We start from the raw sequence: 144,179 nt of genomic DNA on the forward strand, positions 1-144,179 counted from the left end.
CTACTGGAACATTCTTCAATTAATTGCAATAGTATGTTTTATGTACATAGGAAGAAATGACTCATCAGCTGTCCATTTCATGATAATCTAATTATGGCTTTATTATGCCTAAATTAAAGCTTGATGTGACTTGGCATGTAGCTTATTTGGTAGAGTGTTCATCTAGCATGAATGTAGCTCTGATCTTTCCCCAAGACACTTAATATGACAGTCCTGGTGACTGGAAGACCGAGGCAGGAGATTTAGAAGGTCAAGATTATCTTTGCCTACATAGGGAATTCATGACAAGCCTGGACTAGAAACCTGGAATAAAAAATAATATTAAATTAAACTATTCAATAAAATCCCCACTGAGTGTGCTGTAATCCTACCATTTAGAGGGTGGGGAATGAAGATTGCTACAAATTCCAGGCCTGCTTGAACTACAGAGTAAGACCCTTTCTTAAACGGAAAAAAAAAGAAAAAAAGGAAGAAAAAAATGAAAAAGAAACCAAAAACCACAGCTTTTAATTTCAAAAACCTGTCTGCTATGATCTAACAAGGGAAACGCAGCTTCACACTGTGGCATCGCTAGTTCTTTGAATGAAGGACAGAAATCTATGACTTACTGCTTGGCTCAAGTCTATAATCTGAAGTCCAGTATGGAAGGCCCTTTTTATCTTAGTTTTTAAGGCAGGGAGGCCCACATAGCAAACAATGAATGTATTTCAACTAGTCAAATATTGGTACTAGAGTTAATTAGGGCCAGCCACTCGAATGAGCAAGCTCTAGCACATGCAAAGCTGTGTGTGTAATAGGTCTGAGCATCTGAGAAGGAGGGAAGCGTCTGTGCGCACTTAGAGATCACAAACGGCATGTCCAAACTGCATACCTGCCAGAAACTTTCTCCTACTGTGCACTGTTTAGTTCTGCAGCAGAAATAGCTCAGATTTTTGTTTATCATTGTACAGGCTTCATAGAAAACATTAAGATTCTCCTTTATAGTCACATAAGTATATTCAAGAAAATGACATGCTGTTTGGGGAGGGTGTCTTTACTAGGCAGATATAAAGATTTATACTTAACAGAGATTTAAAGGGTCACACACTCAGGCTTGGTGGCACATACCTGTAATCCCAGTGGTTGAGAGGTGAAGGCAGGAGGAGTTGCTGTGGTGATGTCTTGCTTGTACAAATAAAGCCTTCTGAAGGTCAGAGGGTGAATCTTGCGACTAGCTATTGTAGTAGATACCCACCCCACCCACATAACTTCTCCCTGAATAAAGTTCACTTAACCTGTACTGAGTCTAGCAAATCTTCATTCCCGCACAATAAGCTAACCATAGAGGTCTGGAGGTCTGTGCAGACAGACAGGAAGTGAGGTGGCTGGGCAGAAACAGGATATAAGCAGGGAGAAACAGGAACTTGCTCCTCTTGTCTGCTGAGATGTGAAGGAGGTAAGGTATGGCCATGGCTTGCTCCTTCTCTCTGATCTCCCAGTATTTTCCTCTATATATGACTCCAGGTGTTTATTACATAGACTAATTAAGAACTCCATTTACAATTTGGAGTTTGATATCACTCTCAGCATAGGAAGTTTGAGATATGCCTGGTCTACATGAAGTCTATATGAACCCTGTTTCACCTCCTGCCTCAACCTCCTACTCAAAGTAAGTAGAGAACTCAATTTGTGGAAAAGATATGTAAACAATGAAAGTCATGAAAAGACCATACCGACTACTTAATTTGCCATTAGATAAAGTAACTAGAAGCAACATATCAATGAATGTGAGCAAAGAGGACTAAAATATAAAACCATAATGGAAAATAAAACAGCATAGGTGAAATTGAGTAGCAGGGCTATTTCAGAGCTCGTTTTTTTTCCTTTAATAGCAGTTGTTAGTCATGTTTCTATCACGCTTCCCTTTTATCTCACCCACATCTCTGTCATCCTTTAAAGGCATGTTCAAAGACTAAGTACAGTGGCACATTCCAGTATCCCAGAACCCAGCAAAAGGATCAGGAGTTCAAGGTCATCCCCAGCTAAAGGCAGGCTGGCCTATACAAGACACTGTCTTAAAAAAAGAAGGGAGGGGGTATTTTTAAGATAACATTAAAATATATTTTAATTAAAATTGAATTATAACACTTCCCCCTTTCTCTACCTTCTTCCAGCCCCTCCCATGTTCCCTCTCTCAAGCTGATAGCCTCTTTTTTCTTGAATTATTGTTACATATGTATAAATGTATGTATATGTATGCACATATGTAAATACAACATGCTGAGTCTACATTGTTGTCTCTGTGTATATGGAAACCCTAATTTTTTTATTTGGTTTTATGAGACAGGGTTTCTCTGTATTGTTTTGGAGGCTGTCAGTCCAGCCTGGCCTCGAACTCACAGAGATCAGCCTGCCTCTGCCTCCCGAGTGCTTGGATTAAAGGCGTGCGCCACCACCGCCCGGCTGGAAACCCTAATATTTTAATAAAGTTTATAAACCTTCAATTCATACAAAACACGTCCTTGATGTTTGGGGGATGAGAATCAAAATGATAGCCACAATGATTATTTGAGAACTATGGGTGATTTTCAACCCTTTCTAACCTCTTTTATTTTCCGGTTTTCTAAGAGTGAATTACTTTCATTCTTAAGCAAATAGATTTATTTTTTAAAAAACTAGACAGAAATGCTCATTTTACAAAGAGCCCCTCTATCAATTGTGAAATCAGATATACCAATTAGATTTACTTGGTATTTGTTTATAACTAATTCAAGCACAGCATATAACTTTATTGCTGTATCCTGCAAAATTTTTCAGAGAGAATTTTGTGGAGAATTAAATGCTGAAAATTTCCATTGAAATTGGGAATGATGAACAGAAGAAATTATTTTTTTAGGGAAAGTAAGAAATATTTAAAAGCTTCCACTTGGGGAACACTGAACTGCTAATTATGATAATGTATTACTAACTATCTTTCTGACCCCTCCTCCTTAATGTTCCCTGGGCCTCAAGTTCGAGGGTTGTGTAGATGTGTCTACTGGAGCTGGTCATTCCAGTCACAAAGCCTGACAGATGACAAGACCAATAGATATGTTGTCATAGAAGGGGGACCAGCCCCTAGACAAAGAACTATAGGCAACTAGTGAATGCTGAGAGAGGGAGAATTGTTCTGCAGGTATGAGCCCCTTAATTGTTTATCCAATACCAAGTGGTCAGCCCTGAAATCATATTCATACAAGCAAAACTGAATGGACTTAGTAAGTTGTATTTATGTATTTGTGCACATACATATCTGTGTATCAGAATAATAAAGAAATGAGGCTTTGAACTTGAGAGGGAGTAAGGGGACCATAGGAGAGCTTGGGGGGAAAGGAGGAAGGCAGGAAATAATGTAATTGTATTTCAATTTAAAAAGCTGCAATGAAAGACAAGAAGACAGACAGAGAGAGAGAGAGAGAGAGAGAGAGAGAGAGAGAGAGAGAGAGAGAGAGAGCACATGAGAGAGAGCGTGCACATGAGAGAGAGAGCACATGAGAGAGAGAGAGAACATGAGAGAGGGAGTTGAACAAGTCATGGGAAACAAACCAGCAATCAGTGTTCCTCCAGGGATTCTGCCTCAGCTCCAGCTGGAGGCTCCTTCCTGTGTTCCTTCAATGATTGACTGTGATCAGGACATGTAAGCCAAATACCTCCCCTCCCCACCCAGAACAGTTCCTTAGCACAGCAAAAAAAAAGTGCTAACACTTGTTAACATTCATTTTTTCAAGGAGTAATACATTTTATTTCTGGGATTCAAAACTCACAGGCCACCAGAAACTAGGCACTTAGGATTCTTTTATGTGCATGCAAATTTAAAAGAATTCAAACAAACCCAGAGGTGAATCTGGGTCACTAATTCATGACCTCTGAAATTTTAAATTATATTTTATTGATTTAATTCACAAGCTATAAAATGCACACTTTTAAGGATGTCACACCAGTTTTTAGTATTGCCATAAAGCTGTACAATCATCACCTGTAATTTCACGATACTTTCCATCAATTCAAAGTAGAAACGCTGTACCTATTAAGTGTCACTTCCAACTTTTCACCCTCCAGTACTGGCCACCAATAAACTACTTTCTAGCTCCATCCATTAAACTACAAATTTCATTTTTCTTTATAGCCGAATAATATACCATTATGTATATGGGTCACATTTTCATTATCCACTGTCAGTTGAAGGACATTGAGGTTGTTTCTCATTTCCTAGCTATTGTAAATAGACAGTGATGCATGTGGCTGCCCAAGTATCTTTGGAGTGGGATGTTGAGTCTTTTGGGCATATGTCAAGAAGTGGTATAGCTGGGTTATGTGGTAGATTTTTTCTGAGTATGTCCCACACTGATTCCCAGAATGACTGCACTCATTTTTAATGCTACCAACAGGGACTGAGGGTTCCCTTGTTTTTCAACCCCCTGCCGGCATTTGTTGTCAGCTATTTTTTGGTCTTACACATTCTGACTGGTATAAATTTTATAGAGTGAGGTAACTAGTCCCAGAAAGGAACACAGTGCAGGATGTCACTTATCGTGGACCATCACTCCAGATCTCCATATTTGAATAGAGAAGCTGCAACTGCAGAAGCAAGGGAAGTAGAAAGGGACCATGGGGGAGAGGGGTGATCAGGGAAGAATATCTAGATAAGGGGGCAGTATGACACAGGTGCTTTGAAGAGGGAAAAAGGGAAATAGTATGGGGACTGAGGAAGTGTAATACAGAGGAGAAAGGGGAAAAGAGAGATAAATAACACTAAGAATACTTGAAAAAGCTATAGAAAATATTATCAGCTTGCTTAAAATACATGTAACTTAGAATTAGAATCATATATATATATATATATAGTGTGTGTGTGTGTGTGTGTGTGTGTGTGTGTTAAATGGAATTAAATGGAATTATGCCACACAGGGTGATGATGGTTCCCCCAGGAGTCACAGTCTATCCAGCAATAACCCCAGTGCCAGACATGGGAAACCTCTCTTCCAGTTGTTGATCAGGGGTTCCCAAAAGACTCCCAAAGTAATATGGACTATTTTCATTGCCTTTGGTTGCCTCCTATTGCCTTACTTGAAAGTAAGACTCGTTTGTTGAAGGCACAACACACTTTGGACACCGGACTTGGAGGAATCTTGTTGGAACTGACTTGGAAACCTCCTTCCTGTGGACTAGTTCTCATAGTAGCAAGAAGACACTATGCAAGCCCCAGCTGTAAGGTCTTTGAGCCACAACAATGACTAGCCTGGCAAGATATTCCAAGGTATAATAGTGGCATTATTAATGTGGAGGTAACCAGCACCTAATTGTAATGTAATAAATAAGAAGGAATTCATGCCTGGTACTATAAATATTGCAAGCTACCCATAGTTGGAAAGGTATAGACCTTAGAAGAGAAAATACTACTACCATTTTCCTTTTTAAAAAACATTTATTTTTGCTTTGTGCACACTGGTTTTTTTCCTGCATGTCTGTCTGTGTGAGGGTGTCAGATCCCTAGAAACTGGAGTTATAGACAGTTGTGAGCTCCCATGTGGGTGCTGGGAATTGAATCCAGGTCCTTTGGAAGAGCAATCACTGCTCTTAACCACTGAGCCATCTCTCCAGCCCCTACCATTTTTCCTAAAGCAATTTAACTTCTAATTGTATTCTGAACACTTGTCCTTTTGACCACAGATAAAATGTAGCTGCACCCCTCATCAAAGGAACTTCATTTTGCAGCAGATAGTAACTGTTACAGAGATCCACAACAGTTAAGACAAAGAATAAGAGTTCTTGGGGTGCCCAGTCCCAGTTGACACATCTACACAGCAACCCCTACACCAGCTCAGGGAACAACTTAGAACAGAAGGCAGAACTTGTAAGAGACAGCAGACCTGGAAGCCTGCCACTAGAGAGTGTCTTTATATATAACAGGAAGCTGATCCATGAAATTGCAACAATATGGTTGCCTAGAAAAAAACTGTATAATGACAACACTAATCAATATACCAATGTGGATGGATGAACATTCTCACCAAGGGTCTACCTCTAGGTGAAGAGCTATAGGCAATCAATGACAGCTAAGAGATGGAGAATCAGTTTTCTTCAGGAATGAACCCCTTGATAAGTCATCCAATCCCAAGCTGTCAACCTTGAATCCCAGATTGATGGCTGGGAATCCAACGTGGGACTGATCAAAACCCCCTGAATGTAAGTGTCAGTGAGGAGGCCTCGGCAATCTATTGGGCCTTGGGTAGTAGATCAGTATTTATCCCTGGCATACAAATGGACTTTGGGTGCCCATCCCACAATGAGAGATGCACTCTCACCCCGGACTCTTGGGGAATAGTCTAGGCCCTTCCCTGGATGAAATGACAGACTACTGACACCCCCACGGAGGGCTTCACCCTCCCTGGGGAAAGGAGGGAGTATTGGAGGGGTTGGTGGGAGGGCGTGGGAGGAGAGGAGGGAAAGGGAGAGGGACCTGGGTTTGACTTGTGAAGCAACCTTGTTTCTAATTTAAATTTAAAAATAAAAATCAAAAAATAATATGATCAAAATATCGTAAGTAAATTTTTTGAATAAAAATAATAAATAAAATGTATGTATTCCTCTAAAGGAAGGAAAATATAGTGCTTTATTTTACAAACACTTAGGTATAAAATATTATATCTACCTTTTATTAAAAACTGTACTCGTAATGTTCCAAAAAAAAACTTACACCAAATGGTTTCTACAGGGGATAGAAATCATATATGGTACTCAGAAATTTAAATAAAAAACTATATTCTGTCTCTCCACATTTGCCAATTCTGGACAGTCATATAAATAGTCATACTACACATGACAGTTATGTCTATCTTCTTTCACTTGGCATAGTATTTCAAGGTTCAGATGTTTTAACATTTTTGATGAATATTCGCTTGTACAGTCATATAGCTTTTGCATATCTACTCATCAATGATTAGATCATTTGTACTATTTTCTAACTATTATGATTAATGTTGCTATAGAAATTCATGGACAATGACCCCCGAAGTTCAGAAATTTTAATTTTGTAAGTAGTACATTTACAAGTATCGAAAGCATGCACACTAAGATTTAAAATGGTTCGTGTGTGTGTGTGTGTGCCCTCGCGCGCGCACTCTTCCACTTGTTTCCCTGGTGTCATATTATCATTTTATTCTGTATCCTAAAATAAAAGCACAAATAAGAACTTGTGTTTTAACCTTGAGATTCAATCCAGATTAGGTTGGCCCATGGGCATGTCTATGGATATTTGTCTTGTTAATTCATGTGAGGACCAGACCACTGTGAACATTTCATAGGTTGGGCCCTGCACTGTACAAGGGTAGAGAAAGCAAACTGGACAATAAGCAAGTAAGCAAGGATGTATTTTAACCTTTCATAGCTCTTGACTATGGATGTGATTGTCAGTAACTGCTTGAATTTCTGCCTTGACTTCCCCAAAATGATGTAACTTGTAATTGCAAGCTGAAAAGGACAAAGAAACTTTCCTTCTCTAAAAAAGAAAAAAAAAGAGATTTGTATTATTTCTGCAGTTTCAATTTATTTGCACATTTTTATGTTGCTTGGTGAAAACAGGGCTTCATATATTCTAGCCAAGTGACCTGTTGCTGGGCTACATCTTCAGCTGTCTTTGTCTCTTTCTCATAGAAAGGTGGGACACCCACGCACCACAGTGGAGGTTTGAATGAGAATGGCCCGCAGGCTAATATAGTTAAATGCTTGTACCTCAGTTGGTGGAACTGTTTGGGAAGAACTGGGAGGTGTATCAATGGGAGTGGGCTTTATGGTTTCAAAAGCCCGTGGCATTCCTAGTTAGCTTTCATTCTGCCTCCTGCCTGAGGGATTTTTCTGATCCTAAAAAGCATCAACCAATCAAAGCTTGTGACAATGTGATTCCAGGAGAGGGACAGGTTCCATCCCAAGCAAGCAGATGAACTTGCCATCATTGCCCGTGTGGTTCTGACATTAGACTCATGAAGAATACTACAAGAGTAAAAGGGGATGTGCAATCTTCCTGATGTTAAGGAAGGAATGCTGCTGAGGCCAGATGTGTGGCAGGGGAGTACCTGCATTGAGGCCCAGAAAGCCACTGTGTGAGGCTGAATATGAAGCCTGGATTGCCTTGGAGATGCCATAGCTGCATAGAGAGTGAAACAAGTCCAAGAGAGAGAGGTGTGTTGCAGTCAGCAAAGCTAGAAGGGTGGGGGGCCAACTAAGCCTTTTGATATCAGATGTGGGGCTACAGGATTTGTAGTTAATCCTACTGGGTTTCAATCTTGCTTTGGTCTAGCATTTCCTCACTATGCTCCTATTCCTACTTTTTGCAAGGGTAATGTGTATCCTGTGTTGGAAGTATGTAATTTGCTCTTTTGATTGTAGTGGGTTACAATTAAGAGATTGTCTTGACTCTTAGAGGAGACTTAGAACTTTGAAACTGTGTTGCCGCTGTGTTCGACTATGAGGATTTTTTTTTTTGGTTTTTACGAGACAGGGTTTCTCTGTATTATTTTGGAGGCTGTCGGTCCAGTCCAGCCTCGAACTCACAGAGATCCGCATGCCTCTGCCTCCTGAGTGCTGGGATTAAAGGCATGCGCCACCACCGCCCGGACTTTTGAAGTTGAACTAAATGTACTGCACATTATGGTATGGCTACACATCTATGGGAGCCAGGATGTGGAATGTGGTGGTTGAAGTGAAAACGGTCCCATAGGCTCCCATGTTTGAATGCTGGAGGAGGTGTGCCACTGGGGGCAGATTTTGAGGTTTCAAAAGTCCATTCCATTTTAACATTCTCTCTCTCTCTCTCTCTCTCTCTCTCTCTCTCTCTCTCTCTCTCTCTCTCTCTCTCTCTCTCTCTTTCTCTCTCTCTCTCAAAAGTCCATTCCATTTTAACATCTCTCTCTCTGAAAAGTCCATTCCATTTTAACATCTCTCTCTCTCAAAAGTCCATTCCATTTTAACATCTCTCTCTCTCTTTGAAAAGTCCATTCCATTTTAACATCTCTCTCTCTCCCTCTCCCTCTCTCCTACTTATGTATAAAGATGTAAGCTCTCAGCAGTTGCTTCAATACCTAACTGCTTCCAGCATTGATGGTCATGCACTCAACCTCCAAAACTGTAATCCCCAATAATCTAAGACTGCTACTGTATTCACTTAACATGAGCTATAATAGCAGCTTGATGGTGATTGCATTTTTTTTGTTAAACAAGAAGGATACAGTATTCTAAATATCTTTAGCTCTAAAACTATGACATACTGAATGCTTTTTCTTAAACTGCAGTCTGTGAAGACCTACTTTATGAAGTTGACAATATTGATTTCTCACTACCAAATGACAGGCTAAATTATTTTTAGTTTTTTTTGTTACATTTGGATTGGTGGTTGTATTCGGACTTTTATGTCCTATAAAATTGAAGATGTACATTCATCAGTATTTACATTATTTTACAAGTGGCCAATGTTGTAGTGACCTTAGTCACTTACACCAGAAAACTAGATTTACAATGCAGGAGGACTTCAGCGCTTTTCTCCTAAAACAGACATTAAGCTGCTGCTGTCAGACATCCCTTATATCTCTTTAGACTATCAAGAGGCATTTTTTACTTATGAATGCACAACAGATAATTCTGTCAAAGCCACCGTCTTTATCACAAAAGAATGGCATTATTTAACTAAAGAGAAAATACAATTTTGTTAATGTCTTTCAACGCTTACATTGTAATCTATGTCTTTTGCATTTACTTTGGGGTGTCAGAGAGACGTCTTAAACGAGATGAGACTGTTGAGTAAAAGGGGATAACAAAATGTATGTAACATGAACGCAGAAGGGGGAAGGAAAGTGACAAGCTACATGAGAAGGGGATGGGGAAGAATCAGAAAGGCAAATATGAGCAAAGTATAACACATATATGTACAAACTGTGACACATGCCATTCTTTGTATTGTAACCCAAACAGGAAAAAAAACCCATCAGGGCAATCATTTAGTCCTGCATTTAGTCCTGTATGAACAGCATTTGAAAACTGGCTTGGTGTGTGTAAGTTAATCATATTTAATTAATAAATTTGAGTTTTACACTGTTTTACACAATATTATGGGTTTTCACAGTAACTGATATGCTTAGGATTTGATATGCTTTAGCTATTTGCTTTTGTGTCTATGCCTGCAGGTGAACACACAAACATACTTTTTTCAATAATGTGTAAAAACGTAATCTTTTGGTTTTTGACGCAGTGATTCTCTGGGTAACATCCCAAAGACCTGCCTGCCTCTGCGTCCTAAATGCCGGATTAGAGGCATGCATGACCACCGCTCCGCAAATATTTTATTTTCAATTGTGTTTGTGTGTGATGGTGCATGAAAGTGCAGATGCCTGTGGAGGCCAGAAGAGCGCATAAGAGCTCTTGCAGGCGGAGTTACAGGAAGTATGGGCCACTCAACGTGGATGCTGGGAAGTGAACTTGGGTCCTCTGCAAGCGCAGTACATGCTTTTACCTACTGAGCCATCTCTCCAGCTCCCAGTCAAGCATAGTTTTGAGATTTTGAGCAGGTATGACAAAGTATTTAGTTAACATTTGTACTTAATAAAATAAATTTATAACTACAGCTTGTCTTTCTTAGTTTAAAATGAACATAAGCAGCCTCTATACATTAAGTGTTTATGATTTTAAGGAACATGAAGATATTAAAATATTCTCTTCAATGAAATCCTTACCTGTCCATAAGTTACCTGTTTCCTGTCACCTTTTCTTATTTAAAAGGAAGGTGGCATACTTACCCAGGGGTTGGCAACTGGCTTTTCTACTCATTCTAAATGTTTCCACTGGGTTTCTAGACGGTGTCCTCAGTTTCTTTCAAAGCTACACATTTTCTTGTGACTGTATTATAGTTTATTCAACCAACCTCCCTTTCATGTGTTTTTGGTGATTGAAATATTTTGGATTAACAGAATTTACTTGTGAATGAATAATGTGACAGTTAAAAACTAGGACGATGCATCATGCTTAGCAATGCAGAATTAAAAACAGATGTGGTGGTGCACTCAGGAGGCTGAAGCAGGAGGATCACAGTGTGTTCGGGTGAGGATGGTGTATGTTATAAGATATCTCAAATGCATTCATACACATCCACACACAAACACAAACATACACACAGAAAATGAGGAGAGAGACAGAGACACACAGAGAGAGGTAGAGACAGAAAAAATTTAAAGGCTACTTAATTTTTTTTAATACTCCACAAGAAAAAATTAAAAAAGACTTGATGTTCTGGGCATGGTGGCATATGTCTTTTATCCCAGCAGTGGGAAGAGAGAGAGAGAGGCTGGCAGATCTCTGTAATTCAAGGCCAACTTGGCATAAATAGCAACTTACAGGGCAGTCAAGGCTATATAGCAAGACCCTGTCTCAAAATAAAAGTTTAAAAGATACCAATGCAGAAGCATCAATGCAATGTTTATTTTATGGATCAATTGGAGAACAAAATATTGAGAGGTTGCCATTAGCATGAAAGAACAATGATGTGCTGGACCCCAGTGACTAACCCAGGCAAACAGAAGCTGAGGCAAAGAATGAAGCCTATAGATATGTAGGTCTCTGTCAGGGAAGACTCTACTGATAATGACCATTGGCACTGAAAATGCATTTTCTGGATATGCTGAGGTAGAAACTGTTTAGTCTGTTCTAGTAGAATGATTAAGGTGTTCATCATTCCAGAACGTACTTTTGCTGTTATTTAGCTCCTCAGTGTGTGTGAACAAGTGCTAAAGGGTGGGTGTCTGCTGAAACATCTGTTAACTGAACTTCCATCTGTAAATGAGAGATGCAAATAAGAAATAAGGGGTCAATTTATTTTAAGTAAATTTACCATTAATTATCAATGGGTACAACTTCAAACATTTATAAATCCTGAATTTTGTAAAAAAAATTAATGTTACTTGAAAATTATTGAACAGAGACTTGGACAATTATTTACAATTAGCTCAGCCTGGCTGTTTAAAAGTATCACTGCCATAATAATTTCACAGTACCTTTCTATATCTATTCCACTCAAATGGCAGCCATACATCAGTAAAACCAAGAAGATTCAATAATTAGGAACAGGACAATCAGAATAGTAAATATAATCTACCATCAATTTCAAATAAAACTTTTTCTATTAATATATCAATATTTCCATTCTGAACTGATAAAACAAAATAATTATGAAGCATTATTATCTTACTATATTACTTCTTTACTACAAAACAAATATATCTTTAAAATTGATGTTAGGAACCTAAATTAGTAATTTATAACAAATAATTCAAAATATTTGAATATAGTTACTGATTTCATTATGAGGCATTTGCAATGATAATTTTTTGCCAGTTATGGCAGTAAATAGAGATGATTTTCTATCATACCAGAAAACAAGAATATCTTACTACAAGTAATAACATTTGAAAGAGATTATTGGCTTTATTCACACTATGTTTCTATTATGACAATTCCTCAGTAGGATCTCAAATATGGAAAACATTAATTCAAAGGAAAAATTTTATTTGGACTAGTACTAATGTTTGAGAACAGTATTTACTGTTACATGCCACAGTTGTATTTCCTCCAGCTGAGATAATTAAATGGTAAAGTATAAGAAACATAGTGAAAATCACAATATAGTACATTTTATTTTATTAACATTGAATATATACTTAAATTTCAAATGTTGGCTTTTATAAGAAAATTTTTTCCTGGTAAATAATATGCATAACCGTTGCCCAAAAATGTATACAACTTGTCCCCCCCATATTTATATACATAGTTGTCCACTTAAGACCAGCCCTGTTATAATTTACTGAATATAGTGTGCTCTTAATTTATAAATGGGATACCCTCAGTATATAAAATATATAGGCATGTATGTTATACGTACCGTACAGAATAAAAAATATAAAAAGGTGAGATGAAAAAAACAGAAAAAGAAAGTGTTCTACTTTGTAAGACCCAGACAGAAAGCCATGATAGTGAGACAGTGAAAATGATACATGAATTTTTTCAATTTTGGCAACACTGTTCAGAAATGTCCATGGTATCAGAACAGCAAATCGTTATCTATTAATTCCTTAGATGCGTCCATTGAAGTATTCAGTGATGTTGTAATCTTCTAATATATAGAAGACATTTGATCTGTTAAAAGCAAATAAGCTAAAAGCCACCCTTGAAGAAGTTAATAGCAACCCCCTTCCTCAGACGTGTGTAGTGAAGAGAATCAAACCCAGGTTCATTAACATCTGGATATACTGGATGACAGATTCCAATGGACAGGATGTGGAGGTCTCATCCTAGACCTTAGAGGGAACAGCACAGGATTACAATGGAAAAGTCAGTTCAAAAGTTAACTGACCTAACCTTAACTGTCTGTCAATGTTAAACAACAACACTAAATGTTTCTGGAGCATTCTTTCTGCTGCATTTTCTTTATTTCAAGCCATAGGTCTACTTGGAGGATCATGCAGCAAGTGGTTTATGAAAAAATCAGAGGCTATGGATAGCATCATTACAGTATGAGACAGCATTGTCAGATGTCCTTATTACATAAAAAGCTTGTATCTTGGGAATCCATGAGGTGGCATTATTTATGGGATACCTAGAGGGGGACGAAAACCATAACAGTTAATAAGGCATATATGCATTCCAAGAGCTAAAATAATAAAGGCTATTCAATTATTTGAGCTACTAATTTCATGCTTCCTATATAACAAATTCCAGTATTTCTATATGATACTTAATAGTTATGGAGCAACAAATGCCAACTCCAAAATTAGCAACTACTAACACTATTGATAACAGTTGCCAAGACAAACAATTGCTACTATAAATGACTCTCAGTAGATGTCACCAAAAGGAAGGCCATATACATTTTAGAAGCCTATTACTTTTGATATTTAATGTATAATTTAGCTTAAAGTCATACTACAAGTCTCAGTTTCCATGGAGGTTGGAACTTTTCATGCTATCACAGTATCAAAAGAAAAACCAACAAACAAACAAAAACAACAAAATCAATGAAGGCTATGACTTTTGCCTTATTTTTTCTAGGTCATCATCATATAGCAAAAATACTCAGGATAATGAAAAAAGCAATAGAACATTTTCTAAAACTGTACTTATCTTTGTAAAGTTAAATTAAAGTTCTCATGGCAGTGTTTCTAGCCTTCTGGAAAACATACCTCAGAAAGAGAACGAGAACAAATATCTGCTAAATCTGTTACATGTTTTTATAGATGGGGCCTTTAGTATATTAGCATCAATACCAAAAATAAGGTATTGTTAGTACAGAAATAGGTGATTTGAAAATTTTATCCTGAGTATGCTTGAATATGAGGAATACAGAAAAACTTATGCAAACTAATTTTAAATTATCATGCAAATAATTAATTTCTCATTACTTAAACTATAATCTAGTATTCTGGCAATACAATTTTTGTTCCATGTTTATATGTGGCGTTAAACTAATAGCCAACTTAAAGATATGCTTGTCAGCTTTCCGTAGCAGATGTTCCTTCACATGAATGAAGTTTAAATTGTATATCTTAAACCAAGGTCAGACATCACCGTATTGAATACAAGAATTAGTCTAGCTTTTCCTCCAAATATAAAGATTGAAAAATAGAAGCATGTTTCAAAATAAGTAATTTCCATTTAAGATAAAATATGAAGAAAAATTAAAGAGTTGCCAGAAGTATCTTCCAAAATGGCAATCTTGTTTAAATTAATACTGGTGGTGCTATGCATTTCATACCATCATGAATCATTACTTTTTTGTGAATTTTCAGTAGAAGCTGATGTGCAAAGATTATTTCATTTTATTTCAACCTTAATTTATTTATTTAATAATGTAAAAGACTTCAAAAATGTATTCTTTTAACTAAAGTAAACGTAACTGAGTATCTTTTGTAGTTTTAGTGTTATACAGAACTCAGCTAATAAGCTGACCAAAATTCTTGCAAGAATAGATCTACTAAGACATACTGAAAAAATTTTCAGAAGTCTCAAAAAATTATGCTCATTTTAAAACCAAGAAGGTTAATGGCAACATTATAATTTAACTTTCAGGCAAAAATTCACATTTGTACTCTTAGCTTTTGCTTCTTTCAAAGCTGACAGCAGCGTGTGAACCTTCAAAGAAAACATCTGATAAGACTTTTGAAAATGTTTAAGCAAAGTCATAGTCCTTGGTTTTCACTGTCCCTAAAGATGGACTGATTAAGCCTTTAATTGATTTCTGGGTTTTTAAACATAGCAAGAAAGAACACTAAAAGCTTTCTGCTGAGTTACAAACAAACGCATTAATGCTAACTACTAAAAGTTGTCTAATTGAAAGAGTAACTAACCTGAGATGTACCTTGCTCCGATTAACATTACCATGCTACTCACTATAAAAAAGCCCAAAGGTAGACTACAGAAGATACTAGGGTCACCTGTGGTCATCCAAGTAGAAGGGAATTCCAGTCAAGCAAACCAAAAGAGAGACACATAATTACAATATTTATGTTAAGAATCACATGATAGCAAAACAAGTTATAAAAATAGCATATTCATAAAAGCTGGCAAAGAGTTATTACTTCAAATCAAAAATAAAATCAGTATCAAGGCTTATGAAAGTTAATGAACAATACAGATAGCATGCCACAAGTAGCCAAGAATATAACACACATAGCCAACATCAGCTTTCCACTGGCAAAGCCAAAGAGCTTTTTGGGAGGCTGTTGGTTTGGGCTTTCTAGATTCTTCTCCCAATGATAATAAATGAGCAGTGCAATTCACCCAAGAGTATATTAGAAAGGATTTTAGTCTCCTTTAGATGAGTTTAAAACACTTTTTACATGTAATTTTTAATGAATTCGATTTTTGACAATTCCATACATGTATGAAGCACATTTTGATCACTGTAACTTCTCACCCTCTTTAATCTCACTCCTACTCTTGTTACCACTCCTGCATCAAAGAAACCTTCCCACACTCAAGTCATTTTTGTTTCAAACAGTGATTTATTTGGTCTTATGTCAAAACAGATTTGGGTATATAATGAAATACATCTGGAAGTACTGCTGAAACTAAATGGTAAAACTAAATTTTATTAATGGAGAACATGATTATTTTTGTGACCCAAGTAGTCTCGAAAGTCTTTTTTTGAAGCATATGCATCACACACAGCATTCACTAAAAAATTAGGTACCCATGAGCTGGCAAAAGGCTCAGTGGGAAAGAGGGCTTTCTGTGCAAACCTGGCAACCACATTGGATTCCCAATATCTCTGTAAAGGTGGAAGGAGAAAAGTAACCCCCAAAAGTTGTCCTCTGACCTATGCACATGCATGTGCATGCGTACATACACTCCTCTACACACAATGTAGCTACACTATTTAGCACATTTTGTGTTGTTAAAGATTAAACCCAGGGCTTTTAAGCTACACTTCCAGGCCCTAGAATATCAAGTAATACCCTAGAGTTATGAAAATACTGCTATAATATAGTGCATCATTCAAACATGCCAGATAAGGATATTCCCAAGCATATTTTATGCTATGTAGTCCTAAGATTGTTGTTTGTTTTTGGAAGAGGATTTTTTTTCTCTCATCATATACCTCTTTTCCCTTAGAAACTAGATTTTCAATAGAGTTCAATAAGCCCTTGTCCTTATTCTTTCATTGTTTGTAACTTTTCAAGTGCAAAACAAATCTTTTTACAAATACAATTTTGTAGAGGCCATTTTAGTTTGATTTTTGGAAAGAAAATGTCTAGTTCTCTTAAAGGAAGCCATCAGCCGTTACTTACAATAACTCATTTTTTCTGAATTCCCTACAGTGAGTCCCAGTGTGAAAAGATCTAAGGATTGTGGTTAGGGATGCTGGATGCTTGCCTAGCATTCCATTCACAAAGCTCCAACACCACAAAAATGAGGTGTGAGAGACAGAATACTAGTTTCTAGAAGTTTGTGTTCATCCTTTACTACACAGTGAATTTGATGCTACCTGAACTACTTAAAACCCTGTTTCAAAACGAAGAACAAAAGAAAAACTATCAACAAAAGATATGGAGCTTCTATTAATTTAGGTGGTACCCACTGATGAAGGTTTTTGTTTTGTTTTGTTTGTTTTTGTTTTTGTTTTTTGAGACAGGGTTTCTCTGTGTAGTTTTGGAGCCTGTCCTGCAGCTCACTTTGTAGACCAGACTGGCCTCAAACTCACAGAGATCTACCTGCATCTGCCTCCTGAGTGCTGGGATTAAAGGCATGCGCCACCACCGCCCGGGTGAAGTTTTCTTTTCCAGTGGTATAGTCACACATATATGTAGCATAGGTGTTCATGGGTTTATATATAATAAATTCATATTTTATGCACTTATAGTTGTGCAATGTATTAAACTATTTTCAAAGTGTTTGGTGTGTTGTAAATCCAAAGCCATGCCATTATATTAGGCTTGCTCTGAAAAACACCAAAATCCTGAACTGGGCACAGTGACTCACACCTCTAATCCCAGAAGTCTGGAAGCTGAGGAAGGAGAATCATGAGTCTAATCCACCCTAGGCTATACAGTAAAATACTGCTGGGTATGGTAATGAATGTCTTTAATCCCAGCACTAGGAGACAGAGGCAGGCAGATCTCTGTGAGTTTGAGGTTATTCTGGTCTATATATCATTATTATTAAATGATACTTAAAATGTATTAAGTCGTATTTAAAAACTTAAAAATAATGCTGGGTGGTTATAGCACATGTCTTTAATCCCAGCACTCAGGAGGCAGAGGCAGGCACATCTCTGTGAGTTTGAGGCCAGCCTGGTCTACAGAACCATTTCCAGGGCAGGCTCCAAGCTACACAGAGAAACCTTGTCTCAAAAAACTAAAAATAAAATAAAATCTTTATCTCCTAATGCCATCTATAACAGTATAATATAGGTAATCATATTATCAGCTATATAATCAATCATATTTAATATATTTCTTAATTGTTTATAATTCATTCAAAAGCATTTATAAACAAAATATGGTTGCTTCAACAGCGACATACACTTTTGGAAATTAAGTGATATAATATCCTTTCTATAAATTAAAGAGAAAAGGTTTCAATGTAACAATTCTAATGTCTTTTTGGTTTTATTAGGTTAAGGCTCTATCTGTACTGCTATTATACAGCTTATACAGAAGATAAGCTGCCATTATAGAATTTATATTGCTTAAAGGAATACATTTAGCAAAACCTTAAATATTATTCTGAGTTATTTTACAGCTTAGAGACTACCCCTAGACACTGCACTTTTCAATATTTTCATAAAACTATTATAATATTTTAATCATTGGTATAACTGTAACAAAAACAAAATTAAGAGCTGGATCTAGTGGTACAAACTAATATTGGCTACCTGGGAGTCTGGGTCCCAACTATCAGTAAGTACAAAGACTGGTTGTACTGCATGAGTTCAACAGCATGCTGAGCAATTAAATGAAGTCTTATCTCAAGATATGAAGTAAATGACACCCAATACTCTGTAAGCGAGTTTTTCTTAAAGAAATGAATAAAAATATATAAAAAAAACAGGAGAGCTGAGGTATGTATGGCATTTGCCTAATGTGTGTGCCCTGGGATTAATCTTTGATATTGGAATTATCTTTACTATTGATGCTGGCAGCAGAAAATAAAGAGATGTAAAAGTTGATAGCTGGGCGTAATGGCATATAGCTATAATCCAGCAGACACGGAGGCAGCAAGATCACAAGTTCAAGCTTCTACACAGTAAGTTCAGAGCCAACGTGGGCTATATGACACTACATGCAAACAAGGAAAGAAAAATTAAACTAAAGATTGTAAAAAAAGAAAATCCTTTTTTCGTTTTCTTTTTACCATTTTTTTCAAGTATTAAAAACTCATTGACATTAAGGAACATACATGGAAAATGATCAAGTGCTTTTGTGGAAGTTTTGAAGTTAACATTGTATCTTTAACAGATACTAAAGAGAAATGTGGGGGAGGAAGAAGGAAGCCAGGATGATTATATCATTAACAAAAACGCAACTGCTCCAAGAAATCACACACCCAACACTGCATGGCATTGATTTAGGGAAATAAGCAAAGGAAACAGAGTCCACATTGGTTATAGCTCACACAGCAACCAGGAGTATTTATGACTGAGAAATATCATTGTTAAGGGTCTCAAAATTGCACTCTTAGCAAAAATAAGTTAATCCACCATCTCAGAAAGAGAAGCTGGAGCCTAGGATATGTGTGAGACTTAACAAAAAATGTTTTAAAAAATAGGAAGGAAATAAAGAACCCCAATCTCAAAATCAAAACCCTATTAAATTTACTTAAGAGGAAACGTGGACAATTTTAATAAGCAGCACCCAGGGCTAAAAAGACAGATCACAGCGAATTAGAAGTGTCCCCTAAAAGCCACATGCATTAAAAATGGTTCTATACTTACTGTAAGCATGGAAATCAGATAATATTTCATTTCTAAACTCTTCCCCAATTTGTAAACTCTACTCCACATCTTGAATAGACAAGCTCTATAATACTGCGTGATCAAAGGCAGCCTACAAGGTATTTAACGCTGAATAGCTGACAAGCCTGAATAGTTTCCTGCCTAAGTGATATGAAAAATAAAACAGTTCTTTATTTTCTGCTAATAGCATTTCTCAATTATAATACTTCCAACTTACTACATTGAGTTTACTTCCTCCTGTCTGATTTCATAGGTATTCACACTTCAAAATGGTTTACTCAGCCCGAGTACTTTACATTAAGTGTCTAGAAGTTAATACACTTCCTTTTTATGCTTTTTTGAGACAGAGTTTCTCTGTGTAACAGTCCTGGCTGTCCTAGAACTCATTATGTAGACGAGGCTGGCCTTGAACTCACAGAGATCCGCCTGCCTTTGCCTTCCAAGTACTGGGATTAAAGGTGTGTGCCACTAGCACCCAGTATTAGAAGCTAATATATTTTTTATTGCTTCAGGTGATAAATAAAGCCTCCCAAAAAGGTAGATATGATCAGGGGGAGGGGGAAAAAGTCTACTTGATTTTTTTCATTAAGAAAAGAACCAGAAATAATAATTTCTTTGAAAAATTCAGTTATTCATTGACATGTCATGAATAAATCAACAAGGAATGATATAGCAGGCTACAGTGAAGGTATGCTTATTAAAACCTGTAATTTCCATTTTATTTTTAAGACTCTAAAGTGTTTTCAAAATGTGAGAAACATTAGCTATAGGATGTTCATTTTCTTCATATACTTAAATTAATCAACACACTAAGAAAAATGTCAACAATAAAATGTGTCAATAATAATCAATGAAAAACATTTTACCACTTTCAGGAGACTGAGTTGTAACCCAACCAATTGACTTCATCACAGCTTTCTTCCACGTGGAGTAACGGATTTCACTTTCTAGAATTAAAATAAGGAAAAACATGTATGAGCTGTAACTCATTGAGGTGGTAGAAGTAGAATACTTAACATTGCTTACTCAGCATTCCTAATAACTCACATTAAACCAAAGTGAGTCTTTACTGGACTGCAGATTTGGTAATACACATCTGGTGGTGACTGCAGCATGTGGATGAGATACTTAGAAGCTGAATGATTTACACTGACCTATTTTCTAACGTTGAACCATCCCTATATCTCTGGGATGAAGCCCACATGATCATGGTAGATAAACTTTTTGATATGTTCTTGGATTTCGTCTGTGAGTATTTTACTAAGTACTTTTGCATCAATGTTCTTGAGGGAAATTGGTCTGCAATTCTCTTTGTTGAACTTCTGTGTGGTTTGGGTATCAGGGCAACTGTAGCCTCATAAAATGAATTTGTCAATGTTCCTTCTGTTTCCATGTTGAGGAGTAATGATATTAGCCCTCCTTGGGAAATCCTGCAGAAGAACGTGAGGAAGGATTGTAGGAGCCAGAGTGGTCAAGCCACCAAAGGAACACAGCCCACAGAATCAACTAACCAGGGCTCATGGGGGCTCATAGAGACTCGGATATGGGCCTGAAATACATCCTATGCATATGTGTTATGGTTGTGTAGCTTGGTGTTTCTGTGGGACTACTAATGGTGGGAGAGGGGACTGTTTCTGATCCCTTTGCCTGCTCTTGAGACCCTTTTCCTCCTACTGGGTTGCCTCATTCAGCCTTAATATGAGGGGATGTGCCTACTTTTATTATGACTTGACATGCTATGTTTGATATGACTCAATATCCTTGGGAGGCCTGTCCTTTTCTGAAGAGAAAGGAGGAGGAGGAGATCTGGGAGAGAGGGAAGGTGGGGGGAATAGGAGGAGAAGAGGAAGGGGAAACAGCAGTGGGAATGTAATACATGAGAGAATAAATTTTTTAAATAACGTTTTATTCTTTAACTATACCTTCAGCATTGATCTGAGGCTCAAACCGCTCCATTGTGACAGCCGACAAATCCTCGGGCTCGAGACTCCAAACACCAACACCCTCTGCAGCTCCAGCTGCCATGGCAGCTCCTAGAGCAGTTGTTTCAGGCATGGATGGTTTCACTGAGAGGAGAAAAATATGTCAGGACTTTTACAGCTATATACGCCTGAAGGATCAGTTCTTCCCAACATTATTACTTCTGGGGTTTAAACGAGTGAAGGATTACTAACCTACTGGAATATACAGAATGTCTGCTTGTAGCTGCATAAGGATTTTATTGCTGGTCATTCCTCCATCTACCTGCAAATGACTGAGTGGAATTCCGCAGTCACGGTTCATGGCATCCAAAATCTTAAATAAACCAATGCAATTAACATGATGAGACTACTTCACAGTAACATGAGTAAAAATGGCAACCCTTCACACACAAACCATGAAGTATTTCTCAGAGTCTGCAAGAATGAAACTGAGAGCCCGTATTCTGCTCTCCCAAGCCATCCTTGATCTGGTTGCAACCAACCTTTTCTGGTATCATACTTCTTTACTCACCCTGCTATTCAGCAAGCTAGACACTCTATTTTGCATCTTCATTTCCTGTATTGATGCCACATTTGTGTTCTTTCCTTGGCCCGATATGTACTACTCCACTACCTAGCCTTCTCCCCAGCATAAAATGCCCAGTGGGTGGTGATAATGGTATTTACAAGACAATGAGAGTTGGCAGGGGAGAGAGGCCACACTTGTATTTAGAGTAGTGTTTATGTAGGCTTCATCCGTCAATTGGGTCCATATTAAATACTTAATAAGTTTCAGGCATAAATACATAATCAATATTTAATTTAAGGGTGACAAAATGATCAAGCATGAGAAAAATAGGCCTATATTCATTACCTCTCGGGTTTGGAAACAAACGGCTTCTAATGCAGCAAAAGCGATGTGACATTTATTGGTGAACTGAGTGAGTCCACAGATGATCCTAAAAATACACACAAAGATTTTCGGGCTAGAATGATATAAATAAACCAATGATTCTTTTTTCCTCCCCAACGTCTGGCTGTTAGAGTCTTGGTGTCTCTCTTCTGATGGTCCCTCAGTGTTTGGGGAGCCGGTACAGATATCCCATCTTTAACTGAGCACTTTACTGACATTGATTTTCTTCACTTTGGCCAACTCTGAGCCTCTGTATTAACTATGTCTCCTCTGCTGAGGGCTGAGAGCTGCACTAATCTATGGGTGTAGAGACACCTACTCAAATGAGGGCTCTGCCACTGAGCCACATTCCAGCCCTGCGATTAAGCCACTGATCTTATGTCCCAAATATGTAAAGAGTAAACTCAATAAACAGATATGTAGGCAGGAAAGAAAATTGGATATATTCACTGAGTAGTTCCAAATGTCCTTATAGTCCATAACCCTATATCCACAGGTTGAAATATCTGTGATCTAACCAAACATGATATAAACATAAAATCAAATCACATTCATTTAGATGACAGTACTTTGGTCTAAATATACAGGTAAAAATAGACAGGAAAAATCAATTTGTTACTAATTAATAAATAAGACCCCCCCAACATACAATTTTGCCAACCCTAATCCTCTTTCATTATTGTTCTTCATTTTTATTAACATATATTAGTTAAACCTAATGAGATTCACTATGACGTTTTCATATATCTTATAACGCTTTTTGAACATATTCAACCCAGTATTCTTTCCTAATAATCCCCTTTCTATTTTCAACTAGTCTGCCTTCTACTTTCCTGTATTTTATTATCATTTCCTTTTCATTTAATACATAATAACTATATATATTAATGAAGTGTTGTTTGATATTTGAAGATATGTATATAATATGCAATGAGGCATACCCATCACTCCAGGCATTTATCTTATCTTCGTAATAGAAACATTCAATATCCTCTTTTCTACCTGTTTTAAAATATGCAGTAAATTACTTGTGCCTTCAGAAATACTTACCCTCTTGCACTGGGCTCCCAATAAGGTGCATATAATCCTGAAAATGCTGGAACAAAGTAGCAGCCATAAGAAGTACCTACTTCTTTAGCAAGTTTTTCTAGTATTAAAAAAGAGGATGAAAATCAAATCAGTATCTTCGTTAAATAAACATAAACACTTTCAAATTTAGATCAGGATTTTTCATTTCTAGGCCATTAGTAGCAAAGTGTTACTAATTCCAATAGAATGCTAAGATCAATAAGAACATTTCTCCTACATTGAATGCCCCCCAAAAAGATGAGTTCAAGAAACCAAGGAACGCTGGCCGGTGGTGGCGCACGCCTTTAATCCCAGCACGTGGGAGGCAGAGGAGGTGGATCTCCGTGAGTTCGAGACCAAGCTGGTCTATAACAGCTAGTTTCAGGACAGCCTTCAAAGCAATACAGAGAAACCCTGTCTCAAAAACAACAACAACAATAACAAAGAAAGAACCAAGGAACATGCATGTAAATGCCAGAGGTCAACTTTAGTGGTTGTAACTTGGGAGATGCCACCTTTTCACCTTTTCATTAAGACAATGCTTCTCACTGGCCTAGAACATGCCACAAGGAGTAGACTATTGAGATAGCCAGCCCCAAGAATCTACCTCTCTGCAACTTCCTGGCTTGGGATTAGATGTGGAAGTCAGAATACTTGCTTTGTTTAATGTAGATTCTGGGGACCAAACTTAGATCCTTGTTCTTGCACTGCAAACACTTTACCCACCTAACAATCTCCCCAGCCCTATTTCCATGATTTTGATGTTTATTGACTAGGAGATGAGGTGACTTCTCCTCTGTGCCTAACCAGAAATGCATTTCTGATTGTCTTACCTCCAGGCAAAGTTAAACAAGGAGATGAAAATGTGACTAATTGACTTCAAACTAAATTACCCATAGACTGAATACAGCCATGCTAATACTTAATTTATAGGTACTAGTGTTTTAATGCCCAATCTGATCCAGAAGTTAAAGCTCTTTCTCATCAGATAAATGTAATTACACTGTTCTACCTCCAGGTCCAGGCATTCTTTGGTGTTCAGTTTCATGCATGAGTAATTTTTATGCCCCATCTTACCACTTTATTAATATCCACCACAAATTACATCAATTTATTGTGCAATAAATCTTCATAAAATAGTCTTTCCTGAATAAATCAAATTTATGTGAAGAAGTCTTACATAATTCATAGATCAAGTTAGTGACTAAGTATTTATAGATTGTAAAGACAAAATATTAACTAACAATCTTCATTCTTTAGAATGTTTTCATTGAAACTTAATCTTGCTATGTAGCTGTGGCTGCCCTGTAGCTTGCTATGTAGACCAGGGTGGCTTGGAGAATAGAGATTCTACCTCTATCTTCTCAGTATTGGGATTAAGGGTATGTATCATAATGCCTGGCTTTCTGTCGACATTTTAACTCTTTACTAAAACATACTCACCAATTTCCTCTGAGGATTTAATAATTCCAAGGTTGTCTCTTAGCCATCGGATTACAGCACCAGCTATAGCTACAGAACCCTAAGGGAAAAAAGAAATCCAAGATAGACACTTAGAAGTCTATGTGTGAGAACATTCACACAATTCAATTTTGGGGTCCCCACAAATATGAAAAACTATGACTTCTAATACAAACGGTTTTACCTAGATCATGGGATAGGAAAAGAAGGGGATTCTCCCAGTAACCTTTGAACATAGGTCGCCATCATCTTTTGAGTAGTTTGATCTTTTTATAATTTGATAAGCTACTTAGGCATAGTGTCACCTATTAAAAACATCTTACATCATCCACAAACCTACTTCAATGAGACACACTAAAAGTTTAGGTATGGTTTTTTATCTAGTAGCACAGAAAATAAAACTAGCAAATACATAAGTGATTATTTTTTAAATCAATCACATGTCACCTGGATAAGGCACCAGGATATATCTCTAGTAACCCCCCCAAACACATACACCCAGTCACTCTCCAGGGGATTGGAAGGGAGAAATAAGGGTGAAAACACAATTGTAGTCAGTTGAGTTTAGTACTTAATTGCTATGTGATCTCAGATAAATTATATAGGCTTTCTAAGCTCCATTTTTTTACCTACAACAAATTACCATGCCTCTTACTATGAGAATACATGTTAAGATCCGTACTAAACATAAATATTTGCTTCATTATTCTTTAATTGTCAGTAGCACATACTATGGTTGCATGTATATGAAATGACCAAGATCAGTAAATTCATAGAGAAAGGAAGTAGATTAATAGCTGCTTAGGTTTAAATGGGGCAGGGTGGGATGGTGTGGGTGCAGCTCTAATGGGATTTTTATTTAGGTTTATGAAACATACTGGAGTTGTGCTGTTGTTTGCAAAATTGTATGACTAGCTAGGCAGTGGTGGTGGACATCTTTAATCCCAGCACTTGGGAGGCAGAGGCAGGTGGATCTTTGAGTTTGAGACCAGTCTGGTCTACAAGAGCTAGTCCCAGGACAGCCTCCAGAGTCACAGAGAAATCCTGTCTTGAAAAACCAAAAACACACACAAAAAATGTATGACTATACTAGAAACCACATATTTGTACACATGATAAAGGTAAATTTGGGGCTACAATTGTAACTTGTTGGTAGAGTAATTTGCCTAGCATATGCAGGCCTAAGTTTCCATTCCTAGAACCACCAAAAATTAATTAATATAAAAAAGGTGTTTTAGTGTCTACACTATATCTCAATAAAGCAATTATAAATATATTACAGCAGGACTTTAGCTCTGTGGCAGAGAGCTTGTATAGCATGTTTAAGGTCTTGGGTTCAAGCCCAAACTCTCCAAAAAAACAGACAAAAGATTGTAAAGGTAGAAAACATATCAAAAACAATATTTAAGGATTCTAAATTTATTTCTCTGAAATTTCAGCCACAAAATTATTGCTGTTGGAGTCAACCCACACCAAATATCAAATGATATTAAGTATAAGAACCTGTCACCAGGTCAACTAAATGAAATTCAAGTTGATTTCCCGGCCATCATGTTGCATATCTATAATTCCAGCACTTGCAGAATGGAGAGAGGATGATCAAGAGTTCAAGACCATCCTGGGTCACTTAGTGAGTTCTAGATCAGCTTGAGCTACATGAGAGCCTTCCTTAAATTAAAGAAGAAGCTGGAAAGATGTTTCAGAGGTTCAGTACTGGCTGTTATTCCAGAGAAGTCATGTTCGATTCCCAGCAATTAGACAGCTCACAGCCATGTGAACCCCAGTCTCAGGTGACCCAACGCCCTCTTCTGGCTTCCTTGGGCACTGTAGACAAGTATGCAGGCAAAATACCCAGATACATAAAATAAAGTTTAAATAAATAAACAACTTATCAAATGTCCCTTCTTGATATCAGTTACCAAAATGAAAATGAAGCAGAGAATAAACTGATATACTCCACCAGGTTCTAAGAGAAGAGTAACACTTTTTCCTTATATAGTAACTTTATATGCAAAATTAAATGACAAATAATTGAAAATAAAACCAAAATTAAAGTATATTTAACTCAAAATATTAATGTAAATTTTAAATATGTAATCAATAGTAAAATCACTGAGCTCTTTTTTTACTGAGTTTAAAAATCTAACTACATTTTAAAATTATTATTATTCAGGTAAGCATGGGCCTGTTTCCAGCCCCCCTTCAGTGCCCTGCTGAGGCCTGGGGACTGCATACTGTGGTTCCCATCCTGGCTGAAGCCAACCCACCCAGAGACTGTCAACATCCTAGACCCTTTCTCCACCAATTGGATTAAGTAAGCCTGGGACTGTTTCCGGCCTGCCATCTGATGCCCTGCATAGAACCACCTGAGACCTGGGGACTGAACATTGTGGATCCCATCCCAGCGGGATTCAGACTGCCCAGAGACTGCCAGTATCCTAGTCCCTTTTTCCACCCACAGGACAGGGGAGGTAAGCATGGGCCTGTTTCCTCCTGCCTTCTGGTGCCCTGCACATAATCAGCTGAGGCCTGGGAACTGCACACTATGGATACCATCCCAACAGGGTGCAGCACACCCAGAGACTGCCAAGGTCCCAGTATAAGGACTGCCTCCATCCACAGGAAGAGGAGAGCCACCGGAGTATTGGACCTGCTTGCATCCACTGGAAGGGAACCCTGGTCCTGTGCCCACCAGGAGAGGAAGAGATTCCTTCTGTACCCACTGGAAGAAGGGATGGGAAGGAGACAATATAAAAACACACTCAGTAACAGAAAAACCAATATGACAGTGCCACAGTCTAGAGAATCTACACCAGCAAGACCCGAACACCCCAGGGCAGATGAAGCAGAAGCGAATAACCTTAAAAACAACTGCATGAAAATGATAGAGGCCCTCAAACAGGATAGAGAAAATCCCTTAAAGAAATGGAAGACAAAACAGACCAAAAATTCAAGAAATGGAGGACAAGACAAAGCAAAAATTGCAACAAACAATTCAAACAGTGCAAGGGTTGAAAGCTGAAATAAAGACAATAAAAACACAGTCTGAGAGAATGCTGGAAATAGAAAAGCTGGGCAAGCAGTCATGTACTATAGATGCAAGCATAACCAACAGAATACAAGAAATGGAAAAGAGAATCACAGGTGTTGAAGATACACTAGGAGAAATAGATTCATCGACCAAAGAAAATCTTAAGTCCAACAAATCCTTAACACACAATGTCCAGGAAATATGAGACACTGTGAAAAGACCAAACCTAAGAATGATAGGTATAGAGGAAGGTGAAGAAACCCACCTCAAAGGGACAGACAGAAAACATATTCAACAAAACCATGGAAGAAAACTTTCCCAACCTAAAGAAAGACATGCCAATGAAAGTACAAGAAGCTTACGGAATACCAAATAGAGTGGATCACAAAAAAGTCCCCTCACCACATAATAATCAAGATCCCAAACACACAGAATAATGAAATAATATTAAGAGCAGCTAAGAAAAAAGGTCAAGTAACATATAAAGGCAAAACTATCAGAATTACACCTGACTTCTCCATGGAAAATCTGAAAGCCAGGAGGTCCTGGATAGATATTCTATCAACACTAAGAGACCACAGATGCCATCATAGACTATTATACACAGCAAAGCATTCATTCACTATAGATGGAGAAAACAAGATATTCCACGACAAAACCATACTTAAACAATACATATCCACTAACCCAGCCCCACAGAAAGTTCTGGAAGGAAAATTCCAACCCAAGGAAGTTAAATACAACCAGAAAAACATAGACGATTGATAGTCCCACTTTACCAACAGCCAAAACAAAAAAAGGGGTGGAAATCCACATACAATTCTACCAACAGCAACCATTCCAAAACAAACAAGAATGAGCAATCAATGGTCATTAATATCACTCAACATTAATGGTCTTAACTCGCCCATAAAAAGACACAGGCTAACAGAATGGATTCGAAGACAGAATCCATCCTTCTGCTCCATACAAGAAACACACCTCAGCTTCAAACACAGATGTTACCTCAGAGTTAAGAGTTGGGAAAAGATTTTCCAATCAAATGGACCCAAGAAACAAGCAGGAGTAGCAATTCTAATATCTAACAAATTAGACCTTAAACTAAAATCAGTCAAAACAGATGAAGCAGGTCATTTCATACTCATTACAGGAGAAATCCACCTAGATGCAGGCAAATGAATGGCACTAGAAGAAATCATCCTGAGTGAGGTAACCCAGTCACAAAAAGACAAACATGGTAAATACTCACTCTTATATGGAATTTAGTTATGGATCAGGGGAGTGCCAGTCTACAATCCCACTGCCAGAGAGTCTGGGAAACAGGAGGACCCCAAGAGAGATATGCATGGTACCCCAGAGAAGGGGAATGGGACAGAATCTCCTGAGGAGATTGTAAGCATGGGGAGAGGGGAGAGGGAGCTGGGAAAAAGAGAGAGGGAGAAGAGGAGGGGAGAGGAGGACATGGGGGAGGAGGAAGGTTGAGTAGGGGGAAAAATAGAGGAGAGCAGGATGAGAGACACCATAATAGAGGGATTCATTATAGGTTTGAGGAGAGATCTAGCACTAGTGAGATTTCCAGAGATCTACAAGGATGACACCAACTGGCAAACTAAGCAATAGTGGAGAGGCTACCTTAAATGACCTTCCTGGATAATGAGATTGACTACAACCTTATATGCCATCCTAGAGCCTTCGTCCAGTGTTTGATGTAAGTAGAGGCAAACACCCACAGCTAAACACTGAATTGAACTCCTGGAACCCAGTGGTAGAGAGGGAGGAGTGATGAGCAAAGGGGTCAAGACTGGGCTGGTGAAACCCACAGAAGCTGCTGAACTGAACAAGCGGGGGTTCATGGACCCTGGACTGATGGCTAAGAGGCCAGCATGGGACTGATTCAGACTCCCTAAATTTGGGTGTCAGTGAGGAGGCCTCTGCAATCTATGGGGCCTTGGGTAGTAGATCAGTATTTATCCGTGGCATTCAAATGGACTTTTGGAGCCCATTCCCCATCGAGGGATGCTCTCTCAGCCAGGACACATGAGGGAGGGCCTAGGCCCTGCCCTGGATGATATGACAGACTTTGGAGATCACACATGGAGGGCTTCACCCTCCCTGGGGAGCGGACTGGGTATTGGGTGAGGTGTTAGGGAGGTTGCTGGATGGTAGGGGAGGAGGGGAGTTTGAGAGAGCTGGGATTGACATGTGAAGCAAGCTTGTTTCTAATTTAAATAATAAATATAAAAATTATTATTATTATCATTATTATTACTATTCTTATTAGTGGTGTGTGTGTTCATACAGCCCTGCTACAGTGTAGGTGTGGAGGAAACAGTTTCTGGAGTCACAGGATTGTTTATCAGGTAAAATATCTTGCCACCAGGTCTGTTAGCCAGAGCTCCATCCCTGTGACTCACATGGCAGGAGGAGAGAATTGACCTCCACACGCCAGGCCATGTGTCTCCTAAATAAACAAATGTAATACAAAGGAAATGGTGGCACGCAGAGGCTAACTTGCAGTATATAAGATCTTATTGAAAAACAAAAGCAACAATAAATAGCAAAATCAACTAAAGAAGAAGTAATACATTTTTAGCAGAAGGAAAATCAAGGTTTTGATTGCAAGGGGAGCACTACAAAGCATTATTTCAATTAAAGCTAATGCTTTAAAAATTACAAAGCCACAGGGCCCACAAGATGACTCAGTAGGTAAAGGCAGTGACTCCAAGCCTGAGTCAGCCTGCAGAATGTACATCCGGGAGAGAAATGACTCTTCAAGTTGTCCTGCCACTTCCAGTCTTGCACTGGGCCATGCGTACTCATGGCCACTCGATAAATAAAGACTTGGCTTTCGGGAGGTAAAGAGTGCTTTCTTGTTATTGAAGAAATACAGTGAACGAATGATAATAGTAGCTAAAATACATATCTGAAACAAGAATATAATTTTGATATCTTGAAATAATACACAGTATGGTTGGGACTTTAAAGAGATCAATAAAAATGAGATAAACGTCTTAAAATTGAAAAGAAAAGCTCCTAAGAGGCTGCAGAGATGGTTAGTGGATAAGAGCATTTGCTGCTCTTCCAGACCCAAGTTCTGTTTCCAGCACCCACATCAGGTGTCTCCCAACCACCTGCAACTCCAGCTCCAAGGAATCTGAGCCATCTTCTGGCCTCTTAGAGCACCTGCAGACACTTACACAGACAAACACATGAACATAAATAAAAATAAATGAATTCATTAAATGACTCTAAAATGGACACGTGATCTTCAGAATTCAGAGGCAGGAAACAAAGTAGTTATATAGAATAATGTTTTGAAGCTAGACAGGAAAAGAGTACAGAAGAAACCAAAGTGTCCACTCAGGTTATCACAAATTGTACCCTAAATCCAAAGATGCGACTTTTCAATGTCTCACCTACAAACACACTCAGCCCTACTTCTCAGTATTAATTCACTGGTACAGGTGCATGCAAGCATAAGCATTAACAACTCTATGGCAGACTCAAGAGAAAAGTGAGAAGACATTAAAAAGATCAAATGACAACAGGACATGGTCAACGTATCATTTCTACTAAGCTGATTGCTGGCTAGTGAGCCCTATAAAACCGCTTGTCTCTGCCAAGTACAAATCACAATGCCCAATTGTTTTCCACATGGGTTCCGAGGATCATTCATGACCTCATGCCGAGTACCTTTACAATGGAGCTAGCCTCCTCCCTCCAAGAATGTACACAATAAAAGTCCATTAATGGCATATATTTGTATTCTTACTTGCTGGGCGCTCCCCTTTCCCTTTGTCCTTTGGGGGAGCTAAGGGCTAAGTTGAGAAGCCCCATGTGGGTGGCAAGGAAGTACAAGTGGCCCCTAGAAGCTGAGAGTTGTCTCCAGCTAGGAAGAAACTGAAGGAACTAGATTCTGCCAAAAGCCTTTCTGAGCCTGAAATCAGATGGAATATCAGATAAGCCCATAACCTCAGTCCAAGCTCAACTATAGCCTTTTGAGACGCTAAATAGAGTGCCCAGAACTGAGAGGCAATAAATGAGTGTTATTTTAAATCACTCAACCTTGAGGTAATATTGCAATGTGTCAAACAGCTGGCTGCTACTGAGACTTTTACCTAAAATGTACAATCTTGCGCAAGAAAGATGAAATCTCTAAAACAGTGAGTATTAACGTGGTAATCATAAATCATTCCAATGTAGACATAGGCAAAGAGACCATTTAAGAAGCTGGTAGAAGAATATAAACACTTATATTTAAATGGAGAAAAATATGGCTTAACACGGGATTTAGTATTATCTCTATTCTTTGACAGGCTGTTAGGATAGAAGGGTAGGAGAAACAGTCTGGCCTCTGAAAGCCTATGATGGGGGTCAGCAAGTAGTTCCACAAGCTGTCCTCTGACCTCACACACATGCCATGGCATGTTCATCACTCCCATGTGCACATGTACACACACACACACACACACACACACACACACACACACACACACACACACAAATACTCTAAAAAGCCTATATCCTAATAAGAAAATACAGAACATGGGAAGTCTAAGGCATAAATAAGGTCAAGTTCATGACCATTTTACAGGCCCCCAAAAGGTGGTTTGTTTTATGAAACAATACATAGAAAAAAGAAGCGGAACAAGGAAAAATAAAGCATGGCTTCAGGAAGATAGTGTCCCACTGGAAGATGACAGAGGGAAGACAACCGCAGAGCTGCCCTAGTTTGTTCTCCCTTTTCCACCATGGAGAAACATTTTCCAAACAGAAAGGGCAGGACAAATTCAAGTAGCTTGCTAGAAGACTACAGTTTCAGAATAACATAAAGACCACGTGCTTCAGTTCCTTTTCACACAAGATGAAGTGAGAACTGAGATATTTAAAAATACGAAGCCTGGGACCACCTGCCAGCAGCCTGGGAGAAACAGAAAAAACATTTCTCTTGGCAATGAAGACGCTGTAGATGCTTACAGAAACGTAGTCAGACATACTTTTAAGATGCTGTTTCTTTTAACCACAGAGGGTAACAGGCACAACAAAGAAAGACGTATAAACACGCACGCACTGACGTAAATACAAAGTACCTTTATGTGGACAAGACTGGAAGTGTAAGACTACAGCCGCAAGCATGATGGCTTCTCACTTACTTTTCTGTGCGTGTCAAGAAATAGGAGTGGTAGCCAGAAACTGCTTCCTCTACAGGAAACTCATCCAAAATGTTTCGTGTAAGACACAGAATACAACCAGGCTCAATGCTTGATGTGAGAGGCTTAGGTAGAGCTCTGCTTATATAGGGGTGTGACAAAATAAGCACTTGTCAACCTATTTGCTAAGGCTATGACATAATAGAAGATGAGACTGCTAATAAAAAGTTTTAAATTTATAAAGAAATCCATAATAAAAGTTCACCCACAAAACTTAACATCTGGAATAGAATTCATTTCAGTCTGACAAAGGGCTTAAAATAAATGCTAGAAGTATTTGAAGAGATAAATTGGTACATGACTTCCATTAAAAATAGCACCAACCAATCCACACATGGTGGCACACATTTATAATCCAAGGATTTGGGAGGCTTAAGTGGGAAGCTGGAAAGGTTGAGTCCAGCTGGGACTACAGAGTGAGGCGCTTTCTCAAAATAAACAGCAAGTTGAGAATCAAGTGAGAAAAGAAACAAAATCAGCTAGATTTGAAAAACAAACAAAAAACCCTTTTCAAATACTAAATGAAATAAGATGGGTAAGCTCCAGACCACACAGAGATGAGTATATTAGTGATCCTCTACACAGCTGTTAGGGTAGAACTCACTAACTTTCAGTGGCAAACTGTTTGCAATATGTACTCGAAGAGGTAACACATACAATCTGTGGTCGAGAAATTCTACTCGTAGAAAAAGGAGTGAACATATATATGCGGAACTGCAACAGTCAGAGGGAAAAACCAGATGTCTCTAACGGCATGGGCGAATTTCCTAAGAATAATGCTGAGTGAGAGAAGCCAGACAAAATAATGCAGGGCTCAGACTCAAATGCGTGTGTTCATGTTTCTTTGCCTTACCCCACCTGCTCTAACATGCAAGTTATCACCATCGTGGAAAAGTAAACTCTAGTGTCTGAGGCTACAGATTTAAGTCTTAGAAGTACAAGTGAACATAAGAAATGATCATGCTAAAAGTTCAGACACTTTTATCTCAGAGGAGAGGGACACCACTGTGACTGTGTGTGGCATGAAGGGGCCCCTGGGGTTGGTTGCGCTCTGCTACTGCACCTGAGAAGAGACTACATCATATTCTCTTTGTAATAATTTGACAAGATGTAAAGAAGTGTTTAATTCATATTTTAAAGCAAATTTTAAGATTTATATATATTTTACCAAAGTCTTCCCCTCTCCCAAGCCATTTTTTGAGATGTTTTTATTTTACATGTGTATTTGCCCTTCATGCAGTGCCCTTGGAGACCAGAAGAGGGCGTCAGATTCCCTGGGACTGGAAATACTGAAGGTGTGAATAAATATGTGGATGCTGGAAATAGAAAGCGGTCCACTGAAAAAGCATTCAGTTCTCTCTCTTTTTTTTTCTGTACATCTATTAATTCCTTTATTTGCATTCTACATCGGATACTGGGCTGTGATCATTTTACATATTCAGAATTTCAGAAAAGTACCTTAATTCAGACCGGAAACACCATCACACTCTATCCAAAGATCCCCTTTGCACTGCAATTGTAAACACGAAGGTCCAAGTATGCAGAAGTTACACATTAGCCTTGCATAACCCGAGTCCTTCCCAACACTGCATTGTGAGCCCTTTATCTGCTTGTGCTATCCTAAGCCAACCACAGGTTAAACAACACCCATTTACGGTTCACATGTTGGTACATACAGAACACTCTGACATGTAGTATGTGACACAGTGTGTAGTTTGCAAATTACTACTTGAGAAAATGAGAATAAATATTTTCTCATCCCTAATTTTTATTCATAACAATGAATAGCTTTTACCTAAAGGCTCATTGAAGTTAACTTAGTGAAATATGTGTATACTTGTGAACGGTAACTGTTATGAGAGGCCAAAAATAGACCTCAGAAGGGCAGAAACAGCAAAGTGGTAGAAAAATTAAGCTGCCATTTGTAAGTAAATATTTAAATTTACTACATACTTTATTCTGTTTCCACAATAAGCATTCAGTTCTCTTAACTGATAAGTCATCGCTACAGTCCTAATATTTCTTCTGGTGTTTCAACATTTCACAATACAAAACCAAATGGATTTCATATATTAAGGTTTATTTTAAAGACAGAATTTAGAAATGGAGGGCAGACATAGAGTAACTCACCAGGGATGCAGAAGAGAGAAGAAACACAGAGATTAAATATATATATAAACAAGGGTAGTTAGGAGACATGGAGGATGGGATGAAAGGTTCCAATATTCATCTAATAGCAAGTCCAGAAGAAGATGAAAGTACTGGAGTAATATTTGAAGAGATAAGTGCTGAGAATTTTCCAGATATGATGATAAATTAGGATACAAGTACCTAACGGGACAAATAAAAATAAATCCAAACCCAGGAACATCATAGCAAAGCTAAAGAGCACTGATGATAAAGAGATGATGTCAAAAGCTCTCGGGCAATAAAAGAAATAATCTGCAAAGGGACTATGCTTAAACTGCAGCAGAGGTCTCATGAGTACCAAGGCCAGCTGTGACGGTTTAGACTATAACTCTAGCTCTCAGAAGACAGAAGGAGAAGGATTGAGAATCTGTAGCCAGTCTAGGCTGCCTAGGAAGAGCTTGTTTCAAACAACCAAGTGCACCAAAAGGGATGTGGGAAACTAGAAATGTATACTTACCCTGAATGAGGACAAAATAAGAGCCTAAAAAGAATGGGCATTGTATCCTACGCTCTTACTAAAAGAATTATGAAACAGTTTCTAGGAATACAGTATTTGACATCCTCATCATGGTTGGGAATTTAAAAATATTAAACATATATATATATATAGTTTTAGAAAACTAGATAATTTTTATGTAAAAGAATCACTAAACTGAAAATAATCTAATCTTTACTAATCTCAGATCAGCAGGAGAGTAAAGGAAGACTCCAACAGCTGGATGTGGCAGCACAGCTGGAAGCCTTTCATTTGGCAGGCAGAGAGGCAGGAGGACTTGTCAGGCTATACAACAGCATCCTGTCTCAAGAATCAAAAGCCAGCCAGATAGTGGTGGTGCACACCTTTAATTGCAGCACTTGGGAGGCAGAGGCAGGCGGATCTCTGTGAGTTCAAGGCCAGCCTGGTCTATAGAACAAGTTCCAGGACAGCCAGGACTGTTATACAGAGAAATCATGTCTTGAAAAAGAATATCAAAAACAAAGGGGCAGGGGAGTAAAAGGGTTAAGATGAATAGCTATTGTTTCAGTTTCTAAGGAGTGAAGAAAGTAAAGATTTAATAGCTTTCAATTCTAAGCCTACCAACAACCTGTCAAATTAAAGGCATGATGATTATGTGTTGAAAGACTGACAAAATGAATCAGTAGAAATATACTAAGTTTTATCAATCTAGCATTTTTCCTCATTAGTTCATTTTGATTTATTAAAATGTTTTTAAATATTTAATAGACAAAAAAGTTTAAGTAAAGATAAAAGGGGGTTCTACCTACTAATATTTTTAAAATTTGTATTGTTAATGGGTATGTGTGCATTATTATGGCAAATGAAAAATAACTGAGACAATAGCAGAACAACCCTGTATAGCTATCTTGAAAATAAGAGGGAAATAAAGCCCTAGATGAGACTAACTGAAAGGTTTTATACAAATACACAGCAGGCTTAGTTTGAGAAAGAGGCTATTTTAGCATATGTTCTGAGAACCAGTGACATAAATTCAATAAACTCTCAGGCCAGAAGAGCAGATGAAAGCTTATGGAGAGAGGCACAAACAACACATTGTTGAGTCCTTGCTATATTACAAGGAGAATATCCCTTTTCTCTCTAGGAACATTGGTGACTTGGACTGCATCTAATACAGGGAGCTCAAGACAACCAAAAATGTGAGTAATACCAGGGCACGAGGCAGTTTACACTGGATGAAGAAGACCCAGACAAATTGAGAGATGCCCCCTAGCATTTGAGACCTCCAGACTACCTAAGCCCATTGCTAAGATGTTACTAAGAAAATGTTTGAAAGTGGGTGCGGGGGCACATGCCTATAACCCCATCATTCAGGAGGTAAAGGCAGGAGGATCAGAAGGTCTAGTTCATTCCTTGTTAGCTGCATAGCAAACTTGAGGCTGCTTGAGATACACAATGCCCTTTCTCAAAAAACAATTTTAAAAAGCCAACAGCTTGGAATTCTATCTTTTCAAGAATAGCCCTGGAATTCTATTTGTTCAAAAGGAAATGGAGACAAGAGGAAGATTTCACACTGGGTGAGAAGACTGGGTGATCCCTGTCCTTCAGGACTTTTCCAGTTCTAAAATACCTAAAATTCTGTCTCTCATGCAAGGCCAAAGAAAGCTTATGAATACTACTACAGCTGCCGCTACAATTACGGTAACCTCAAAGCCTTCCATTTTTTATGGGAACAGTACTGTCCTGAACATTCTCCAAAGTGAGGGATAAAGGAAAAAAGGTGCTCATGGAATTTCAAATTCCCAGAAGTGTTAAGATGCCTTTGTCTAAAGAAGAGAGGTTGAGGGAGTCTTGTGGATTCAGTTCAGTCACAGGGTACTCATTTAGCAGGTTCAAGTCTCTAAGCTCAACCACTGATGCTACGAAGAAGGGGGCTGTAAGCCTTCCAGCTGAGGATATGTTTTAACTATGACTAGGTGTCTAAGTTCTTGACTAAATTAGCCTCAGGTAGTCTAAGAAATGAGTCCTGACAAGTTATCAGGTAATCCTTCCACTGTTAATTATACGGGGTTAGGCGTGGCGCTCAGTGATAGACACCTCCTAGTACACATGAGGCTCTAGAACCAATCACAAGACTAGTGTCTGAGCTCTATACCAACTCCTTTAACGTCTTTTGTACAAACCTATCATGTGCTACAAATTTAGATAGACATAGTCCTATCATAATTTGCAAATGTGTCTGAAACAGATATTTCCCGGGATGAATGGGACAAATCACCTCTCTTTCGTTCTCACATTCATATGTAACAGAGTCCTAATGGAGACATAAGTGAGGAGAGTCGCTCTGCCTCCCTGTGCCCAATGATTCACGATGGAACACTGAGCCATTTTAATTACTAAACAGAAACGTTTACGCTGAAAGAAGTGCTACAGTCAGCATTAAGGTAGAAAACTTTAGGTTTTACAGCAGGAAAGAATATCCCCAAGGTGACAAAAACCAATTGGTACCAACAACTGAGGAGATGGTATAATCTTAACTGAGGAGATGGTATAATCTTCTCTCATGGAAGTCTGGACCGCTACTTTAGTTCAAGGGTCTTCCTACCCAATCAAAGGCCAAAAAAATGGAAATTTGGAATCCTATATTTTGAAATGTATGGGAAAAATTCTAGAAAATATGGCAATTTTTCCAGGTGTGGTGGCTCATGTAATTGCAAAAGGAGAAAGATTGCCATAAGTTCAAGGCCAATTTAAAAGGACAATAGAGAATTCTTGACCAGCCAGGGACACGGGACAAGATGCAGCCTTAAAATAATACCTCCCCCCACAGAACGCATGGTAATTTTCATTAACTGTGAATGTATGTCATATCATCTGTACTGATTGAAAAGAACTTACTTCCAATGCATAATACACTGGTTTGTCTCTGCCAAGTTTATAAGCCACAGTGGTCAGAAGGCCATGTTCAGAAAATACACACTGTAGGAGAGAAAAACAAAAAATTTTAGTGTGGAAAAAATTTAAAGGATAGTAGTATAAAGCCTTTTTTTCTTTTGAGACAAAGTTTTACTATGTAGTCCTGGCTAGCCTAGAACTGACTAGGTTGGCCGTGAACTCAGAGATATGCCTGCCTCTGCCTCCCAAGTGCTGGAAGTAAATGCATGTACCACCACGCCCAGCTTCAGTGTAAAAACATTTTTAAAGTTATAATGGAATATTTATTCATAATAACTCCATCAATAAAATAATAATTCTTAAAACTAAGTCTTAATCATTGGTAATAAGAAGACTGCTAAAACATTATTACTTATTTCTAATTAGATTTCACTAAGAATCTGACATGATACTAAACCTAGAATTTCCATTAATACAAAAGAATACGTAAGAAATGTAAAAAGCATAGAAGGCCTCTTATTAGAATCACTCCAATCTCATGAGTTTCATCATTTCTATTGATCCAAGTTAAACCACGATACAAATTAAGTAAAAGCTAAAGACCCCAAAAGCACACTAATAATGAATTAGATTCAAGCATTATATATATGAATGAAGAAGACTTTTATCAATGTGAATTTAGATGAAAAACAAACCTTATGGCCTGTGTTACACAGCAAGAAGCACCCTGTTCCATACCTACAAGTGGAGGAAAACAGAACATCATGACAATTATATCGACAGCAAATAGCAAAATCTTAGTACTGACAATGATCAAAACTGGCATTTCACTTAGTACAATAAAAGTCATTTTATGAAGGCTTTTGAAAAGTGTTGAAAGCTATCAAATATCACACACTAAATACTCTTAAGAGGAGTATTTTTTATAAAGTCAGTCTAGAAGGAAATACATTGAGACTAATTAACAGGGAAAATGCAGGTATAAGATTTAGCATTTAGTCAGTCATAGGCCAAGGGTGTAATTGTGAAATATGACTGAATTCCAACAAATTCTACATTCAGTTAAGTCACTACCAATCCACATAGGGTAAAATACGACAAGCAGCCATTTAGCAATATTTTGTCAGCTTAGCTCTATCACTAATGACAGCTATGAAATGAGAAACACCACTATTTCTGGGGGGTGTGAAAGTAAGAGCACAGAATAGCAGAAAGTATAGCTTGAAATATAGGACAAAAGTGCAAACAAGGAAAAGCTATTTAAGGCTTACTGCTCTCGTTTTCTCTGCAGGATAATGTATTCCAAAAGTGGTGGGATACCCAAAACCAGAACTCAACACTGTTGGAATGGAAGAACTGGCAGATAATCAGTAAAGCTCTGGACCCTGCCTCTAGACTAGCACCTAAACAAAATTGGTCACAGAAGCAGGTTTCTTGTTTGTTATTGTTTCTGTTTTGTTTTTTTTTTTTTTTTGAGACAGGGTTTCTCTGTGTAGCCCTACCTGTTTAGGAATTCACTCTATAGACCAGGCTGGTCTCAAACTCAGAGATCCGCTGCCTCAGCCTCCCAAATGTTGGGATTAAAGGCGTGTGACAACTCGCCTAATAAATTAAAGTTTTTAAAAGGCAAATGGCTTGGAGAGATGATCCAGCAGTTAAGAGCACTTGCTGCTCTTGCAGAGGACCTGGGCTCCATTCCCAGCACCCACACAGCAGTTCACAACCATCTATAACTCCAGTTCCAAGTTAGCTGATGCTCTTTCTGACCAGTTCCACGTTGTACCAGGTACACATGTGCCACACAGGCATATATGCCGGCAAAACATTTACATAAAACAACTTACACTTAACTCCCTTCACATTTCCCTGTGTGTGCAATACATAACCTAGCAGTACCACAAACATGTTCCAAACACGAATTGTTTTACTGGACCTGTTCCTTGCTTTGGCTAATCCTAACCTTCTGTGCCTGGGTCTTCTCCCTTGACTGTCTACTGTGTGCTGTGTATCCATGTAGTCTCCCTTTCTGTCCCCATCACCTAAGTCTATAGTATCAGGATATAGTGGTTTATACCACAGGGTCTTGGCCTAGCTTCTCCTTGCTTTGACCCAAGACTGTCATCATATTAACTGACAAATCCAGGCACACCTAAACACCAGTTCATAAATGCTCAGAAGTTATCCATACCCTATCAAGGAGGAGAAAAACATCAAAATAAAACAAAAGGAAAAATCTTGGCTTTACAGCATGGGTGTTATGGTGTGAATGAAGTATCTATCTCTCACTGGCTTACGATTTGGACATTTGGTCCTTGGCTAGCAACAGTATTTTGGGAAATTGTGGATGCTTTGCGAGGTGGGGCATGGCTAGAGGATATAAGTCACTGAATGCACACCTTTGAAGGTTACACGAAGTCTTCAATCTACTGTCCTGTTTCTTCCTGCTGTCTGCCATGATGGGAATTTCTCCAGTACATGGTCTTGCCACTACACTGTTCTTCTAAATACCACCTGCCTCCACAGCCCTGGTTTGTTTTTTATGCTGAGTAGCTCAGGCTGCTGTGGAAGTCACTATTTAGCCCAGACTATCTCCCAGTTACCTAGAATACATCTCAGTGCCACTGGGCTCATCTTCTCTTATTTTTAGCATTTTCCCAGTTTAAGGTTCTCTACATTCTCTCTAGTAAATCTTCCGATTTGTATCCTTGGTAAGTATCTCCTGCACTCTCCAGTATTGCTCATTCGCTAAAGCATCTCACTGTCAGCACAGTGTTTTTATCGTGCTGGGAACCAGTCCAGGGTGCTGTGAATGCCGGGCAAGCTCTCCACCACTGAGCTCATGCACATAATCATTTATGATTTTTCTGGTCTCACTTTGAAAGCCAATGACATTACTTCAAAGTTTATATCATGCAAACTCTAGTTCATACACCATTAACCTGTATTATTCCTTCTCAGGGTAAGAAATGCGAGATCAAGATCTTAGGATTCGATATTTCCCTTTTCAAGCCTGGCAGTGACTATATAGGAAATCAAACAACAATTAATTTTAATTAATGATTTATGGACTTGGCTGACAATGGGAAAGAGAGAAATGAACAGAAGACGGAGAAATGAAGACTATTTCACTGTGTCCCTGCTATGTACTATATATTGTGCTAGTTAATGGGCATATAGAGATGGCATATGATTTACTAGCATTAGTGTTCCTGGCAGAAGAGGAAAAGGAAAACAGTCTAATTTTCTATGACTCCTGATTCAGTTGCTGGAACACTGATTCAAAGAAAATGTTTTCACACTTCTGCTAACTCAAGTGTTCCTTCATGACCTGAGGTCATCACAGCCTACAAATAACTTCCATATATCCTCCTCCCAACAATCTTTCATTCAAATAAGGCTACCCATTCCCATAAGGGTGGCTGGCCCTGCTGAACAGCATTTATTTTAGGACTTCTAGATACTTCATTATTTGCAGAGAAAGAGCTTAATCACTTAAGTAAAAAATAAAGAAGTCATCATGGTAACACATGCCTGCAATCCCATCATTATTATCCCAGAACTAGCAAGATGAGGACAGGAGTATCATAGCAAGTCCAATGATAGACTGAGCTACCCGAGGCCTTGTCTGAAAACAACCCAGTCAACCAATAATCAAAATATTGATGAGATGGTATAGTGATACATGCTTATAATCTTAACACATGGGAGACTGAGGCAGAAGGATGGTTAAGTTTCATGTCAGGCTGAGATGCGTAGCAAGCTTCAGGCAAACCAGACTACACAGCAAGACCCTGTCTCCCAAAAACCAACAAAAATAAAACAAAATAAAAAATAACAAATCCAAACCAATTAATGAAAACCCTTGATGGCAGAATTAGGAAATCTCTAAGAGAAGAACCATTAAAGATACAGTCTTCTGTTTACGGAAATAGTTTCTATACAGAACAGTCAGTAAAGCTTAGCAGTTTAGAGCCCACAGCTAAGGAATAAAATGAATTAAGGTACAAATATTATGCCTCCAACTTACTAGATTTGTGACATTACATGAATTAGTTATTCTCTCTAAATCTTAGATACCTGATGTGAAATAGGAATAATAGGATTCCCATCTAATAAGATTTATGTAGATTTGAGTAATATCTCAAGTATATGGACCATTACATATAACACAATAGCCATTGTCTGAGCATGTGTTATAATTGTCACTATTATTTCAGCTCTTGTGACATATTGTTTCCACTATTCAATATATGTAATGGGGAGGCACTATCTTAATAAAAGAAATTAAGAGAAAAATAATAGGTGGACAATATTATTGAGTCTTCATTTTCTTCATTCTTTCTGTTCATCAGTGGAGACACTTCACATGAGGGACAAAGCATCATGTCAAGAAAATGGCATTAAATACCCCATAAAAGTATACTTTGAGATTGGTTACAGGGAGAAAACTTGAACAGGATAATACGCTGAAAATTATAATTTGTATTATAGCTTTTCCTCATTTCTTTACAACCCCACCAACCTAGCTTTTTAAAAAAGGAGCAAATGTAGCTCTGGGGTAGACAACAAAACAAAGATCTGGAACACGGGGAACCAAGACAGGAAGATCTCCATGAATTTCTGACCAGTCTTAAGCTACGTAGTGTGAGTTTTAGGCCATGTCAAAAACACCAAAACCAAATTAAAAATAAAAGGCAAAAAGAGAACTGGGGGTGTAGTTAACTTGGCAGAGTGCTAGCCTAACACGCATGAGGTCCCAGCTTTAACCCCCATTATTGCATAAAACTGGGGGTCATGGTAGATGCTCATATCCAGTACTTGAGAACTTAAGACAGGAGGATCAGGAGTTTCAGGCCAGTCTGGGCTATATAAGACTCAAGGCAGAGAGAAAGGGGAGAAAGGAGGAGAGAAGAAAAACAGATTGTAAAAATAATGTGTATATCCATACTGAAGTGACGGAAGTATTGCATTTTGGCTGAATTTCAACACCATTTCCTCCCTTAAAGCACAAGGGGAGACAAGTAAACAAAACATTGCTTTTGAAGCTGGTTTCTTAAACTCACGTGTTTTTGGCCTGTCCATCCTGGAAGCACATTTGTCCCACCAAAGCAGCAGACTGGTCCCCCAAACACTGAAAGAATAAACGACATTAAAAAATGCTGAGCCATAGGTTTATCTTTGTGTATTTTAATTATCACGGAGTGAAATATCTATACCTTACATTTCCTCCTATTGGCATTTCCCCCATTTGTTAATCAATACAAAGTCATAAGAAGGGAGAGTTAAAATTCACTTCCCTCTTTCCCTCCCCCTCTCCGTCTCTCTCTGTCTCTGTCTCTATCTCTGTCTCTATCTCTGTGTCTCTGTCTCTGTCTCTCTCTCTCTCTCTTTCTTCTTCCTATGTCTTCCTTCATTTCTTGAGACATAATCTCTTGTAACCCAGGCTAGCCTCTCACTCACTATGTGTCTGAAGCTAGACACTTAGAGTTAGGAACTCAAAGTGTTGGGCTTGCATAGTATCACCAGACCAGACTTAGAATTCCCTCGAAAGACTTTCAGTGACCCACCCTATGTCACAGAAGAGCAAGTGTCCAACGCTGCCGCTCTTACTTGTCCTTCCCAGTTCAAGGACAGGCAGAAGGATTAAGACAGAGGAGGGAAGCCATAACAGTGTAGGCTAGAAGTAGAGGTGGGGATATAACAGGGAGATACTTGGTCCTGATACTTACCCCAGATATTGGCACACCTTCCAAGGCCCCAGCTTTCTGATAAAATTTTAAAAAAAGATTAGGAACAGTCACAAAATTGTGGCTCTACTAACATAACTGCTATAGGAATGAGCAAGAAGAGCAACATGCCAAAGGATGTGAGCAGACAAGACAAAGCGAGTGTTTCAACTACATGAGCGGGACAAAGACAGACTAGAAGGATTTGTAGAAATGACAAGAAAAGACACGACATTGGAAAAGGAATATGAAACAATGGACTAGCAGTCAGGAGACATGGGCTCTACTCCTGGTTAGTTAGTGTTAGTCCACAAGCAGGCTGCTGAACCGCTCTACACAACTTCTTTATTTACAAAATGACAACTGGGCTACGTGATCCAAGATCAAAGTTAGTGCTTTGATATCATTGCTGCTATTATGACACAAGCAACATATTTTTAAATTACTATCCAACTAGCATGGAACATAGTTTCCTGAAGGCTGTATTTTGTATTTCATCAACTCTTCTTTCTATGGAAACTGGTTTTAAGAACCAAGAGTGCTTGGATTTCAGATATTTGTTCAAAGAAAGTTAAATTTAGACAAGTAACAGTTAATTTATGAATGATTTTTTTTATTTCAATCAGTATGGCCAGCAAGAAGCAAAGTGAGATTTTGGTGGCTGGTTGCCAAAACTTTATAAAGTAATTTTTGAAAAAAAACCATATTACAGGGCTGAGGATACCGCTCAGATCTACAGCTAGCTATTGCCTAACACATGCTAGGTCCTAGATCTTGTTCCATGAGCCACCACAGGGAAAACAATATGACAGGGCAATTTGTACTGATATTAAGGATTTAGAGAAATTAAGAAATGTGATCCCTCAAGTAAGGATGATGTACCAAAAAGAACACTAAATGAACAACTTTAGATTGTCTCCTTTGCCTACCATTTGTTAGCAAATGGTCCTGGGACCTATAGTGACCTAGCTGTTAACATGAGGAAGGTAACACTAGTATCCTCCTCACGTATCTTTGCTAGTAGGAAACAACATATTCATATATGTAGATATATGGAAACGCTTATAAAATAGAAAACACCCTCTAGATTCTTACGATTTCTTTCTTTCATGCTGTATGGTTAATTAGAGACTGGCTATTCTTTAAGGTTGGACTTTCAGTGCTAGGAATCCAACCCAGTGCCCACTGAAAAGTAATCAAGTCCTCTACTACTGGGCTACACTCCCTGCATAAGACTTGATATTTATTTTATATATTCTTTGAAAATGAGCCTAGATAGTAATAAACATTAGATTAGATAAAAGACTTAAATATGATCATCAGGAAACCTAGAGGCTTTCTATCTTGGTAATTTATTATAAGAAGACATCTGCTTATACTTCTAAAATTCTCAAACTTTTAAAACAGTCCAAGGAATGATCAGGCATGTAAAGTGCTCTGTTTTCTTTATGGGGAGAGGCTTCTGGAGGATTCCAGGAGGGTCCTCTGAGGAAGCATGCAGAAAAAGTGACAGTGCATTTCCAACTAACTGGTCTGAAACACTGGACAAGATACTATAAAAGATTGACACATAGGATATTTAAAAACCATTTCTAATTTCCCTACTATGCTAAAGGCCACAGTATATCACAACTGTACTTTGCAATAAGTAGCATCCAAATCTCTGGAAAACTTCCCCAGAATTTTAGAAACCTTTATTTTAATCTTAGAAAAGCTAAACAAGATTCTGCTTCCTTTAAAAGATGAAATATGACTATAGCTTTTAATATTTTGTAAGGTTATACAAATTCTAGGTACATTTGTTTAGTGAACAGACTTGCACATGTCTGAAAAGAAACGGAAATGCACTGTATCTTTTTTAAACGAATGGGTAGCATAATTGGTGGATAGCCTACTCACCAGACTATGAGAGATTTTCTATAGTCAGCAAGGGGGAGAGAAGGGGACAGAAGCATAATATTTTAAGTGCAAGAGAAAACTAGGTCAATGAAATGTTTTCTTTCTATCATTCTCTGAAGCTATTTTAAAAATAGCCTCTTTTTCTCTGACCCAAGTGAGTTTGTGATCATTATGAAACTACAAAAGCACTAGAGATAAGCAGTTACTATGCCTGCCTTAAGCAACTCCACATTCCCTTAATAATTCTTGCTCAAACATTAGGTAGAGCATCTGGCATTCAATTCTATTTTTATTAACTGTGTGAATAGAGTTCCTAATATTTTTCATGAAATGGCTAGTTTTGAAGCTTCCTTAAACTTAATCCTTAAGTTCCATCATGATTTTCAAATTTGTGTGCTTAAATACCAGTTCGAACCCTCTTGAAGGTTTCTATTTCCGATACTTAACCACAGATTTTCAGTGATGCTAAGCACACTTACTTTTCTTTCTCTAGGTTTCAGTAAAATGCCTGTTATGGAAATTGCCTTAATAAGCAACCTAATTTAGAAACAGACTCTTTGTCAAATTGTTCCAAACTGACAAAGAATGAAATATATAACAATGGTTCAACTATTAAAAGGGATTAACTAGAAAAAAAGAACACTATTTAGATGGGAATAAAATCTGCTCTAAATTAAAAGCAGACATCACAGCTACTACAGTTACATGGAAGGATAAACTGGTCTAACATTTTCCATACCACTGTTGAGAGTTAGGTTAATGATAATACTTAAAGTATTAATATTTAAAACACAAAAACAATATTACTGAAAGAAAAGCCAACTCAAGTTTATAAATAGAAAATCAATTGGTAGTAAGCACTCTGAAGTTTTTTTAGTTATAAAGCCATTTAAAAACATTAGATTCTTATTTTATAAACTATGGACATTCACAGAGAAAGTCCCAAATCCCAAGCCATAAAACATAATAAAGTTGCCTGTTAAATTCTAAATGGCAAAGATCTTTCTTTTAATAAAATCCCCTCCTCCTACTATTTATTTTACCATTAGGCCATAGATCTCAGAAGAACTCCTGACATTGGGAAGAATTTCCATTGGAATTCCAAAAAACCTGAAAAACATGAATTAACATGTAGAAACATTTTCAACATAAATAATTGGAAAATAGGTCCATCTAGGCATAGAATCCAACAGTGGTAAACACATTAGCCAAGAGAACATAGTCGTATGTTTGGGTACTTAACAGTTCAATCTTAAACAACCAAATCATTACAAATTGTAAAGAATACTCAGGAAGCAAAGCACTTTTCTAAAAGAAGCTAGTCCATAACCATAATTAATATGACCTTTTGATTCTTTGTGCTACAGCTTTGGTTGGCGAGCTGGCTCAGCAGGTAAAGGCATTTAGCACCAAACCTAACGGCCAGAGTTTGATTCATGGAACCCAAGGCAGGTGAAAACTGACTCCTACAGGTACCTTCTGGCTTACATACACACACCATAGCCCTTGTGTCCTTGAATATGAGTGTATACATTGACACCTAATATATAAAGTTAAACCACACATACACACACACACACACACACACACACACACACACACACACACACACACACACACATGCACGCACGCACATACACGGCGAAGGCAAGGGAAAAAATGCCCCCCCTTGACCCTGCCAACTGCAGCTTTTGAGGGAACTAACCCTCCCCCTTGCTAGCTTCAGCACTTGGGAAAGTGGGGCCCTGCACCTCAAAAGAACAGCACAGTAAAGCTGACCCTGTTGACAGGGGTGCAGGTAAATAGCTCTGCTTGGGATATGAAGGGATGAAGAGATGAAGATTGAGATGCATGATGCAAAAGCCATAAAGAAAAAATAGAAAGAACGTTTTCTTGAAAAAAAAACACCCACACACAATAGCAGCTGTGTGTAATCCCAAACGTAGTGAAGCTAACATAGAGGAAATCAGCACAAATGCAAAATTAGCCTAGGACAAAAAAAATGCCCCCTCAAACAAAACAAAAACCTACATACAAACACAGACTTGCATACTGTTGTTGAAATATAACAGTAAATGTTAGTACACAACTACCATCTGCAAACACTAAGATATAGATTCTAAATAAATAATATATATAAAAATGAATAGGGAAAACTGCATTGTGTTCAAAACATAACTTACTCGCAGAGTTCTTTATCCCATTCCAAAGAATGAATGTTAAAAAGCATCGTTCTACTCGCATTTGTTACATCTGTACAGTGGACACCCCCATTGATTCCTCCCGTCAAACTCTAGACAGAATGAAAGGGACAGGTTAAATCTGCACAAATCTGCAGTTGTATTAATATGTTGCCAAGGGCAATTATTAGCAGCAGGGCACATAAAACAAATGGAAGAAGCAAACGTTTCTATTATTGTGGTTTCAGCATCATAAAACAGAAATATAATCTGAGCTACACATGTAATTTTAAAACGTCTAGTAGCTGAACTTGGAAGATGGCTCATCAGGTAGGTACCTGCTGCCTAGCTCGATGGACTTGATCTAATTCCTGGGACCCACATGGTATAAGGAGAGACCTGACTCCACACACATGTCATGGCAGGCACTCCCCCCACCCAGATAAATGTAACAAAAAAGTAGCTATGTTAAAAACCCACAGAGAAATAGAATTGTAATACATACCTATACTTCCTATATTTCATCTTATTTAGCAACATATCTAAAATAACATTTGAACCTATAATCGATAAAAATATTATTAATACATTTTACTTTCTTATTTGTCTTCAATCTGTAGTATCCAGTATGTATTTTATATTCACACTATACCATAGTTCAGATCGATGACACTTAAGTATTCACAGTCTCATGTGACTATTCCATTGAGATAATGCTAGTTTCCGATTAAACAAACATTTGGATTTTAATCTTCTATCTTGGAAAATTCAGTCTTACAAAATTTGGCTAGGTGGAATGTGACTTCCAAAGGTTGATAGAAAACCCTGTATATTCTTTTTGAATAGCACACCTTTTAGCACACAGCCTGAAAGCAGAGTTTTAAGTTCTCTTATAAGAGCTTGGGAAGCAATGCTGACTCCCTTGAAATGGAAACAATAAGAGGTAAGAGAAGAACAAGGGTAGATAAACAGCATACCTTGGGGTGCAACCCCAAAATGCCGTTCAGCTTTGAGGACATTGCTAGAGCTACTCATTCAGCTCTGACTGGCATAAAAGAAAACAGGTGGCCTCTACAAAACACAAAGGATACATTCCGTGGCCAAGTACAGGACAGGGTGGAGAAGGCAACTCTTCCAGGAAGTATTCTGAAAGACCTGCTATATGGATTTCATAAATGAAAATAAGGAAAATACTGGCTTGAAGTCCCCCAAAGGGTGAAAAATGTTCCTCCCATGTTCTTCATATACTTACGGAAGTATTGTGGAAATATGTGATTAGAATTATGTGAGTATAGTTGAAGAAATGTTGGCACAAAAGTTTAGAGATGCTAGAAATGTTAACTACAGTATTGACTGCTTGGGGGACACACAAGAAAAGGCCGATAGTCAATGTAACAGGGATAAAGAGGGAGAGAGAAAATGAAGCACAAAAGGACATATACTATACAGATAAATACTATGTGGCCAGAAAGATGACTCAGAAAAGAGCATTCGCTGCTCTGCCAGAGGACGCAGGTTCAATCACCAGCACCCACCCCTGGAGCTCACAACTGTATCATCACTAGTCCCAAGGAATCTGATGCTGTCCTCTGGTCTCAGAGGACACTGCCTACACACGGTGCACATATGTACACGCAGGCAAAACACCCATACACACAAAATAATGAGAAAATCAAAAGATCTACATTGTAAACCAGGTACGGCGGCACACATACTTAATGCCAGCACTTGGAAGGCAGAGGCAGCAAGTTCTAGGTCACCCAAGGCTACATAGTGAAATCCTGTCAGAGAGAAAGACAGACAGACAGAGACAGAGATAGACTGGATGTGGCTGGATATGGTGAAACATGTCTGCATCTCAGGGCTCAGGAGACAGATCTCAGAGGACTGGCATAAGTTCAAGTCTAAGAGGGTATACATAGTGAACTGCAGACCAGTCAGGTCTATATACTGAGACCCTATCTCAAAAAGCCCAAACAGAAAAATAATGTGTCATATAGATATTAAATTGTTCTTTTCTACTGACCTGTGTTCAGCTCTGGGCAAAACATTTTAATATGAACTTCTGCTATGGGCTAGCTTCATATCCTGACATGGTTTCACAGGGGGAAAACTACAAAATGCTGACAGTCAAGGAGAGATGCTGAGGCGTTTTGCTATGCGAAACAGTTATTTCTTTTAAGACATGACGAGTGGAATACAAAGAAATGATGAGCATGAGAGGAAAGCTACCTAAATTACTAGCCCAAATGATGTGAGTTATAAAGTACGGTTTTGTAGTTATCTTCTGCTGTCACTCAAATAATAACAAGGAAAGTAAAATGGGAAGTAGCCAGAAATGGCGCTCAAATGGAGACAGACATTCTGCTGCTTCGAGTAGTTTTACTCAATAATGATGCTAAATAAAAGTCCAAAATGTTGGTCAAAAATAGCAAGTAGGACAGTTAAAAAAATACCCCAAAATGTTCTCTGTGCACACATTACATCTAAACATACCCAAATGAGCCATGAATCAATGGTCCCAAAAAGAGCTCTGTTTTCTTCCACCGCCTTTTGAACTTTTTTCACATTGTCAAGGAGCCAACGAAGTTTCACTGCACTGAAGTAAGTGCTAAGTGGAAGGCCTGTCTTGGACTAAAACAGTTACGAGGTTCAGTCAGTAAATTACACTTACCACAGTTGAAAACATATCCTCTAAAGAAGAAAACTCAACAAAACATAAACTGGTTCGTAGCTCTAAAGGCAATGCCATAGGCTTTCAAATGAAAGTACTTTTCCTATCCCATGGTTTAGGAAAACATGCTTATGACCATAGAGCAGAGCGATTATGCTTGCAGTTCGAAAAGTATCCATGTAAACAAGGTAAAGAGAAAACTGACACACCATCTTCTAATTAAATAGTGACAGTGCAACGTCATTTTGCAATAAATTGCTCCTCTGTAGCTCTGAAACCAAAATTTTCTACTTTATTTTTATTTTCATGGTAGATTGTGAACTTAACAGTCATAAATTAATAGCAATACTAAGAAAATTATTTTAAACACAAAATTTAATCACATACCATATTTGTGTGTGCACGCATACATACATACATACATACATACATACATACATACATACAAACTCAAATATCAGAGCAATATAAGCTTAGTGGAAAATAAATGAAGTAGAGCTCAGTGACATGTCAGATTAAAGCAATAAAGAATTGTTGGACATAAGAAAGGAGCTAGCTAAAGTCAGCAAATACAAGGAATGGAAGAAAACTGGACTGGGTAAAGGCTAAAGAATGAAAATGAAACTCATGTGTACTCACCGATTTTTTTTTGTTGAGAATGGGTGATGACCAATTCTTGCTATCATATTAAATATCAAATTTCTTTATAAAGGTCAAGTGAATGGATTAAGGTATAATTAAAGTAATATAAAATAATACAATTGCTTTCTCTCTTTCTTATCCTATTCCCTATTTTTCCCTTACATGAACATACTTCATGAGAAAACTCAAACCACAGCTAATGTTATACTGGTACATTCCTATAATCTCAACAGTTGAGGGGCAGAGGCAAAAAGACTACTGAGGAGCTGGAGAGATGGCTTGACAGTTAAAGGCACTGGCTGCTTTTCCAGAGGACTCAGGTTTGCTTCCCAGTACCCATGTAGTAGCTAACAGCCGTCAGATACTCCAGTCCCAGGGAATCTGATACCCCCTTCTTGCCTCTGTGGGCGCCAAGCATGCATGCCGTGCACAGAAAATACATGCAGACAAAACAGCCAGACACATAAAACAAAATAAAATAAAACTATAAAAGAGCATTGCTGCAAGTTTGAGGCCTGTTTAGTATATACAGTGAGCTCCAAGTCAGTCAGGGTAACACAGTTAGACCAAATCTCAAAATCTCTTCATACAATAAATTGTGATCATGGTTCTCGTCTCACAACTCCTCCTAGATCCTCCCACCCACTCAACTCCATGTGCTTTCTCTCTCCCTCTCTCTCTAGTAAATAAACAAGCAAGCAAACAAAAAGCCCCACAAACCATAATTTTTAAAAAACAAAGAAAAAAACAAAAGAAACACAGACACACCCATACACAATCCATAAAAACATACAGCCAGAAACTATAATATTCTCAAATATTTTAACTTCATCTGCAAGTTAGAGGGGTAAAGGGGGAGGAGGGCTGAGAGAAGGGGAAGGAGGGGAACTGGGGTTGATATGTAATAGGAAAAATAATTTTTAATGAAATTTTAAAAAATCTTAAGGTTTCCAGCTTTCTTTTGAGTTGCTGGGATCAGAGAGTATCAATATTCAGAAATAATGGAAGAAAGTAACATATGGAAATATTATTTGATTTGCAAGGCCATCCCACAGAGTGGGAGATGTCCTCAAGAAGATCTTGTAAACCAAGACATGTCTTCAAATGATGCAGCTAGGGAGCGTGAAAGTTGTGTGCAGTGGCAATGCAGAGAAAACTGCACAAACCTTGAAGCCCAGTGCAGATGCTGGGAGGCAGGGTCATGTAGGATGATAAATCAAACAAGAATAGGAATAAATGGGCAAGACAGGCCAGGAACTACTTAGGCAGGGAAGGGAGCAGACCACGGGTTGTCTGCTAGTTATTTTAGTTTAATGGCATTTTAGTTTCAGATCCAAGAACCAATATGTGTCCCATTGGCAAATAAAAAGGGGACACAACTCATTTTTTAAAAAGAACTTCTTTTTGATTTCTAGAAGAACTTGAACTTGCTAAGAAATTAACTTCACTTATCTAAAGAGAAAGATCTATATGAGGATATAAAATTAGGCATATTTTATTATTCCTTTTCGTGGGAATAAAGTTTTTGTTTTCTTGTTTTGTTTTAAAAAACAAAAATGGTCTTTGGTGAACATCTAGAATGCTAGCTGATTTTTCCTTTCTCACTTAATCCAGGTTACCAAGAACTCAAAGGCATCAGCACTTTCTTCAGTGGGCTGGGTTCTAAAAGTCTGGGTAAATTAAAGAAAGCACCTCTTGGGGAATATAATTTAAGCTAGAGGGACATGATCTCTACCAGTCTGTCCTCTTGGGGTATTATTATTTCATTTCCCCATAGAATAATAAAGAAAGGTGGAGACATAACCTGACCACAGTTATCTAAAGGAAATATTCTATGAGCTGTATAAAATAACCATTTCATCACAAGTTGTAAGACTGAGATGTCTGTTGTCATGAAATCTGAACTCTCTTTGGTTGTAAGCCTAGCCTTTAATGGCTGAGTGATCTCTCCAGCCCGAAATCTGTGAACTTTTTTTAACCACACATTCTTACAGTGTACTTCTGAAAATATTTCTTACCTTGACAAAGTTATTATTTCCTGGAATTCTTTTACTAAGGTTCTCAACGGTAGACTGGGTTCTTAGGTCAAGCCACACTACAGATCGAAACATAATACAAATGAAGAACTTAACAAAAATGAGAACTTAATGAAATCACTGTCACAAATAGGAGACTGATTAGTTTCCATAAGCAATTAAAATGCTATAGCTTTTAAAGGACAGAAATTAGAAAATGAGAACTGAATTGACATACTGTTAGAAGAAAATATATTGACAAAGAAGAATTGAAAGCTTTTATGCAAAATTACAGACCAAATTATAGGAATAATACAAACCTTAGGAGTTTTATTTTTGCGTTACTATGTTTACATGAAAAAAGACAATGAAAGAGTATTTGGAATGGGGATTTTCTAAACACACATGAGTGGAGGGAAGACTTAAAATTCAGACAGGATAGTTAGCAGTGCAAAACGCACAGCTCGGGACAAAATGTGTATCTTAGAAACCTTGGGAGAAGACATGAGAAAGACTAAGCATCTGATGAGATGCATATTTGTAACAAAATCTTTTAAAGGATGCAAGATCTGAAATCATTATGTACTTTAATTACAAGCCATTTCTTTGTTGGTTTATATGGAGGAAACTCTAATGGACCACCGTTTTATTTATTAAACTTCTGTTATCCGTTTTGTGATTTCCAAGTAGAAAAGATCTCATTTTGTTTGGTGGCAGAAGCTTGGGGAGGATGATGCACTAAAAACTAAACAACATATTGAATAAGTGATCAAAAAGCAGTTTTACTCTCTTTTGTTTAAGAGATAGGGTCTATCGGATTTAACTCTTGTAGCTTTTAATCTACTAATGGTAAGTCAGTATTTTTAGGGCACCAATCATCCTGAGATGCCTCCTGAAAAAAACTGAGGCCCATGGTCTATTGAAAGGACTCTGGGGGAAACAATGCAAGTTTGCACACTGCAATTTTGAATGCTGAGAGATACCTAGTTTGATTCACTTAACTGTGTTATTCTGTTCTCTTCATTTCAAAGCAGTTCTTTCCTGTAATAAACGTCTACAAATTTTTTCTAATTAAATAGCTCTGAGTTTCATTTTGATAATACTATTTCCCATGAGACTTAAAACTGGAGACTTCAAGATACAATACAGGTTTTTGTAGGTAGAAAAAGCAGCAAACAAATGACCCACATGGCAACCAAGAAAATAGGAGGATAGCAACACCCATGAAAACAGATGGCCTGTAGGTGAGATCTGCATTTGGTGCCCAGCACCTATTCCTCTTGGCCCCAGAAGCATCATCTCAAATTCCCTTTGGGGGTTTAGATTCCTATAGTCCTCAGCCATGTGGCTTAGCTAAGAATTTTCCCTACTCCAAGTTCCAGGGTTAGATATGAATCCTAAGTTCTTACATGAGAGATCCCTTGGCCAAATCATCAAACTGAGATGTATGTTCAGCATTCAACTGTCATTTCTCTCAGCTTCATTTGCCACTGTGTTCTTTGGGCCTGCTATTTTCATGATGGGAGACCCGAGACTGTCGTGTTAGGAACCATCTCAGAAAAGATAGACTTGAGGGGAATACCAGTGACTCTTTTCAGAATCAATGAACACCTAAAACAAGCTAACACTGGGTGGCTGGATCCATTAGCAAAATAAATTACCTTTATTTTTTTCACTTGACTCAGTTGGAGCTGAGTTTTCTATTACAATGTCAGAACACAAACAATTAGCAATATCATCAGAGGTGGAAACATCTTCCATATCAAAGGAACAAGAAAGAGTCAGCTACATTTTACATGGTAACAGTACTATGTGACGGTGACAAAAATAGACTTTCTTCACAGACAAGTAATCTTAGCAGATGTTATTGGATTAACAGGAGTAACCGGGGAAAGTGGAAGGATCCAGAAGAGAGGTTTTTAATCTGTGATATGTGCATCTTAATTAAGGATATCCTCCTTCTCAGTGTTTTGAACTACAATGAGCTATGAGTTTAAAAATCAATTTAGTGAGTTTTTATTACTATTTCTTTTTTTGTTTGTTTGTTTGTTTTTTTATGAGACAGGGTTTTTCTGTATTGTTTCAGAGTCTATTGGTCCAGCCTGGCCTCGAACTCACAGAGATCCACCTGCCTCTGCCTCGCGAGTGCTGGGATTAAAGGCGTGCACCACCACCGCCCGGCTTTATTACTATTTCAAAAAATTAAATGGTAGATTATGATAGCAAATATTAGAGTACACTGTACTTGGTAGGATAAAGATTGATTTGTGAAGAATTTGTTTTAGTTATATGGGTTTTTTTGAAACCACTACTAGAACCCCACAGCAGTGGTTCTTTCTAAGGAAACATAGTAGAACCACCTAGAAAACTTTAAACTTACCTAACAATGACCTACCTTGCAGGATTTTGGTTCAAGTCTAGGCCAGGCCTGAGCCTATATACTTTTCTATGAGTATTCCAAGTTATCCAACACAATACTAATATGTGAGTACATATTTTGTAGGGTATGTTCCTTAGAATATTAATGTGCTCCAAATAATTCAAAACCAAACTGAACACTGACAATAAAATAGCACTAGGAATGAATCTCAGTGGTCCAATATTGCTCTTTAACAAAGACAAGTTAACTAGGCTAGGCTTGTAGTTAAGCTTGACAACAGTGGTACCAACAGAGTTAAATTCTCACTACAAAGAATCGAAATACTGAGTGTAAAATCATGAAACCAAAATTCCAAGTTTGGCTTTGCTACCAATAAGCTTTGTGACTTATGCTAATTTTAAACCCTTCTTGATCCAGATTCCCTAAATATAAAATAAGGATGCTAGGGTGGATGGCATCTAAAGTTCTTCTCCTTCCACTGTTCCAGGATTGTAGAAGGCTGCCACGATATTTACTTTGTTTTTTTATAATCAAGGAGTACATGGCAATTAGAGTATACAGAATGAATTAGTACAAATGGCAAAGAAAAAGATGTCAGTGGTTGTTGATACACTACCAAAGCAATCCACAAATGTTCAAAATTAATGAAATTAAGAACAAAACGATTAGAAAACCCATTATAGAAGCTAAGATGGCAGAATTAGATTTGCAAAACAAGAGATCAAAAGCCAAAGAGAGAAGACCCCAAAGCTGGAGGCCTAAGCCCCTTGTGAAGGTCATTTCTGAGATTAAGAGAAGTGACAGGTCCAGATCTGGTGGCAGCGGTCAATTTCCCCCAGCACATCTGAGTTGGAAGGCTGGGAAGTGAGCAACAGCCAGAGCACCAATACCTGAGGAAGTACCAGCAGCTGGAACTGAAGAGCCAGAGGGGACAACGGCAACTGGAACTGAAGAGCCAGGAGAAACTGGAGCAGCTGGAGCATTAGGAGAAACAATGGCAATTCATGCTAGAGATAGCCAGGTCCAAGGTCCATGTACGCTTGTTTGGAAATGGTAGATCGCTTGGGCAAGTTCATTAGAATGAATGGTTTTTCTACCCATGTGAATGTAGAAAGAAATGGAAGAGACATGGAGTAGAAGGGAACAAAGAAACTCCAGTCTGAATGTCTGGTTCACTAGCACTTCCATTGGAATGAGGACCATGTACATGTTTCTTGTTCAGAAAGATTCTTCCCTACTTGACAATGCATATGCATCTTCATTCAAAAAACCACTGAACTAGAATCATGCATGACATTACAAGAGCACATCTTCAGGGAATGTTAAAAAGAACATGCTACAGTCCCTGCTGCTCTGCTGTGGTCATATGCTGCAGCACATGAAAGATGAAAAAGCTATTTTGGAAAAGCGCAATCCCAAGAAAGTACTTTCCTCATTGGGTAGTTCGAAGTAAAATTGTTTGCACAGGCAGGAACAGCACTGGCTACTGGGAATAGGGAACTGCAAATTCTTGAAGTTATAAAGTAATGTAGAGTAGGGAAATAAACTCTAAGGAGTGCAGAGTACTATACAAACCCCTTCTAGAAGGTATTAATGGTCTTTATTTGGACAAAGTAAATAGGAATTTCAATGGTCCAGACCATCCAATGACTAGTTTACAAAATAATTTGGATGGTGTGAATAAAGTCACATCTGATATATTTCATTTGTTCCGATAAGAGTTTTATGAGCAAAGAGAAATGTAGTTGCCTCAATCTCCATGGACCATTGTTAGTCAACTGATATACAAAGAACAGGAGAAATGATCAGCTTTAGAGGATATTGAGTAGTAAATCACAAATCTGCACAGTTTTGGCTAATCATCACAATAGGAAGCAACAAACATATCTAAGAAAATGAAAATGGAAAAATCACTAGGAATCGTCTATATCTGGTTGGCTAAGCACAAAGCAAATAGTGAATCTTCTCTGAGGTGGTTTGTCCTGGGCAGATTGTAGTATGCTAAGATGAAGGGAGGCCACACGTTATTCAACACACCATAAGCAAGGACCACCAGAGTTTTACAAAATGTTGCTGGCTTCTTTCCCTTCAATAATACAAGAATTGTAAATGTCAATAGTTAAGCTATCAATTAAGCTGGTTAAAGGACCATATACAAGGGAGAAGAGATTATGCGCCTCAGTTGATGATATTTTCAATAACAGATGGGGCCAAAAGATAAATGGGGAGTAGGAAACACAGAAAGATTAAAACCCATTCTCTTCCTTCCTTCCTTCCTTCCTTCCTTCCTTCCTTCCTTTCTTCCATGTGTGTGTGTGTGTGTGTGTGTGTGTGTGTGTAAATGCCTATACATGCAGAATCTGAAATCAACTTTAGCTGTTAGTACATAAAAGGCAAAATGCCATTGATTAGACCTGAGTGTCTAGTATATATTACAATCTATATATAAATGAACAACTAACAGTAGGTCATATATACCTATGGGACCCACTGAACTTTCAACGTTGTTTATAATTGGAAACAATACCAGTATGCACATATATTTATTGCAAGTAAGCATAGCCTTTGTCAGGATTCTATTTATTGGAAAAAAACCTATGCCATGACCACCACTGCATCCTAAGATTCTTATATCTCATTTTCCCCATTACTAAACTAGGGGTAAATATATTCACTTCTTACCATGCATAGAGTAAAAAGGGCCACATGAAAGGGATGTTCTTTTTATTTTTTATTACATTTTTCATTCAGAGTGAGTGAGTGAGTATGTGTGTATGTGTGTGTGCGTGCACACATGCCTGGCATGTGTATGGAAGTTATGTGACACTTGGAAAGTCAGTTCTCTCCTTCTTCATATTCACCAAGCACCCAATGGGTCATCTCAGGGAATTTAATAAAAGAAAAATACAAACTGTTCTTCTTATTTGCTTGCTCACAATAAATAGTGTTCATCAGTTATATAATTCAGTTGAGTAACAATAGGAAAATGAAACGAATAGGGTAGAGAAACAAGAGTTTGCAAGAGGAAGAAGAAAAAGAAGAAAAAAGAGTTATTATGAACTGATTTCATTGTTCTCCTGTATCCCAGGCTGCCCACAGACTCACTATACAGTGAATTTATATATATTCCATATATAGAATAAATCTTGGACTGATCTCCCTAGTTCCATGCCCCAAGTGCTTGGATCAAAGGTATGTACCACTATGATTGTTTTGGACTGAATGTGAATATATCATAGAAAAAAATCATGGTGAATTCCTAACTCCAAATTTGAAGGAATTAGGATGGGAAGCCTTTAGGAAATGATTAGGTTAGAACCACAGAGTCTCAGAAATGGAATTAGTACACTTATAAACGGACAGGAAAGAGTTTGCTTTCTTCCACTCTGCACTCCACCGTATGAAAACACAAGACAGTCAGTGGACCCTCACAAGACCAATCAACGGGCACCTTGATCTCAGTCTCAAACTTTTAACCTCCACAACTACCATAAACACAAATCTGCTGAACAAGCAAGAGAGGCTATGGTATTTTGGTTCTAGCAGCCTCAATTAAGATAGGGAAAATTAAAAGTACAAACATCACATCATGATATAAATAAGCCAAAGAAGCTTGACCCCAAACCCATGGAGCAATCTAAGTCTGTTTCCACTAATCCCATCTGTTCTTCCTTTGGATAAGGCTGTTAAACATTTAATACCATGATGAAACTCACAACTGAAGCCTCCATGGATGAGTGATAATTCAATGTTTCTCCACATGAAATGAAGCTGGGGGAAGAATCTAATCTTGTAATGATTAAGTAGCTTCTTTCCCTAATTCTTGTCTATCTTCACCTTCTCTTCCCATTTCTTCTTCTAACTGCCAAATTCCTACTCTTAACTTCTGCGATACAAAGGTAAATGACAAGCCTCCCTGGTCTGCTGAGATACATTTAGGGTTCAGCACAGGGTATGGAACATACAAACGTATCTAGCCAAGCTTTTGGATTTAATTGTATATTCATTCCGATAATGAAGTAATCTACAATAAGATGAGATGGCCACATCTGTGCTGGAAATCTTCTTTGAAAGCAATTTAGAGCCAAGTATGGTAGTGCACACTAGTAAACCGAGCACTTGGGGGATAGATGGAGGAAGATCAGGAGTTCAAAGTTATCTTTAGCTATACAGTGGGTTCAAGACCAGAATAGAATACATAAAATATTGGCTCAGAAACAAACAAGGTCCATCAAGATAGTTCAGCAGGTAAAGGTGCTTGGTGCCAAGCCTACAGTTGGTGTTTGACCATTGAGATCTACGAGGTGACAGTAGAAAAACTAACTCCTTCCTGTCAGTTATCCTCTCTCTTGCACAGGTCTGTCATAGAATGCATGCCTGCCTCTCATGAAAATAACTAAATAAATGTAATAAATAGATGCAATAAAAGCCCCTAAGCAAATTGTTCAAAAACAAGAAATAAGTACAGTCTTTCAAAACAATCCAATTTCTAATTGCCTAGAAAATAGCCTCAATCAGAAACTTAATATCTCATATAAAATAAAAAGCTATTTTCCGCCTTTAGTATTACTTAATTCACTTCAATTCTCACAAGTTCAATTTATTTCTTTAATTTTTCCATCATCTCTTTTGTGAAACAGAGCTGGGGTTTTGTTAATGATGAAATCCAGGGAGGGAGCTGGGATTGACATGTGAAACATTCATGTTTCTAATTGAAATAAAAACGTTACAAAAAAGATGAAACACAGGCTGTAAGCACAATGCTAAGAAGAAAAGGCATTAAAAAAAGACACAAGCTATAGCACGGGTGTGGGCTTCTCAGAAATAGTCACCTCCTTCGCGCTTATGAATTGTCCAGGGGACAAATAAAGAGCTGGACCTCTCCTCTGCTGTCTTGCCAGCTTCCCTTCCATTCTTGCTCGCTGCACTATCTCAGTGACTAACTAGCAGTTTCAATTAATAGCTTCCCCCGCACGGAAATTCCCTGTCCTTTAACATAGCCATATTTAGATGTATATGTTTGTACCTGCTTCCCTTTCCACTTTCATGTTCCTTTCCTTCTTTTTGAAAATCATTCACTTTCCCTTCTTTATAATTGATTATGATAATCATAGATTATTTTATCCTTTCTCGTTTGTTTTTGTTCTTTTGTTTGTTGAAACAGAGTTCTCCTTTACAGCCCAAGGTGACCTAGACTGTGCCATGTAAGCCAGGTTGGCTCTGAACTTGAGACAATCTTCCTGTCTCAGTGTTGTAATTTTAGGCATGCACCATCATAACCAGCATATGCGATACTGGGACAAAAAAAATCTGTTAATGGTTATAGATTTAGAGCATAATGTTCCTTTTAGGAAGTAGCAGTGTCATTTAGTGCTGTGCAACTGTCATGTGCTAAGGATGATGCTAGTATCAACTCAGGGGCATTTACACCTAAGATGTGACACCTGAAGGCAATATTCTCAAGATATTTGAGGTTTGAGTACCCTGACGAAACAGTTCAATCCATAACAGAAGTAGTTCACATTGTTAGATAGAAAGTACAATTTTACAAATAGTTTATAGATAATTTTGAACACTTGCAATTTTCAGGATAGGAGGGAGAAAGATCTCTTTTAGATGTTAGAAACACAGTGGGGGTCTGGAATTATCCACCACTTACATGATACAAATCATCAGCAAAGGGAGAATTAATTTAACATGTGTATAACTATGCTCTGAAATATTTAAGTATACAGCAGTTCATCTCCTAGAGACCTGTGCTGCCTTCTCATCAGATTAAAGGAACATGAACATATGGTTTTCCATTCAGATGACTTAGTTGTGACCACCTCTGCATGAGGGCTTACCCACGGCATTGTAGAGAGGCTCTCCAGTTAGCTTGTCCCAGACTACTGTGGTTTCCCTCTGGTTGCTGACACCAATGGCTGTAAGAATAAAGTGAAGCCGAAGGAAGGAGACCATTAAACATGTAGCATATTACTTCAGGATAAAAGGAACAGCTAACATTTTTTTAAAACTTGTCCTTTTTTGAGAGAGGGTCTCACAGTGTAGCCTGAAACTCCCTATGTAGACAGATTGACCTTGAATTAACAGAGATGGACACCCCCCCACACACACACCGCCGCTTCTGCCTCCAGAATGCTGTGATTTAATCATATGCCACCATAACCAGCCTTCAATTTGGAATATTTGTAGTGGTATCTGGTTTATTGTCCTTGTATGCCCCTGGGTAAAGTGAACACCTTTTAATGTACAATGTACACCTTTTAATTCTACAGAATCCTTCTTCTTCACGTGGAGCACACAGTGACATGGATCCTTATCTCTATCGAAAAAAGGCTCCAGAATGTCTCGAGGGATTAATAACTTCACAAGCTTACAATGACTAATTTATTATCGCGTGCAACAATAAATTAATTCACTTGTACATACATGAATTTTAAGAAAATAGTCACAGCCAGGCATGGAAGTAAGAATGCATGCCTGCAATTCCAGTGTTTCTGAGGAAGGAGGCCAAAAGTCAAGATCAATCTAGGCTACATAGGAAGTTCAAGGGCTACATGACGCACTGCCTCCAAAGACAGGCCAGTGAGATGGCTCACCAGGTCAAGGGACTTGCCACATAAGTTTGGTGGCTTGAGTTTGATCCTTGGAATCAAGACAAATAAAAAGAGCACTACAAAGTCTCCACAAAGTTGTTCTCTGACCTGCATACGCACGCCATGGTATATACACAACCCCACCCCCAACACATACAATACACTGTCTTTATAAAATTAAGAAATATTAAGGAAATACTCTGCGGCATTGAGGCTCACCAAAGCCAAACAGCTGCTGTTTAAATTCCAATCTGAGTCCCCTTACTTTGCCTCCTGGGAGTCTTATTTCTTGTAAAGTGACTTTTATTTCTTGTAAGTTCAAAGTCCCCACCTAACAATAAGTCACTACATATTAAAACAAATGCATGGTAGAAAATAAATATCACTCAGAGCTGCTGTTATCACCATTGAGTCAAAAGTCCGGAGACTGAACTGAGCACGATAAAAGAATTAATTCCTTGGCATCTCAGAGGGTACAACAGCAGGAGCCTAGCGAAGGGTGGCTACAGTGGGCTAGCGTGAAAGTGATACTTGCTTTAAGATGAAAAGTTCACAATGTGAATTCACAACTAAAGAGTCATTTCCTCGTTGTTAATTTTCCTATAAGTCAGCTGGCTGCTCTATTTAGTCACAATCCTCAAGTCACATGCCTGTCATGGAACCTTTCTTTCTTGGCTCCTTCTGACTCATATTGAGAATCTATTCTAGAGCTATTTCCATCCGATTCTCTGGTCCGGGATTTCTCTCCAACCACTGCCTCTTGTCTCCTCTATCTTAATTCCATTCCTTCATGCCACGTGAAACTGCTTTCCTTGCAGACAATCAAAGTCCACTGAAATCATTTCTCAGGATTCTCTTTGGGCCACAGATATCTTTATTACTGCACACAGGTCTCCTACAATGCCACTAAGCTTTCTCAGTGTTCCAACACGTGCCATTTTACCCTAAAATCCTTTTTAAATTTAAGTTTATATTTATTAATTACATTTATTTACTGAGTGAGGGTTGAAGGTGGAGGTCAGAGAACAACGTCCAGAAATCAGTCCTCACCTTCCACCATGGAGAACCTGGGGTTTGAATTCAGGTTGTAAGGTTTGACAGCAGGAGCCTTTGCCCATTGAGCTATCTTACCTGCCCAAATCATTCATTTTTAATTCTTCTGTTTGCAGAATACCACATTCAGGGTTATAGTGTCCACCATTCAGGTACATATGAATGTTACATGCACAATATACATATTTCTCGGCTTCATGGGAATGGTGTAATCCAGACAAGTCTGGCCCCACCCCTTGGGGACCTGGCAAAGTGTGCCACCTCTCTGCATGGCAAGCAGTGCCCTGGTTCTGTACACAGGTGTGAAGGTCCCTTTAAGAGGCAAATTCTACCCACTTCTGCTCTCTCTCTCTCTCTCTCTCTCTCTCAGAAGGCAGGTCACTGTCTCTCTCTTTCTCTCTCCCTTCCCTTCTCTTAATAAAGCCCTCCAAGTAACTTCTGTCTGCCGGGCATGTGTGTCCTACCAGCTGCCAAGGTCTCCCTTGCATTGTATTATTACAAGGATGTCTAAAAAAGGTGTTTCAATTCAGTGGACACTCTGACCTTGAACTCACAAGCAATCCTCTTGCCTACGCCTCCTAAGTGCTGACAATATAAACGTGCATGACCACACCCAACTTTGAAGTCAGTGCTTTTTGATAGATGAGGACAACTAAAACCAATGAATCTGGAATTTGTGAAAGGTATAATGATGAACTCTGTTAATGATTATAAGACCAAATGATATTGCTCTCCATTGGCGAAGCTCATTTACTTGCTGCATAGGAAATAGAAATTAAATGTTTTGTGAGATTATTATCAATGTGGCTCAGGGAAAAAACTACATAAACAGCTACATGTCCTACAGTCCTCTTCCTCCACTGCAGTTAAGGGAAGTCGCTTTAGGTGATTGCTGATCCTTTACAGCCTTTATAGTTTTGCTACCTATAGTTCCACATAGAAAAGCAAAAACTTACCCTTCTGATGACAAGTCAGTAAATTATCAGGTGAAAACAGTAGCATGACAGGCCTGGTATGGCAGGCATTATGGGATGTTCTTGTTCTTAGCTACAGGCTGTCGGTTACCAGGAAGGAATTGCTTTGGCTTGCTATGACTTTTATCCTGAACAAATAGGTATATCAACAAGACAGTTGCTTTAATCCAGCTCTTGGAAGAGACAGGTCTATGAGTCTGAGGCCAGCCTGGGCTACATAGAGAAGTCCAAGACACCCAAGGCTACAAATGGAGTAGAAGGAAGAGGATGAGAAAGAGGAGACAGATACATGTTTAAGTGTTATAGGCCAGTCACTGTAAGTGTAAGACAAATTCCTTGGTGAGGAACTCTGTGTCACCCTCACATACCTCATAAAACCCAGAAATACTGGTATACCAGTGGGCTCAGAAGGCCACCATATTGCATCCCACCTTATCTGTCAGGAAGGTAGAACAATGTCAATGCCAGGAGGCGTTATCCAGGACTCTATATTAAACATCTCTTTAAGCTGTGAAGTTTTATACCTCGGAGGCAATGACTCTTTTGACAACTGAGCACTACTGAGAACCTATCAGTTGTTTATTCTCTTTTAGACTATAAGGATATCCCCCAAGAAAAGATAGTAATCAATTTGATGTACCACTCACATAAATTTGGTGATTGAACTTCTATTTTGATATAAGAACATCCGTGCATGGTGTGAAAGCTTTTAATCCCAGTACCTGAGAGGCAGAGACAGGCAAAGGCAGGATTTTCCTCCTCTAGCATCATGTCTGCCAGTGTGCTGCCATGCTAATGAACTAAACCTTTGAACCTGTATTGGCCAGCCAATATTAGATGTTTTCCTTTATAGGGGCTGTTGTATTCACGGTATCTCTTTACAGCAACAGAAACCCTCACTAAGGCAGAAGCTGGTACCAGAGGTGGTGTATTGCTGTGATAGGCCTGAGTGTGCTTTTGTTTGGGGGAATGCAGAGTTTGGGACTTTGGATTAAGACAGCAGTGGAATGCTTTAAGTGGATCTTGATGGACCATACTAGTAGGAGCATGGAAGACAGGGGTGCTGAGGATTATTTCAACTGTGGGAGCTCAGCTCAAGAGCTTTCAGAGAAGAACATTAGGATGTGGCCTAGAAAATATTTTTTGTGGTATTTCAGACAAAGATGTGGCTGCTTTCTGCCCTTGTCCAAAAAATCTGCCTGAAATTAAACCGAAGAGTTATGGATTAACAGCTCTGGCAGAGGACATTTCCAGACAACCTATCATTGACTATGCTGTGTGGCTATTAATGGCCTGGTCTTGGTTATGCAGATCTACAAGGAAAAGGAGAAAGGTGAACAAGGAAACTGTATACAAAAGACACAGTTTAAGGGAGCACCTGGAAGTGTAACGGAGCTATGTCCAGTGCCCAAGGAGATAAGTTTAAAGAAAAGTCTCATCCTAACTGGGATAAAGGGGGTGGTGACCTCATGGCAAGACTCCACCCAGCTAAGTTTCCAACTTGTGAAAGGTAATTAAAGAAGAGCTTTGGGCCAGGTGTTGTGGTACATGCCTTTATTCCCTGCACTGTGAAGGTAGAGGCAGATCTCTGAGTTCAAGGTCAATCTGATATACAGATCAAGTTTCAGAATGGCCAAGTTCAGGCAGTGAAGGAAACTACCAAAAACAGAAAGCTGGTGAACATGTATTTGAATGAGCAGGCCGTGTCTGACCCCCAGAAAGCAGCAGAATTTGGCAGCTTTGGCCACATGGCTTTGGCTTTAGAGTCAAGGACACAAGAAAGGGGTTATGATCTCCTTCTAGGACTAAGAAAGCTGATGAGGCCAGGCATGTGGCAAGGATTCCCCTGCATGGAGGCCCAGAGAGGCCTTTGTGTGAAACTGTGAAGGTGAAGCCTGTATTGCCTTGGAGACCCCCAAGATGCAAGAGGCATAGGATACCTGCCAAGGAGAGCTGCTAACAGGGAGTGGAACCAGCCCAAGAGAAAGAAGTATCCTGCAGTCAACGAAGCAGAAAGAAGTTGGAGATCTGAAGAACACTTTCACATCAAACATGGATCTACAGAATTTGGAATTTTCCCAGCTGGTTTTCAGTCTTGCTCTGATCCAGTATTTTCTCACTATGTTCCTTCCTCCTTTTTGGAATGGTAATGTATATTCTGTGTCATTATATGTTGGAAGGATGTGATATGACTTTTTTATTTTACAGGGTGTTACAGTTAAGAGATTGCCATGATTCTCAGAAGAGACATTGAACTTTTGACTTTCAAGCAGTGTTGAGACTGTGATAGACTATAGAAGGGAACTTTTGAAGTTGGACTGAATGCAATTTTACATTATGGTATGGCTACAAGCGTTTTGGGGCCAGGGAGTGGAATGTGGTGGTTTGAATGAAAACGGCCTCCATAAGTTTATAGGGAGTGGCACAAGTAGGTGTGACCTTGTTGGAGGAAATATCTCTGGAGGTGGGCTTTGAGGTTTCAAATGTTCAATCCAGGCCCTGTGTCTCTCTTCCTGCTGCCTGCTGATCCAGATGTAGAACTCTTGGCACCATGTCTGCCTGCATGTAGCCATGCTTCCCACCATGATGATAATAGACTAAACCTCCGAACCTGTAAGCCAGTCCTAATTAAATGCTTTCTTTTATAAGACTTGCCAAGGTCATGGTTGTCTCTTTTCAGCAATAAACTAAGTAAGACACACCTTGTCTAAAAATCAAGACCAACGTAAAATCAATAACAACAAAAACAATCAAATAAAGAAAACAATCCAATTAGAACAAAAATCTTAAGAGTATGGTAAGTCTTGAAGCCAAGAGGATATGAATCAAAATACTAAAAGGGTAGACTGGGGTTCCGTCTATTATTCATAATCAAACTACCAAAGTGTGTGTGTGGGGGGGGTGCATGCCTCATGCCTGTAGTCCCAGTACTTAGAAAGCAGGAGCAGAATTACAGCAAATTCCAACCCAGATAGGTCTATTTATTTAGCCCTTGTCTCAAAAAAAGTCAAACAAACAAACAAACAAAAAAACCAACAACACAATACAAGCTATATGAGACAAGGAACAGCAATGACCACATTGAGTTTTCACCCTATACAATGTTCCAACAGCCTTGGAGAGCTAAATAACTTTTTCTCCCTGCATAAATAATAAAGCCAAGCATAGATATTCTACCAGAAAAAAGGAATTCATAGAGAGATCTGCGATGAACTCATACTTTCAGGCAGTCATTTCACAGAAATTCTGTAAGCAAAGTGTTTGGATTTCAAAAACTATTCCCCCAAACTATTCTTCCCCCTCATGTTTCTCTTCTCGATAAAAGGCATCCCCAACTACCCAGGAACAATGCATAAGCAGACACAACAAACAAAATGAAACAAAAACTACAAGAAACTGAAGCATCATCACCTTTGACCCATTTCTTCCCCTTGCCCAAATACCCCCTACTCTCTCAACTACCTTGGTAGCCGACCAGTCAACAAGTATTGGTTTTTCCATGTCACTGTCAGGCAAGCCACCACACTCTTTCAACACTTCTACAGAAGCCTCACACTGCTCTCCAAATGGCTGTCGAACCTTAGGTCATCACAGTCTACTCTCTACACACCAAACATTACACTGTCTAACTGGCAAGTTAAGACCTGCCCCCTCTGACACTAAAACTAACATTCAAACTCCAAACTATGACTGAGAAGACCCACTGATGTCTCCAATTTTGGCTCCATTAAACTCCTTACCTACCCACTCTGTCCACTCAACTTGTTTTTATTGTTCTTACAACATATTGGTCTCTATGAACCTAGACTACCTCAATTTAATCTCACCTTTGGATCTTTGCATGCAATGTTTACTTTTTTCTTCAAATATTTTTCTGCCAACAGTCACACGGCTAACCCCTCATGACCCTTGAAATGTCAGCAATATAATCACCTCCTCAGAGAAGAGAGGCCTTCCATGGCCATCTAATCTAACGTAAGCCTTTTCAGACACACACTATCATATCACTCGTTTTGTAAAGTTTCCCACATGGAATTTATTAATGTCCAAATTAATTTGTATTATCTTCTTTTATTTTCTCCTTGTCTTCGTGAGAATAAAATGTCTATGTGAGGCCGGGCGTTGGTGGCGCACGCCTTTAATCCCAGCACTTGGGAGGCAGAGGCAGGCGGATCTCTGTGAGTTCGAGGCCAGCCTGGTCTACAAGAGCTTGTTCCAGGACAGTCTCCAAAGCCACAGAGAAACCCTGTCTCGAAAAATCAAAAAAAAATGTCTATGTGAACAGGGACTGAATCTTGATTATTGTTGTGCCCACAAAAAAGGCTTGCAGTGCATGAAGATTCAATTATGAGCAGAAAGAATAAATAATGAATGGGATTGGCAGAGCTGTACTAGAAGATGAAAATACTCAATTAAAATACCTTTGATGTTGGAAATATCAATATTGAGTTGTCCAAGTTTTTCACACGTTTTCTCTATACACTCATAAACAGACTGCAGGATTTCCTTCGGGTCTTGTTCTACCCATCTTTGGAACAAAAGAATAAATGTGTTAGAATTCATTACAAACCTAACATACTTTCACAAGTAAGTTAACCTATTTCATACACCTAGCACATAAGTGAAAAAACAATTGGAAAGCAAAGCACATCCACATTCTACATTCAAAAGGAATGAAAAACAAATGATTTCCCTTACATTTTCTTATTCTTCACATAATAATAATCCATCCTTCTAAGGATGGTCACTGGCCAGGTGTGATGGCTCACAGTTCAAATCCCTGCACTTGAGAGAGTAAGGCAGGATCACTGTTTTATGTCTTTTTGTGGGGATTGAGACAGGGTTTCTCTATGTAGCCTTGGCTGTCTTGGAACTCCCTCTGTAGGCTAGGCTTGTCTCAAACTCACAGAGATCTGCCTGCCTCTTACTTCTGCTGCCTCCCAAGTGCTAGCAATATAGGCGTGTGCCACCACCGCCTGGCTAGGATGACTGCTTTTAGGCAAGGCTGGTCTGTAGAGTGAGACTACCCTGGTTCCAAAAGCCAAAAAATAAAGCAAAACAAAACTCCTAAAAAGTAATCATTTTAGCACTGGTAGTAACAATAGGGACACAGGAATAAATGACTTCAGAGTTAATACAAATATTTGATAGTTAATAGTCTTTGTTGTATTATTTATATTACGTAGACTTTGCTTTCTATCTCTGAATTCCTAAGTCACCCATTGTTCAGACATTTTTGCTGAACCACTAGCTTCATTTCTTGACCAATCCCAATCTCTCAGGTCCTCTCAAGATGGTTTCTGGTTAAGTTTACTATACCAATCTACATAGTACATGGGCTGAGAAAAACCGATAAATGTGACATGTCTTTACATATTAAATCAAGAAACATACCCTTCTCTTGGGAATTCCTGTTTTATTTCTACTTGATGATGACTAAGAAGTTCAGCTGTTTTTGAATTGAAAACCTGAAAAACACATTGGTATAATAATGCAGATTGATATAAAATCTGTTTAAAATGAAATTCTTATTAACATACAGAAAACATTGAATCAGATGAAATGGCCACCAATGATGTTTGGCTTGTTCTTCAGACAGAATCATAAAACAGTACAATGTGGGTGGCTGTAGAGATGATTCAGCAGTTACAAGTACTTGCTGTTCTCCCAGAGGACCCCAGTTCAATTCCCAGCAGTCACTTCAGATGGCTCATGACTTCCTGTAATCCCAAACTTGTGGGTTTGTATAGGTGTACCAGTGGGCTACTTTGAAGGCATGAGTTCATTAAATAAATACACAGGCGGGGCAATGCATACATACACACAGATAAACACGTATATACACACATAAAAATAAAAATGTGTCTCAAAAACTTGCAGTGTCACATCAGAAATAACTTCTCATAACTAGGGATGGTGGGGACTCACATCTGAGAACCTAGTACTCAAGTGGTTAAGGCAGAAGAATTCACAGTTTGGGGTTAGCCTGAGCTACAGTTGAGACATCTTGTCTATAAAAACTATAAACAATTTCTCAAAGTGGAAATGAGAGCTGGAGAGATGCTCGGCGGTTAAGAGCACCGACTGCTCTTTCAGAGGACCCTGGGTTCCATTATCAGCACCCACAGAGCAGCGCACAGCTGTCTGTAATTCCAGTTCCAGGAGATTTGATGCCTTCTGGCTTTCATGGACTTCAGGTAAGCAAGTGGTGCACAGTCATACATGTAGGCAAAACACCCATACACATAAAACAAAAGTAAATCCTTTTTATAAAAGTGAAAGAATTTCTCCTGAGATGGCATTGTAAACATGTCAAGGACCTAGGACTGGGAAGGATATAGGCTTAACAAGGCTATTAAACTGCCTTCTCCATATATGTCTTTACCCATAGATTAATGCTATTCTTCTTAGTGTTCTTCAAAGACGCTTCTTAGAGCTGTGAGTGGCAGCTAATTCAGAGATTCATTAGTGGTCAAAGTGTCAAGAATAAAAGTAATGATGGATCTGGGCACGCCTTTCATCCCAGCACTCGGGAGGCAGAAACAGAGGCAGACAGATCTCTCTGAGTTCGAAGCCAGCCTGGTCTATAGAGCTAGTTCCAGGACAGGCTTCAAAGCTACACAGAGAAACCCTGTCTTGAAAACACAAAACAAACAAAGAAGAAAGTAATGATGGGTGACAGGACATCTATATCATCCCTCCAAGGCTCGTGAAACATCAGAGAAAAGGGGACGAAACAACACAAGAGCAGGAGGATGAGTAGGTATGGCACAAAAAGATATCTCTTGGACACCACATATTTGTTGCCCTCATAAACTCACTACAGTTGTGCTAACCCACACAACACGTGCACAACATTTGATCGATCAGTGGTTCACCATAGATGCAGAGGGGCTCATGAGGCACCACCCTCTCTGACCTTTGGCACCCATGCTCATACGAGCAACTCTAATTAAAATCAGTAGGTTTCAGATAAAAGGAGTAAGTACGAGCAAGAACTTCTTGGGCAGAAGGGTTTCAGCAGAAAATAAAGGAAGAAATGAGAGGGCAAGCAATGGGCATGAAAGCAACTAAAATTCACTATACACATGATTGAATGTGTTAAAGAATGAATTTGGAAACACATTTAAAAGGATTTTCCCCAGCACTCGGGAGGCAGAGGCTGGCGGATCTCTGTGAGTTCGAGGCCAGCCTGGTCTACAAAGTGAGTTCCAGGACAGCCTCCAAAGCCACAGAGAAACCCTGTCTCGAAAAAACCAAAAACAAAAAAAAGGATTTTCCCTGAGAAAACGAAACATAATTTTTTAATGAGGAAATTTCTGTCAGTTCTGTAACACAGGCATTCTGGAGATTTGAGGCAGGAGCAATGTCACGAGTTTGAGACCAGCCTGAGTCCAAAAACATTAATAATAACAACAACAATAATAATAATAATAATAGTAGTAGTAGTAGTAGCAGTATTGGTGCATGCCTTAAACCCCCAGCACTTGAGAGGCATAGACAGGTGGATTTCTGAGTTCAAGGCCAGCCTGATATATAGAACAAGTTCCAGGACAGCCAGGGCTATACAGAGAAACCTTATCTTGAAAAAAAAAACAAACAAAAAAGCAACTCTTTATCCCTAAATAAACCAAAACAACCCTCCACAAAATAGAAATTAGTACAGCATAGACTTCCTTAGTGAACAGAAAAACCAAGAATAATAAAGTTGATATAGTGTTGATGGCAATAGCAGTTTTCAGTCCTCGTTCATCTCACATGAGAAGAAAGATGCTTGTACAGGATCGGTACGTGTGAATTCCTTTGCAGGGAGATTCAGTGGTGCCTTTAGTAAGCTCTTTTAACAGGAAAACAGAGCCCTATCAGCAGGGAGAGAAATGGTTAACTGGATGTCTCATCCTCCTAGGCAATCTCTCAGGCATCTGCGTCATAAATCAGACACTTGATATAAAACATTAAAACCAGGGGATGAAAATTAATGAAGATATATAATTCACCACAATTTCAATGAAGGAAAGCAGCACTTTTTAAAAATTTAGCAACATTTTTTCTTAGACATTATTTCTACCAGTTAGTACCTGTACTTGAACACCAATTTTCTTATGGTTTCAGAGTAAGAATACACAATTTAACTAAAATTAACTCTCCAAATCATTGTAACTATAGAATAAAGTTCATTCCTAATTAGTTCAGAGAGTAGTTCCATGCCTCAGTTTCTTGTGGAGAAAATACCTGTTTGATACAGACTTTAAAAAAGCAAAAATAAAGAGAAAATACTCTCTGGCCAGTTACTTCCTTCCATTATTGGGATGCGCACCAGTTTTTCTGGAGAAGTGATAAATAAAAAGCAAGAAGGCAAATTCTAAAGTTCTTTGAGGAGATAAAACATCTTGCAAATCAAAGGTTAACCTACCATCATAAAAAATAAGCTGACAGAACCCCATTTCATATCTTAAGATTTACAACTCAGTACTAAAGTATGTATCTAGGATGTAGGCTCAATTGGCTGTTTTATTTACTGACATATCCCCAGGACACAAAACAGTACCTTAAACACTTATTGAATGTCTGATAAAATATGCTCTATTATAAGGACTTACTGGAAAAATTATCAGATAAGAAATAGCAGAGATAGGTGTGGTGGCTCGCATATATTATCTAATAAACTAGGAATCAAAGGCAGGAAAATTGTTACTACAAGTTTGAAGCTAATTTGGTCTTAAATATCTACATATTGGGTTACAGGTCAGCGAGGGGAAGAGAGCAAATAAATAAAACCATCTCAAATAAACGAGAAGGGGGAAACAAAGGAAATGATGGATAAAATGAGACGGCAGAGTACAAGGGAGGTGTAGTTCCCACAGGAGAATGCCTGCCAAGCATGTACTAGATAGGCCTTGGGTTTCATACTGTATAGATGTAAATGTAGTGGTATACACCTATAAGCATACAATTCCAGCACTTAGATGGTAGGAACAGGAAAATCATACCTTTGATCCCAACACTTGAGAAGCACAGGCAGGAAGATCACTTTAACTTCAGGATCAGCCTGATCTATATAGTGGGCACTATGCCAGCTAGAGATACCCAGTGAGATCCTGTTTCAAAGTAAATAACAAACAAACAGAAATGGAAGGATAGGAGCTATGTATGTATGGTAAGGTATACCTATAATCTCAGAACTAGGAAGGCTAAGGTAGGAGGACTACCCACAAGTTTGAAGTCAGCCTCAGCAACATGGTAAGTTCCAGGTCAGTCTAGGTTGTCGTGTGACAGCCTTTCTACGGTTTGGAGGAGACCAGGAAGACAGTTCAATAAAGTAATCTTTCAAAAAGATAGTAGGGAAAATGGCTGAGGAGATGGCTAGGTGTGTAACAGAACCTGAATTGGAATAACCAGCACTCATAGTAAAAGCCAAGCATGAGTTTATGTGCCTATATTCTGAGCATTGCATGGTGAAGACAGGTATATCCCTGGAGCTCAATGGTTGGCCAGCCTAGCCAAAATGACAACTTTCCATATCAGTGACTCTGTCTTAAAGGAATAAAGTGAAAAGTGATACAGAAAGACTCATGTTGCACTATTCCTGCCTTGGCATGTGCATACATGGACACATGCACTCATACATTCACATGTATGCAATGTACACACCACACACATGCAAAAAGAAAAGAAGAACATACCCTTTTTCAAAGCCCAGCATGGCCATAATCCCAGCACTCACAGTGCTGAAGCAGGGAGATTAACATAAATTTGAGAACAGCTTCAACCACATAGTGAGTTCCAGACCAACATGGACTACAGAGTGGGACCCTGTCTCAAGTCCAAGGAAGGGAGAGAGAAGGAAGAAATAAAAATGATCAAATAGTCACATAGAGGTTAGGATATAGGCCCACAGTACATTATTCTTCACATCTCTCTGGGTTCTCGTGAACAGTCTTAAGGAATTCTATGGTGGAAGTAATTAACTGTACACTAACTGCAAATAAACAACACACCACCCGTAGCTCTACTTGGCTGTTACTGGCTTTTCCCCCAAGTTGACTTCAAAGGCCAATGTCAAGCCTGCCATCTGCAATACTGGCACTTGAAAGGATGAGGCAAGATCATGAGTTTGATGTCAGCCTGAGCTCCAGGAGACCGTGTCTCAGAAAAACAAACCAAACCAAAGCAAAGCACAGTGAGGTTATGGGAGTAAGAAGACATGCTAGAGATCCTGTGGCCCAGCATTTTCAAAGTGCTATGGCTTTACTAGGACTTTTCAGGACACGGGAAGGAAACAACACCTTCAGTTGAGCCTGCAGACTAAACCCTACGTGCAGCTTCCAGCTTCCAGTTTCAAATTCTTCAAAAACTGAAGTTAACAACAGAGTTAAGATGAAAACCAAAAGACATTACCAACTGGAACCCGTGGCTCTAATACACTATACTCATATTTACCAGGTGAGAGCCAGACTGAACAACACTGACAAAAGGCTAAGGATCAGACTTCTCAGTACCAACTTCAGTGTATGCTGGCTAGTTTTATGTAGACTTGACACAAGTCAGAATAATCAGGGGGTAGGGAACCCCAGTTGAGAAAATGCCTCCATAAGATCAGGCTGTAGTCAAGCCTATAGGGCATTTTCTTAACTAGTGATTGATGGGGAAGGGTCCAGCCCATTGTAGGTGGTCCTGCGGTCTACAAGAAAGTCATGAGGAGCAAGCCATTAAGGAGCCCCTCCTCATGGCCTCTGCATCAGCCCCTGCCTCCTGGTTTCTGTCTTGCTTGACTTCCTGTCCTGACTTCCTTTGATTATGAACTGTGATGTGGATGCATTAGGTGAATCAACCCTTTCCTCCCCAAGTTGCTTTGGTTAAGTAATCACAGCAATAATAACCCTTAGACAAACCTTTTCCTATTTTGACACCATATTAACAATTGTTAGTTTTCACCATCTATCCCATGGTAGTGGCACAGGGAAATCTGACACGGAACTTCTAGGGCTATGAAGAGAAAAAGACACATCTCATCTAGACATGTGGGAGTCAGGGCTCCCAGAAGAGTTAACTTCTAAACTGGTTGAATAGAAATGTGGCCACATGGGGCAGAAAAGTGCATGCAAGTGGGGTGGACAGGTGGGCAAGAGCACATAATGCTCTCTACTGCTAGTGGGGTAAGGCTTGGCCCAGGAAACCCACTATATTGTATGTAGGGAAAGGGGACCAGCCAAAGAAACACACCCTGAGCAGAGCCAAAGAAACACGCTTTGGCCCTGCTGCAACCAGAACCAAAGAAATGTACCCTGACCCTGAAACCAGTGCCAAAGAAACACACTTTGTCCCTGGAATCAGAGTTGGTGAAAGAAATACACCCTGGCCCTAAAACTAGAACCAAAAAGCTAAAAAGGACCAGAAAAGAAACACATTTTGGCCCTGAAGCCAGAGACATATCTGACTCTAAACCTGTGCAGAAAACTAACCAATCCTCCAGCAGGAGCTCTAGCCAATCTGAGCTCAGCACTAAAATCTGACCAATCCCCACCCTGAAAGCCCTATATAAACCCTGTGTCTGTTCAGTTTGTGGCTGTTCGTGCTACCCGGTTGTCCTCTGCCACTCTCCTGGATTCTTCCCTTCCAATAAACCCCTTGGGTGAGCTTTGGGTGAAGACCTTCTTTTGAGGTGGAGCAGAGGTGACCCCTGGAAGAGCAGAGACAGCAAGGCCGTAACACTTTTGCCTGGGAAACCTTCCCTTGGCAGACTCTCCAAGCAGAGCTGAACTGTATCAACTTCACCCTTGAAACCCTCTCCTGCTGCAGCAAAACTGCTACACTGGGCAAACATCCCTAGCTGGAAGACCCTGTCCTTCAGTAGCAGAGCAGATACACTGGGGAAGCCTTTCCCTGAGGCAGGGCTGTAAGCTGCTATGCTTACTGCTGCCTGTGGTAATCCTTGGCTCCCGAGCTCCAGGATACCTTTCCATCTGAACTGTGTAACACTCAGTATTCTGTGATTCCCAAGTGCCAGAATATCTGTGCCACTGGATCCATCCAAAATTCCTACATTGTACCTATAGTAATAATAAGTGTGACATATGGAGGGTTCCATCAGGAAAGCAGCAGCAGTTGCAACTGAGACTTGAAGTCTAAGTACTGAGGCTGCAACAGGGAAAGAGGAATCATTTAGAGAGGACATATGTGGCAGACTAGCGTGTGTTGACAGCATTTACAAGACAAAGAGAGTAAGTGCAATAGTTGCAGGACAGGAAAAATATAACCAGATTGTAGGTTTCAGTTTAGACAATGCTCATTTGAGATGTTGCTCTGGCTCAGAGTGAGGATGCCCAGCAGTCAGCTGTTCTATTCCAGGTCATCCATTTAAAGAAACATCTATTCTCAGAATTTCCTGTGTACCAGAGAAGTGGACAAGAACTCCACGGTCGGCATAATTCAGAGACAAAGGGGCATAGGGGCTAAAGGCACATGAAGCCTGGGGAGGTTAAGGCCCAGCCCTGCCCACATCAGCTGTTTGATTTTCATTCTTTCTGAGCCTCACACATTTTCCACCTGTGAATGGCTGGCCGAGGTGGTGCATAATTATAATCCCAGCACACTGAGAATGAGAATTTTAGGTCAACCTAAGGTTTGCTATACAGTAAGATACTTCATTAAAAAAAAAGTCTGAATAAAAATAATCAAAAGCTAAGCATGAAAGATCATATCTGTAACCCCAGCTCTTGGGAAGCTAAAGCATGATTCTGGTGAATTTGAGTTCAGCCTGGAGTATATACTGAGTCAATCAATAAATGAAATATATAAATACCAAAAATGAAATGAAATTGTCAGATATGGTTGCTTGCATCTATAATCTCAGAACTTGGGAAATAGAAGCAGGAGGATCAGGAGTTCAAGGTCATTCTTGACTACATATTGTATTTAAGGTCATTCTGGGCTAAATGAGACTGTTTTGTCCCAAAGTAACAACAAACAAATTTACCTCTGGGCATCATGTCTCAACTCCGGATTTTGTTCTGGGGAGGCTTCAGGTATAACTCAGTGGTAAATCATTTGCCTGAGTCCTGATTTATATTACCAGTATCGAAATCATAAGGATGTGGGGCTGGAGAGAGGGCGCAGTGGTTAAGAGCACAGGCTACTCTTCCAGAAGAAGACCAGAGTTTGGATTCCAACACCCACATGGTAGCTCACAATCCCCTCCAACTCCAGGGGATCTGATGCCATCTTCTGGTCTCACTGGGTACCAAGCATGCATTCACACATGCAGGTCATCAACCAGACACACACAAAAATTAAAGTAAAAGACAAAGAGAGCAAGAAAATAAAGTTAATGTATAGGGTGGGGATATAACCTGGGTGGTAGAATGTTTGCATAAAGCCCCATATTCAATGCCCCACACGGAATAAACCAGGAATGGTAGTACAATAAAGCCAGGAGAATCAGAACTTTGAGGTTATCTACAGCTACTGAGTGAGTCTAAGGCGAGCCTGAAATTGTGTACATAAAAATAAAAGTTAATGTAGAAAAGTGTAGCTACAGTATAGTGTAGCTACAGTATAGGTCCAATTGTGGTTTCCAGCACTGTATTTGTTACTCCTCCTTCTACCTTTTTATTCTGCTTACTGCATTACCTAGAAATACTAGGAGCAGAATTAGATGTTACAAGACCTGAGCTAAGCAATATGGCACAAACTTGGGAGGTAGTGGCAGGAGGATGCTAAGTTCAAAGCCAGTCTTGACTGGGTAGCAAATTCAACGGTTTGGGCTATGTGAGACTGTTTTACAAACTTTATTTTTAAAAAAGCCACCAGATCTCCATTCCACCTCTACAACTAAGTTACTATTCAATTTCAGAGACAGTGTTAACTGCAGAGCGGAGGTTATTTTAAAAGTCTTACAATAATCAGCTGAAATGTATTGATTTGTACATTCCCTGACTTGTAAAGAGTCATAGAATGATTACATACATGCTCACTTTCACAAGTGGCCTGTAGGTTTCCCGCTGCCATTCTATGACTAATTTAGCCATACCATCATAAACATGCATATTCATTTTCCTGCCCACGCAACCCCTCCTGCCTACTCTTTTATGGTACACTAAAATTTACTATGTGATAAGACATTATTCAGGAATGTAGGCTGGGTGTGGTGGCACATAACTACAATCCCACTGTTTGGGTTTGGAGGCAGATGGATTAGCAGCTCAAGGTCATCCTTAACTACGTGACCAGTTCGAGGCCAGCCTGCAACTCTGTGTCAAAATAAAAACAAAATGGATTGAGAAAACCATTTTATACCAACTTGGATGATCCAAAATAAAAATACTAGCCACAAATGTATTGCATTGCAAAACTGACAAGAAAGGGCTTAATGGCTTAATTCCACAGAAGATAGCACATGAATTAGAACACTTTTCTTTTCTTCAGACAAGGGACAAGGTCTGACCGCATAGCCTAAGTTGGTCTCCAACTTGCAATGCTTTTGCCTTGGTATCACAAGAAGATAACAGACATGGGGGCTGGAGAGATGGCTCAAAGGATAAGAGCACTGGGTGCTCTTCCAGAGGTTGTGAGTTCAACTCCCAGCAACCACATGGTGGCTCACAAACATCTATAATGAGATCTGGTGCCCTCTTCTGGTATGAAGATAACAGACATGAACCATCACATCATTTCCTAAAAATGAAATTGCAAGGGTCAGTAAGAGTCAGCAGGTACAAGCAGGCATTTGGTGCCAAGCCAGAAAACATGAGTTCAATTCCTGGAACTTACATAGTGGAAGGAAAGAACCAGCTCTGGCAAGTTGTCATCTGACCTACACAGAGAGAGAGAGAGAGAGAGAGAGAGAGAGAGAGAGAGAGAGAGAGAGAGAGAGAGAGAGAGAGAGAGAGAGAGAGAGAGAGAGAGAGAGAGAGAGAGAGAGAGACAGAGACAGAGACAGAGAGACAGAGACAGAGACAGAGACAGAGACAGAGACAGAGAGACAGACAGAGAGATACACAGAGACACACACCCCCACCACCAAATAAAATGTAATTTTATACCATTTTTAATGAAATTGGGGCCTAGAGAGATGCCTCAGTAGCTAAGACCATTTGGTGCCCAACCCTGAGAACCAGACTTGGGAAACCAGTATTCGTACGGGGTAGCTCCAGCTCCCAAGTGATCTGACAACCTCTTCCGGCCTCTACAGGCACCAGCACACACAGGTTCATATACCTACACAGACACATACATACAGATACATGCACACAAAAGTAAAATAAAGTCTTAAAAAGAAAAACAGGGGCCAGAGAAATGGCTCAGTGGTTAAGAGCACTTATTCTTCTAGAGGAACAGAGTTGAGTCCCAGCACCCACAATGCAACAGTTTTCTGTAATTCCAGTTGCAGGGGATCTGATGCCCTCTTCTGGCCTCTGTGGGTATATTTTGTATGTGGTACACAGACACACAACACAGGCAAAATGCTCCTATATACATCTAAAACAAGATAAAAATAAAGATGTAAGTGAAATTGTGTTAGCACAATGGCTCAAGTGTAAAGGTCCTTGCCGCTAGGCCTGACTACCTACATGATTTCAATCTTCAAGATCCACATGGTGAAATGAGAGCACAAACTCCTGCAGGTACACATGCCGTGTGTGTGCTTGCGTGCGTGCGTGCGTGCGTGCGTGTGTGTGTGTAATAAAAATGTAATGAGATTGTAGGCTAGGTGTGGTGGTACACACCTGCAATCCCAGCACTTGGGAAGTAGAGACAGAAGGATCAGGAGCCATTCTTGGCTACATACCAAGTTTGTGGCCAGTCTGGGATGCATACAATCATCTGAAACAGGAATAACAACACATTTGTAAAGCAAAGCATGTAGCTCAGTGCTATCGTGCTTAGGTAGTATTTACAAGGTCCTGTGTTTGGTCCCTAGTATCACAAAAATTTTATTTCAGCACATATGCAGACATCTAATACAGCCAGTGGCCAAATTTTAAATTTTTCTACGTTTCTCGGTCAACACATCTCAGCCCCTGGATGTTCATGTTGATTCATGCACTGGCTCGTGTGTAGTACGTAGCTATTGCATGCCTTTAGGGAAAAAAGTAAGATATGGCTCAGTCCTTCAAGTTCAAATTTGAAAGCTTCTAAAACCTGGGCATCGTGGTTCTTTTCTGTAATCGCAGCACTTAAGAAGGTGAAGCAGGGTCGGGCAGTGGTGGTGGTGCATGCTGAGGCACTTGGGAGGCAGACACAGGTAGATCTGAGTTCGAAGCCAGTCTGGTTTACAAAAAAAGTTCCAGGACAGCCAGGAAAAGGAACCCTGTCTTGACAAAAGAAGAAGAAGGTGAAGCAGGAAGAGATCCGTATGTTTGAGGCCAACCTAAGTTACATAGTGAGTCCCAGGCCAGCTTGGACTCCAGTGGTAAGACTGTCTGAAAAGAAAAACAAAAACAGATGTGGTGAACAAGAGAGAAAAGAAAGAGCCGGGCGGTGGTGGCGCACTCCTTTAATCCCAGCACTCGGGAGGCAGAGGCAGGCAGATCTCTGTGAGTTCGAGGCCAGCCTGATCTACCGAGCGAGTTCCAGGACAGCCTCCAAAACAATACAGAGAAACCCTGTCTCGAAAAACCAAAAAAAAAAAAAAAGAGAGGAAAAGAAAGAAGGAAGGAAGGAAAATAAAGAGGAGAGAGAGAGAGAGAGAGAGAGAGAGAGAGAGAGAGAGAGAGAGAGAGAGAGAGAGAGAGAGAGAGAGGCATCCATAAGCTTTCTGACACCTCTAAGTATAATGAGACACTGGGGCCAAGGCACTGTTTCCTGCCAAAGTAAGCACGGAACTACCATTCTTGTCATCCTTCATATACGCTGGCTGTTGGAACAAAACGATTACACAACCATTATCCACGGTGACACACCTGAGCCCCGCCCAGGACCCACTGAACCTGAGTCACCAAATGATCATAACCCACAGTACTTATTCAAAGCAGTATTTACTCATAGCTTGTGAAAGCAATTTGTAAGAATATATTTCTCCTGGTGGACAGTCATTCATGTATGCTATAATCCTATAATCAGAAGTGACACCCGCCTGGCTGGGTCCTTCCTGAATCTCTCCCCTCTTCACCATTCTCCAGGCAGTACTTAGTATAATCTGCCTCAGAGTATGAGACTTGGACTTGAATTCTTGTTCTACCAGTTTTTGCTTGACCTTAGGCCCAATCCTCAAATCCTCAGCCACAGTCTCACAGGCTCATCATCCATGTAAAGGTTTGTCCCTGAATGCTACCTAGATCTCATCAAACGACGTGAGCCTAGGAAAGTCTTCAACCCTGTCCTTGACACACTGCAAGTCGCAACAGTCACCAAACCTTTTTGTAAACATTTGACTAAATGGGAAAAAATTAAGCTACCAAAGTAGAGAAGGAAGTTGACCGCTTAAGCTGGAAGTTTTTTCTCATAAAGAAATTGCCCCTCCTTAAAACCTGTTACACTAATTCTCTTTCCAAGAAGTTCCTACTCTACAACCTGTGTGCCAACACGGGTTCACTTTCCTATCAGAAACTTGGGGAATTTTGCTCTAAGGCGAAATATTTGCACAGGATCCCAAAGCTTAATTCATTGACAGTTCGATGAAGAAATAAACGGGCTAGGAGGAATGGCTCCGTGGGTAAAGGTGTGTGCTCTCAAACCTGATGACCTCACTTCAATCCTCCAGACCTACAAGGTGGAAACAAAAAAGTGATTCTCAAGCCAGGTGGTGGTGGAGCACAAATTTAATCCCAGAACTATGAAGTCAGAAGCAGCAGAACCTCTGCATCCGAGGCCAGTCTGGTCTAAAGGGAGAGTACCCAGTCAGCTGGAGTTATATAGAAATGTCTGTCTCCAAACAAACCAAAAAGTGACTCTCACAAGTGGTCCTCTGACTTGCGCACAAATGCCATACGAAGTGTATGTGCATGTGCTCACTTACAAACACATAGTAAATAAAAAGAAAATAAATGTAAGCCAGGCAATGGTTGTGTATACCTTCAATCCCAGCACTCAGGAGGCAGAGGCAGGTGGATTTCTGTGTGAGTTTGGAGCCAGGCTGGGTTACAGAGTGAGTTCCAGGACAGGCTCCAAAGCTACACAGAGAAACCCTGTCTTGAAATAATAAGAAATAGGTAAGAAAACTTTTTAGATCTGAAACGAATGGTCCATGGGTTAGAGAGATGGCTCTGTGGTTCAGAGCACTTGTTGCTCTTCTAGAGGACTCAGGTTTGAGTCCTAGCCCCCCATATACTAAGTTACAACCGTCTCTAACTCTGGCTCCAGGGGATCCAATAACCTCTTGTGACTTTCTTGGACATTGTATGCACACATGTAGTACACATATACATGCATGCAAGCAAAACACTCACACGTAAAAAAATAGAAATAAAATGGAACGTCTACTATTAAAATCAAAGAAATTAATCCAATCTGAATGAGGTTAGTTGTTTTGTTTTGTTTTGTTTGCATGGCATGGTGGCTCGTCTGTAATCCAGCCATCCAGAGGCAAAGGCAGGAGGACTACTACAAGTTGGGGTTCAGTCTGGGCTACAAAATGAGACATATTTGTCTTAAAACAGGGAGACAGAGAGATGGAGAAAATTTACACATTTTTTGTCTAGGTAAGAAATGAGAATCAGCCGGGCGTTGGTGGCGCATGCCTTTGATCCCAGCACTCGGGAGGCAGAGGCAGGCGGATCTCTGTGAGTTCGAGACCAGCCTGGTCTACAGAGCGAGTTCCAGGACAGCCTCCAAAGCGACAGAGAAACCCTGTCTCGAAAAACCAAAAAAAAAAAAATGAGAATCAAAATCAAGTTAGTTGACGTATTAAAGAAAAATAAAAATCAATGTACTAGTCAGGCATGCTGTTGTTTACCTGTGATAGCAGTATTGGGGAAGTAGAGAGATAAGGAACAGGTACTCAAGGTCATTCCTATTACACAGTGTGTTTAGGTCAATCTGGCCTGTGTGAAACTATTTTAAAAAATCAAGGGTGGTGGTGGTGGTGGTGCACACCTTTAATTTCAGCACTCAAGAGGCAGAGGCAGGCGGATCTCAGTGACTTTAAGGCCAGTCTAGTCTACAGAATTCCAGGTTAGCTAGGACAAAAAAAATTAAAAAGAGCTATTGGTAGTAGTATAGAAAAATGTATACAGGGTTGGGTAGGGGACTGAGTGGTTTAGTGCTTGCTTGGTATGTGTGAGGTCCTGCATTTAATCCTCAGCACCACAAAAATCAAGAAGTGTTAGGAGAAGAGAGAAGCTGTAATTAAGGGTTTGAGGAAAACTAAAGAGATGGATGGCTGTTGAACTACTATTTACAGGTAGAATAGAACCATAAGAAACAGATATGGAAGAGGAAGAGGCATTCACATTGGATGAAAGAGCAGAAATACAGCTTTTACGACTAGAAAAGGTTAGAAGACAGCTTAACAAGCCTATTGGCCTCTGGTTACTTAAATATGCAAGTTAAATGAAGACTAATTAGACTGTGCAAATATCTTTGCCTGTGTGAGCTCCCTATAACAGTTCATACACACTGCACCCTTTCCTGAGAAGGTAAGTCATTACCTTTGAGTCATCACTACAACATGGAAGATGACTCTTGGGAACCACCTCGATTGAAGCACTTATTCAGCAATTCAGCTATCTGCATTTTCCCAGGAAGTTCTTACAACCAAAGGAAACACTATCTTGTTTTTCCAAATTACCCACTTGGCCTTTGAAGTATTATTTCATAATTGTTTCTTAAGGAACTGACAATCACCATTTCTTTTTGGTCATTTATCATTTATTTATTGTTTCCTACGATACGGCCTCAATATGCAGTTCAAGTTGACTGAGAACTGAGCAGCCCAGAGAACTCTCAGCAGTCCTCCTCCCTTAACCTTCTAAGCAGTGGAATTAAAACTATGCACTGGAGAAATGGCTTGGGGGCTCTTCCATAAGACCCAACTTCTAGTTTTGAGCTCTTAGGTCAGGCAGCTCACAAATGCTTGGGACTCCAGCTCCAGGGGTCTCATTGTCCTCCAAAGGGACACATATACATGTGAAATACATACACACACACAAATAAATCTAAAACAAAACAAAATAAAAAACATAAGCTACCACATCTGACTTTGAATTAACTTTTAGATCTTTTTCCAAGCAGGGAGAAATCTTATGAACTTGACATTACTATTGTGCTCACGGAGCACCCAATAACTGCAAGCAAATAGTTTTGAGTGGCAGGTATCTACCAGGGGCCTTAAGTATTCTAGGTAGGTGCTCTACCAACAAGCAACAGTGCCAATTTTAAACATTTTGTTTGCTTGTTTTTATGTTTTTTTCCTGTAGACGTGTTTCTCTGTGTAGCCCTGGCTGTCCTGGAACTCACTCAGGCTGGCTTCCAACTCAAAGAGATCCTCCTTCCTCTGCCCCCCAAGTGCTGGGATTAAAGGTGCCTGGTAGGGTTTTTGTTGTTGTTATTGTCTTAGATAGGTTTCCTGTAAATCAGGCTGACCTAGTAGAAGGTGATTTGAATTTCTCATCCTTCTGCATCTACATACCAGATGTGTTGATTACAGGCCTATACCACCATGCTAAGCTTCTGAAACCTAACATTGTTCATGTTCCAAACTGACAAATGATTATAGCATTATGGGCTTGATAAATTCCTTCTCTATCAAAAAATGCCTTTAGGTAACAAAACATGAAGGACCAGAAATAACCTGTAGTGCATTAAAAAAGGCTGCTTAGACTACACAGGTAACAATATGAAGACCCCAAATGAAGGAAAGCTCAATCAGGCTGGCCCCCAAGATGGAAACCTCTAAAGTTATAAAATACTTACTTACATTCATATAGGGCAAAGGCTATACAAACTTGGAAACAATTATCATACTTGATTATCACATTATCATACCTTAAGTTAGTAGTTATTACCACTTAAGAACTGGAAAGATAAGAAAAAAAGGCAGGAATATTTCGCCAAAGATTTTTTTTTTTGGTTTTTCGAGACAGGGTTTCTCTGTATTGTTTTGGAGCCTATCTTGGAACTTGCTTGGTAGACCAGGTTGGCCTCCAACTCACAGAGATTCGCCTGCCTCTCCCTCCTGAGTGCTGGGATTAAAGGCATGCGCCACCAAAGCCAGGTCGTCAAAGATTCTAAAAACATCAGCTTTTGTCAAAATAAATGGAAGATCTGGCATCAGTGAGCTAGTATTCCTGGTTAGCAGATATAGCTGTCTCCTTGGCATGGCAAACTATTGCTGATGTGCTTGCTCCCCCCCCCCCCCCCCCCAATCTGCCTGGCATCTGCAGCCATTAGTGTGAGAAATCTTTTACAATTATTTTTGTTGTCCATTTATTTGTGTGCTGTGTGTGCATACCTCAGCACACACGTGGAGGGTAGAGGACAACTTTTGAGCATTGTTTCTCCTTCTACCACCAAGGCCCCAGGGATCAAGATCAGATCATTCAGATTGGCTGCAAGCCCCTTTATCCGCTGAGCCATCTCTCCAGCTGTCAGTACGGTCATTCTCAAATATGGCTTTAAAATGCAATTATTCCACCCACATGGCTGATTGTGGTGGCCTGTGCCCATAATCATAGTATTTATTATGAGCTGAGGCAGAATGACTGTAAGTTTCAGACCACCCTGTGCTACATAGTTAGTTCATGAATAGCCTGAGCTACAAGGCAAGATACCATCTCAAAACAATCAGTTCATGGAGACATGGCTTACTAGCCGCTCTCCCAAAGGCCCTTCCTCTGATTGCCATCACATGGTGGCTCACAACTGTCTCTAATTCAAGTTCCAGGAGATCTGACACCCTCTTCTGGCCTCCTTCGGCACTAGGTGCACACACGGCTCATAGACATACATGTGGACAGAATACATACACACATAAAAATGCATTAAAAAATCAACCTGAATATAAGACAAAATGAAATCTACCTTATGTGATCAAAAGATTAAAATGCAGATGTGAAACAGGGTTTGGGTAGCTCAAATCAGGGTTTAGTCACTAAGTAAGATTTAAATTGAAAGTGGACTGAGAGTTTCTCAATTTAGAAAACAGACTTCTCATGATCACCACACAATGCAGTTTTTAGCCAACTGTCAACTGAATAAAATACACATGCCATACACATATATATTACACACACATAACGTGTGTGAATATAAAACAGAATGAGCTGAGGATGAGGCTCAGTGGTAAAGTCCCTGACTGCCATGATACAGGCAAGGACATCAACCCCTACGGGCACAAAGTAAATAAATAATTGAGAAAATTATGTTTGATAAAGAACTAAGGAGGTAATAAATCACTAAATATTTACATCAACGTTTCAGGTTAGCCAAATGTCCACTGAAGCATGAGCTTTTCCCAACACTCTATTTACTTAAATTACTTTTAAATGATCTCACTCAACTGAGTGCTAGATCACCTCAAGAGCAAGTTGCCCAGCTGTGAGGGAGCATTGGCTCATGCCTGTAACTCCAGCACTAGCCAGGCTGAGGCAGGAGGATCCTGAGTTCCAGATTTTTCTGGGGTACATAAGCAGACCCCCATCTCGAAAAGAAAACAAAGAAAGAATGCTAGACTTCCTAACCGCAAAACTAATCAACAGAGCGATATTTAAACAGCGCCTCTTTATGGCAAAATTCTAGTCATGCATACTAAATGAACAGAATTACCCTGTCACATTAGACAGTCAAGCAGAGTGGACAATATTTGTTGATAATGGGCAAAGCATCAGAACTGAAAATTTAAGATCTAGAAATGAAAAAGGATTACAGCAAAATAACTGTGTCTGTTTCCTAATTTGTTCCGCCACCCCCTCAGTATTAGTCTATCCTCTGTGGCAGAGGATGACAATGCATCATCATGCTAATACTTTATTCGTTCTACTGCTCGAGAGGACGCTATGTTGGGTTACCACAGCCGTGACACAGCTTTCCCTCCATCCAAGGACGTCCTGCGCCTAGCAGGCCAAAAGCTCCTAGGGAAGACTGCTGCAGTGTTAGTGTGACCACCTGTCCCTTACTGCACCCCGGTTGCTCTGTGTGGATGCTCTAAGAGTACTCACTCTCTTTGGGGAAAGAATCTCCCCACTGGTATGGGACCTGGCTCCAACACCAAGCCTGAGGCACTTCAACTCTGCTGCAGGGGTCCTGGGAGGCCAAGATCCCCCCAGGCCAGGACTGGGCAATCTCATCTTGATAGGTCCCCTCTTGGCCTCCCTTCCTCACCCCAGCAGCCAAGGGCCCAGCAGTGAGAACGCAACACCCCGCTTTTCCTCCTCCAGCTAACGTCCAGGTTCAGAGGCTAAGGAGATGTCACCCCGGGCTCACCAAGAAACGTGTTGAGCTGGTACCCTGATCCACTGCTCCCACCAATGGCCCCAAAACTGCTTTCTTCGCGGCTGCCATGGAAATCGGTCAGCTTCAGGTCGGAGAGCTTAACACGGCCGGTCTCCGGGGTGACCGTGGAGGGCTGCGGAGGGCGGAGTAGGGAGAGCCGAGGGTGAAGCAGCGCGCTCCTGCTGAAGGCTCCTGCGGCTCCTAGGCAGCCCCTTTACCCGCGCCGGGCAGCGTCGCCCCGCCCCTTCGGCTCAGGCCCCGCCCCGGCCCGCATTCCCCGAGGCTTGGGGGGGGAGAGGGGCGCGGCAAAGGGGGCGCTGTCTTCCCGGTCGGCCAATGAGCGACCACAGAAAGAGGCCCCCGCGCCGGGCCAGCCTGAGCACAGAGAGACGTCAAAGGGGCGGGATCGGCTTCACGGCGGGGGCGGGGGTCCTCGCGGTGGGGTCACATGGTTGGGGGCGGGAGGAGCGGCGGCTCTTAGCCGGGCTAAGGCTGCGCGTAGGGCGGAGGCGGCGTTGCCTATTGGCGGGGAGCACCCCAGAGCACCCCCCGCAGACACGGGCCCTGAGGCGTGTGCAGGCAGAAGCCACCCTAAGTGCAGAACCTTCTCTTCCTTCTCTGGTAGGCTGCGCAAGAGTGCGACCCTTGTCGCCTGGTGGGCGACCCCGTCCTTTCTTTCCCGCGCTTCCCACGCCCCGCGCGCTCAGTCCCGGTTAAAAAAATACTGAACTCTTCTATCGGGATCGATCCAGGGTGCGACCAGCCTCAGGAGGCACGCCAATCCCTCACCTTTGTAGGCTAGGGACAAGGACCGCTGGAGTTATTTGGGTTTATTATTTCAGATCGTTGTCTCCAAGTATCTCAATTTGAACAACTACAAAAAAAAAAAAAAAAAAAAAAAAACACCCGGCGCCTCTTGGCCCTGAAGCGCCTTGCTTTTTTTTTCTTTGGCTTCACTGGAGTATGCCCTCCCCTACACGCCATTTCCGCTCTCTTTATTAACCTCTAAGGACTAGGTTGGAAGCGAAATGGGATTCTCATTTGACCTTGAATTTACCTTGCCTAGATCCTTTGGAGGTCTGTGTTCTAAAGGCATTTCAAACTTTGCTCTGAACCAACAGTGAGAAGTAGTTTTCAAAACAACCTGGAGCTGGTGTTTGTGCTGCTCATTGCACTTGCATTTTTTTATGTATACTATTATATGCTGTGTAGTCATGAAGATTTTTAAATACTTTCTAAAAGCACTTCTATGCTGTGCATTCTTTGTATTTCATACTATGCAATCCAATTTTTTAACATCCTGACTGAAAAAAAATCACTAAATTGAGGCAGGCAATTTAGTGTAACCCTTTAAAACCCACTTGGGAGGCCTAGGGAGGAGGATCAGAAAGGAGTTCAAGGCCATCCTTCCCACTAACCAAACAAAGGTCAGGATAGGTTACATGATACTTTACTAGAAGGGGGGGTGGAGGAACCACGGAAATTATTTTGTAATCCACCATGCTAGCTATCATTTTCTTCCTCCTCCTCTTCTTCTTAATTAATTTATTTTTTGAGATAGGGGTTTTCTTTGTTTTGTGTGTGTGTGTTTTTTTTATCCTTTGGTTTTTCGATACAGGGTTTCTCTGTGACTTTGGAGGCTGTCCTGAACTAGCTCTTGTAGACCAGGCTGGTCTCAAACTCACAGATATCCACCTGCCTCTGCCTCCCGAGTGCTGGGACTAGGGTTTCTCTGTGTAACAGCTCTGGCTGTTCTGGAACTAGCTCCGTAGACCAGGCTGGCCTTGAACTCATAGAGATCCTCCTGCCTCCGCCTCCCAAGTGCTTGGACTAAAGGCATATGCCACCACTACCCAGCTCATTTATATGCTTTTTATATATCTCTTTATATAGTTTTGCTATATTTACTAATAAAGTACAATTTCCTATTTATATGTCTGTTTATATAGTTTTACTATATTTACTAATAAAGCACATTTCCTATACTCTAACCAGACATCAGAGCCTGGTGTTCCAGAAGAGGACTGCTTATAGAGATGCTACATTTGCTGAGATAAGCTTGCAGATAAGTCAGTATTTTTTAATTTTCTAGAACAGAATGAGAGACAAACAAGCAGAATGGATAAATGTTAAGGAACTAGGCCAACCTCTGTCAAAACCATGATAGGCATTGATTGAATAAATTATATGGGTAAGGATTTTCTTAGTTCTAGAAGTCAGTAAAAACAAAGCCACTGACCTTAACATGTTGAACCATTAAAAAAAAATCCTGACCACGTCTGAACTTTAGCACAGTTGTGACTCAGATTCCAACAGGACAGCAAATTATTTGTTTAGCAGCACAGTAGGGATCAGAATTCAGTCATTTCAGACTAAATGAAACTAGAGGAACATGAAAGAGCCTTAAATTTATTTTACTGTGGTTCTTACAGCAGTATATATCTCACAACTTCATTGCTTTCACCAAAACAAAAGTAAAAAGTCAAAATATGATTTGTATTTTCAAAAATCACTCAGATATCAAATGTCCTCTAAGAGACCAGAAAAGGGTCCTCAATGGGAGAATCTAGCTCAGCCTATCTTAATTCCATGCCCTAAATATTTCCTTTAAACTTTCACAGATTTATTTTCTCCCTTTTATCTGGGCAGGCTGACGTGCCTGGAATCCCAGCACGTGGTAGGTAGAGGCAGGTGAGGAGGAATTCAGGGTCATCCCCATCTCCATAGGGAATTGACACCGGACTGGGCTATAGAAGGCCTTGTCTATAAAGGAAGGAAGGATTATTCTGTTTTCCTTCCCCTTTCTCTATCCCTTCAAGCCTTAGTTGCATTTCAAAGAAATCTGTACAACTATAAAACTGAGTAATGGGTACTGTGATTCTGTTTTTATGTTGTCAAATGAGAAGTAACACCAGGGCAGCTGAGTCCAAGAGGACAAATAATATGCATATGTGAGACTAGGCAGCCTCCAGTGGTACATCCGAGACTGTATTTCATTATCCTGACATCAAACCTTGTGTCCTTCACAACAGCCTGAATGAGTGGCAGCTGAAGAGAATTAGAAAGGAAAATGGATGGAAAAGATTGTATATGCTGGTTCTCCGAGATCATTCTCTCCATCACTACCACAGATCGAAGCTGTGGCTCTGTCTTCCAACATTTAATCTTCGTGACCTGCAGTCACTCATGGCTTCCTTTTGCTCCCTTGTAAAATAGGGAAAATGTCACTGATGGTGACGTGAATGAGTTCCTGAGACTTAACTGATGTAATAATGCCTCCAAAAGCACCGTCCAAGCAGTACAGCTAGGCAGGAAAGGCAAAACTCATGTTGTTTTATTGTCAAGTCTGCTTTTACCAAAGAAATCCAGATGTAAGGCTAAGGACTGAAGTTCTTCCTGCAAATAGTTTGAAGGAATCCGAGTATTCTAAAACTCACACTGGGATAATTTTCCTTTTCCTTTTCCTTTCCCTTTCCCTTCTCCCTTTCACCTTTCCCTTTTCTTTCACCAGCCCAGCCTCTACATTTGTGTATTGCTGAGAATGAGATAGATCCTTCTACCCCAGTTCACCAGCGTTGGGATTACAGGTGTATGCTACCACATCAGGCCCTTCCTGTCATGATTTCTGACTCGTGGAGCAGGAAACCAATTTTAACCCTGATGGACAATCTTCTGTTGTTTCACTTACCCCTTCTATAGTTTTTCCCGTTCTTTGTTACCTTATGCAGCTCTTGAATAGACAGGAAACCTATTTTTCCCTAGAGAATATTCTAGTAACACTCCTAGATCTTCTCATATTTGCCTGAGAGCTAGCACTTGTCAGTTAGATGTGCTGGCTTACGCCTTGATGGCCAGCTTTCAGGGGGCTGAGACAGGAAGATTTCTCAGAATTAGAAGCCAGCCTGGTTAAAGTGTGAAAACAAGACTTTTTAAAAAGCTGTACTTGATTTTCAACCTAATGTATTTGGAAAGCTAACAGTTTCTTAATCCTGCCTCTGTTTTAATGATGGATATGTATCGGTATGGATAATAAAAGCATAATATGGGAGACTTGTCTATTTCTTCTTCCCAGGGGGATCTATGTATGTCTCTCTTAGGGTCCTCCTTGTTTCCTAGCTTCTGTGTAGGTGTGGATTGGAGTCTCGTTATCCATTGCTTCATGTCTAATATCCACTTTTGAGTGAGGACATACTGTGTTTGTCTTTCTGGGTCTGTGTTACATCACTCAGGATGGTTTCCTCTAGTTCCATCCATATGTCTGAATTTCAAGATGGCATTCCTTTTTTGCTGAGTAATACTCCATTGTGTAAATGTACCACATTTTCTTTATCTATTCTTTGGTTGAGGGGCATCTAGGTTACTTCTAGGTTCTGGCTAATACAAATAAAGTCTCCTGAGTAAATTAGGAGCATGGGTGGTAGGGGAGTGGGGAGGAGAGAAAGGGAAGGGGAGGAGAACATAAGGGAATGGGAAGGTCCATTTGGGGGAAGAACAGAGAGGGGGAGTAAGGAAAGAGATACCTTGATAGAGGGAGCCGTTATGGGCTTAACAAGAAACCTAGCACTAGAAAAATTCCCAGGAATCCACAAGGATGATTCCAAGGAAGAATCTAAGCAACCGTGGAGAGTCTACCTTAACTGCCCTTCCCTATAATTGCCATCATAGAGCATTCATCCAGTAGCTGATGGAATCAGATACAGAGATCCACGGCTAAACACTGGGATGAACCCCTAGAGTCCAGTTGTAGAGAAGGAGGAGTGATAATATAAGCAAAGGAGTCAAAACCATGTTGGGGAAACCCATAGAAACAGCTGACCCCAGCAAGTGGGAGCTCACAGGCCCCAGACTGACAGCTGTGTTACCTCCATAAGATCAAACTGAGATCCCTGAATGTGGGTGACAGTTGAGGGGCCTTGGGCAGTTTATAGTGTTGCTGGCAGTGGAACCAGTATTTATCCCTAGTGCATGAACTAGCTTCTTTTGGAGCCCATTCCCTATGGAGGGATACTTTGCTAAGTCTAGATACAGGGGGGGGAGGGCCTTGGTCCTGCCCCAAATGATGTTACACACTTTGCTGATCCCCCATGACCTTCCCTGAGGAGTGGATGGGGAGGGTGGGATGGGGAGATGATGGGGGAAGTGGGAGGATGGGAGGGAGAGGGAACTGGGATTGGTATATAAAATAAGATTGTTTTAAAAAGAAAAAAAAGCATAACATAGAAAGTTAGCGTTAGAAATGTTTATAATGAAAAGCACAGGCATATCATTTTATGGAACTTGTGAAGTGTTTTTGTGAGGTGGCACCAGATGTAGAAACAGGTAAGGAATTTAGACACACTTGATTTTTAGCCTCTTCTTCTTGCAATTTAGACTCTATTCATATGCATGTTAGTAATCTAAAAGTGAGTTTGGCCATGTGGTAAAGGCCCACAGTGCCAGGTACATGGGAGGCTAAAGAAAGAACAACCATAAGCTTATTCACTGCTTAGGCTAACAAATGAGTTCAAGACCAACCCATTTCAAAATAAAAAAAGTAAAAAGAGTCACAGGAGCCGGGCATTGGTGGCGCATGCCTTTAATCCCAGCACTAGGAAGGCAGAGGGAGCGGATCTCTGTGAGTTGGAGGCCAGGCTGGTCTACAGAGTGAGTTCCAGGACAGCCTCCAAAACAATACAAGAGTGACAGGAATGTAGTTCAGTAGTAAAGCACGTCCCTATCATGGGGGTGGGGAGAGTTGGATTAATATCCAGTACAAAATAATCTGGCTATGAAAATTTGTATATCACTTTATAGTGTTGTAATAATAATAAGAGTAACAGTATCCTGGTTATGTTTTGTGAACTTGACAAAAATCTCAATCTGTCCACGAATAGGGAATTGTATTGGAGAAAATGTCTCCATAACATTGGCTTGTAGACATGTCTGAGGGCCCAGCCCCTTGTGGGTGGTACTATCCCTGGGCTGGTGGTCTTGGTTTCTATAAACAAGCAGACTAAGCAACCAGTGTGCCACACTCCTCCATGGTCTCTGTGTAAGCTCCTGCCTCCAGGTTCCTGCACTGACCGCCTTTAATGATGGACTGTGATATGGAAGTGTAATCCACATAAACCCTTTTCTCCCAAGTTGCTTTTGGTTCCTTGTATTTTATCACCACAGTAAAAAGCCTAACGTGTGATAAAGTTCCTAATTCCAGCACACTTAGAGATTAATAAAGGAAAATCTCTTTAATCCTAATATGTAACTGGTTCTGGATAATGCAGAAAAGGGAATCAGCCTCAAACAAAATTTTACCAGCTTAGATAGACCTTAGTCTTGTATATTCCACATATGCTATCATCCTAAAATCTTCAGGTTCCAGCCAATTCCATCAATCCACAACTCTTCAGTTTAGCTTTTGGTAAATTTTTAGGACAGGGGAAGAAAGCAGCCACATTCTTCGCAAACATTTGTCAAGAACAGTCCAATACCAGTGCCACTTGCTAACATTCTTCCCCTTTGAGACTTCCTGATCTTGGCCCCACAGTTCAAATCACCCTTAGCATCATCCTCCATTAAAGCATCCAAACACTTTTCTAGTCCAGAGTCCCGGAGTGTTCCATAGTCTACAAATAAGCAACCTGGTCAGGCCTGTCACAGCGAAGCCCCATTTCTAGTACCGATTTCTGTCTTAGTCACTGTTCCATTGCTGTGCACAGACACCATGACCAAGGCAACTCATATGAAGGAAAGCTTGACTTTGGGTGCCTGCTTACAGTTTCAGAGGTTTAGTCCCTTATCATCATGGTGGGGAGCATGGTGACAAGAAGGCATGTCCATGCTGGTAAAGTAATGGAATCACAGGCCAAAAGAGACAGCAAGAAACAGAGTGAGGCAGACAGAGAAAGAGGGCGGGGGGGGGATGACATTGTGACATATTTCCTCTAGCAAGACCACACCTACACCAAAAAAGCCACACCTCCTAGTCTTTTCAGGCAGTTCTACTCCCCGGTGACAAAGTATTCAAATCTATGAGCCTATGAAGGCCATTCTTTTTTAGGATCTTTCAAGACAGGGTTTCTCTGTGTAATAGTCCTGGCTGTCCTGGAACTCCCTGTCTAGAGCAGCCTGGCCTCTACCTCCCAAGTGCAGGGATTAAAGGTGTGCACCACCACCGCCCAGCACACCATTCTTATTCTAACCACCACACAAAGTATTTCCTGGAATGATGAAAACAGACTCCAGAAAAGAGGCTTTCGGGTCAAGTCTGTCTGGTATCATCTGAGTCCTATATCCTAAGTGTGTGGTGTCTTCAGCAACAGAGGCCCATCCTCAACTCCTGAGAAGCAACTAACTGCTATATCCTCTTTTACCCTACCCCCAAAATGTAGCCACTTAGTTTCCTTGTTGCCAGAGATTTTACCCTGGTCATCATTATATTTCTTGGGCCTGAGTTTGTATCAGTGATTAATGAATGAATGAATGTAGTTTTCTCTGTCTCCTGCACACATACATACACTCGAGCACGATAAGCTGCTAGATACGTGGCTCCTAATGACTCATGCTTTCTAACACTAATGTCCTTTTGTTGACCCCTCCCATGCTGACCTTGTGCTTGGACAAGTGATGGAATACTAGCATGACACACATTGAGATTTGAAAATCCCTTGTGTAGAAATCAGCCGTCCCCTAGGAACACATCTGTCAAGCTCTGAGAAAGATAATCTATACTGCCAGCAAATGAGAGGCCATGTAGAGACCCAAAGTACCCCAGGTTACCAGTGATAATGTTTAGAGATGTTAATAAAATAAACTTGGATATTATAGCCACTGCAAGTTCCTAGCTGTTGAAGCTACTGGATGAGTGATCTAGCTAAATGAATGTCCTTAGTTAAGTTCTGCATAGAACTTAAAATCCATTTAGCTGTGCCCAATTAGTCATAAAGATTGTGAGAAGTTGTTTTGAGCCACTTAGTATTTTTAAAGATTTACTTTATGCATGTGTGCATGCATCTGTGGGTGTACATGCACTAATATATGCAAGACGTGTTTATCTTTGTATGTGAAGGTCAAAGTAGGATGTTGGAGCCCTTGGGGCTGCAGTTGCAGAGATTTGTGAGACATCCAACTTCTCATGTTGGTACTGGAATCTGAAATCCAGTCCTCAGGATTGCACAGCAATTGATCTGAAATGCTGAACCATTTAAGCGGTGCACCCCCATGTAGTTTAGGACTCACTTTTATACTACAATAGATAAAACAGTCCATTTAGAATATTTCAGAGTCATCTCTATGCAATTTAATTATTTTGTAACTAAATCACAGAACATTTGAAAAGTACTAATATGAGCATGCAGAAATTTTCCCCTTTTCTAACCTGGCATGGCATCACACAACTTTAACCCTAGCACTGAAAAGGGAGAGGCAAATGGATCTCCATGGTTTCTAGACATTTCTAGCTAACTTAGTCTACATAGCGAGGCCTAGACCAGCCAATGCAATATAATAAGGTATTGTTTCAGAGAGAAGGGTGGGAGATTTTTCTCATCTTCCAAACATACTTGAAATATTAGGAACTGATACTTGTCGGGGCATTTAAAGTTTGGAAAGTTGTTTTCAGGGGAGGGATTCATGGGCCCAACTGCTCCCTGAAGATGTACATGTACATAAAGCTGAGGAGGGACAAAGAGACATTGTCCTTGATGCTTTGGCCACTAGTAAGTGAAAGAGGTAAACTAAACTCAAGGGCTTCACTTCTAATAATTTAGAAATAAAGGGACTAGACCCTCACTCAGTCCCCTGCTTTAGTAACCATGACAGGCTACAGAAGAGACACATAGGCCTCTGATACAAAGAAACTCCAGATCCTCTGGCCTCCCAGAGCCTAAGGCCAAAACTGAACACAAAGAAGCTCCAGACCCCCTGCCCCCCAACCTCCTAGATGCTTGGTTCCTGGGAACTGTTTGTCCACAAAAGAAACTCCAGGGAGGACCAAAACCTCCCCTGTAGTCTCCAGGATATAGTTCTGAAAGCTATTGGTATCTACGTGCAGCAGGCCACCTGCAAGTAACAAGACAATGCCATAGAAACCACAGAATGTTCCTTCTCAGCACTGACGAATGAAAATAATTGGAACACAGGTATTTCATGCCAAAATGACTTTGAGAAATTCTCCTGTTTCTAAATGTCAACCAATCAGAAACCAACCCATATCTACTGATGCAATCCTGTAACTTTTGTCTATAAAACCTAGCAGTAAACAGGGACCTTCACTCCCTCTGGGGGCTGCTGCGACAGCTGGCCAGATGGGGTCCCTGTCATGGTGGATGAACAATCATTAAACTTTGCTTTTGTAGTTTAGTGGGTCTGTCTTCCTGGTGGTCTCTGGGGACTTTGCAACTTGGGCACAACAGTAAGACGCACATGCTCCTCTAACTCTTGGCCATGCTCCTGTGAACAACCCAATGAAACTCCTCATTGGAACACACACTCACCCCCAAACAACATGAAAGTAGGGCAGCTACTTGGGAAGAGGAAGGGGTCGGTAGTAGTGAGAAGGGGACAAGAAAGGGGGGTTAAATAGATTCAAAGTACATTTTGTACATAAATGAAAATGTCATAATAAAACCTACTATTATGTGTAATGTTGTCCAGGACTATCCTCTAAGAAAAAAAATCTAGCTGGGTGGTGGTGGCACACACCTTTAATCCCAGCACTTGAGAGACAGAGACAGGAGGATTTCTATCAGTTCAAGGCCAGCCTGGTCTTTGGAGCTAGTTAAATAACCAGAGCTGTTACAAAGAGAAAGCCTGTCTCAAAAAAAAAAAAAAAAACAAAAAAGAAAGAAAGAAAAGGAAAAAAAAACCCTGACATCTTCATATCAATTGTACATGCTTTCAAGAGTCTCTCAGGAGCAGGCCTGTAGCCTGTTGATGTTCTACCAGAGAAGGAGGAGACTGTGGTGGGCCATTGAGACTTCATTTGATATTCCAGCTATTTGGATGCAATTTTGTCTTAGTTGCACATGGCCTCAGGGTATAGGGGAGGGACTAGAGTTTATTGTCTGGGGGAAGGCTAATAGAGGGTATTCCCATCTATGAAATCATAGGGAGGGGAAGCCATTGTACATTGCTGGGAGCCGACCTTCCCATTGCAGTTGCCTTAGGATCACATAAGTTCCTGTCCATAACTTCTCACCTATGCTCTGTTAGTAAGCCTAATAAATTAAGTGATTCCCCAGGGTGAACAACGTGGAATAACCCTTTGGTAACTATTTAAGTCTCCCTGGGGAAGGAATTCTCACAACACTTGGCATAGTCAGCAGGATATGACAAAACCTGAGATGAATTTGGGAGGGCAATGGCATATACTTCTGCCACATGGGCAATGAAACAGACAGTTGAAGCTAAGGGTGAGGCATCCCCAGAGGGAATTTTGACGTGGCTGTCCATCCCCGTGTGGCACGTAGTGGTATGCCTTTTGTGAGTAGCAACAGTGGTGTGGAAAATCTAGAGTATAGTGAGATACGTAACTAAGGCAGGGACATCTGAAGATGGAATATCTGTAGTGGCCATCTCAGAGTGGTAGCTTCTGAGTGGTATGGAGTGTTTGCATGCTTGTTTGCACGAGTGGGATATGCCATATACATCTGAAAACTATTTGAGAACTGTTGAACGTGTACAGCAGTTATTAGTCTTTGAAAGTAGCACTTCAGGAACAAGAGTACTGACAAGAGTACTGCAGAGGTTGCCTGGTCATATTATGAGGAATAAATACTTCTGAGGTTGAGATGGTTGCTCAGGAGGAGCTGGTGGATGAAAGGAAGGAAAGGCAATGAGAAAGTCTTTCATTCATCTGGCCTCCTTTGCTTTGGTGTCCAGTGTAGTCAGTAAATTGGATAACATAGAGGAAGAGCTGGAAATATTGGTTTGCCATTTCTCATGGCTGGGGAAAAGGTAACAGAATCACCAGTCAGATCCATATTAAAGAGCCTTTTCTGGGACCTCCTGGAAGGTATGGAACTCATGGAAGGTCTGAAGAGGCAAAGAGGAAGAGAGCAAAATAGAAGTAACAGAAAACACCACTCCTGACTAATCTTTGATACAGGAAAAAGAATGCTGATGGGCATCTTAATCATGATCTGTGTAAGAGGCTATGGTAATCAGTGAAATTGCTGGAATTAGGAACAAACCTCAAACAATCAATGAAGGAGCCTCTCTGTAGTTGGAATTTTCTTTGGGCCACCAACCAGTTCCCAAATAATGACACTTATTATTCATTATGAATTCTTGGCCTTAGCTTAGGCTTGTCCCACTAGTTCTTTTAAATTAATTTTATCTAATCATCTACACTTTGCCACAGGGATTTTTATCTTTATTTCATTCTGTATGTCCAGCTTTCCTGTTTCCTCCATATCTGGCCAGTTGGCACCTGGAGTCTCCCTGGCATAGCTTTTTCTTTCTTCTTCCCCTAGCCTAAATTCCTCCTACTACTTACTTTCACTCTTTATTGGCCATTCAGCTTTTTGTTAGCCAAATCAGATGTTTTAGGCAAGCAAGGTAAAACAGTAATGCATCTTTGCATAGTTAAGCAAATATTCCACAATATCTCTCCCCACCTGGCTTAGGAGGCTACAGGATATGAGAATAGGCTCAATCTGAGTGCTTCAGAAATAGAAAAACTGAGCCGGGCGGTGGCGGCGGCGCACGCCTTTAATCCCAGCATTTGGGAGGCAGAGGCAGGCGGATCTCTGTGAGTTCGAGGCCAGGCTGGACCGACAGCCTCGAAAACAATACAGAGGAAACCCTGTCTTGTAAAAACCAAAAAAAAAAAATAGAAAAACTGAACAGTATAACCGCCCATCCTTCCTAGAAACAAAGGTTGCACAATCTGAGATAGTAAAAGGGAAATTAGTCCCTAATGGACTAGCTCACAGAAGCTATTAGAAATACTTTGTCATCACTAATAGAGGTCCCCATGGATATCAGAGGCTGGGAGATAAAAGAAGATAGGCAAGGCACTCCTGTATGGGTATGAGGAAAGCAGTGAGTTATGTATAATGCCCAGTTCACAGGCTATATTAATTACTTTTCAGTTTCTCGATACAACCAAGGTAACTAACTAAAAAGAAAGGGTTTGCGTGGGTTTATGTATCCAGAGGGCTGAATCAGTCATAGTGGAGCAGGGAGGAAGGCATAACAGTTGGAGCAGCAGCTGAGAGTTCACATCTTGAACTACAAGCATGAAAAGAGGGTATTCCATAAAAGGATAGTTCTTTAAATTCTCAAAGCCTATCATCAGTGACATACCTGCTCCAATAACGCCATATTCCTTAAACCTCCCCAAACATTGCCATGAACTCAAATGTTCAAGAATATAGTAAGAGGGGGAGGTGCAAACCATCACATAGAGTCCTATAAAACTGTATTCACAAGAGAGTTAAGGAAGAACATGATTTGTCAGATACCTTAAGAGTGGCATGGGACTTTAGTGGGATTGCTAAGTCCCTTGGTGGGGTAGGACTTTTATGAAGTAGGACAGGCTTTGGTGTATCTAAGTCACCTTGTAAATTAGTACATAGGTAGAAGGGCCACCTAGAGAAGACAAGAGAAAGGCAGAGAAAGAGGGTTACTTGAAGGCAAATGTGGCTAGATTTGTGTCAAGCTAAAGTGTCTGAGGAAAAACTTGAAAGCCAAATTCATGTGCCATAGAACAGAAAATGTTTGAAGTCTTAATAATACTTCACAGAAAGCAGTGATGGTGAAACAATGTAGGTAAAGAATATTAACCTTACCCTGGGGGTAGATAGTTATCCCTTAAAATTAAGTACTGTCCATTTATCTTCTGCAAAAGAGCATGCTAAGCGTGCTGGCCAGTTTTATGTCAACTTGGCACAAGCTAGAGTCTTTTTAGAACAGGAAACCTCAACTGAGAAGATGATCCCACAAGTCTGGCCTGTGAGCAAGCCTTTGGTGCATTGTCTTGATCGATAATTGATGTAGGAGGGCCAAGCTCACTGTGGGCTGAAGGCAATCTAAATGAAATTACCAAATGTGGGGGATACAGAGTTCCAATTGGACATCTTTTGTCACCAAGTGAAGCTTCAAATACCAAGACTGGGTTGTGTATCATTGAATTGTTGGCCAAAGGAACCCTATGAGAATCCCCAAATAACCCAGGCTGTTGCCAAGACTGTAGGTTGTTCTCCACACTCTTACAGCAAGGCCACATTGCTGAAAACCATACCTATACAACTCATTGAATATGGAGATGTCAAGCTGGTACACACATAGATCCTTCACCCCTATGTTCTAGAGTCTTTGGTACAGGAATGTAATCTGCATGCTATAAAAAGAAAAATGTAAATACCAAGCCATCCACAAATTTTTTGGTCTAAAATGGTGTACTGCCTGAAAGATACACTATATCAGTGGTGGCACAAAGCTTGTGGGAATAACCAACCAATAACTGATTTGACTTAAGGCCCATTACACGAAGTAGAACCTGTGTCTGATGCTGCTTGGTTGGCCATTAACCAGAGACTAGATAACCCAGTAATCAAGGATACAATCAACTAATACTAGTGAAGAAGAAAAAATAGTTATAAAATGACTCCTAATGACATTCTGCTATACTTGTATATCAGTGACTCATTTAGCCATCATGAGAGAAGCTTCCTCTTCTAGCAGATGGAACCAACTATAGAGAACCACAGGCACACATTATGAAGAGAGAGAACTTGAAACACTCAGCCCTAAATGGAATGTCTCCATCAAACCCCTCCCTTAAGAGCTCAGGGAACACCACTGAAGAAAAATAAAGAGTGTAAGAGCCAGTAGAAATGGAGGACACCAAGAAAACAAGGCCCTCTATATCAGTCAGAGTTCTATTGAGTCATAAAATATATCTAAATCGAGAGAGAGACACACACAGAGAGAGACAGAGAGAGAGACAGAGAGAGACAGAGAGAGAGAGACAGAGAGAGAGAGAGAGAGACACTATAGGTTGTTCTCCACAAACTTATAGCAAGCAATATAGTATATACTGTGGAGTGGGTCTTAAGCCAAATTTACATATGGGAATTAATTGGAATGACTTATAGGCTATAGTCTAACCATGGCTAGCTGTGAATACAAAGTCCAAGAATCTAGTAGTTGCTCAGTCCCATGAGACAGGATGTCTCAGTTGGTCTTTTGTATATGCTACGAAGTAGGCTCTAATGCCAGGCAAAAAACAAACACACCCCATTCTTCCATTGTCCTTCCAGAAGAAAGTGTGCTCAGATTAAAGGTGTGTCTTCCAGCCTCAAGGTCTGGATTAAAGGCATGATGTCTTCTTGCCTCAAGGTCTGGATCACAAGTGGGCCCTCCATTTCTTGATTATATATAAAGTTGACAACTAATAATGGCCATAAACCCTCTAAATCAACATAAGCAAAGCACATATCAACTCACAGATACTGATTCAGCGTGCACAGGCCCTGAACAGGTGTGCAGCAAGTCTTCTGCATGTATATTGTAGCTTCCGGTTTAGAGCTTTTATGGGCTTTTTGAGTGTGCAAATGAATGGGTCACAGATTCTTGTGCTTTCTATTGGTCTCTTTTCACTATGTTGGTTTGTCTTGTCAAATTCCAATGGGGTTGGGTTTTTTGTTTGTTTGTTTTTCCAGACACGGTTTCTCTGTATTGCTTTGGAGCCTGTCCTGGAACTCGCTCTGTAGACCAGGCTGGCCTCGAACTCACAGAGATCCACCTGCCTCTGCCTCCTGAGTGCTGGGATTTGGTTTTGTTTTTATTATAATTTATTTTGTTGTATTTTTAAGTGAATTAATGAATGAATGCAAACCAAGCCACTAGGGTAAACTTTAACAACTGAACTGTCACGTATACCTGCTGGTAGAGGGAAAATCAGTTTTCTCCAATCACTGGGTACATCAACAACTTCAGGGTAGGCTTTATGTTCAGGAGTAATTAACCAACATACAATGGACTCCACAGTCTTTTGTGTTTGCTTTTATTTGGATACAGTTTGGTGTTTTGCTTTGCTTTGCTTTTGTCTTTTTCTTTTTGGGTGTTATTTTGTTTTCTTGGTTTGGGGAGATTCTGCTGTTCAATTAGATTTTTTTTGGAGAAGGGACATAAAGTTGTTTGGGTAAGGAGGGGGAGAGGATCTGGAAGGACTTGGGGGAGGGGAAGAATATGATCAAAATATATTTAAACTAGCCGGGCGGTGGTGGCCCACGCCTTTAATCCCAGCACTCAGGAGGCAGAGGCAGGCGGATCTCTGTGAGTTCGAGGTTGGGCTGGACCGATAGCCTCCAAAACAATACAGAGAAACCCTGTCTCGTAAAAACCAAACTATTTTAGTATTTAGTATTTAAACTAAACTATTTAGTATTTAAACTAAAACATTTTTTAGCCGGGTGGTGGCAGCGCATGCCTTTAATCACAGCATTTGGGAAGCAGAGGCAGGCAGATATCTGTGAGTTCTGGTCTACACAGTGAGTTCCGGGACAGGTCCCAAAAGCTACAGAAATGCTGTCTCACAAACAAACAAACAAACAAAACATTGCTTTAAATAAAAATATAACAAAATAGAAGAATACCACATTTCAAAAATAAAATCTATTGTTCCAGTCAGCTGGGACTGAAGAAATGTCTGTGATTAATAAGACCAAAACCAGTAAACAGTAAAATGAAATCTTTTCTTTGCTGGGGTAATTGATGCTGGATAGCTGTAGCTGAGACATTAGTAGTGATTAAGAGACCCACATCGAAAGGGAGAGGGACCTGGAATTGACATGTGAAGCAACCTTGTTTCTAATTTAAATTTAAAAATAAAATATAAAAAAGAGACCCACATCACTGAGGCAAAATCATTTAGGAAGTGTCTCTTCAGAGACAATACATGGAAACCGTGGCCCAGAGGCAGCTAAAGTTGTACCTTATGCTGCGCAGCTGAACTTTGTAATATGTAAGAATGTAATATGTAAGAGTGGAGCTGGGTTTAATGACATGAAGGGATCGTGGAGATAGGCTGAGGCTTGGCACTGTTTGGTAGGTATGGAGTCCCTCATGAGATGCCAGGAGAGGCCATTACTGAAGGTACAATGTCAGCTGAAGTAGAAGCCCTAGGATTGAAGGGTTATGGAGAGAAAATGAGGCTTGGCACCGTGTGCTAGGCTCAGAGTTCCGGAAGAGAGCTTAGGAGAGGCTATTGGTGAAGGTGTGGTTCTGTTGCAGTGAAGACCCCCACATTTAGGAGACGTCAGTACCATGAGAAGAGAATCTCGGATGGCAGCAAGCACTTGTGGAGTGGAAGTGATCTGAGCCTAGGAGATGTGATGTGTGTGCTGTAGAGGGTCAAGCCCAAGAAGTGGCCCATGTTCTTTGGAAGAGTCCAGAACATGGTGAGTGAATACCAGATGTCCACCACTGAGCTTTTTACATTGTTGGACTCTGTGGTTCTGCTTTGTTCAGATTATGAGTGTTCCCTGGTTCTTCCTTCTTGGAGAAAAAGGTGTATATCTAATTTTAATTGCACAAGAAACCACAATTAAGAGATTTGAGAGTTTTAGAGAGACTTTGGATATTTTAAAGAGACTTTGGATATATTTTTAAATTTTAATTTCTTTTACATATGTGGGTATTTTGCCTGCATATACATCTGTGCCTGAAGAGGCTAGATTCCCTGCAACTAGCACTAAAGGTGGTTGCTAACCACCATGTAGGTGCTGGGAATCATACCTAGGACTTCCAGAAGAGTAGCCACTGCTCTTAGCCACTGAATAATCTGAACAGCCCCAATAATTTGGGTACTAAAGAGACTGAACTTTTAAAGTTTGAATTTTAAAGACTATGGAACTTTTAAAATTTGAATATACTTTATATTGTGATATTCATGTTAATAACATTGGGAACAAAAAAACAGGAAAGTTTATGATTTGAAAGTACTATGTGTGTCAAATTGACAAGGGGTCAGTTGTGCTGACTAGTTTTATATGAACTTGATACAACCTAGAGTCATTTTAGAAGAGGGAGCTTCAATTGAGAAAATGTTCCCAGAAGATTGGCCTGTGTGCAAGCCTGTGTTATTTTTTCTTGATTGATGATTGATGTGGAAGTGTCCAGTTCACTATGAGTGGTGCTGTCCCTGGGCTGGTGGTCCTGGGTGCTATAAGAAAGCAGGCAGAGCAAGCCATGAGAAGGAAGCCAGTAAGCAGCACCCCTCCATTGCCATTGCCTCAGTTCCTGCCTCCAGGTCCCCGCCTTGATATCCTGCCCTGACTTCCCTGGATGATGGGCTACAAGCTGTAAGATGAAGTAAACCCTTTCTTGCTTAAGTTGATTTAGGTCATCGTGGTTGGGCACAGCAATAGAAAACCTAACTAAGACACCACATGTGGAGATTGTATTCCCATCCATGACCTCCCCAGCAGCCATGTTTTTAGACAGAGAAGCCATAACTGCCACCACAGCTACAAAGCCAACACAGAGCCTCTCAGAACCAGGAAATCAGCCTGAGAAGCAGATATAGCAGGCGGTGGGGGGGGGGGAGGTCTCATTCTTTGGCAGCTTTAGCTTGCCCCCATGGAGCTCATCAAAGGTAGGTGCTTTGGTTTTGTCCCCTGCCAGCTGCCTGGGCCCTGCCATAGTTGCAGTTCTCAAATAACACACAAGACACTATATTAATCATAAGCTGTTGGCCATTTGCTTGGTTTCTTATCAGCTAGGTCTGACTTGATTATTAAACAATAAGTACTCATATACATATTATAAGAACCTATCTTTGCTTGGACTCATTCCTGCCGCATCTGGTCCTCCTGGGAGTCACGTGGCGACTGCTCAGCTCACTACATTTCCCAGAATCCTCCTAGACTCCTAGTCCCACCTATTTTGCTTCCCTATTGGCCAACAGTGCTTTATTCAACAACCAATAAGAGACAGATTTACAAAATGACATCTCCCATCATCTCCTCCTTTCTGTCTAAATAAGAAGAAAGGTTTTAACTTTAACATAGTCAAATTATATATAACAGAACAGTTATCAAGTAAGAACTATCGTTACAATATTTTGTTCATTAACATTTAGTAAGATTCAAAGAAAATATCATCTATCCTATCTTTGTGAGTCTAAAGTCTTATATGTAACTTATCTTTTATCATAACTAAGGAAAACTATGATTATAACTATCTGCCTTCAACTCCATCAAAGACCACAGAAGGATAATATATAAACACTAGGACTGACAGAGACATCTTGCTATCTGGACAGTCACCGAAGTTCCACTGTAACATTGGGGCATCCATCTTCAGTCCATAGGCCACAGTGTGTCTGGAAGCCTTCTCAGCAAAGCAGGAAATTTCAAACTGTCCATCTGCATTGGCAGTTTGTCAGTCATTTTTCTGTGTCCTGCAGAAAGTCTCCTAGACTCTTCCATGAATCAGGAACCCTGTAGGACTGTCTGAGTTTAGCAGTCACTTTCCTGTGGGTCCTGCATGTCCAGTTTATGCAGCAACAGTAAAGCAGTACAGGCAAGAGCAGTTTCTTGCCCAAATGGCTAATCTTGCCATGTTGATTTATGTGGCTTATTTATTTATCTATTATTATTACTCTATTTCTTTTACATTTATTTATTTACTTATTGCTCTGCCTCTGGAGCAAATCCTACCAGTGTGTACCACCACAGTTGGCTTCTTTCTTTCTTTCCTTCTTCCTTCCTTCCTTCCTTCCTTCCTTCCTTTCTTTCTTTCTTTCTTTCTTTTTTTTTTACCACTATCCTGTTTCTTTTTCTCTCTCAAGCCTATGTAATTTTTAAACACACTGTAAACCTTTAGAGGTTTTTCTTCATCTGAATCTGACTTTACTGTAAATCTTTATGTTTTTCTGGCCACGTGTCTTATCTGCTAAAACTGCAGCTGTTTAAACTGCAGTTTTTCCAAGATGGCGGGCATAAGTTTTCCGCATTGGCCATAGACATCTCTACTTGTCTCTAGAAAAATAGAGCTCTCCCGAGAAAAATGCTAACAAGAAGCCGAGCTTCTCTCTGTTCTTTTGTTTCTAAAATTCCTTTAAAGCTTTTGTCATTCTACTTGGAAATTCAGTCCCACTCCTGACAACCATATGTAGAGTATTGATTTCCCGCCAGCCGCCTAGGCCCTGCCACAGTTGCAGTCCCCAAATAACACACAAGACACTGTCTTAATTATAAGCTGTTGGCCGTTTGCTTGTTTCTTACTGGCAGGCTCTGACTTGAGTATTTAACCCATAATTGCTAATCCAAGTATTTCTCTTACCGGAGAAAAGGGTCCAGACCTCTTACTCTGGCAGCTTACATCACGTCTGACTCTGCCTCTCTTTCCCAGAATCCTCTTTGACTCCTAGTCCCACCTATTTTGCCTCCCTATTATCCAACAGTGCTTTATTCAACAACCAATAACAAACAGATTTACAGAATGACATCTTCCATCAGGTAGGGAGATGCACATGTAAGGAGGATCTGTGGTTGTGCTCTAGGGTAAGCAAGTGGGATAGCTCAGCGGTAATGGCTGAAGATGGCAGGACTGAGATGGGGCCTCCTATTCATGCTGTAGTACTGAGCATTGATCTTTTGCGGAAGCAGCTGATGCAAGTGATGGTGTCATTACATGTTGTATTGAACCTCTATTTAGATACAGACTTCTGAGATCAGCTGAGACCTGCTTGGAATGGAATACAATGAACTTTCAGAGTACCTCAACAATGTTGTCTTGGTAATGCCCCTATTTACAGTAGTATGGTATCCCAGGACTTCAGTGTTGTTGTCCTTCTTATCCTCTGTAAAAAGATTTCATTATATATGCATTGCATAATGCTAACTTCTGGGTGCTTTGCTGATTAAGAGACATATAAGTGCACTTGAAGGATCAGGTATGTAAAATGAGTTCACAATGGGCAAAAGGGCCAGATGTACCTGTGAAATTCTTGAGAGTTTTATGGTTAGGTAAGACAAAGTTGATACCCACTAAAATGATTAAGAAAATTCTACAGCAACCTGTACTTTTAAATATTAGGAGAAAAACAAATGTACCTTACGAGGATGGAAAGTGATGGTCATTAGTTGAGAATCTCAGTGCTAGTGGTATGTAACTCCCTGGGGTGGTTTGAATGAGATTGGAGCACATAGGCTCACATGTTTGAATATTTGGTTCCTAATTGGTAGAACTGTTTGGGGAGGATTAGGAAATATGCCTTTGTTGAATAGGTATTACATTGGAGGTGGGCTTTGAGGTTTAAAAATCCCGTACCATTCCTAGTTACCTCTCTCTGCCTGGTGCCTGTGAATCAGATGTAAGCATTCAGTTACTGCTCTATCACCATGCCTACCTGCCCTCCTGCTGCCATGCTCCCCACCATGATGGTCATGAACTCTAACCCTCTGAAACTGAGACTCAAAAAACTCTCTCTTTTGTAAGCTGACTTGATCATGATGTCTCTTTAAAACAATATAAAAGTAACTAAGACACCTCCTTAGGAGTTATTGGCAAAGGAATGGCCCTAGGGGACCCTAAATCAATAACGGCTATTGCTACTGCTGTTAGTTGCACTCAAGAACTAAATATTAAGACCCTATTACTGAAGATACCACATGCTTTGGTTTTAGGACTTGGAAAAATAAAGACAGAGCTGACCCCCAAAGTGTCCCCTCCCTGTTTTCTGGCTCTTGTTTTGCTGGAAAGAGCTCTTTAGTGTAGAGTTATGGCCAAAAGCCCTACTCAGCTGTGACTCCTTTATACTTCATAATGGAAGTGCTAGATAAGATGTATCAGCTAGTTCAATAAAATTGTGAGTGGTTATGAATACAACTAACTTCTTGATTGGGCTTAAGACCCACTCCACAATGGCGGTGGTGGTGCACACCTTTAATCCCAGCACTTGGGGAGGCAGAGGCAGGTGAATCTCTGTGAGTTCAAGACCAACATGGTCTACAGATTGAGTCCCAGGACAGCCTCCAAAGCTATAGGGAAACCCTGTCTTGAAAAAGCAAAAAGCAAAACAAAATCAAATAAGACAAAACAAAAAATGACCCACTTCACAAGGGGAAATTCATATCCAGAACTGGATACTTAGGTTAAAAACCTGTAGCCAAAGAAGGTGTGGTGGTTTGAATGGAATTGGCCTCCATAGAGGAATGACGTTATTGAGTGTGGTCTTGTTCAATAAGTGTGGCCTTATTGGAGGAAGTATGTCACGGGCGAGAGGGCTTTGTGGTATCAGAAGTTCAAGCCAGGCCCAATGTCATCCTCTCTTCCTGCTGCCTACAATCCAGACATAGAACTCCCAGCTACTTCTCCAGCGCCATGTATCTCTGTGGGCCACCACGCTTCCTTCCCCCAGTGATTAGAATGGACTAAACCTCTGAACCTGTAAGCCAGCTCCAGTTTTATTTTATAAGGGTTACTGTGGCCATGGTGTTCCTTCAATAGAACACTAGGACAGAAGTAATAGGCGCCAGTGAAGTGGCTGCAAATGCTTTGTTAAATGAATGTGCTATATCAGCTAAGGTGTTTCCCAGCATGCTGTTAATTACTGCTAATAATAAACAAGAATTGTCTGGGTGTTGCATAAAGGGATACATGGATAAAGTAAAAGTAGCAAGAAAATTCTTTTTTGTAAAACAGAATATGCCAGAAACCAAATTGGCCTAGTAAGAACACTGGGGTTTTATTCTAATGCAGATAGTGATTGTGTCTTTTCCCATTGATTGGGGTCCAGCCTTACAGTTTTGTCATTATTAACTAGTTTAAAAAGGATCAGCACAAAAGTAATGAAGTAAAGGGGAATGGGGTCACTACCCCAGGTCATCAAGTTCCAGGACTAGGCATGGTGGCTCTTTCATAAACAAAAGTTTAACCAGCTAGGAGAAACTAAAAGATTATCATAAAAATTTTACAGGATAGGGCAGATGAGTATTGGCAAAGTACCTTTTTATGGGCAAAATACCTTTCATAGAGAGAAATTCATAATAAACGTAGGTTATTCCTGCTGTCAGTGTTCTTCAGATATTTCTTAATTCCCTATTTTCTTCCCTTTCCTCTTGTGTTTCATAGTAAAAGGAATATGCCCAAGACTCATCACCCATCACACTCTTCAGACAGAGGAATTGGTGAGAGGGCATGAGGGTTTAGTACCTTGCTGGATTGGATAATAGTCAGATAACTCTGTTACCTCCCCTAGGGCCCATGGACCATTGTGGCAGAGGGAGGCAGAAAGATTGTAAGAACAAAAGAAAGAAGTGGAATGTTGTCCCACACTCTTTTCCAAGCAAAATTGCCACTCTGCTCACCAGATCACCTGTACCTGCTTGCAAGAGTATCAACGGTAGACCTGAGGACTCTTGACATTTCCTCAGAGAAGGAAGGAATAGGGTCATTGGACCCATACTTGATTTTCCAGCCACTTCTTCCAGTCATTTTTATGCAATTTTCTGTAATTGCACATGGCTTCCATATTTAAGGGAGGTGAGGTGTTAGTTGCAGGCTGGAGGAGGCTAAAGGAAGAGGCTCCATCTACACTGCAATGGGGAAACCATTGCCCAAATAGAGTGAGTGCTGACCTTTCAGTACAGATAGCTGCTGTAGAATCTCCTACAGTCTAGCCTGGCAGTAGTGGCAGTTGGCTTTAATCTCGGCACTCTGGAGGCAGATCTCCATGAGTTCAAGGACAGCCTGGTCTACAGAGCAAGTTTCAGGACAGCCAGAGCTACAGAGAAACTCTGTCTAGAAGAAAAAAAGAGTCTCCTACACTCCAGCCCATCCCCTAACTCCTCACCCATGTTCTATAAGTACGCTTAGTAAACTCACTGGTTCCTTTGGGTGAACTTTAATACTGTCTTACTTTGGGGGTAGCAGCAGTTGGCATGGGCAATGCAGAGGTGACCTTAGGAGGAGGAGGTAGGTCTTGTTCACATCTCCACAGGGAAAGGGCCTTTGAAACAGTAATTTATATCTACTAATTGGGCATTTAAAATGTTCACGATCGCTGGGCAGTGGTGGCGCATGCCTTTAATCCCAGCACTCGGGAGGCAGAGGCAGGCAGATCTCTGTGAGTTCGAGGCCAGGCGGACCGACAGCCTCCAAAACAATACAGAGAAACCCTGTCTCATAACACCAAAAAAAATAATGTTCACGATCAGCCGGGCTGTGGTGGTACAGGCCTCAATGCCAATACTCAGGAGGCAGAGGCAGGTGGATCTCCGCATTTGAGGCCAACCTAGCCTACAGAGTGAGTTCCAGGACAGCGAGAACTCTACAGAGAAACCCTGTCTCAAAAAAACAAAAAATGTTCATGATCTCATAAAAATTAAAGAAAAGGAAAATGTGTTCTGGGACAAGAATTATTCCTGGAACATCCTGAAGATCATGGTTGGATTTATTAAGGACATAGTGGCATTTAAGTTAGGACTACTGGCTATTTTTGGCTCTCTCTCTCTCTCTCTCTCTCTCTCTCTCTCTCTCTCTCTCTCTCTCTCTCTCTCTCTCTCTCTCTCTCTGTATTTTGGAAAAGGGTCTCACTAGGTAGCACTTGGCTGACCTAGAATTCACAAAGATTCACTTGCCTCTACCTCCCAGTGCTAGGACTTAAGGTGTGTGACACTGTGGCTGGCTGTGCTTGTTTCTTTGTTGCTGTTTTGTTTTTTTCAGATAGGGTCTTAACATAACTCAGATTAGCATACTCTTCATCACTCTCCTGCTCCAGACCTCTGTGTACTGCCTATGCAGCACCATACCTGGCTGATAGTTTTGTTTTTCCACAGCTTCAGAGAGCAATCTTGCTTCAAAACTAGTTTTTCTTTTTCTTTTTTTAAGACAGACTCTTACTCTTTGACCCAGGTTGGCTCGAACATCACCAGTCTCACATTACCCCCACACTTTCTTTCTTACGTACATGCTCGTTTTGTCTTTATTTTACTATGCTACAAACCAAGGCTCTACTGGCTAATAGAACAGAGATAATCGTGATTGTCTGCCTATTGATCCTTTATACAGAAAAGCCAAAATTGCAGATACTAATAAAAATGTTAACTACAATTGTGTTCACATTCTGCACTTATATTACACTTAAACTTTTGGAGACTTTTGAAGTACTCTTATCATACAGAGTAGTCAGCCTTCTATACAAGTCAAGTAGTAAGAAGGCTCAAGCTATAAATTGAACAAATGAACAAGAGTATTCACTAATCTCAATGAGATTGTAAGGCTTCATTTGCTGGCTTTAAACTAATTTGAAAGGAAAGAACTTCATATTTTTTATCGGGATTCATAATTAAAATTTATTAGGCTGAAAATTCAGTTATCACTGAATTAGGGCATATAAAGAGAGAGGAACAATAATTTTAATTGAAGTGTACTCATTGTCTTTTGGGTGTGTCGATCTTTTGAGACAGGTCTTGCTTTGTCATTTTGTTTGACTTTAAAATTTCAACTATCTCCTTGTTTCAGCCTTCCAATTGCTTAGATTAAAGGTGTGTGCTGCTATGACTTGATTTCATTGTCTTTTTAAGTGTGAACACCTCTTTTGGGAAGCAATCCACGTTTTTCTTTGGGGGACAAATCTGTTTGTGAAGGAGTGTGTGTGTGTGTGTGTGTGTGTACACTGATATGCATGCGTGTATGCACACACAAAAGTGTTTAAGATATCCTGGTTTGTTGATCTCAAACTCATAGGGTCAAGTGATCTTCCAGACTCAGTTTTCTGAATAGCTGGGGCCAATAGCTCATGAGATACATACAAACATACATACATACACACCATACCATGCATACACGTATATGTGTGTATAAACTCTTTATTTATTTATCTATTTATTTGTTATACAGTCTTGTGCCTGCATGTATGCTTGGATGCCAGAAAGGGCACCAGACCTCATTATAAATGACTGTCAGACACCAAGTGATTGCTGGGAATTGAACTCAGGAACTCTGGAAGAGCAGTCAGTACTCTTAACCTGTGAGTGGAAAGAATTGTGTTACTTCAACCGTACTTACTATAGATGAAATGAATAAGGGATAAGAATCAAGGTGTGACCGGGTAGTGGTGGCTCATGTCTTTAATCCCAGCACTCGGGAGGCAGAGGCAGGCAGATCTCTGTGAGTTTGAGATCAGCCTGGTCTACAAGACCTAGTTCCAGGACAGCCTTCAAAGCCACAGACAAATCCTGTCCTGAAAAAACAAACAAACAAACAAACAAAAAACCAAAAAAGAATCAAGGTGTGTTGGGGAATGTTACTCAAATGTGGTATCAGTCACTAGGTTATGGGATGCACATAAAAGTCTTTTGTATTTATTATTATTATTATTATTATTATTATTATTATTGAAAATAGAAACTCAGTGCATAAGTTATAAAATCAACCAATAGTAATTCTCCACCAAGATAAAAAACATTTCATATATAAATAATTGAGCCATCAATGAAAAATACTGTGACATTATTTCAGAGACACTTTCTATTTCTTTTCATTCTTATGTCTTATAACCCTCCCTCCTTCACTCTCTCTGCCTATCTTGCTTTCTTTTATGGGTTTTTTTAAAGTAGCCAACACTGATCGGAATTCCTGATTCCCCGACTTCAACTTTAATTTGGGGGATGAAGAAGGAGGCTAGTGTTTTGAGATAAGGTCTCTAGCCCTATCTATGGGCTGACCTGAAACTCGATATGTAGTTCAGGCTGACCTTGTGCTCCTGCCTCTACCTCCCTAGTGCTAGGATTACTTGAATTTACTACCATATCTAGTTTATGAATTGCCAGGATAGAACCTAGAGCTTCCTGCAAAGCAGGCAAGCACTTTACCAACTAAGCTGCATCCAGATCTCTGTCTTTTTGTTTTGAGACACGGTTTTACTCCACTGTCCAGGCTGTCCTTGAACTAATGACAGTCCACTTCTCAGCCTTCTGAATACAGAAATTACAGGCACAAGCTACTGTGTTCAGCTAGTTTGATGGCTTATTATAATACCATATGATCCAACAGTCACACTCCATGGTATTTACCTAAGTGAATTGAAAATGTGTTAGAATTTAAAAGCTCACACATGATGTTTACTGTAGATTCATTCATCATTTTCAAAACTGAGACTAAACGAAGATGTCTTTCAGTAGGTGAATAAAGTATGGTACATCCAAATGTTAGATTGTTATAGAATATTAAGAATAAATATATTATTGAGCTATACAAACATGGAGGAAACATAATTATATATTACTAAGTAAAAGAAGTCAATGTGTAAAAGCCTACATTCTACATGAGAATAAGTTTGTAATGTTCTTTTTAAAAGGTAAAAGGATAGAAAGAGTATAAAGATTTGTTCATAGGGAGATTAGAAAAGGAGAGAATGGAATGGGCTAATCAAAACTAAGGATGTAGGAAAAACCTTACTTTGAAAACTTACTGCTTTGCAAACTAGTTAAAATATGTGTATGTTTTTTTTACAAAAGCATTTAAATGGAGGTACCCTGAATATGTGGAAAATGTTTTCCCCAGAAGACATGGGTTATTACATGAAAACCTCAGTGCCAGCAAAGCATAACTCCCCATAAGTTATAGGTCATGGAGGTTCCAGAGGTTCCCCCAATAATTCATGCTATTGCCATTGTTCTTGGTTGCTCACCATAGCTATATAGTCAAACTCTATTGCTGAAGATACAACATACTTTGGATGACAGTTCTTCCTGGTGGCAAGATTTCCCAGTATCTCAAGTGCTATGCAAGCTTCTGGGGGAGAAAAATAGTCAATAGACATAGGCAGAAATTGGCTCTGTATACTGCAATGTGGATTTCCCATGCAAAATATACCTACTGATGCAGTACTAGTATGGCTGTTATGGGGATAACCAATTCCGTTCTGGTTGGATAGGAGGCCTACATAACAGAAGGAATTCATAACTTGTACTGTAAACCTGGTCAAAGTCCCATGATAAGAGCGATCCTAGGCACTAGAGGGGAACCTACTACTGTTATTTTACTAAGTGATCATGCTGATAAAACTGCCTTCTAAATATTTATGGTTATATCCATACATAAGTGGCACTCTCAACTTTGGTCTAAAAAGCTATTTGTGGTGGGATCCATTAATGTAGACACTCATAGATAGTCAACTTGTTGAAAATAAGTGAGTGTTGAATGCTCATCTGCATGCAAGACATCTATATTAAATCCTTCCCCCAACGCTCAAGAAGCCTCACTGAAGGCAGAATGAAAAAACCAAAAGAGCCAGAGGACGAGGAAGACTGTTGTAAACTGCTGTTTTGTGAACATGATATGGCCATTGTACTTATGAATTTCACAGTAGTGATGGTCAGCTGCACAAAATAAAGCCAGTCAGCATTCTGGCATGGATGGGAGAGGAGCTTATGAAGCTCTATCCGTAGCCGAGTATCTATTGGCAACTGATGGCTGCCAGGAGAGAGGAAGTCATTTTTCCCCTTGGGTATGCGGGTACTCTTGGTTTGGGATGACTAACCCCACACTTATGTACATCAAAGAACTAATTGGGTTCAGTGGGTTATAACTTTTTAAAGACATGAGTGTGGGAAGCAGAAGAAGGAATAGGCTTGGAGGGAGTAAGAGGAAGAATCAGGTATGAAATCGCCAAAGATTGTTTTAATTCTAAAAATATTTGTTATTGCCAGGTGTTCAAGGAAGGTGTTCAGATGTCCAAAGAAGAAGGTAGAATGTGTGAGTATTTTAGGGTATTGAAACTACTCTGTATGAACATTTAATGGTAAGCACAGTTTATTATATATTTGCCCAGGCACATAGGACATACAATATCAAGAGAGATCCTAATGCATCTGGCATAGTGACACACACCTATAGTCCTACTACTTGAAAGGTAAAGGCAGAGAGATCAGAAGATCCAAGATCATCCTGAGCTATACACACACAATTTTGCTACATCAAACCCTGACTGAAAATAAACAGACAAAAAACAAAAAACAAAAACAAAGAGTGACCCTAATGCAACTATGGACTTTGAATGATGATGTAACTGTGTAGGATTATGAGTTGTAGTCAGTGTTCTACTCTGAAGTAGGACTCAGGTAAAGGAGGAAGCATGAGCATTACAAATGTTGGAGGAGGATATATATGGAATATTAGTGCTTTCTTCTCAGTTTGACTGTGACCCTAAAGGACTCCATATAATGCCAACATGACAAAGCATTCCTTTAAAAACTGCCATAGTGTTGGTTGGTTTGACCATCTAATTCTCCTTTATCTAACTACTCACTAGAAGGTATTCATTATCTTGTTTGGGAAATCAGCACATTTTCTCTCCTCTTGCAACCACTTCTATTGCAACTCATGTCCCTCGCTGTTGACCAGTGTTTACAAGCCTTTTTCTTTTTATGGTTTTTCAAGACAGGGTTTCTCTGTATCGCTTTGGAGCCTGTCCTGGAACTCACTTTGTAGACCAAGCTGACTTCGAACTCACAGAGATCCACCTGCCTCTGCCTCCTGAGTGCTGGGATTAAAGGCATGTGCCACCAATGCCTGACTTGCAAGCTGTATTCCATACTCATATGTGATGTTATTAGATTATATTTTACTTATATTTAAGTATGCTTATTAATTTAACAATTTTTAAAAGTTGAAGCAATTTCAAATATTTTGTAAGCTATAAGCACAAAATGAAATCATTAATTTATGCAGAATGGATTTTTCCCCCTTTCTAAGAAAATTCCAAGGGTTAACCCTTGGGCTGGGGATATAGTTCAGTTGGTAAAGTAATTGATTAGTATGCTCGAGGCCCTGGGTTTGATACCCAGGACCACATAAAATAGTTATAAGCACAGGTCTTGGGTGGTGAAGGTCATAGGATCAAAAGTTCAAGATTATCACTCTATAGAGAGTTCAAGACTACCTGGTATAAATGAGAACCTATCTCTAAATAAATAGGGCTAGAGAGATGACTCAGTGGATAAAGGTGCTTGCCACCAAGGTGGTGGTTTGAGTTCAATCTCTGAGACCCACAAAGAAAACAGAGTACCAATTGCAGAAAGTTGTCCTCTAACATTAACAGACACATGAGCATGGGTACCACTCGCATACAATACACATATACAAATACAACAAACAAATCAATATAATGAAAACACCCCCCAGGCTTTACTCTTCAGGACAAAATTTTCAGGTTATGTTTCTAAATGTACTTACCTTTTCCCTGCCCATCATGGCCTTTCCCCTAATTGCTGATTAAAGACACTACAACCTACAAATGGAAATTTTTTCTTATGCAGTTTGTATCTGGATGCTGGGAAATGAAGGTGATGTCACAATCATTGGTTAGAAGTTAAGCAACATCCTAAGAGGAACCTGGTTAAAGGGGAAATAACTTCTATTTGTAAATGAGCATATGTGCAATGTAGAAACTCTTAAGTTTGTGTCTCATCTCCTGACTCCCTCTCTTTTGGATGGAGTAATGTGGCAACTTCCTATTGAAGATGTGCGTTGGTAGTGTCCGTGTGTAGACATGCCTGGTGTCTGTATTGTCTGCATATTTAGTTGGCTACAGAGCGCATATTTTGGAAATCTTCATTCTATCAACCTCACACTGATAATGGATACTCAGGCTCACATGTCTGTTTATGAATAGATAAAAGATGGACTACTTTGAAATTCACAACTCTGTGTTAATAAAGACACAAGCCCATCTCAGAGAAATGCTTGTTGCCTTCTGTTTCACGCCTTGGTGAAGCAATCTGTGCAGAATAGTTTTTCCATCTGCAGGGATGCTTATTGTCTGTGAGTCTTTTCTCTTATCAAATACATGAAAATGTATAAGCTAGGCATAGTGGTTCTCACCTGTAATTCCACTATGTAGGATGATAAGGCAGGAAGATTGCCATGAGTTCAAACCCAGATCATTCTTCATTGTGAATACCAGACCAGCCAGTGTTATGATGTATAACACTGAATATTGTGGTTCACATCTGTGCTCCCAGAACTTGGGAGGCTAAGGCAGAAGGATCACCTTGAGTTCAAAGCCACCCTTGAGTACATAGAGAGAAGGACACTGTCTCAAAAAGGAAATAAATAGGCTGGGCTTGATAATTCATGCCCAACACTTGAATGGCAGATTAGGAGGATCTGGAGTTACAGGTAATCCTCAACTACAAATTAAATTTGAGGCCAGTCTAGGCTACAATGAGACCCTGTCTCAAAAATAAAAAAACATCCAGAAGGAAGGAAGAGAAGGAGAGAATGGGGAAAGAGGGAAGAAATGAAGGCCTTAGGCCTGATGCTTTTCTTAAATTGACTCTGCTCTACCTGCCTTTGGCCTTTGTTCAAGGTCCCATCTTTATCAGTATTTCCTTTCCTCCTGTTGATTGTTTTCTTTTATATTCTACCAGTAATGGCTTCCAATGTGTTCATACATCCATAAATCTGAACCTTTGCTTAAGTCCCATTCACTCCATGCTTATCCTAATGACCAGTTTGACCAATGGAACAACAGTAAATAGGACATGAACAGGGATTTTTTTTTCGAGACAGGGTTTCTCTGTATTGTATTGGAGGCTGTCCTGGAACTTGTTCTGTAGACCAGACTGTCCTCGAACTCATAGAGATCCACCTGCCTCTGCCTCCTGAGTGCTGGGATTAAAGGCGTGAGCCTGGCCTGTTTTTCTTTTTTCTTTTGGTATGAACGGGGATTTTAAATGAGCTTCTTGCTGGGACTGTGGCTGTGGTCTAACACTTATTTAGCATATGTGAGGCTCTGAGTTTGATTCCCAGTACCACATAAAAAAAAGAGCTTCTGGCCGGGCGTTGGTGGCTCACGCCTTTAATCCCAGCACTTGGGAGGCAGAGGCAGGCGGATCTCTGTGAGTTCGAAGCCAGCCTGGTCTACAAGAGCTAGTTCCAGGACAGCCTCCAAAGCCACAGAGAAACCCTGTCTCGAAAAACCAAAAAAAAAAAAAAAAAAAAAAAAGAGCTTCTGGGGGATTAGTGGGAAGGGGACAAGAAAGGGTAATGATAGCAGAATATGATCAAAACGCTGGATGTACATGTCTGAAAATGCCATAATGAAATCGATTATATGTAATTAATAAATGTTTAAAACATTTTTAAAAGCTTCTTTTTTGGTTTTTCAAGACAGGGTTTCTCTGTGGCTTTGGAGGCTGTCCTAGAACTAACTCTTGTAGACCAGGCTGGTCTCTAACTCACAGAGATCCACCTGCCTCTGCCTTCTGAGTGCTGGGATTAAAGGCATGCGCAACCACCATCTGGCTTTTTTTTTCAATATATGTTTTTATTTAAATTAGAAACATGAATGCTTCACATGTCAATCCCAGCTCCTTTGCCCTCCCCTCCTCCCTTGTCCCTCCACCAGCCCCCAGCCTCCCACCCAATCCCTACATCATTCCCCAGGGAGGGTGAGGACCTCCTTGGGGGGGATCTCTAAAGTCTGTCATTTCATCCTGGGCAGGACCTAGGCCCTTCCCCCATGTGTCCAGGCTGAGTAAGCATCCCGTTATTTGGAATGGGCTCCCAAAGATCATTCATACATGTGACTGATGGAAGCAGAGACAGACACCCACATATGATGGAGGTCAAGGACAACTTTGTGGATTTGCTTCACTGCTACCATTACCTGGGTTCTGGGGATCAAACTCAGGTTGTTAGGAATGCACAGCAAGTGTCTTTACCTGCTAAGAAATCTTGCCATCCCATTTTGTTTTGTCTTGTTTGTTGTGCAAGGGATACATTTTAAGGCCTAGGAGAAAAGTTTCTGTGTGTACTGAAGAGTGGAATGTCTCCATGCTGTGAAGAATGTCACATCTAACATGAAATCAGATTCAATCAGATGCAGGGAATTTAGATGCAAAATAATGTCTAAGAAAAGAGCTAAAATGTTGGTGTTTTAAAATTTTTATTACTATTTTATGGATGAAGCATGGGGATTTGAGAATGTCTTCATTTGTGTTTACATTTGACCTATTAATGTTTCTTGTACTGGCAGACCTTGAGTGAGTAATTCTCCTACATCAGTCTCCAGGATAGCTTAGATTACAGGCATACACTACCTCACCCAGCTGAGGGAAGGTTTTGATGACAAAACATACAATGTTCTTGACACAAGACCTGAAGATTAAACAAGTTTCATATTTGCTAGTGCTAGGACTAGACTCATTGGAATCTGCCCACCCGCCCCCACTACTTCTCCCTCCTGAAACTCTTTAGTCATCTATTCCATTTTCCTTCTTTAGTCTGACGATGGGGTTTCTCAAGCGTTCATCAGGCAGCAAGTTGCACAGGGATCCAAAGAATTCCTCATCTCAAACCCCCCAAGGCATCATCATTTGGTGATTACAATCCATCCTTAAATACAGTCCCTCATGAAGAAATATTTGCCCAGCATCAAAGGGTCATCTTGATCTGCCCAACTGCAGTGGCATGGAACAGATGGCGTGGGAAAGAAGTTTGTGTATCTGCTTATTGGCTGGAGTTTTGTTGATCTAGGCTGGGTTCAGCTAGATGTTCCTGTTTCTGGTCCGAGAAGCTACTGTGACCTTTTAAATCACCCCAGGTGGTGTCTTGGGTTGAATGCCTCTGCTCTATGTGTTCTCATCATCCTTGGGTCAGTAAGAAGGTTTTGTCTCGTACATATTTTCCTGGTGATGGTAAAAGACAAATGTAACTGGGCATGATGGCACACACATGCAATTCTAAAAGTTCAGAAGTTAAAGCAGGAAGGCCACTAGTTGAAAACCATCCTGAGATACTGTATTAGTTAGTTTTGTGTTGCTGTGATAAAATAGCACGACTCAAGCAAGGGAGGACTCAATTGGTTTAAGGCTCCAGAAAGATGACAATCCATCATGGTGGGGAGGCAGGGTAGCAAGAGACAGACATGGAAGCAGGAGCTTCTGAGAGCTCACATCTTACAAGCAAAGCGGAGTAAGTGAACTGGGAGCGGTAAAAGGCTTTTAATCTCAAAGCCTCCTCACAATGATGTACTTCCAGCAAAGTTGTATTTCATGAATAGTGACATCAATATGGAATCATATATTCAAATATCTGAACTTATGGGGGACACTCTCATTCAAACCACTACATTTCACTCCTCGGTCCCATAGACCTAATGGCCATATTATAATGCAAAATGCACTTGGTCCAACTTCTGAAGTCTCCACGATCTTTCACAGTCTCATATTTAAAAGTCCAGAGTGCCTTCTGAGAATCAAGGCAATCTCTTCATTATAACACCTCTGCAAAATTAAATTTCAAGTTACATGCTTCCAACATATAATAGCACAGAATATACATTACCCTTCCAAAATGAAGAAATGGGATCATAGTGAGGAAATACTAGACCTAAGCAAGACTGAAACCCAGAAGGGAAACATCAAACCCCATTATTTCATGTCTCATGTCTAGGACTTAAGTTTCAAAGGGCTTAGTTGCATCTGCCCCTCTAATTTTGCTGCTTGCAACATACATCTCTCTCGTGGGTTGATTCCACTCCCTGTAAGCAACTTTCCTTGGAAGACATCCCACATGTCTGGTCTCTCCAATATCTTGGGGTCTCCACTGAAACTCAGACTTCAACAGCTTCATGCAATGGTGTCTCACAGATTCCTTCCCTTGAAGGGCCTTCATGCATTGGATGCCCTGCCACACACTGTCTGGTCTCAGTGGCTCTCAGAAACAATGGAGGAAAATACCTTTTCATTCTTATATCCCTCATGCTTCTAAAGCTAGCACCATGTAGATCACATTGTTATGCTTGGGTGCTAGTTTGGGATGGCCCCACCTCCACATGCTTTGAATCGCATTAGCAAGAGATCTTTTATTCAGTTGCTTTATAGCAAGAGAAACCATGTTCTTTTTCACAGTTTAGAAACTTAACTAGGTCAGGTCTTGCCTTGAGTATACCCTTCCCTTTATTCCAGTGTTGAGCACAAACCTTCTCCCTAATGGTGTTAATAACTCCTTTATCTCTTACAGCACAAGCCTTTGCTACAACATTAGTGGTCTTTATTTCTCTGCAAACTGTACGTTTTGTATTTTTCAGCATCACTTCCTCTTTTTGTTATAAACCTGCCTAAGAGATATTAATAATAATCATGGTATACATTCGATATTATGCTGCCTTGAAATTATCTCTATCAAAGAAACTAGTCCATTAATTTTTAATTTAGCCTCAGTCAAGTTCTTAGTACAAGGGCAGAATGCAAACAGATTCTTTGCCAAAATATCACAGACTGGCCTCTGGCCCACTTACTAATATTGCTGCCTTCTGAAACATCTTAACCTGGTCCTCCGCAGTCCACAGTTTTCTCAGCACTACTGTCTTCCAGGCTCATACAAGAAAGTCCATTTAAACTCTGATCACAGCATTTAACCACTTTCTCCTTACAAACTCCCAATGCTTTCTACATCCTTCCAAAAACTTGTCAGATTCTTGACAGCAACAACCCCCTCCCTGGTCCCAATTTCTGTACTAGTTCCCTTTCTGTTGCAGTGATAAAATACAATGACCATGGTAACTTAGCAAAAAGAGAGTTTATTTTGGATTACAATCCAAAGGGATGAGTTTGTTAGGGATGGAGGATAGAGGCACAGTACCTTGTGGCAGGAGCAGAAAGCTGATGGTTCACAACTTTTTTGTTTTTGTTTTTTGAGATAGGTTTCTCTGTAGCTTTGGAGCCTGTCCTGGAACTCGATCTGTAAACCAGGCTGGCCTTGATCTCACAGATACCTGACTGCCTCTGCCCACAGAGTGCTAGGATTAAAGGCATGTGCCATCACCACCCGTTGATAACTCACTTCTTAACTGCAAGCACAAAGCAGAGTAAATGAACTGGAAGTGGCAAAAGACTTTTCCATCCCAAGGTGTGACTCCAGTGATGTGTTTTCTCTAGTAAAGCTGCATATCCTACCCCCTCAACAGTGCTGCCAAATGTGGACCAAGTGTTCAAGTATCAGTTATTTGATGTCTCTTATGGGAGACATTATCATTCAGAGCACTGCAGCTACATGTCAAGACTTTCTTTTAGTTGAAGTGCAGAGGGACAAATAAAAATGTGCTATCCCAACCTAGAATCAAAATTTCTATCTACCCTTACACTTCCATTCAAATGTTATTGTTCAAAGCAAGTTATATGACCAATCACAAAGTCAATAGGCAGGAAGGTCAATGCTCCATAATGTGAACTTGGAGAATGTTTTCATGCAAGTGGACCTGAAGAATCGAAGTTGACAGTGTCCCCTAGAGCACGTTTTACCTTTGAGGATTTGTGCATCTACACTGGACCAATACAGATGATAATCATGGTGACTAGTGGTAGAAGTAAAAGACATAGATCCTGGTGACAGAACTAACTTGTTTGCAAGTGGTTTTCTAAAATAGCTTTATTTATTTATTATGTATACAGCATTCGGCCTCCATGTACAACTGAATGCCACAAGAGGGCACCAGATCTTATTACAGATGATTGTGAGCCCCCATGTGGTTGTTGGGAATTGAACTCAGGACCTCTGGAAGAGCAGGCAGTGCTCTTAACCTCTGAGCCATCTCTCTAGCCCAAGAGTGGCTTCTAACATTGCCAACAGTCAAAATATTGACATTTAAATGAACGAAGGGAGCCAGGAATGGTGACTCCTATCTGTAAAATGTGTACTCAGGAGGCTAATGCTGGAGGATTGCTGTACATTCCAGGAGAGCCTGAACTCTGAAATGAAATCCTATCTTAAATAATAAAATGCATTTATCAATTTATAGCTGGTTGGTGGTGGCACAGGCCTTTAATCCAAGCAGGCAGATCTCTGTGACTTTAAGACCGTCCTGGTCTATAGAGCAAGTCCCAGGACAGGTTCCAAAGCTGCAGAGAAACACTGCAACAACAACAAACAACAAACAATGAACCAAAAAAAGGAAAAGAATCAAATTTAGCAGGGATGAAGAGTCTCAGTGACTAAGAGCACTGGCTGTTCCTCCAGAGGACTCATGTCAAATCCCTAGCACCCATGTGGTGGTTCACAACTATCTGTAACTCCAGCTACAGGGAACCTGATGACTTCTGACATATATGTGATGCATGGACATACATGCAGACAAAACACCAATCCACATAAAATGTTTTCTGAAAATAAAATTTAAAATAGTTCCATGCCTATATTGTTTGGTAGGCCTTTTCCAGCTTTGGCTTGTTTCTTCTTAGCCCAGGTTAGCCTCAAGCTCACTATGTTCCTGATGATGACTTTAAACTCTTGACTCTCCTTCTTTTCCTGCAAGTGTGGAAGTGCTAGGATTACAGATGTTTACCACCTACATAGATAGCTTTTCTTCGTTTGTTTTGAGACAGAGTACAATGTATCCTAGACTGGTTTCAAACTTGCATGTATCCATGGATGACCTTAAATTTCTAATCCTCCTGCCTCCTCCTCCTGATGTTGAGATTATAAATCTGCACCACTACCACTACTTTATGTGGTGCCAGATACTAATGACTGGATACTTTTTATACTATTGACACTCTGCCAACCCAGTTTACTCCCTGTCCCATACCTTAAAAGAAGCTGTATCCCTAACCCCTTTTCTTTCAATTCTATTTTGAAATGGTGTCTTCCTAAATTGCCGGTGCTGGTCTTGAACTTGCTCTGTAGGTGAGGCAGACTTCAAGTGTGCTATTCTCCTGCCTTAGCCTACTGGGTTGATGCTTTTACAGGTCTTCACTGCCACACTTGGCTTATATGATTGATCTTGATTGTTTAAGGGACAGGATCAGGGTCATAAGACTCAGTCAATAAGAAGTAACAGTAGGAGGAAGAGGCAAAGAATGTAAACCACAGAGGTTCACTCTGATCATCCTGGAACAGGCTCCTGATGCAAGTTAGTTGCTATCAGAGGAAAGGAAGTGACTCCTTTCTGGTATTAGAAGTAGGGGAGGAGATAACTCCCAGCACTTAGGGGAAGAAGTTGACATAAGCCCAACAGGAATGTGAACTTCCTCATCTCTGAATTCAAAGTAAGCTCCTATTTATCTCACAACTTCCCCATGTGTACTGTAGCCACTGCCAATTAGAATGTTCTTCATTCTCCAAAAACATCCTGCTCTTCCCTGTCCCTTGCCCTTAACCTTGATGTTCTCTTCATCTAAGTTACTCTCTGTCTAATTTCTGCCTGTCAAATTGTTCTTATTCTACAAGGCCTATCGCCAGTTCATACTCCCCCCTTTTAAGACTTGTTTGTCTGTTTGTTTGTTTGTGACAGAGTCTCATGTATAAATGGCTGGCCTAAACCCCCTGTGTAGCTGAGGGTGACTTTAAGTTCTCATCTGCTTCTGGGCACCTCCCATGCCCATGTTCTTGGATTTCAGGTATGTGCAACCACACTCAGCAGTACACGGTTTTGATGAGTTCCTGAGGCTCACCTTGTGTTTACTATGTAGCTGAGGTTGTACTTAACAGTGTAATCCTCTTTCTCTGCCCTGTGACTATTGAGAATACAGGTGCATGCCACAATGTTACTACAGAAGGAAATTTGCAGTGATTTTCCTGCCTACGCCTGCTAAGTGCTGGGATTACAGGAATGTCCCAATCACACCGGACTATTACTATCATCACCACCATCATCATCATTATGTACTACCAGTGCTTGCTTTATCCATCTTTTCTCCACTTTCCCTCTTATTAGTTATCTCTTGTGAATCCCATGTATTATCTGGACCAAAGAAAATGAAAGGTCTTATGGCTTCTGCTCTTGAAAGAGTCCAGTTGTTTTAAAGGGATTTCTATTGGACAAACAAGAATTGCAACATTAGTGAAAAACAAAGCAGAAGGAAGGAAGTAAGAATGGGTTGTATAAAGATCTCTATAAAGGGACTATTGACTATTTTTTAAAGACAGCCTCATGTAGCCCAAGGTTTCCAAAAACTCATTACATAGCTGAGGATGACCTTGAACTTCACTTCCCAGGTCCTTGGATCACAAGCCTGTGCCATGATGCCTGGCCTCTCAACAGTCTTTCAAAGACAGAATCCCTGAGAGTAAAAGGCACAAGTCATTTCAGCAGGGCCAGCAGCTCATGCAAAGATCCCGAGACTTTTTAAAAAAAGTGCCAAAGGCATAACCCATTAAATATTTGTGTTTAGATCTTGATAAATTAATAATCTAAATGTATAAATTGCACAAGTGCTTTTCTACTTGTTGTATCGTCTGACAACCTTTCATGATCCATTATTAAGCTCAGTTTATAAATGAGATAACCAAGCATCAGGGTTGAAATGACTATTCTAGAGAAAGCCAAATTTAGAGTGGCAGAACAAAGATGCCAAAACAGGTTTTCTGATGCCAAAGGAGTGCTCTTTCCTCTACATTCTGCTTCTCAACTCTGGTTTTCTCCGATAGTAGAAAACTGAGCAAAAGGTCAAACAGAGATTCCAAGAGAAAAGTTAGGAACTACACAGGGCGGGGTGGGGGGGAGGGATGGTAGAACCTTCACAATTTTTGCTTTAAAGTACTTTCTATTTTAAAACACTATATACAAAATCCCTTGTTATATAGGTAGACAAGTGTCTTCATTCCTTTCCATGACCTCTTACTTGTTTTCAGTGGTTGGCACCGACATTCCCATTAGTAATAAAAACGGAGGCGGGAAACAGGATGACTTCTAACCTATTTAAATAACTAACATGGAGGTGGTGGTGAGAGCCAACAAAAATGTCATAACATGGAAAGTGAGCGTAAAGAACTATCGTAGAGGACCTGTGCAAATCACTTGACTGCAATTCTTTTGCCATTTTCTGTTTTGTTTTGTACAGAGTCTCACTGTGTAACTCAGAGTGTTCACAAATGCACCATCCACCTGTCTAAACTTGTGAGTGCTGAGATTCAAACTGTGTGCCACCAAACCAGCATACTTGATGAAATTCTGTTTTCTATCCCAGTGTCACTCCAGAGATGTGCCTTTAAAACATCCACCACCAAACAATAGATTCTAAGACTAAACAGGCTGTTCCTTGGCTACAAGGTGAGACCCTCTAAAACAATGTAGTGGGAGGTTTAAGAAATGGAAGTGGGATAAACATGACCAAGATGCATTGCATTTCTTCTTCTTCTTCTTCTTCTTCTTCTTCTTCTTCTTCTTCTTCTTCTTATTATTATTATTATTATTATTATTATTATTATTATTATTACTTAGACGTGATTTCACTACATAACCCTGGCTTTCCTGGAATGTGCTATGTAACTGTGCCTCTGACTCTTGTTGTGTTTTGATTTAAGGCGTGTGCCACCATACCAAGCAATCTATATTTGGTCTTTTGTTGGTTTGTTTATTTTGTTTTGGTATTTAGTTTTCTGAGACAGGGTTTCTTTGTGTAGCTCTGGTTGTCCTGGAACTTGCTCTGTAGACTAGGCTAGACTCGAACTCACAGAGGTCTTCCTGCCTCTGCCTTCCAAGTACAGGGACTAAAGGTGTGGACCACCACTGCCCAGTGCAATATAGTTTTTTAAACAAGTGTAACAAATGATTATCTGCAAAAAAAAACTTGATTCTGCTTGTAGAACCACACTGCCACCTTTAGTAAGAAGCAGAAATTGCAATTATTAAGGGACAATATTCTATTTTTTAATGTATACTATTCTGATAAAATTTTGAATGGCAGAATGTGTTGAAGAAACAATGGAGATAGCACTTCATTTCCTCTATACATTATAAGGTAAAAGTCAGGCATGCTGTCTCAACCTATAATCTCAGCACTGGAAAGGCTGAGTTCAAGGCCAACCTTAGATGCAGAATGAGTCTCTGCCTCAAAAACCAAAGTAACTAACTAAATCAATACATAAAAAAGATAATAAGTGCAAACATGATAGTACAGGCCTGGAGTTCACTAAGTAGGCTGAAGTAGCCAGCTCAAGGTCAGCATGGGCTACATAAAGAGTTCAAGGTCACTCTGAACTGCATAGTGAGATCCTGTCTTAAAAGACAAACAAGGGCCAGTGAGATGACTCAGCAAGTAAAGGTGCTTGCTGTGAAAGTCTGACAACCTGAGAACCCACTGTACAGAGTTGTCCTCTGATCTCACCCCCCCTCCGTGTGTGCTGTGGTACATGTACACACACACACACACATACACACACACACACACACACACACACACACACAAACCCAAAAGTTTAAAGAGTTTAAGAATAATTTGGGGGCTGGAAATAGTGTGCTAGCTTAACATGTGAGACCTTGGGTTCAGGCATGAGATAGGGATAGATATAAAGGAAGAGAGATAGAGATAGAAATGGAGAGAGAGGAGACAGAGAAAGACAGAAAGGGAAATATAGACAGACACAGAGGTAGAGGTGGGGGCATGTGCAGCCTGTAACTCCAGTACTCAGAAGACAGTGGCTAGAGGGTTGGAGGATCGCTGAGACTTAGTCTAGTCTGCACTACACAGGAAGACCCTCTCTGAAAGAGGAGGAGAACAGATAACTATTCTGATACCATAGTGTGTGTGTGTGTGTGTGTGTGTGTGTGTGTGTGTTTGAAACCTGCAAATTACACACCTGTCTTCATTTTAGGTTGAAAAAATTTAAAATTTGCCATTAGCACATAGTTAATAAATGAGCAGGCTTTTTATGATACCATGTGACCTTCTTGAATTTTTAACAGTCCTTTTTTGTTGTTTTTTGAGACAGGGTTTCTCTATGTAGTCTTGGCTGTTCTGGAACTCACTCTGTAGACCAGGCCTTGAACTCGCAAAGAGAGAGATCCACCTGCCTCTGCCTCCTGAGTGCTAGGATTGAAAGTTTGTGACCTACCATGTGGGCCTTTACCAGAGAAGTAAGTGCTCTCAACCTACCATCTAGCTCTTTATCCCTTATTTTATTTATTATTAGTGTATTTATGTGTTTGATATGTGTGGATAAGTTGCCATGATACATATGTGGGGATCAGAAGAGTCAGTTCCCTCCTTCCACCTTTATGAGTGTTCTGGGTATTGAACTCAGATTGTCAAGTTTATACAACAAGCACTTTTACTTGCTGAACCATCTCACTAGTACAGCAATTGGCTCCAAACGTCTAAGCATTGTTTATGTGCTGAAAAGAATACATCAACAAACTAAAGCCCATGACCCTAGATCAAATTGTTTTTCGGTAACAACAAATTACAAGAAGAGGCCAGAGAAATGCTTCAGCAGGTAAAAGTACTTAATACAAGGGCTGAAGACCTAAGGTTGTACCCCAGAATCCACAAAGTAGAAAGAGATGATCAACTCTTTCAAGATGTCCTCTGACTTCAAATTCTGCACTTTGTCTATTCTCCAGAGTGTAGAAGATAATAAAAACAGTATTCCTTCATGTGGTGGTACACACCTATAATCCCAGCACTCAGGAAGGTGAGGCAGGAGGACTGCTACAAGTTCCAGGCTAGCCAGTACTACATAGTGAGAACCTGCCATAAATAAAGGTATTGTTTAGGAACCAATATAATGAGAGACAATGTAATTTATAAAGGGTTGTTCGGCAACTGTTACAGTGCAAAAGATAACTGAACACAAGAAAAAATGTATAGCATTTTTGGGGAAACAATATGATAAAGAGATGTTATACAAGCAAATGTGTACATTCAAAACACCTTCACTGAAATTATCACCCTCATATTTTATCACTTAAATACCAGCCCTGGGGATATTGGAATTATCAATGTTGGGCTTAACAGATCTTGAGTGTCCATAGTAAGCATGTTGTGACAAAAATATTTTACAAAGCTATAGTTTTAGAAAAATAAGGATACTTAGCTTGGCGTGCTTGTGCACTGGGGAGACTGAGCAGAAAGTTTGTGGAGTTTGTAGCCTGCCTAGGCTATAGTGCAAGACCTTGTATTATAAAAATTTTAACAGAAGAAGAAAAAAAAACAAGCTGACATCAAATTTGTGATCTTACTGCCTCACCCTTGGAGTACTGTGATTACAACTTCAGAATTGTAAACTCCATAACTGCACTATGATGAGATACTATCATAACTCCATTTCATTAGTGCAGCTCTCAGGCATCATCAGAGAAGGTTTGCTGTGGATGGTAGTTGATTGGTCACAGTGAAGAGAATAGGTGACTATGGAGTGCACAGCCACAAATGGGACATCTGTATCACACTCTCTCCCCAAGACTCACGGTTCATCACAGAAGAGGACGGGGAAAGATTGTGAGAGCCAGATGTCAGAGAGAGCTGAAGTGAAACTATCTTCTAGACAGGTCAGGACTGCTGCGCTTTTAACTTACAGCAGCTGTGGCTGCCTGTACAAGACCTACCCAAAGTCAAGCCAGACAACATTCTAGTATGGAGTGAGAAGGAGTTCATGAGCCCTTACCCCTAAGTGAAGAGCTGTGGACAGTTGGTGGCTTCTGGGGAGCTGGGAGAGTCAGTTTTCTTTAAGGGTGTGGCTTCTAGTAGGTCAATCACATATCCAGTCCATGGCCTCACACCCATGAGGATATGGACTGCATAAATGGGAGTTGAGTTATTAAAAGCAAAAGGACATGGAGTTGGGTTGGGGATGGGGAGCCATGAGTGGATTTGAGAGGAGCTGAGTGTGAGTATGATCAAAATACATTGCGTGAAATTCTCAAAGAACTAACAAAAAGGCAAAGATAAAAAGTATTTGGGGCTGGGACTACGGCTCAGGTAGTTGACTGTTCAAGTAGTGTGCACAAAACTCTGAATTTTATTCCAGCCCTACATAAACCAGGCATGGTGCCTCTCACCTCTGGTCTCAGGATTTAGAAGGTGGAGTCATGAAGATCTGAAGTTTAAGGTTGACCTTGACTATACAGAGAGGTACTATACTACATACCCAGCCTGGGCTATGTAAGAATCTCCCTCAGGGGAAAAACAAAACAAAAAACCTTCCTTTTTTTATTTTTGAGATGGTGTTTACATAACCCAGGATGATCTTTTTTCTTTTCTTCCTTTCCTTTTTTTTTTTTTTTTGGTTTTTCGAGACAGGGTTTCTCTCTATTGTTTTGGAGCCTGTCCTGGAACTCGTTCGGTAGATCAGGCTTGGTCTGGAACTCACAAAGATCTGCCTGCCTCTGCCTCCCGAATGCTGGGATAAAAGGTGTCCACCACTACCACCACCATCTGGCTTTTGTTTCTTTGTTTTCTGAAACAATGTCTTCCTATTTGTCTCTGACTCTGTCCTCAGACTTGCTATGTGACCTGAATAGGCCCTAAAGATGTGACAGTACTTTTGCCTTAGTCTCCTGAGTGTTGACAGTCATACATCTCAACTTTCATCAGTTATATTCATATGAATTAACCTTAAAAGATGTGCACGAACTCTCAAGTGAAAAATGGCTTGCAAATTTGAATTTTTACCTAAAAAGACCAGGGGAAACTTGACTAATATAATCATTACCCCAGCAATCATAATTGGTAAGGAAGAAAAGAAAAACACTTCTTTTTCTCATATGTATTATAAAACAACCAATTCATAAAAATTCAGTGAAGTAAAAATATAAATATCACCAATTGGTCTTATGAGACTTGTTCAGTTTCTGTGGTTCCTGTGAAAAACAACATAAACTTTTGCTTAGTGCAAAGTTTAAAAAACACATTCACAATGGTTAGCACTTCAAAATGACTCTCACTGGGTTAAAACCAAGGTGTTAGCAAGAGTGCATTCTTTTGGAAGATCCTGGGGGAAGCTGTTTTCTTGTCTTTTACAGCTGCAGTGGTTACCTGCTTCCTTGAGTCAACAACAGTGAGTCTGGTCTTTCTTACCTCCTGTTATTCTGACACCCTTGTCTACTTTTTGGGACACTTGTAATTGCACTGAGCTTGACAGATAAGCTAGGAGAATTTCCCCATTGTAGGTCATCTGATCAGATGATTATTAATCTTTGGGAAATCTGAAAACTTCATTTTCTGTTGCCATGCAAGGATATGTATTCAATTTCTGGAGCTTAGAATAGGGACACATTTTGGAGGACTATTTCTTTGCTTACCAAAGAACCCAAGGATAATAGCTGCTTCTGTGACTAGGGAAGCCTTCACTGCAAACCTCAGAGTGTGAAATGCTAGGGATTTATCAGGAGAGGTCAAATGTGCTGTCACAATCTGAACCTGACAGTACTTCAATCTAGTACAGAATGAAGGAAAACCTGGTAAATCCATTTTGTACCTGTTGAGCAATTGAATTTCTAGTTCTTTAACTGCTTTATCCCTTCCCCTTTGGCTTACTTTATTTTTGTTTTGTGTTTAGATTTGTGTGTGTGTGTGTGTGTGTGTGTGTGTGTGTGTGTGTGTGTGTGCCAGTGTAGTGTACCTGTGAAGATTAGAGGTCAATTTGCAGTAGTAGTTCTCACCATGTTATCACAGGGATGAAACACAGTTCATCAGACTTGCTGACCTGTGTATTTAGGTTTTAGAGACACAGTCTCATTCTGTAGCCTAGGCTGGCCTAGAACTCAACAATCCCCCTGTCTCGCCCCTGAGTGCTTAGAGTGACAGGCATGAGCTTTGATACCCAACTGTTTATGCTATTTGATCATTATATAATGCACATGCGTATCAAAATATATTACACTCCATAAATATGTACAATTACAATGTATAAATAAAAAACATTAATAGTTACCATTTCCACCTAAATGGAAGCTGACAAGTTCAAGGCCAATCTTGTCTATACAGTAGGTTTTAGTCCAGCCAGAACTTGTAACAACAAGAAATGAAAATCTATTTTTCATATGTTCAAGACTCTGGTCTTGGACAACTTGCATCTCTGTCCCTATGGCAGGTCTGATCTTGCAGTGGCAGTAACAGGGAGGAGTCTGAGTTGCAGAGGCAAGAGTCATGGCAAGACAAGCAGTCGAAAATGTAGTCTGCTGTTTGACAGAGTATTGCTTAAAGGAATCCAGCTGAAACTGAACCCAAACGAGGCATCATGCTTCCAGAAAAAAAAATCTCAAGGCAAAATACTACAAGCAACAGTTCAAGAGCTAAAAATCAAGGTGGAGATACTCAGTTTCTGTGAAAGTTGGAGATCAAGTTTTTCTCTCAGAATATCAAGGCAACGAAGTAGTTCTAGATGACAAGGATTATTTCGTATTTAGTCATACTTTGTGTTTCAAAAATAGGGGGTTGGGTTCTAGCTCAGTTGATAGTGCTTGCCTAGCATTCATGGAACCCAGAGTTCAATCCTCAGTGCTGCACAAACCAGGTATGTGGTGGTACATACCAGTAGTTCTATATTCAGCAGGTAGAGGCAGGAGGTTCTGCAGTCATGGTTATCCTCCTAGTCCCTAGTCTCCATCCCCAGTGCAATAAAGAGAGAGAAAAAGAGTGTGTGTGTGTGGCATTGAGTCTCAGTTTTTATTGAAAAATGTAATTTTTGTTGTTTGCTTCAGTGTTGAGTATTAAACGCATGCTAGGAGAGAAATCTACCACTTAGTTAAATCTCCAGCCCCAAATTATGCTCTTTGGAAAACAACTTTCTTTAATTTCCTGGAGAAAGAAAATTACTTATAAAATAAAAATTCCAGGGAAACTCTTGCTTTCATCCTTAAGTGTATTCCAGGGCATTCTACTGACAGAGTTTCCCCTAGTAAACTGACTAAAGAAACATATTTAGAGGGCCCATAGCCAGTTGTGGTGGCTCATGTCTGTAATCCTATCACTTGCTCAGGGGGTCTTGAGGTGGGATTATCATAGCTATGAGATACCCTTAACTGCATAGTAAATTCTGAGACTGTCTAAACTACACTGTAAGATCCTGTATCTTTTTTTTTTCCAAAAAAAGTTGCAGGGCTATGAAGCCCACTAAGGTGATAGTTCAGCGGGTAAACCATTTGTCATGCAAGTTTGAGGACCATCATTTGAATCTCCATAATCCACTTAAAGATGGGCATTGTAACACAGGTCTGTAATCTCAGAGCTCCTGTGGAATAATGGAAAGCAGGAGCAGGACAATTCCTTGGATCTTGAGGGCCAGCTAGCCTGGCATATGCAGCAACCCACACCAAGGAGATATTATTTCAAAAAAGGTTCAAGATGATGACTTACACATATGGTTTTCCACTGAATTCCACATGAGTGCCATGACATGTGTACACATGCACTCATACATAGGAACAAGTACAAACATCTATACATGCATGCATAGACTTCATACACAAAATAATATATGATAATAAATAAAAACAAATAAAGGGCAGAGATAAAGAGGATATTCGATGTTATAAGGAAAACAATATATTTATTTACTAGAGAGAGAGTCGCACAAACCAGGAGTTAGAAGCGTGGCTGGCTTCCAAGAGAAAAAAAAAGGGAGGTTCCTTTTCCTTTCACTTCCTTTTATATCTACCTGTGTCAGTTTACATGTCCCCGCCCTCATGGGCGGATAGCTTTGTGGGGTTCACTCCTACACATAGATATTTCCCCATTGCTGAAAACAATGAATGTGGACCCAAGAGCCAATGAATCAATGAGTGACACAAGAAGTATGAAGGAAAGGCAGGAGAGGGTCTTGAGCAAGAATGATATCTTTCAAAGTCTTAGGAAACGTTCATATAAGACACCTGCCACAAGTAAGGTTCTATGCATACACAGTAACTAAATCTAAGTTTCCTCTATCTGTAAGAACTAGTTACTACTTTTCTGCAGATAAGAACAAACTTATATTCACTCTGGGTCTTGTGTGCATGCCTTTTATTATTATTATTATTACAATTATACTGTTTCAGACAGTGTAAAACTATTCTACATACCCAAGAGTCCTCAACTAGCCTTGGTTCTGTTCTTAACATGTGTTAGCAGTGGTCAAGGTGCATTCACCTGAAGAAGGTGACTTAAAAGGCATAGTAACACTATGTGTACCTCCCCAGCTTACCCATCTCCAATGGGGAACCAAGAAAGAAAAACAGGTAATGTAAGAGCTTTTTATTCCATTGACAAATATTCTTTGACTGTCTTGGTGGTTTAATCTATAAAGCCTGGACTTAGAAAGCTGAGACAGAGGATTGCTGTAATGTTGAAAGCAGGGTGAGTTGAATAGTGATTACTAGGCTAACCGGGGCTACAAAGTGAGACTGTCTCAAAAGACAATTAATTATTCAATTAAAATAAATGCTGCCTCTTGAGGGAAGAGGGATTTATTTGGTCTCACAGTTTGAGGATCCAGTATGTCATGGTGGCTTATACGTGGCAGTAGGGATTTGAAAGAGCTAGTCACATTGTATCCACAGCCTGGAATCATCTTCACACTAGGCTTGCTTTCTCTTGTGCAGTTAGTCTTTGATATCAGCCCATGGAATGGTACCATCCACATTTAGGATAGGTTTGAGTGTTTTGTTTAGTGGCAGCAGAGACAGGATCTTGCTTTGTAGCTGAGGCTTGCCCAGCCTCCCGTGTACTCTGATTACTGATTGAAGCCACCATGTCTAGCTGCCATTCTAAACTCTTAAGAGAGGCCTTTGTAACATCTCTTCCTTACCTTGGCTCATATGAATTGGCTTGCCTTAAAGTAATATATTTGAAGTGAAAAGGCATAGGATGGACATAAGAAGTCCAGGTACTAGGTCCCAATCAGGTCTTTTTTCCAATATTAATTTAATATTGTTTTCCTTGCATATATGTCTGTGTACTATGTGCATGCCTAATGACCCCAGAAGCCAGAAAAGGGCATTGGATCTCCTGGGATTGGAACCACAATTATTTGCTGCCATGTGATTGCTGGAATTGTAGCCAAGCCCTCTGGAGGAGCAGTGTTCTTAACCACTGAGTCCCCAGAACTCCCTTTTCAAAAGCACAGTATTACTCTGTGACACGGGGTCTCACTGTTTGACCCATGCTGGGCTAGAAATGGTGACCTTCCTTTGTTATTCTTTCTTGTGCTGGAATAGCCCAGCACCACAACCCTGTCTTTGGATTAGACAGATTTTCGAAAAAGAGCAGAATGAGCCTGTGCTCTGGAGAGAAAGACCCAGCCCAGATCAGGTATGGTTTTACTTACTGTCTCATTTTAACCACTTTGTGTCTCACAAAGAGTTATTCCCACAGGGCTGAAGAGATGACTTAGTGGTTAAGAGCGTTGACCGCTCTTCCAGAGGACTTCAGTTCAAGTTCCAGCACCTACATGGCAGCTCACAATTGTCTGTAACTACAGTTATAGAGGACCTGACACTTGTGGCAAAACACTAATGCCCATTAAGGAAAAAAATATTCCCGCTCCTGCCCCACATGGAGATTTTCTTTGTTTTGTCCAGGTCAGGTACAGAACCAGGGTTGTGAACCTACTGGACAAGTGCTCCACCATTGAGTTACAATCCCAGCTGCCAATATATAGCTTTGAGAGAGAAAAGTCTACATCGTCCCTGACTAGCCTTGAATAAAACTATTTCTTTTAACTGATTTCTGTCTCCCAGATTTTCAGTCGAGTGGTGAGCAGTACAGAACTTCTGTTTCAGAAACAGAACTAAGTTACTGCATTTCCTCAGCCCAAGTAATTGTTTGCCTCACCCCTTACCTGGTCTTCCATAACGATCTCCTAGTTTCCAAAGAACAGCAAACAAATCTGTAAAACATTGGCCAAGGAGGACAAAATAACAAATGAAATTAAAAAAACTGTTAAGAAAGAAAATCCCTTATCCCTAGTCCTTCATTAACTTTAAAGTCTGTGAAAGTTAGAGCCCTATCTGAACTTTGATTCCTGCTACAAAAAGCAAAATGAGGTTTATGTTCTTATAAATTTGAAGTAGATTCAATAAATGACCTTCATGAAGAGGTGGCCACAAGTAAGTACCTTTTTCCTTAACACAAATATTTAACACTTATAATAGAAATATAAACAGAGTGATGTTTTGTGATTTCTCAATATGTTCTTCCGTGCTTAAGTACCTTTAACTAGCTTTGATAGGTAGTCAGGAAAAACAGACAGCCAACATAGTTTTGCCAATGATAAGAACACACAGACAGGAAAAACAAACTGAAATAAATAAAAGGGGGAGAAAGCAAATTCAAATTTTAATACTAAACAACTTAATTTATATATATATTTTTAAATTTAAATGTAAATTAGAAACAAGGTTGCTTCACATGTCAATTCCAGGTCCCTCTTCGTTTTCCTCCCCTCCTCCCAGGCCCTCCCACCAACCCCCCCCAGTATCCCCTCATTTCCCCAGGGAGGGTGAGGCCCTCCATGGGCGTGTCCATAGTCTGTCATTTCATCCAGGGCAGGGCCTGGACCCTCCCCTAGGAGTTCAGGGTGAGAGTGCGTCTCTTATTAACAACTTAAATTTTAATACTAAAATTTACAAATTTAATACTATAGAATTCAAATAGTAAAGATGTCTATCACTTAACTCAAGAAATACAACTTCATTCAGGTTGAACTCGGAGTATTGTACTGTTTTGAATTTTATTAGCATAAAACCATCTGTCTTTCTGTTAATGTTCCTTTTTATTTGAATTCCAAAATTGATGGGTAAGTTGATATTCAACTTTGGACAAATGCAAAGGGGTAGGTATTTATCTTATAACCACTGCCAGTAAAGATACTACAACTCTTTGTTGTGCATTTCACAACCAGATTACATAACCTTCCAAGAGTATGTCATCATCAGCAGAAGCATATTTAAATAACATAGACAGTACACATGGATATTGGACTTCTATTTTGTGTAGTTTCAAACATCGCTCTCTGTCTTTCCTATTAGTATGTAGAATGGGAAGATAAGGCAATGGTGACAAAATGTCCTTAGCAGTCTGCTAGAAGAAAGTCATGAATAGCTTCCTATTTGTTTCATTGTCCTCTCAACCAAACATCCACACTCACATTACATAAGGTGCTCCTAGCACTTGAAAGAGGCTTTTTATATTGCCTTGAAAATGACACAATAATGATGTGTTTCCCAGCTTTCTTTCCTTGTATTTACATGCCCAAAGCTACACATGATTTCCCCTTCTTATCCAACGGGGTCTGTTTCCTCATACCACAATCATACTGTCGTGATCCATTTCCTTGAGAACCTAACATTTGGGAGACTGTCTTCCAGTTTCTGATGTAGCTCAGCTTTAAACGTGCTGAAAAATATATTACATGAAGAAGAAATGTGTCAAACAGGAAGTCACTATTTGCTGAGAGTCTGCTACTGGCCTATATCTTTACCCAGTGGTTCATGGATGAAATGCAAGACGTGCACTCCCAAGCAGCAGACTCTAATTCTATACCACGACGGGTTCGTCCATCTGGATAGTTATACAAAAACTGAGCTAAAGTGAATAAAGTCATGTTTCCAGTCCTGATGATCAAAGTTCAATCCCTGGTACCCATATAAAGTAGGTAGGAGTTTTGGGCACCAAATGTGTAAATGATGGCATGATATCTCCAAGGTATGCTTGAGGGGAGGTTTTATTGTAGATAGGAGGGAGGGTGGAGCCAGAAGCATCCGGAAGAGTCCTGAGCAGGGAGAGAAAGTAGACTAGACAAGACTGAACCAGGCCATGATAGGAGAGCAGATAGTGAATGAGGAGGTTGAGAGGGGAAGGGGATCAAGAGAAGACCAAGAAAGCAAAGGGGGCACATGGCTGAAATGGTAGGGTTATATAGGAAGAAGAAGCTGGGGGAAGGGAAGACCATGAGCTGGAGAAATTTAGGGGAGCAGAGGGGTGAGAAGAGCTGAGAGGAGCCAGGATAGCAGCATAGACTCTGTAATAGGTATTTGTGATGCTGAGATAGGCTGGAAGCCAGCACATGCTTTGGTATGTGATAGGTACCACAGTTAGCCATCTGTCCTGAGTTCCCTTTGGACCTGACATTACCCTCATGTTGGAGTGAGAGAATTGACTCTGGCAAGTTGTCCTCAAAGTTCCATACTGGAGCTGTGTCATAACTGCCATACCCACTTCACTGGTGCACACAGAAGAAAGAGAGGGGGCAGGGAGAGAGGGAAAGATTGAGGTTGGAAGAATGAAAGGAGAAAGAACAAAGCCATTTGTGGTGCTTTCTGTAATCCCATCCTCAGGGGGCTGATGCAGGAGGATTGCAGCAAAAGCAAGTTTGAAGTTAATTTAGGCTACACAGGGAGATCTAGGCCAGCATGCACTACACTGTAAGATTCTGCCTCACATCAGCATCCCTGACTTCAAGCTCTATTATAGAGCTATAGTCTTGAAAACAGCTTGGTATTGGCACAAAATTAGACAGGAAGACCAATGGAACCGAATTGAACACCCTGATATTAACCCATATGCAAACACCTAATCTTTGGCAAAGAAGCTAAAATTATACAATGGGAAAAAAGCATCTTCAACAAATGGTGCTGGCATCACTGGATATTGGCATGTAGAAGACTGCAGATAGATCCATGTCTATCACTATGCACAAAACTTAAGTCCAAATGGATCAAAAATCTCAACATAAATCCAGCCACACTGAACCTCTTAGAAGAGAAAGTGGGAGGTACCCTTGAAAGAATTGGTACAGGAGACCACTTCCTGAACATAACACCAGTAGCACAGACACTGAGATCAACAATTAATACATGGGACCTCCTGACACTGACAAGCTTCTGTAAGGCAAAGGATACAGTCAGCAAGACAAAAAAAGCAGCCCACAGAGTAGGAAAAGGTAATCACTAACCCTGTAACTGACAGAGGGCTGATCTCCAAAATTTACAAAGACTTCAAGAAGCTAGTCTTCAAGACACCAAAGGATCCAATTAAAAATAGGGGTACAGATCTAGATAGAGAATTCTCAATAGAGGAGTATACAATGGCTGCGAGACACTTGAGAAAGTGCTCAACATGCTTAGCCATCCGGGAAATGCAAATCAAAACAACTGTGAGATATCATCTCACTCCTGTCAAAATGACTAAAAAAAACACCAATGACAGTTTATGCTGCAGAGGATGTGGAGAAAGGGGAACACTCTTTCGCTGCTGGTGGGAGTGCCAACTTGTACAGCCACTTTGGATATCAGTATGGAGTTTCCTCAGGAAAATGGGACTAAGTCTATTACAAGATCCAGCAATTCTACTCTTAGGCATATACCCAGAAGATGTACATTCATACAACAAGGACATCTGTTCCACTATGTTCATAGCAGCATCATTTGTAATAGCCAAATCCTAGAAGCAACCTAGATGCCCCATAACTAAAGAGTGGATAGAGAAAATGTCATACATTTACACAATAGAGTACTACTCAGCAGGAAAAAAAAACAATGGACTCTTGAAATTTACAGGCAAATGGATGGCACTAGAAGAAACCATCCTGAGAGAGGTAACCCAGTCACAAAAAGAGAAACATGGTCATGTGCTCACTCATATATGGATTTTAGACATGGATCAGGGGAGTGTCAGCCTACAATCCCACTGCCAAACCTTCATGCAGCGACTGATGGAAGCAGAGACAGATACCCACAGCTAAACACTGAACTGAACTCCTGGAATCCAGTGACAGAGAGGGAGGACTGGTGAGCCAAGGGGTCAAGACCATGCTGGTGAAACCCCCAGAAACAGCTGACCTGGCAAGGGGGAGCTCTTGAACCTCAGACTGATTTCTGAGAGGTCAGCATGGGACTGATTCAAACTCTTTAAATTTGGGTGTCAGTGAAGAGGCCTCTGCAATCTCTGGGGCCTTGGGTAGTAGATAGACCAGTATTTATCCCTGGCATTCAAATGGACTTTGGGTGTCCATTCCACATGTATGGATGCTCTCTCAGCCTGGACACATGGGGGAGGGCCTAGGCCCTGCCCTGGATGAAATGACAGACTTGAGGGCCTCACCCTCCCTGGGGAACAGTGTTGGTATTGTTTGGGAGGCTGGGGGCTGGTAGAGAGATAACGGAGGAGGGGAGGGAGAGGGAGCTGGGATTGACATGTGAAGCAAGCATGTTTCTAATTTAAATTGAAAATTATATTTAAAAAAGATTCTGCCTCAAAAACAAAGAAATATGGTCTAGAAAGATGTCTTGGTGATTAAGAGCACTGACTGCTCTTCCACATCACCCAGGTTTACTTCCCAGCACCAGCATGGTGGTGTATCTAGATTCAGTTCCCTTTTTTGGCATCTTCAGGCAACAAGCACACACAAGGTGCACAGACATACACCCATACACATAAAATAAAATGCTAATTAAAAATAAAACAAAAAAATCAATGCATCAAATCACCTTATACATGTACCATTTTAGAATGTTTTTGAAAAGATTTATTTCTATTTATGTGTATGTATATATATTTTTGTGAGTGAGTGTCATGTGTGCAGGTGCCCACAGATGCCAGAAGAGGTCACCAGATCCCTGAAAGCTGGAGTTAGAAGTCGTTGTGGGCCTCCGGACATGGATGCTGGGAATTGTACTCAGGTCCTTCTGAAAGAGCAGCAAATGCTCTTAGTTAATGACTTATCTTTCTAGCCTCTTTTACTGTTTTGTTGTTTTGATACAAGTGGATCAAATACCTCAACATAAAACCAGACACACTGACCTGATAGAAGTGAAAGTGGGGAACAGCCTTGAATCAAGCATTGACATAGGAGACAACTTTCTGAACAGAACACAAATAGTTGCAGTCACTAAAGTCAACAACTAGTAAATGTTGTTTTTAGTACAATACAATTTCTTTATTCTTTGGAAATTTTATACATGCATACGACGTATTTGGTTTGCATTCATACCCCCAATCTACCTCTCTAACACTTCATGAATCCCACTCCCATATCCCTCTCGCAGTATGTTCTTTTTAAAGAAATAACCCACTGAACACAATTAGTGTTGTCCATATACATGTGGATACAGGGCCCTACACTGGAACATGGTCTACCTATTGGGTATTTCACCCCTAAAGAAAACTGACCCTCACTCCACTTGCAGCCATTAACTCTTAGTAGCTCTCTGGCTAAGGATACGGGTTCATGTGCTATTCCTTCATCCATGCTGGATCTTAATGTTTTTGAAACAGCATTTTTCTATGTATTTCTGACTATTCTGTCTTTCACTTTGTAATCATTTGCTGGGATAGTGATGGGAAGCCCTATCCTCTCTGGTGATGCTAGGCAGCAGCAGCTAGGCATGACCCTCTTCTGGCCTCTACAAACACCAAGCTTGAATGCTATTCCTATTCATACATACATATAAAACAGAAAGTAAGTGAGTCTTTAACAGAAGGATACCACTACAGGTGAAAAGGAAAGGGGATTTAATAAATTGTATGGTAAAACCATTAGGAAAGAAATTGAAGAAGATGGAAAGCTCTCTCATGCTCATGGATTGGTACAATTAACACAGCAAAAATGGTCATTCTACCAAAATCAATCTACACATTTAATAAAATCCCCATCAAAGTTCCAACATAATATTTATAGACTTTGAAAGGACAATTCTCAATTTCACATGAAAAAACAAAACACTCAGGATAGATAAAACAACCTTGAAAAATAATAACTTTTGGATGGATCACCATCCCTGATTTCAAGCTTTACTACAGAGCTATAGTAATTTAAAAAGCTGCATGGTATTGGCATAAAGACAGGCACATTGAACAATGGAATCAAATTGAAGACCCAGACATAAAAATCACATACTCATGGATAACTGATTTTTGATAAGGAAGCTAGGAATGCACAATGGAAAAAAAGGAAGCATCTTCAAGAAATGGTGGTCATCAAACTTAATGTCTGCATGTAGAAGAATGCAAATAGACCCATATTTATGACCCTGCACAAAACTCAGGTTGTGGATCAAAGACCTCAACATAAAATCAGATATACTGATCTGATAGAAGAGAAAGTGTGGAACGACATTGAACACATTGGCACAGGAGATAGCTTCCTGAACAGAACACCAATAATGTAGGCACTAAGGTCAACAATTAGTAAATAGGACCTAATGGAACTGAAAATTTTCTGTAAATGAAAGCATACTGTCAGTCAAATAGGCAGCCTATGGAATGGGAGTACTTTTTGCCAATTCTATATCTAATAGATGCCTAATATCCAAAATATATAAAGAACTCAAGAAACTATATATTAAAAAGTCAAATTATCCAACTAAGATTGGGGTACATATCAAAACAGAGGATTCTCAATAGCAGAAGCTCAAATGGTTGAGAAACACTTAAAGAAATGTTCAGCGTCCTTAGCCATCAGAGAAATGCAAACCGGAACTACTTTGAGATTTCATCTTATATCCATCAGAATGACTAAGATCAATGAACAAATGACAGCTTATGCTGGTGAGGATGTAGAGCAAAGGGAACACTCCTCCATTGCTGGTGGGAGTGAAAACTTGTATAGTCACTTTGGAAATCAGTATGGTGGTTCCTTAGAAAACAGGGAATTGATCTACTTCAAGACCCAGTTACACCACTATTGAGCATATACCCAAAGGATGCTCCATTCTACCACAATGACACATGCTCAATCATGCTCATTGCCCCTTTATTCATAATAGGTAGAAACTGGAAACAACCTAGATGTCCCTCAACTGAAGAATGGATAAGAAAAATGTGGTACATTTACATAATGGAGTATTACTCGGTGGTTAAAAAACGACATTATGAAATTTTTAGGCAAATAGAAGGAGCTAGAAAAAGTTTCTGACTGTGGTAACTCAGACCCAGAATGACACATATGGTATATATTCACTTTTAAGTGGATATTAGCTGTTAAGTAAATGATAATCAAGCTACAATCCACAGACCTATGTTTATATTATGTCTACTTATATATAGAATATGAGGAGACAACAGAAAGATGTCAGGGGCATATTGTGAGGCAAATTGCTCATTTTAGTTTACAGGCTATACCTATTTGCACATGAAATGAAAATACTGCCATGTAGTCATCACCCTTGTCTGCACTGGTCATAGGAAGAGCAAGAGTCACAGCTTAGAATGTGAGGTGAATTATCTTCGTTGAGTATATAGTGACATTAATGTCACTTGGGTGAAATACAGTTTTCATGGTATTCATTAGCCTTCCCATATATCATATAAATAGTTTAAAATACTTGTAGCATTTGAC

The 144,179-nt window shown here is 40.0% G+C and overlaps 1 protein-coding gene and 1 long non-coding RNA gene across 6 annotated transcripts; one reads left to right on the forward strand and one right to left on the reverse strand.

Annotated features, from left to right (window-relative positions):
- Positions 1–11,461: 11,461 nt before the first annotated feature.
- Gk (glycerol kinase) lies at positions 11,462–88,445 on the reverse strand. Of its 5 annotated transcripts, XM_013120533.3 has the most exons (22): positions 88,194–88,445; positions 70,230–70,303; positions 69,257–69,363; positions 62,056–62,133; positions 57,100–57,183; positions 53,833–53,909; positions 50,995–51,132; positions 48,502–48,611; positions 47,362–47,428; positions 46,319–46,336; positions 44,423–44,458; positions 43,757–43,824; positions 39,389–39,431; positions 38,697–38,777; positions 24,893–24,971; positions 23,432–23,528; positions 22,343–22,427; positions 21,682–21,802; positions 21,430–21,573; positions 20,374–20,454; positions 15,399–15,485; positions 11,462–13,651 (listed from the first exon to the last, which is right to left on the reverse strand). In XM_013120533.3, the coding sequence occupies exons 1-22, from the start codon at positions 88,269–88,271 to the stop codon at positions 13,641–13,643; spliced, it is 1,764 nt and encodes a 587-aa protein (XP_012975987.1). In that variant the 5' UTR covers positions 88,272–88,445; the 3' UTR covers positions 11,462–13,640. The 5 variants fall into 5 exon arrangements, with proteins under 5 accessions (XP_012975987.1, XP_012975988.1, XP_012975989.1 ...); XM_013120534.3 differs by lacking the exon at positions 46,319–46,336; XM_013120535.3 differs by lacking the exon at positions 15,399–15,485.
- Positions 88,446–88,699: 254 nt separating this feature from the next.
- Positions 88,700–92,250, forward strand: LOC121139972. The gene is made up of 3 exons (XR_005876749.1): positions 88,700–88,823; positions 90,198–90,271; positions 91,235–92,250. It is a non-coding gene; the product is annotated as an uncharacterized LOC121139972 (long non-coding RNA).
- Positions 92,251–144,179: the final 51,929 nt, after the last annotated feature.

Source organism: Mesocricetus auratus, unplaced genomic scaffold (genome assembly GCF_017639785.1).
Source record: "Mesocricetus auratus isolate SY011 unplaced genomic scaffold, BCM_Maur_2.0 Super-Scaffold_100003, whole genome shotgun sequence".
In the NCBI taxonomy this organism is placed as follows: domain Eukaryota; kingdom Metazoa; phylum Chordata; class Mammalia; order Rodentia; family Cricetidae; genus Mesocricetus; species Mesocricetus auratus.

Excerpts from the sequence above, each read along its gene's own strand:
- Gk (XM_013120533.3), bottom strand. The coding sequence starts at position 88,271 with ATGGCAGCCGCGAAGAAAGCAGTTTTGGGGCCATTGGTGGGAGCAGTG. Across the intron at positions 62,134-69,256 it reads TGATATTTCCAACATCAAAG|CCATTGGTGTCAGCAACCAG; the intron begins GTATTTTAATTG and ends TTATTCTTACAG. Across the intron at positions 57,184-62,055 it reads GCCTCTCTACAATGCCGTGG|CTGCTCCAGTTTCTCCTGGC; the intron begins GTAAGCCCTCAT and ends CTAATGCTCCAG.